We start from the raw sequence: 122,570 nt of genomic DNA on the forward strand, positions 1-122,570 counted from the left end.
AATGTGGAATCCAATGGGTGAATTCAAAATAAAATGAAATGAGACATATCTGAAAAGTAGCTGCTGTACTTATGTGCTAATCACACCTCAAAGCATAACATTGCTTGTTGTTGTTTTTTTTTTTAAATAGGAGCAATAAAATCCTATTATGGATTAATCTTGTGCCAAATTTTGTTTTTTAATCAAATCTATTTTGAGCTAAAGAAAATACAAAATGCAAATGAGGGGCCTGATCCTCCAGATCTTGTGAACATGTAAGGGCTGATACACTTCAAAGATTTGTTTAAAAACTCATCAATTAAAATCCACACACGACACAGCAAAACATGCTTATTTGTAAACCTTTTAATTTTATATTCCATGTAAAGTTCCAACCTAATAAAAGTCTTTGGGGGAGAAGGTTTTAAAATTCCTAAAACTAGACGTTCATAAATAAATACTGGCCCAATTTAATTTCTTACATATGTACCAGACTCTCAGGCTGCAAGTTAGAATTTCATGCTGTAAACAAAACCAAACAACAACAAGAAAACCATGTTGAAAAGAGTCGGTGCTCTCAAATATGCAGCCCCATTCTCTCCAGTATACACACCACGTGAACACAAAGGGTGGGTGAGTTCATGGAAGGGTTGTTTGTGCGGCATTTCCCCTGTGTGCTTTCTCCATCTGGGATGAAATATTCATTAGCAGACCTAAACAAACTCTTCAGAACATTTTTATCTCAAAGTGAGAAAATGCTATTCAAACAGGCTGCTAATGAAGCCATCCACCATCTTGTTTGATGTTCTTGTAGTTAAAGAGTGCTCTGAAAGGCTTCAGGCAGTCCCTACTCTCAGTTGGCAACTGTTTCAACCGCTGTGGGGCCATTGTGTAGCTGCAACACAGACTCCTGTAAAATGCCAACCCACATGCTGTAAATGTAAAATACAACAATATTCATGGACATCAACTATATAACATTAGGTATCACATAAACTACATTTTACTACATGAGATCACACTCATAATAACATATCATTATAAGGATGCTGCTTCTGAGAATTCAAAGCATAAGAAGGAATGTGTTTCAGTTTCTGTCCTGAAGCCAGAGAACACAGAAAATATTGGGACATAAATGTACACTGTTGATGAAATATGTAAAACAAGTAGTTTGTGCATATATATACTTCATAGGCATATCTCACACTACGTAAGAGGCAAATATGGGAAATGTATATTATTCCAAGGTGTGTGTGGATATGTGTATATACGCAAAACTATAAGTAAAATTAAAGTGTGTAAAATGAAAATTTTATACTAATATTGTGATGATTCAAAGAAATTAAAAAAATTTTTTAAACATTTATTTACTTTTCAAGGAAGAGAGACTGAGCAGGGGAGGGACAGAGAGAGAGGGGGACACAGAATCCAAAGTGGGCTCCAGGCTCTGAGCTGTCAGCACAGAGCCTGATGCGGAGCTTGAACTCGTGAGCCATGAGATCATGACCTGAGCCAAAGTTGGATGTTTAACCAACTAAGCCACCTAGGTGCCCCAAAGAAATTTTACGATGCTTTTATCATACAGGCTATTACTACTTTGGTTCAATTGGATTGGTACAGTTATTCAGAAGATGATTTTGCAGCATTTGTGCTGAAGTGGAATGTGTGCCAAAGCCCATAAGTACTATGTAGAAAGTCACTAAATATAACAGTCTACACCCAGATGACACACAGGTATTTCAAATTCAATATGTTAAAAGCTAAACACAACATGTAATCTCAATAAAATTGTCCCTCTTCACGTATTTTCTATTTCAATTCATGGCAACCTCTAGGCAAAATTCTAAGAGGTCTAATGGCAACACCCATCCATTGGTGTTGGGTGCTGGATAAGGCCTGTGAATCCAGTGGGATCATATTCATGGGATCACTCCCGTGGTTATGGTACACTATGTGGCAAAGGTGAAGGGATTTTGCAGATGTAATTAAAGTCCCTAAATGGTTGACTTTGAGTTGATCAAAAAGGAGATGAACCTCGGCAGGCCTGATATATTCAGGTGAGCCCTTTAAAAGAGGGTATAGAAGGTTGAGAGATTCTCCTTCTGGCTCTGAGGCAATAAACTACCATGTCGGGAAAGGACTGTCAGAGGGCCACATAGCAAGGAACTACAGATGGCCTGTAGGAGTTAAGAGCAGTCCCCAGCTGACAGGTAGCAAGAGAACGGGACCTCAGTCTTACAAGTGCAAGGGACTGAAATCTGCCCACAACCCATGAGCTTGGAAGAAAACCTTGGGCTCCAGAAAGGAACATGGCTCAGCTGCCACCTTGATACAGCCTTGTAAGACCTGGACAGAAGACCAGCTAAGCCATGCCTGGACACTCGACCCATGGAAACCGACATAATAAGTGTGTGTGGTTTAAAGCTACTAAGTTTGTAGTAATTTGCTAAACAGCAATAGAAAACTAACACATCAATCTCCCCAGTTTCCCGAGGCAAGGCAGAAATCTTGGGCGTCACCCTTACCACTCATTGATCATGACTGTTCACAATCGATCTTATTTCTAAAATACATTTTTTATTCCTCTTCGGTCAGGTCTGCAGTATTTCTCACCCTTGTATTCTTAGTCTGATATTCAAAATGCTTCCTGATCGGGCTACTACCCCCATCACTAGCCTCATCTTCTGGCACTCTCCAACTTAGACTTTGCTCTCTGGTCTTACCAAATGACTGTATTTCTCCATGCATGCTCATTCAAGCCTCTGCGCTTTGCACAGACCCATTCACTTTGCCTGAAACATCCTTCCTTTCATGGGCTACCTGGAAAACCTCCCCCAGTCTTCAAGATCCTGAAATCTTCCCCTTATCCTTCATTTCCTCAATGAAACCCTCTCTACCCCCTATCCCTAGATCTGGAGTTGCTTTCCTCTACAGTCTTTCTATCAGATTTTGTGCATAATTACTTCACTTATACCTTGGCATAACATCATTATTGGATTCCATGCCTACCCTTTTCTGTTGTTGTTTTTTATTTTATTTATTTTGGTTTTTGTTTTTTCATTGTTTTTTTTTTTATTTTTTAAGTAATCTCTACTTTCAAACTCAAAACTCTGAGATCAAGATTTGCATGTTTTTCCGACCGAGCCAGCCAGACACCCCTCCATGCCTATCCTTTATCTGTAAAATTTCTTGAGGACAGAGCCTCTGTCTCCTTTGCCATTCCTTCCTATCTCTACCTCTAACACACTGCTTGGTACACAACAGGCGGTAAGTAAAAATTCACAAATGCAAAAAAGAGTAGAACCCACTATCATAATAAAATATTATTTGTGAAACTTCCGCCTGCATTTGGCATTGTGCAATGTGCCATGTAAAGTTTAAAAGGTGCAATGAGTTAAGACCACTAATGAATATTGCTGTAAGACAAATCATAGAAACACTGCAGGCAGGAAGATAATAAAAGCAAACTAAAGACTGAAAAGCAGGAATGTTGTTAAATTTGTGCTATGCATTGGAAAGGAAGACAATTAATTTGGGCATTAAAATACGCAGATCCGGATAAGAAGCATAGAACTTCACCCACAAATGGGAAAGACCATTATCATAGAAACTCATTCTCTCCCTCTTGTATGTCATCATGTAAACTGAGTGCCTGCCCTGTGCCAGACAGGGTGCCAATAAAACAGGTGTGACCCAGTATAGCAGAACATTTGGTGAAGATGCATTTTCTTTATTCCACAGTCTCCGGAAAGGGCTGCTTGCCTTTACAAATCCTGAAGGAATAATTTAGCATTTTCGTAACAGTGGAAAACTGAAGAAAATCCAATTGTTTCAACCAAATGTCCAGAAATTGGCCAAGTAAGTGGTGGCATGTTTATACAACGGAATAATGTTCAAGTATTGTAACTGATGCTAAAAATTAGTATATCCTAAACATGATGAAATAATATTATGGTAGTATCCCACTTTGTATGTGTGTGGTGTGATATTTAGATTATGTTTGACAATAGAGGGGAAAATCTTTTGAGAATACATACAAATGTATAAACGGTGGTATGGACATAGAGTTTTATTTTGTGTTTGGAATATTCTTTTCTTGATTATACTTAACATTTTTCTTCCCTTAAACTCATCTAATTTTCCTATGTATTTAGTTTTGAAATGGAATATATTAAAAAAGAAATTTCTGATTAAAAAAATAACATGGATCCTTTTCTCCATACGTGCACATGGCCAGTAGGAAGGAGGTCATTGTTCTTGCTGACAAACTTTAGATAAATGGTCATTACTCAACAGATACTTACTGAAAACCCACTCCCCTCGTTGGTCATATTCAACGGCAATCCAACATGATTTTGCTTGTATACCTTGTGTCTACTGACTTATGCCCCCATCTTATGTGAAACAACTTTGTTCGCTACCTTCATAGCTATGAATACAATGCAATCTTTTAAAAATACTCTTTAGGTGAAATTTACATACAGTAAAATGTGTGTACATTTAAGTGTGCAACTTGGTGAATTATAATAAATGTGTATATCTATGTCACAACATCCCAGTCAAGATAAGATGATTTCTAGCAACCAGAAAGTTCTCTTATGTCCGCTTCTAATCAATTCTCGCTGACCATGTTTCCATGGCCATAGATCAGTTTTACCCATTCTAAAACTTGATATGAATGTGAGGATACTCCATGTATGGCTTCTTTTGCTTAACATAATATTTTTCTGATTCATCTATGTTGCTATGTCTATCAATAGTTTGTTGCTTTTCATTGCTGAGTAATATTCCATTATATGAATATCCCACAATTTATTTATTCATTCCCCTATTCATGTTTTTTCCCCCCAGCTTTTGGCTATTATGAATGAAGCTGCTATGAACATTCTTATTCAAGTCAAATGTCTTAATGACATATGGGCTTTTTCTCTAAGATAAAGGCCTATGAGTGGAATTGCTGGATCTCAGGATCAATGGTTTAACTGTATAAGACACTGCCAATGAACTTTCCAAAGTGGTTGGGTCAGTCTGCACTCCCCACAACAATGTATGTGAGTCGGAGCTGCGGCACGTTCTCTCCACCTGGGAGCTGTCAGCCTTACTAATTTCCGTCATTCTGCTGGATGTGAAGCGGTGTTTGGTGGGATTTGTATCTCCCTGAGAGCTAATGCTGTGGAGCATCTTCCCATGTGTTTATTCATCATTCATATAGCTTTTTGCTGTCACATCAGTTCAAGATTTGTGCCCACTTTCAGAAATTAGGTTGTGTTTTCTCTTATTTATTTGTAGGGCTCCTTGATTTACTCTGGAGAAAGTCCTTTTAGGGACAGATGTACTGTGAATATTTTCAGTCTGCGGCTTGCCATTTGTTTTCTTCATGGTGTCTTTTGGAAAGCATAAGTTTTGATTTTGAGCCCATTTTATCAACTGTTTTTGACGCTTGGTGCTTTTTGTGTCTTAAGAAATGTTTTTGCCTACCCAAAGGTCACAAAGTTTTCTTGCAGAAGTTTTGTAGTTTTAGCTTTTCTATTTTGGGCCTATTATTCCTCTCAAATTAACTTTTTGGGTGTGGTATGAGATAGGAGTCAAGGTTCATTAGTTCATTGTTTTTTCACATATTTGTGCAGTTGTTTTAGTAGAATTTGTTGCAAAGATTTTTCTTTCCTCATTTAACTGCCTTGGTATTTTGTTATAAAGCAATTGACTACATAAGTGTGGGCCAATTTCTGGACTCTATCTGGCATCCAGTGATCTATCTTTATATCAAAACCATATCATCTCGATTAAGGTGGCTTTATAGAATGTCTTAAAATCAAGTCCTCTGAGTCCAACTTTGTTCCTCTTTTTCAAGATTATTTTTTCTATATCTTTAAAGTTATATGCTGTTTAACACTAATAAATACAATTTTTTTAAAAAAGTCAATTTTATTAAGTGAACAATTCCAAAATAGTTCTTTTGGCCAACAATAACCAATGCAATCCTTCTTTATCCTGAGGGTCTTGCCAAATCTGTTTAAATAGATTATCAGCCTTATATCCCACATTGACATTTGTACACAGAATCATTCAAGGATGTGTGTGAACAGAACAAACATTGACTCAAAGTTTAGAGTTTTTAATTTTTTTTTATTTTTAAGTTTATTTATTTTTGAGAGAGAGAGAGAGAGAGAGAGAGAAAGGGAGATATCAGGGGAGAGGCCTAGAGAGAAAAGAAAGAGAGAACCCCAAGCAGAACACACACCATGTGTACAGAGCCTGACGCAGAGCTCGAACCCATGAACTGTGAGACCATGACCTGAGCTGAAATCAAGAGTTGGGCGCTTACCAACTGAGCCACCCAGGTGCCCCAATTTTAGAATTTTTAAAATTAAAAAGATACCAAAAAAAAAAGAAAGAAAGAAAGAAAGAAAGAAACTGTGATGAGAGAGCCACATGGCATTGCTAACATACTATTGCTTAAGGGAGCACTTTATAGCTCTGACACAGGACATCTTTATGGACTACAAGGTTATATATTTGTAAAGAGATTTTTAAAATGCTGAAAAGCTACACTTGTTAATAATGGGATGAATAAATATGAAACCTAAAAACACAATAACAAAAGGTAAGAAAAGAATCTAATTTTTTAAACGTATCTCAAGGAAATGATAATATTTAATAAAAATGACTGATAATCTGGTTGATGAGAATAGGCAATGCTATGAATAAAAATCAGACATATAGTGACCTAGGAAAATTGAATGCCTTTTCCTCCCCTTCCCCACAAGCACAACACAACATCATCAGTGAAAGATCCCTCTCACCAAGTGTGTCCCCTCCTACTTCTCTCCCAAAGGGGCTTTGAAATTTTTGGCAAGTCTGTCGAACTATCTCTTGCAAACATGAGAGGCCCGGGATGTTTGTCTTCTTCTTCTTTTTAACGTTTATTCATTTTTGAGAGACAGAGAGAGACAGAGCACAAGCAGGGGAGGAGCAGAGAGAGGGAGACACTGATTCCAAAGCAGGCTCCAGGTTCTGAGCTGTCAGAACAGAGCCTGACGCGGGGCTTGAACTCATGAACTGCGAGATCATGACCTGAGCTGAAGTAGGACACGTAACCGACTAAGTGCCCCAGGTGCCCCAGGATGTTCGTCTTCTATGTAGTACAGAATACCTCACTTGAAGTTAGTTCTATTTTATTTTATTTTTTAAAAGATTTTACTTTTAAGTAATCTCTACACCCAACGTGGGGCTCAAATTCACAACCTTGAGATCAAGAGTTGCGTGCCCCATTGACTGTACCAGCCAGGCGCCCCGAAGTTTTTTTAATCATAAGAAGGGAGTAGAGTGTAGCAGCTAATAAGCTTTAGGGCCTGACACACTCTCAATTCTGTCACTTACCTGTGTAACACTGGGAAATTACTTAATCTATTTGAACTCATTTCCTCTCAAGGTTGTTGAGAGGATTACATTAAATAACATGGACTTGGTCACTCCTTGGACTCTAAGTGGTGAATAAGTCGTCAATGCTAGTTTCTTTTCAGATTTTTTCCAAAGAAGGTGAGGCAAAAATCCAAAAACACATAAGCCAAAATAACCACACAGTTTATAAATTCAGTCCTCTTAAAATTACTTAATAACTCTAATCTTCCTCATGTCCCTGAATGTCAGGAATATGAAATAGCAGAAAGGACATGAGACTAGGACCCAGGGGTCTGGCTTCCATCTGGGCTCTGCTGCTCTGTGACCACGTGATCTGCAGCAAATTATCTACCCCCAGAGGCTCTCGGTTCCTTTTCCATAAACTGAAGGGATTGTTTTAAGAGAATCTCTATGACTCCTTTTCAAATATATGATTTTCAGATGTGACTAAGCAATATAATTGCCACTGTACTCAGTTCTAAGAAATCAAGTATTCAGGATAAAATATCTCATATATCCTCCCTCCACTCAAGCATTTGGGGAAGGTGCCAGACCTATGGCAAAGTAGTTGCTGACATCATTTAACCAATCTCAGTGCTTTGGCAGAAGAACTCTTGCTGGCTACGTTACATTTAATATGACAAAAACAAATGTCTCCAAACAGGTAATTCGAATGTTACTCAGATTGGTAGGAAGACATGGCCTCTGATAAGTCACGTATAAAGTTCATCCCCCACCATAGTACCTTTATCAATTGGACTAAATTATCGTATAAAGCCTTTCTTCACTAATCTCAATTATAATATCTACAACTTTACTATAGTGTGTAGAACAATCTGGATATTAAATTCAAATCCTGCATGTATTGGTCAAGAAAATTTCCTCCTCTTTCTGTATTCTCATTTAAAAGAATAACATCTGGGCGTCTGGGTGGCTCAGTGGGTTAAGGGTCTGACTCATGATTTTGGCTCAGGTCATGATCTCCCAGTTTGTGGGATCGAGCCCCGTGTCAGGCTCCACATTGCAGCATGAGCCTGCTTGGGATGCTCTCTCTCCCTCTCTTTCTTCCCCTTCCCTGTTTTGCTCTTTCTTCCTCTCTCAAAATAAATAAACTTTACAAAAAAAACAACACCTATATTTCATTGATACTAAGATGAATATATTTTTCAAGTTTTACGATCTTGAAATTGGATGCGTTAATAGTGTGTTTGAAAAACATTGTACCATAATGTGACTAGCCACACTTTTTCTTTCTTAGTTAAATTAATGGTGAGTCTTCAAAGCAATGGAATCTTAGATTCAGTTAAATACAGTAAAATCCTGCCAACCAAATACAGGAATTATTGTAAGGCTCTGATGAAATAAATGATCTTCAAAAAGTCTTGTCAATTATAAACAGGAACATGGACTGACCATTGTCTACAGTTCTTAGTCTTTAATGTCTTTAGAAATCCAATATGAATTTACAATCTTATTACTAAAATGAATTCCCTATGCAAAGTAAGGACATGGGCGAACACAAGCTAAGATAAAACCATACTGGCTGTTATGATTCTCTCATTGACCAAAGCAATAAAAAACTGAAGTATATAGATTCTTTTTATCAATTTTCCCCAAACAGTATTTTATTCTCAGAGAGAAGGCAAATAAAATACTTAATAAAGTCAGTTAAAATTCAAATCAGTATATGTATATAAAATAGACAAATATCTATTTATTTATAAAAACATAAGCGGCAAACTTAGCAAACCAGTGCGTATGTCTTCATCTAATAAGACACCTTTGCAAACGATAGACTTGCTCTAATGATTCTATCACATTTATAAGGATACTTTTCTATGCACTATTTAAAAAATAATGACTAAAAATTAAACTTTTTAAAAAAATTAAGGTTCCTTTGCAACTAATTGTTTTCTCATATTAAAGGATAATACATGCTGCTTATAGAGAATTTGGGAATTGCAGAAAAAGATAAATAAGAAAATTTAAGTCTCACACCTCTTAGATAATTACCATTGAGATGTGAATGTATTACTTAGTCTTTTACATAGTACTATATACATTAGTGTAAAATTGGAATCAGGGTATTGGCATGTGTGTGCTTCCAAAACATCTTTGAGCGGTGGATTGGAACAATTTGAGCAAACGGAACATTGGATGCATACATGACTCTTTACACAGCGATTCCTGACTCTGGTTGCACCTCACAAATCACATGCAGAAATTCTAAAACAATGCAATGGCCAGACTCTCTCCTCAGAGATTCTAAATGAGTTTTTCTGTAACGGGATCTAAGCATGAGGTTTTTTTTTTTTCTTTTTCTCATGTAATTCTACGGCATAGCCATGGATGAGAACTATGGTTTTCCATCAAGATAAATTTCAAATAGATTAAACAGTTGACTGTAAAAAACCTGTGGAATTAGTGAATAAAAATATAACTGTATATGTAATCTTAGGGTACGAAAGAACACTAAAGGGAGAAATATCAAAGGAAAATATTCACATATTTAGCTACATAAGAATCTTTAAATTTCTGAATGCCAAAAAAAAAAAAAAAACAAACCACAAAACCACAAAACCACAAACAAAACCAAGGCAAGCAAATCGCAAAGTAGGAAAAATACAGGTAGAGCTATTAGAAAGTATAAAGGAAAAGATAAAGAATAGAAAAGGTTAGGTATAGGTAAATCACTCACGAAAAAAAGTCACGACATATATGTATATGGAGATAATACATATATATTATATACAAATATATACGTATATACGTATATATATATATATACATATATATAGGTATACGTATATATATACGTATATACATATACGTATATATGTGTATACGTATATATATACGTATATACATATACGTATATATGTATACGTATATATATATATACGTATATATATGGAGATAAAAAGTATTTCCTTTTTAAATGGCAAGCTGATCACTTCAGAATATATTCCTCTCTTCCTGACTCTTCCCCTGCTGCTCATAACTCAGGGGCTATATAGTAGCATTTACATTTATACCCTGAAGCTTTACCTCATTAAAAAAAAAATCAAACTCTAAGCAAATATATTAAAACTAAAATATGAATACATAAAGAGGAAAGTCACACTGACACATAAAGGTCTCATAAAATCAGATGCAAAGGAACATAGCACCACTTTATTACTGCCTGAGTCCAACTCTGCACAGGCTCAACTTGCAATAAAAGGAAGTCTTTTCAATCTTCTGTAGTGACTTTACCCTTATTAGAATGCATACTCATTATTTTCTCATTACTCCTCTACATAAAACATACCATTTTGCACCTTGGTTCCCACACCCCTTGTACTGTATTCATATTTTATCTCTAAAGATTGTAACATATCACTTCAAACACAATAACCCATTTAAGAATGGATTTTACAGGCAAAAGGCACACCTTTCGTGATGTGATTGCAATCATCAGCCGCTCCAATCCTCAAGCACATATTACACGGCGCGCACACAAACGATGCAGGAGCACAGAAGAAGCTACTGCAGGCTGCACGAGCCAACGCAACCCAACGTACTTCCTGGTTTCGGGAGGTAACCATAGGAACCCTCTGAAATGTTTTGTTTTATTAATTTGGCTCCTCTCTATTTTTCGCGAGTGCCAACACTTTCAAGATCATGCGGTTTAGACATGTCACAGCTGTTGAAACTCACAGCAGAAGCTTGAGCTGACAGTGGTGTATCCTCAAGAACCAGAAACACCAAAACAACATTATGATAAAGAGCAGAAGTATGAAAACGAAGAAGACGACAAAGGGCAGGAAATATTGCCTTACCGATTTAAAGCAGAGCCCTGGGGGGAAACATCTGGTTCAGAGCAAACAGTGGTTCTTTCAGCACAGCAAGGGGGTCCTACTGGAGAGAGTGAGGAGTGGCCACAGGTGAGACCCGGAGACCCGGAGGCTGAAGAGCAGGCGGCGAAATGTTGTTCTCTGTAAGGGAATTTCACTATTTAAAGAGGTGAGAGATCTAGGACTTTGAAATCCAGATAGGAGCCATAATTTACGAGTTTTTGCTACTGGGTTTAAAACCTGACCTATGACAGAAGCACTTCCTCTCTTGAGTTCTCAGGTTAAGTGTACGAACCATTTTACACACTCTGAGGAACAAAGGTAGACTTTACAGGGGTTTAAAAGTATTGTTAGTTTGGAAATACTAAACTTGAACAAGTATCGAGTATCACTTATTTCTACAAAACCTGTTGTCCTTACAAGGGGAAAGAAAGAATCTTACAGGTTACTAATTTGATGAGGAACTCCAGTGATAGCAATTGGTGTATCTGAGGAAAAAAGCCACTTTTCACTTCAAAAATTCACCCCTGCCCCCCCCCCGCCCCCCCCCCCCCCCCCAGTAAACCTTTTACAAACACTCTTAACTTCTAGGTGAGTCTTTAACATTTATCTTCTGAAAGATCTGTAAGGCTCACAGGCTAGGCAAAAGATTTAAAAGTTTATTTTGTGTGGGTGTAAGTTGGAATGTAGTCGTGTGTAAATTAGATAGAATCTTGAACGTATTCCAATCACGCCTACTTTCTGTTCTAATCACATATGTACGATTATTTAAAGCAAACACTTTCATCTCATGGACATTTAAATATTATCTCCATGAATGAACAGATTAGGAAGAATCTCAGGTTCACTGAAAGTTTTGCACACAACTTTCAGGACTGTAAATAAAGAGCACTGTACTGAGTAAGCATGAGCACCACACATAATCTTTACAACAATCCCGAGTTAGTAATATTAAAACCCATCTCTCACATCTGGCCACTTCTCATTCTAGTCAGAGGACCCCTTCTCCGTGCTAAAGGAATCACTGTTTGTTCCAAAACCAGGTAACGAATGAGAAAATCATTGAAAAATGGCAGAGTCTGGATGTGAAATCAGTCCGTCGCGCCAAAAAGTCCCTGCTCTTTCCAGTAGATCATAATACCTCCTAAATATAAAAGAATTCAGCACCTTATTTATACCTAACCAGCTATACTCCAAAGCATCTAGTGGCAATAAATCTGAAATATAAGTGACACTTAAGGCAAACATTCACAATAATAATACAACTGACTTTAAATGCACTTTTCAGAACAAACACGAGTCTTGTCTTTCCAAGACAACCTCAAGAAATGAATCTGAATATTTTCATTTCCAAACTGCCTGAAGTTTCTATCCTATGAGATACCTCAGATTTTAAAAAATCTTATCAGACTGGGGTGGTAAAACTTCCAAAAATATATTGAATGATGATTCTACATAAGGAAATTTGTTAATACTATTCACTACATTAATAGAAAAAAAGAAAAATGATATTATCATTTTTTTTTTTTTCAGAAGTAAGCTCCACACCCAGCATGGAGCCCAACTCAGGGCCTGAACTCACAACCCTGAAATCAAGACCCAAGCTGAGATCAAGAGTTGGATGCCCAACCGACCCAGGCACCCATGTATTATCATATTCCTAGATGAGGAAAGGATTAGATAACATGCAACATCCGTTTTTAAAAATTTTTTATTCTTTAAATTATGACACAGAAAATTGTCTTTTTTTGGTGTACAGTTCTTTGAATTTTAATATGTGTATAGATTCAATGAAGCCACAACCACACTCAGTATACAGAAAAGTTCCATTACCCTCAAAACCTCCTTGGTGTTACCCTTTTGTAGTCAAACCTTCCTCCCACTGGTAACTCCGGACAATGACTGATTATTTTTTCTATCACTACAGTTTTCTCAATTTGAACATTTCACTTAAATGGAATCATACAATAAATGACCTTTTAAGATTGGCTTTTTTTTTTTTTTTTTTTTTTTTTTTTTAGTTTATTTATTTTGAGACAGAGAGAGAGAGAGAGAGAGAAAACAAACTGGGGAGAGGCAAAGAGAGAGGGAGAGAGAGAATCCCAAGCAGGCTCTGCACTGTCAGTGGGGAGCCCTGTGCCGGGCTGAAACTTACAAACAATGAGATCATGGACCTGAGCTGAAACTGAGAGTCAGACTCAACCAACTGAGCCACCCAGGTGCCCCAAGACTGGTTTTTTAAATTCATCATGTCTTTGAGACTCATTGAAGTTGTGTGAACCAATAGTTTGTTTCTATTACTGATAGTATTTTTTGTATGGATATATTATATTCTGTCAATTTAGGACATTTGGATTTCCAGTTTTTCATGATTGTGTATAGAGGTGCTATAAACATTAGCATACAGACATTTGTGTGAATATACTTTTTTACTTCTCTAGGGTTAATACACAGAAGTGGGGTTTCTGGGTCATATGGTAATTTATTTAACTTATAGGCAACTACAGGACTGTTTTCCAGAATGGCTATACCATTTTGCATTCCCACCAGCAATGTAGGAGAGTTCTAGTTGCTACACATTCTTGGCAAGACTTGGCATTTTCAGTATTTTTATTTTAGCCATTCTAATAGGTGCATTGTGGGTATCTCGCTATGATTCTAATTTACAGTTCCCTAATGGATTTTACTTCTGTTGAACACCTTTTCATGTGCCAATCTGTTATCTGTATATTCTCTTTGGTAAAGTGCCTGGTGAAGACTTTGGTCCATCTTTTTTTTTTAAACTGGGTTATCTGCTCACTAAAGGGTTTTAAGAGTTCTCTATATATTCTTTATGTGGACTTCTTTATTGGGCATGTATTTCCCAAATATTTTCTCCCAGACTGTAGCTTGTCTACTCATCTTCTTAACATTATCTTTTGTGAGCAAAAGTTTTAAATTCTAATGAAGTCAAATTTATCAATATTTTCTCCTTGGGTTTATGTATTTTTTTTAAATGTTTATTTATTTTTGTGAGACACAGACAGCATGAGCAGGGTAGAGGCAGAGACAGGAAGAGAGGATGCAAAGCAGGCTCCATGCTGACAGCAGAAAGGGAGATGCAAGGTTTGAACTCACGAACCATGAGATCATGACCTGACCCAAAGTCGGACACTTAACTGACTGAGCCACCCAGGCATGCCGTGGGGTTTGTGCTTTTGGTGTCTAAGAACTCTGACTCAGCTTTCATCCTAAGTGTTCTGAAAGTTTTATGGTTTTATGCTTTACATTTAAATCTGATTTATTTTGAGTTAATTTTTGTGTAAGATGTGAGGTTTCAGTTGAGGTTCATTTATTTTGCAAATGGATGTCCAACAGTTCCAACGCTGTTTGTGGAAAAGACATTCACTTTTCCACTGAATTGGCTTTACATTTTCTCTCCCTTCTATTTTTCTGGAAGAGATTATGTAGAATTGGTGCTATTTCTTCTTTAAATGTTTCACAGAATTCACCAGTGAAACCATCTGGGCCTGGAGATTTTCATTTCTGAAGGCTTTGAAACAAGAATTCCTTAGTTGTTACAGGACTATTTGGGATATTTAGTTCATCTTGAGTGGGTTTTAGTAGTTTGGTGTTTGTGGTAGTATGCTATGGGTCCTATGCATCCCTGCATACCTTGCTGGTTATGCCAAGAATGCAAAGCTCTAACGACTCTTCATTTCGGCCCTTTCTCAGGACTGTGAGCAGAATGAAGTAACGTTTTCCTCTCAACCCAGCACCAGTTATAAAAGAGATAAATTTCTCAACTTTGGTGTTTCTTGGGGGCTACGTGAATCCCACTGCCATGGACTACATCTATTGCCACGATGGACTATATCTATTGCCTCCATGGATGTAGGAATTATGTGTAACCCATGCAAACCAACAAGAAGCTCGTGATATTTGCCAAGCTATGAGTAACAAAGTCCTTCATCTCTGACCTAAGAGTCTCACGTGTCTGCAGCCTTTATGAAAGAGCAACAGGTTAATAGTTAGCTTCTTAGTAAAATTTCACACTCTTCGTAGTTCTTGACATACACTTTCCAGAGAGTTGATTATTTAACCTAAATTGTCCTATTTATGTAGATTTTTGCAGTATTTCCTATTGTCCTATTAATATTTGCCAAGTCTAATACCTCTTCTTTCATGACTGTTAACAGTAATTCATGTTACCCTTTTCTTCCTTTGTCACTTTTACTAGAGGCTTATTAATTTTACTGATCTTTTCTAAGAACCAGTTTTGGTTTCATTAATTTTCCCCATGGTTTTCTGTGATCAAGTTAATTGAAAGCTACTCTTTATTATTTTCTTTTTCCTGCTGCTTTGAAGTTATTTTTTATTTATTTTTTGTTTTCTTAAGTTAAAAGTTTTGGATTATTGATTCAAGACTTCCCTTCTTTATAAGCATTGTTTTTTGTTTCTTAAAGATTTTATTTTCAAGTAATCTCTGTACTCAACGTGGGGCTCAAACTTACAAGCCTGAGATCAAGAGTTGCATGCTCTACCAACTAAGTCAACCAGGCACCCCTCTGTATAATAGGTATTGAATGCTATGAATTTATTCCTAAGAAATATTTTAGCTTCCTCTCATGCATTTTGATATGCTGTACTTTCATTTTGTCAGTTCAAATTATTTTTAGTAAGCCATGGTTAATTTGTTTGTTTTTCAAGTATTTGTAGATTTTCCAGTTATCTTTGTGTTACTGATTAGGCTCAGAGAGACTATTTGATAACTTCAATTTTTTTTTTTTTAGATTTGTTATAATTTATGACCCAGGTTATATAGTCTATCTTGATGAATGGTGCATGCATACCTGAAAAGACTATATTCTGCTGCCCTTGGGTTGAGTGTTCTACAAATGTCATGTAGATCCCATTGACAGTGTTGTTCAGTTCTATATTCTAGCTGATTTTCTACTAGTTCGAATGATGACTGAAAGAGGAGTGTTGAAGTCTCCAACTACAATTAAAGGTTTGTCTATTTCTCTTTTCAGTTCTGTTAGTTTTTGCTGTATGTAGTTTGAAGATCTGCTGTTTGGTGTATATATTTAAGACTGAGGTGTTCTTGATGAATCAACTCTTATCTTTTTATCCTTTATCCCTGGTAATTTTCATTACTCTGAAGTGTATTTTGATATTAATATAGTCATACTGTTTGCATGGGTATATCTTTCCTGTCATTTTAACTTACCTATATCACTATATTTAAGTGAGTTTTTGTATAGAGCATAGTTGGGATACAAAAAAAAAATATTCTGACAATCTCTCAATTGGTATATGTAGAACATTTACATTTAGTGTGATTATTGATAAGTCTGGATTTGGGTCTATCAGTTTGTTATTTGTTTTCTGCTTATTTTTCTGTTTTTAATTCCCACTTCCCTTTTCCTCTCTTCTTTTGGGTTATTTGAACACTATTTTAGCATTCCATTTAAACTTTCATATTTTAATTTTGCCAAAAGATTTGGGTGTAGGGGTGGTGGTGGTGGTGGTGGTGGTGGTGGTGGTGGTGGTGGTGTGTGTATTTTAGTTATTGCTCTAGGGATCACAATATATGTACCTAACTTTCCAAAGTCTGCTTGGAATTATGTCATGGGGATGTAGAAATCTTACTGCCATGTTACCAAAACCAATTAACCCTGTTTTGAAGATACTAGCAATAAGGGGGTAAAAATGAGAGGTAAAAAAGGGAAAGGAGAGAAAAAATATGATCATTATATGCAAATGACACAACTGTTTGCCTAGAAAATACAAGAGAACCAACTAGAAAATTATTACAATTATTATAATTCAGTTAGAATTGGGAGCAAAATTAAAATACAGAAATCAACACACTTCATGTATAAAACAACAGCCATTTGCAAGACAGAATGAAAGAAAACACTCAAATATCCAAGGGGTATAATGAAATGTACAAGATCTATATAAAGAAGTCCTTTAAAAGTGATTGGCAAACACATGTTCACATTAAACAAATAGAAAAGTATTTCATACCACCTTCTTGGATCACTATGAGAGCAATCACAGGTTCACACAGTTAATGAAATGCTTGGCTAAGGAGCCAAAAAGATGAGCAACCATCTGTGGGATTAATATCCAACATGTTAATAAAGTCGTTTCTCCCTAATTTGATATAGGAATTTAGTTCATCCCACTAGAAATAGTAAACAAGATTTTTCTTTTAAAAATCAGAAAAATTGATTCTAAAGTTCATTATGAAAGAAGTGGTAGGTATAATCATAAAAATTATAACAAAGAAGAGCACTAACAGGTAAATCTCCCCACCAGACAATATGGCATATTTTAAAACTACAATAATTAAAATAGTGCGGTTTTAGATCACGGATCAAACAGTTCACTGAAATAGCCTTAAGCCCAGAAATAGACTAGCAACAAATCAGTAAAGAGAAGGTAGATTACACAATATATGATGATGTAAAAGAGGGCAACCATCTGAAAAAAATTAAGTTGGATCCCTAGCTTATATTTTATAGCAAAATAAATTCTAGGTGAATCAAAACTTTAAATAGAAAAAATGTAAATCTACTAGAAAATATGGACAACTGAAACATAATTTCAAAGAGGTAATGCTTTTCTATCTGTGACATAAGAAGAACACAGAAGCCATAAAAAAATTGAGAATTCCACCGTATTAAACAAAACAAAAACCAAAAAAGCTCACCTGAGCTCGGTGTCGGGTTTTTGTTGGGCTTTATTACATAGGCATAGCCAACTGAATCACTGGCCACAAGGCTGGATTTAATCTCCAGTCCTTCCCACCCCAGAGGTCAGGCTGTTATCACTGTGCCCCAAAGCCCCAACTCTCTAATCACATGGTTGGTATTTTGGGTGTGGCTAGCCTTCATCCTGAGTCATCTCATTAGCATGAACTATCAGGTTCCACCATGAATAACAAAGACACTTCATTCACTCTGGAACTTCCAAGGATTTAGATCCTGGAAAGGGGAGGGGGGCTGTAGTGCTGGGAAGAGGGGAAGAGGCAAATTTTTTATCCATTTTATTTTATTCCAAGTGTTTAGAAGCTACTTGTAATAGCAAAAGAGTGGAAACTAACACTGTCCAGTGGCAGAGGACTGATTTAAAAAAATTAAAATATACCCATATAATGGGGTTCTACGCAATGAATGAAGAAAATGGGGGCAATTCTGTAGGTAAGGACACAGAATAAACTGCTGAATATGCAAAACATTGTGTACGGTATACTATAGTACCATTTGTGTTTCATATATATGTGCGTGTTTATATACACATGAGGCCATCCAGAAAAATAAACAAGAAACTGATAGCAGAGCGTGGATCAATGGAAGGGAAATGGCAGACTTAATTTTTTACCCTTTCAACCTTCTGATTTTTGCACAATTATGCACATAATACCTACTTAACAAGAATAAAACATCACAATGTATTTGCACATTTCTCTGAGGATACTGAACATAACATGTAATTTAATCTTTGATTACTAAGAGCCACGTCGGAAGTTATACTGAACAACGAAGCCCTAAGGGTCTATTCAGGCCACAGGGCTGTTTTCACCCACACTGCCTGACCCCAGGCTCCTGTGATTTGAGTTAGTGCCATTTTTAGTTTTTCTGATTTCTCCCAGCTACTTCTCACTGCCATCAACCTTCTTCCTCTAGTTGACTCAAACTTCTTTTAAATTGGTGCTTTTTAGTTGTAGTGGTCTGAGAAACAAGGCACATAGTTCCAATACTATATAAAATAGAGAGAAACTGCCTCTTAGACAACTTGAGGAAGCCTCTCATAACTGGCGAGTTTTAGAGATTAAACTTCAGAACAACTACTTGGCTATGCAAGATTTGTACACATTCTTGGTTCCATGTAATTAAATGAAGAACACGCAAGGAAGGAATTAAGTCATTATGGGAGGTTCTATGATTTAATTCATGCCATATTGCTAAGTGCATGTCTGAAACTTTTTCAAAATTGCTTTCATTAATTCAAGAAACATTTTTGAGCATCTCGTGTGCACCAGGGAATGCTCCAGGTGCTAGGGATACAGCAGTGAACAATCCAGACGATGGCCAAACTCCCTTAGAATTTACATTCTAATTGGGGTGAGAGGCAACAGGCAAAGATAAAGTGGGAAGTTTAACAAGAAAAGGGGAAATGTGACAGAGCAATCTGGATGGGGTAGCATCTGTTCGGATGACCTCTCAGTTAGCATCTGATCAGAGAAGAACCACTAGGGTATCACTCACACACCATTTTTAATATATAAAAGAAAGGATTTGTAATAGAGATTATAGGAGGCTGTTCTTTTGTGACAGGGAGGCCACAAAAAGGGAAGGGGGAACGCATGTGAAGCAGGGGAAGCGAGAACATACTGGGACCGCCAGGAGAGGAGAGCAGAACCCACGGGGACTCAGTGGAACCCATGCCAGTCTCCCACTGCTTCCAAGCCTCCAACCTCAATGACAGGGTTGTGCTGCAGAACCTGGCACCCTCTGTCACAGAATGAAACACACACCTGGCCGAGGAGTCAGAGAAAGTAAAGGAGGTGATCCAGCAGGAGCTGGCGTTCCAGCATGCCTGGTTGTTGGCCCACAGACCAAAAAGATAAGCCAGCAGATACGCAATAATGTGGGTAAGCCACAACAATGCGTGCCCTGCTTGGACCTTTCAATTATAGAAATCTGGATCTGGCTACTTAACTTCTGCCTTCTGAATCTCACACCACACATCTCTTGTGACCCACATGATCCTAAAATTATGCAGGGAGAATTAAGAAGAACATATCTCCAGCTTAGCTATACTGGCACCACATGAAGCCACTACCGATGGTCAGAGGTCTCTGAAAGATATTTGAGCTGAGAACCTGGAGGGCAAGGAGGATTCAGCCACACAGCCAATGCCAAGATTTGGAAGAGAGTATTCCAGGCAGAAATAGTTACTGCAAAGGCCCTGAGGCAGCGATACAAACACGGTATTTTTTGATGATGGGGTTGGAGTATGGTGAGAGGGAGAGTGGTATGAAATGAGGTCAGAGAGGCAGGGATCAGGTCACATGGGTCCTTGTAGAATACGGTAATGAGCATGGATCACTTTTTTCTAAGTGCAAAGGAAAGCAAATGGAGAGTTTTTGACAAGCCAGTAGTAGTTTGGTCTGATTTATCATTTTAAACTCTGTTTTAAAATAATTTCGAACTTAAAAAAAGGCCTAAGATTAGCACAAAGAATTGTATCATCCAACTGATTTCCCTCTACTGTGCAGAGAATGGGCTTTGGCGGGCAGGGCCACTTCTCTCTAGGACTCCTCCAGATCTCCTGGTTTTCTATGTAAGCCACACTCCTAGAGGATGCTGTGCACGATGCCCTGGGAGACGTGCAGAAAAGGCTGCCGGAGTGTGGAAGCAGCAATATTCCTTCAAGAACTATTCAAGAGTTCAGGCCAGTGTGCTTCCACACTGCTTTTCAGATTTCACAGGAAAACCAATTTTGTCATTTTAGTCTCAAGAATTCATGTTGGTACCAAAAATGGTATTACCTTTTTAGATCTGGTCTCAAATTGATTGGTTATATTACTTCTCAAAACAAACAAAAATCTTGAAGATCTGACACCACTGAAGCTATTTAAATAGAATGTTACACAAATAATTCTGGATTTCCTAAGAATTTCCCGAGAATCAGCACTGCCTCCTCAGGGAAACGTGCTGAAGGGGCCAGGGCTCATGTTGTGTTGTTCATGATGCATGTGTTCTTGTCTCACTACATCACAGCTGACCTTGGACTTGCCAATCTTCTAGTTTCAGTAGACTTAGCCTACAAGTTGAGACCACAGACAGCCTTCCTAAAACAAGCTCTTTTGCCTGTAGCTGAAAGCCAAGGTTCAAATACTGAAGTGTGCTCAGTGCACACTTACACGTGAAACCTCATTTCTGACCTCAGTACAATTTCAGGTTTAATGTTAAAATCAACAGCTAAAATTAACTATGGATAGCCACGCATTCTCACTGAAAACATACACACCTAATAGGTGCTCATTAAATCATGAGGGTGAAGTAGAAAAATGAAAGAGAAGTCAGGTGCCTTTAGAGAACTCATTTATTCTCTCTCACATGCAGTTGAAGGGGAGCTCTGCCAGCACGGTAGGGCTCAGTGACGAAGATAAGGGGTCTGACGCACAGCAGACATTCAGTTAAGTAGGAGCTAGTATTGTTACACGTGTCAACAGAAGTAAATATTTTCTTTACCCTCCTAAAGGAAGAAATAAAATGGAAAAAAACGGAAAAAAAAAAGGAAAAAAAAAAGCTCTGGACATACTCATCTTCTTTAAGAAAAAAATGTAAACACAGATTTAGGAAAGCATGATCTGTCAGAAAGAAAAGTAGAACAGTTTTGATCTTAAGGAGAGTTTGCAGTCTATCCTTCCATGCTCGGCGCTGACAGGTCTCCTGCAAACATCCAGCAAGAGAAGAGCGATGCTGTGCCATGACTTACGGACTATAAATTCTGAGCTCTGATTACTAGATTTATTAACAGTGTCTTAGGTGTTATATGTTAATTATTAACAACTGTTTTCCTTCATTTAACAATGGCTCCTGAATAACAAAATAAATTATCAACAATTCAACCATAAATTAAAAGATAATTAAAGTAAAAAAAGACCTGTTAAAGTTTCATATATGCAAGCACAACAACGTATTTCATATATTCGGATTACAGTTTCTGTGATCTTTGCGTAAGCAACAGAAAAGTTACTCCCTTTCCACTGTTGCAAGTTCACAACACTTAGGAAAAGACTTCACCTTTTTTTCCTGCTCAATTAACTGCACCTCAGTTGAACACGACACACAGAAACCGGGGTTATGAGCGAGATGGGCTAAAAGAAAAGGTCGTGACCCCACAGCAGATCACGTAAACCTAAAATGCACTTCGGACTTTATAGTGGTAACCTGCAGCCCTCATTTATTAGATAATTTACAGAGAACTGTTAGGAAAATGATTTAATGTGCAGGCTGACCTCTGCCATTCTGCTGCTCAAGAACCTACGCATCTTGCCTTTAAAATGAAACAGAATACTGTTCATTTCCAATGAGACTAGGTGTCAGGTAAAAACAAAGACGAAGCCATAGATATATTAAAGTTACGCTACGTTAACTACTTAATTAAAAACTTTAATTACCAGATCAGTGCACCATTTCTTGCTTAAAAATGTAATACCTTTGACAGTTGATAAAGAATACTTTTTTTAAAGCCAGATGTGAAAATGAAAAGGTCTGAATGACATGACACACAGAAACAGAATCCTTTCCAATCAGTGACTACTAATGGGAATACTCATTTTATACAGCAGGTATTGACAACCATTTAGCAATTCTTTAAACAGGCACTTGATAGAGTGTTTTGCAGCTAGCATACTCAATACTGGGGCATCACATACACAAAAAAATATGGCTTTATTACAAAGGATTCAAGATGGCAACTACTTAGAATCCAGTGCCAACACGGATTATAACAAATCCAGTGAGTATTTTGTTTTTCAATTATTCATAGAAAATTTAATCCTGATTAAGTATCCTTGGGCAGGAATTCATGGGTAGTTGATGACTGAAACCAACATTTATGTGAAATGCTTCTGTTAATTTAATCTGTGTATACGGCTTAATTATGATTGGGGATTCAATGTAAGAGAAATGAATTATATCAGGATTAAAATTTTAGTACCTATCACATAGTACTTTTTCCTTCTTTCTTTTTAAACATAGAACCCTGTTTGTCTCTTCACCTAAGTGCTTACATTTGAGAACTCTTTGTAACGAATAACCTATGTAATATATCTAAGTGTTATTTTTCATAAACTATGTCAGAAACCCTTTGCTAATCAAGCTAGAACCTGAACTAGAGCCAGAAGTGATAGAAGAAAATGGAGAACCCCACACACAAATAAACAAAAGCTTATTCATTTAGCTATAAATATACTTTATATTCACATTCTGAAGTAATTTCATTTTCAATTCCTTTAAACTCCAATACGAAATGCATTTTTCTCAAAGCATAAAAAGAAGCAGTTTTAAATCAGTGTATTACACTGACTTTGTAACTGGAGTTAGATATGTATAAGCAAGTAATCATTTAACTGATTACTTTTCACAAGACTATCAAACCTGAGTTAACTATTGATATGAGACGAGGCATTGTAAGTGGTGAATCTCTTACCAAAATATCATATAATTCTTTTTCATCTTAATTTCCACAGAGAAATTGCATAAATCACCTTATAACAACACTCTTTCTTCAAAGTTTATTAAGCACATTTCAAAACATTTATTACCTTTTTTCAGTTTGATACTGCTTCAATGCAGTTGTATAAATAACATGCTCGGCCTTCTTTGTTCAATTTTCCATACCACAAGTATGAAAGAAAAGTCACTGCATTTGGATCCTTATTGCACTCTCAAATCAATTCACTTTTCCTTGAAAGAAAATCAAGTATCAGAAGTGAGGCCGACTTTTGTGTCCAGATGATATGGTCAGTGGTAGTGTTACTGAAGAAAGTGAAGAGACTTCCCAGTATAGACTGTGGGACAGAAAGAGTCTGTAGAGAATAACCATGGAAACGGACTGGCAAAGGATAACACCTATTGTAATAACCTGAAAAGAAAGGGAATGCATTTACTGCATGCAGCAACAGACAAATTATATTCAAGTTATCATGAACCCATGTACTTTATATTTACATACATCCACATATATATACACACATAAACTACTCCTCCATCTTTAACATGGGTACGTTTTATCAAAGAAATTTTCAGTAGGAAAATATGACCAATGTTCAGAACTGTAACTGTTCAAGGCAAAACTTATTTAACAGTTTATAAACACACTCAATTTGCTAACCCATTCTCTCCTCAGGGTGCACACACCACAGGAAGAGATCCGAAAAATCAGCTTCCTGGATAATCTAGTAATGAGAATAAAGCATGATTCAGGTAGGGACCTGAATGAATCTTGAAGAGTACTCTAAAAGCCCTTTCAGAAATTCTCAAGTTGCTTCTTTATTTTTGTAGACTACCTTCCTATCTATTTACCCCTTGTAAACACCTCAGGTTTAAGAAACATCCATGTGTTCAAGCACAGACTGCATTGCTTGTAAAAGGTACCCGGCAGAACACTTTGAAATGATGGAGTCGTTTACCTAAGAAGGTGGGTTTCAGCACAATGAAAATGGTGGCACACTTGAGTGTGGCGTTGCAGTCTGCAGTCTGTTAAAGCAACTAGACTGATTTTATAAATCTATTTTGATTTTTCCACTATGTTGTAAAACATCTTGATCAATTTTTCCTAACAACGACGGATTATGAATCGCCTCATTTATAAAATAGTATTATGAAATAGATTAAAATTAACAAAAGCTATTTTCATCATTTTTTATTAACTAAATTAAACATTTTTCTTTTACACTTAAAGTTCTAATTTATATACTTGCCAGTTCAATATTTTGTTTCAAAGCTTTATTTTAAAGAGCTCAATGTGGCGCCTGGGTGGCTCAGTGGGTTAAGCGTCCAACTTCGGCTCCGGTCATGAGCTTGTGGTTCATGGGTTTGAGCCCCACACGGGACTCTGTGCTGAGAGTCCCATCCAGCTCAGAGCCTGGAGCCTGCTTTGGATTCTGTGTCTCCCTCTCTGCCTCTCCCCTGCTTGCACTCTGTCTCTCTCAAAAATAAAATAGAGCTTAAAAATATTAAAAATAAAATAAAATACATAAAAAGCTCAGAAAAACCTCTAAATGGAAAAAAATAGGCCTTTTCACCTTTCATAATTTCCCAATAAACACTATAAAAAACCATTATGATCATGTGTTTTACTTACCTTATCTCTTTGGTAGTCACTAAAAACGACAGAAATACATGCGAGACCTGGATGGCATAAAAACCACAAGATACAGCCCTGAAACAAATGAGAAGTCAGTCAAATGCATGCAGCTGTATCTTTATTTTCAGAGTAACATTACTAGCATATTTAGGAGGTCTTGATTGACCTCAATTGATCTTCAGAGTAGAGCTTGCTACTCTAAATATAAAAAATAAATTTGATGCTGCTAGGATAACATTTTGTTTCTAATCACGTGGGTATTTAAAATTTTGTATTTGTACATCTCTTATATGTACACATTTTAATATGCTTAATACTGTACACTATGTTATATATTTAACCATGAAAATACATGAATATAAGCAACATCAAACATTGAGAAAAGCAAAGTACAAACGTGTACTATTTCTGTAAAAGGAAAAAGTAAGACTGTATTCTCATTCACATGTAGATACAGGAAGAGATTCTGTAAGAATGCCAAAGCACTGACAGTGCTTGCCCATTTGTGAGCTGGTACGCAGGACAGTGGAACTGGGCAAGGAAGGATGGGAAACTTTTTAACATTATACTTTTCAAGCATCTTTTTCTATTTTTCCTAGAACCACGGCAATGTATTCTATCTTCCAAAATTAAATGTTAAGTGAAACAGTAAGTTAATAATAGGAGCTGTTGAGATGCCTGGTATACTGAAGAGAAGGGAAAAAACAAGGTGTAAAAAAGGTGTTTAGTATACTACTGTTTGTGTAAATACGGAGGGAAATACACAGGAATACATACATGTTTAAAGTTCTCTAGGAGGGTAAGTCAGGAATTGATAGCAGTGATTATAGGAGGAGATAATAACTGGATAGACGAGAGGTAAAAAACAAAACAAAACTGCTCTTTAAACACTTTCAGATGTTTGAACCCATTCAAAAAGTTAAATTAAAACATATAAAAATTTTTTAAGAAACAGTTTGTTACTATCTTAAATATAGAATGAAAGAGGAAATTTAGTTTTAAACCCCCTTAAACATATATTAACTTCTCAAACAATACGCAAACCCATCCATCCCTGTGACAAATTCAAAAGCAAAGTGACGTGTTTTTTTGCCCGTTTGGCACTCAGAAAGCTGACGTGGGTTCCTGCGGCTGCAACAGCAGCTTTAAGATGCTGAACACTGGGAATGAGGAATTTGGCCCTACTTCCACAGCCACCTCGGAATGGACGCTGAGCCCTGTGGACTTGGGTGGGCAGACTAAACCCAAACGGCTTATCCGAATACCGTTCTGGGTTGCCAAGAGGAAGGTGTACGGATTCTCTCAATCTGACCGAAAAACAGAACTCTCTAGGAGGTAGACTCCTGCAGCGTTGCTGCCCCAACTTCTCTCATCTTTTCCTTTGTTAAACGGGTAGAGAAAAAAAATTCAAATTTGCTTTTATTTTATTTATTTATTTTTTTTTAATTTTTTTTTTCAACGTTTTTAATTTATTTTTGGGACAGAGAGAGACAGAGGATGAACGGGGGAGGGGCAGAGAGAGAGGGAGACACAGAATCGGAAACAGGCTCCAGGCTCCGAGCCATCAGCCCAGAACCTGACGCGGGGCTCGAACTCACGGACCGCGAGATCGTGACCTGGCTGAAGTCGGAGGCTTAACCGACTGCGCCACCCAGGCGCCCCTCAAATTTGCTTTTAGATCCCACGAGGGTAAGGGACACAGAAGAAGTAATAAAGTAAACATGACCTCCTTGGCAGGCAGTGAAATGGCTGAAACATACTATGTCCCCAGGCTCCTGCTTCATCTGCTTATGCTGAGAGCTCCTTAGGGCTTGTTAGAAAAGACTGCATAACTCTGCATGTGAACAGTTCATAATTAATAACTGTGTTTTCAGAAATGTAAGCTGTATTCTAATGTAGTTTTTAAAAAACTCTGATACGGAAAAAGAGTGTAGAATTCCTATTGACAAAGAAATTATGACATAGGCAAACTGACCTAAGATTACATGGAAACTACTATCGCAAGGGTTCTGTAAAATGGGATAATACCTACATCTCACAGGTTGTGAAGATTAGATGAGCTGGGGCACATAAAGGGCGTATCTCAGTGCTTTGGCACAGAATACAAGCTTAACCAATATTAGCATGGGGTTGCTTAACTTCCCCCAAAAAGTAGAACAAAGCTGATAATCACAAGAAGCCATTTTCTACCCAAACCCATACCTTGGCAAATGTGATGTAAAACTCCCTTTTCAGCGTGCTTCTCTCCACTGTGATGATCTGGTAGAGTCCACAGCCTAATGACAATGCTAGGCAAATTCTTAAAATGATTAGCAAGATCCCTGCTAAGTTGTGATGTGAATGGTAGCTGTGAGGACTGGTATCTTCAAACTGTTCCCAAAGTAGCAAAATACTCTGCAAAATACAATATTACATTTAGAGAGAGAAAAAAAATCATGTCTACTTATAAGTAGAGTACTTGCTTTTTAAACACCTCCTTAAAGGGGCGCCTGGGTGGCGCAGTCGGTTAAGCGTCCGACTTCAGCCAGGTCACGATCTCGCAGTCCGTGAGTTCGAGCCCCGCGTCAGGCTGTGGGCTGATGGCTCGGAGCCTGGAGCCTGTTTCCGATTCTGTGTCTCCCTCTCTCTCTGCCCCTCCCCCGTTCATGCTATGTCTCTCTCTGTCCCAAAAATAAATAAAAAAACGTTGAAAAAAAAAAAACAATTAAAAAAAAAAAAAAAAAAGCATATATAAATATTCCTAAGAGGTTCTAAGACTTATCACACCATAAAGGTTGTTAATAAAACACAGACACCCAGCACAGACTTTACCCCCCTGATACCCTACCCTACAGCAGAGGAAAGGGATTTTTATTGAATGAGACCAACATACAGAAAATAAAAAATGTGAATGTTACCCCGATACAAGATATCTTTAAGGAGGAAAATAAGTTGAAAAGGTTAAGAGTAGAAATCTGAACTTTCTTCTAAATCTTTCTTCCTTCCACACCATATGAAGAATCAAACTGCCCTGTATTCAAGCCCATTGTATCAGGGTGACTTTGAAATATGTCAGTATCTTCTGTAATCCAGAAGTGAAGGAGTCGGAGCTGTTGATTTCAGATGTAACCTCTCAGGGTAAAGGAGGGTACATTTTTTTTATTCACTAGAAGCAGCCAGGCTATTCTCAGATGACCAGCATCGTTACTTATCCATTTGTTTGTTGACTTTTTTCCTCCCATATGGTTACTGTTACAGTAAAAAAAAACTCACCAAGTTCCTCATTAGCTGTTCTGTGTTTTGCTCTTTTGTAGAAATCACTTTCCCTCCATCTTTTCTAAACACTGATCACAAGCTATTAGAATATTTTTGCCATCACACATGTCAGGGGTCCCCCGTGTTTCTTTCATTTGCCAGCTCGGCCCTTAGAGTGGTCTTCAGTGGCTTCCAAAGAATTTAGATCAAAACTCAGTTATTAAATCCAATTCTTAGACTTTATGGGGTTTGTCAGAAACCCCTTCCTCTTCTCATTCTGAAATCTTCCTGCTTCCACGCTTGACAGCTGAATTTCTGTCATCCCCCATACCTACATTTCCTTCTTAGGGTGAAGATGTGCTCTCCATGACTGAAGTGTTATTTCTTCACTCCATCAAATTACTATACCCATATGATTCCCTAACCTGCATTTCTAAACTTAACTTGTACAAAAAGAAGTCCTATTGTAAACTACTATCTCCTGGTATCTATGTGAGGTGATGGATATGTTAACTAGCCTGATTTTGGTGATCATTTCAAAATGCATACATATATCAAAACATCAAGTTGTGTGTCTTAAAAATGTACAATTTCTATTTGTTAATTAACCCCAAAGAAAACCAACAAAAAAGAACTATTATTTCCCATGATTTGCATTTTTACATCTTCAAACCCCACAGTTTCAGATATGTATACTAGCGTGTGACTTGTGGAATATACATGTGTATTTGTACTTATGTAGTCTCATTCACCTTTCTTGTCTGGCTGGTTGAGGACCAGGGCCATGTGTCATGTATTCATCATAAACGCTGACATAAACTCTAGAGAAGTGTCATAATCTCAGTTCTCAATTCCTATTTGTCTATGATAATGGATTAACATTATAAGGAAATCATGAAAATTCAGTTTTTAAAAAAGCTATTTATTGAGAAATGAGAATTTAGCCTGATATGAACACTAGTCTCCATAAGCCCTAGATCAAAAACATTAACTTGGTAGAATCTTGCCCTTATACTGATCATTTCTAATTCAGTTGTCATTAGCCTTTCCATCTAATGCCTGAGAAAGGCATTATTTTCTTTATAAATATTACCACCTGTCATATGGTCTCTTTCTAAATCAATCATGAAATTCAATACACGTATTTCACTCAACACCTATACTAAATAAATACTATGAGTATAAAGATGAATAAAGCACAGGTCTTATCCTTCATTAATGAAATTTTCAATTTATTTAATGCATTAAAACTTAGACTATAATGTCCTCTGCAGAGCCCAGATGTAAATTTCATTTTCATCTATAGCTAATGGTGGTCACGAACTCAGTATAAATTTTTGTTTATACCTTTCTTTGTAATTTTTATAAAATCCATTGCATATAAGCATATTGAGATCTGAGAATAAGAGAAAACAAACAAAAAAAGGGCTAAGAGGACTATATTTGTTTTTGCATTTGTTCTCAAAAACTAGATCCCATTCTTTCTCATTCTGTAAATTGCTTTTTCATTAATCTCAGATATTCACTTGAATTGTTTCATGTATAAAGTAGCAGAACTGGACCTAAAGATCCATGCCTATGGATGAATCTCAGATTCACTGATTCACTCATTTAAAATGTTGAATACTTACTATGTGTGTTAGAAAATATAAAAGAAAGCTATTAAGTAGGAAATGAGAATCTAACCTAATAGTAAGCATTCTGCACTTGAATAAGCTGAGAGAAATCTCAAATTCAGATAAATTACAATTACATTCTGCAATCTATACTAGCACTCAGAAGATGAAAAGACTTTAAAGTGACAAATTGCTCATGGGTCCCAAGTTTTACCTTTGAAATGAGACATATTCACATTTGCATTTCTGCATATTGCAAAGGACAAACACTGAGGATCAATCCTCACCTGCGTAATGACAATGAATACAGCAATGCCAGTGGATGCAGGAGTAGAATCCCACTGGAGAGGTCTGCTTTGAGACTTCTTCATCCTCACTATTGTCCAACCCATACACAGACTCAGAAGCAGGTATAACATTTGAATTTGGGAAGCAATGTCAAAAACTAAATGGGAAATGAAAACCAAAGTCAACCAAGTCTTCATAACACAAGGATCTGGTCTTTTTTGTATTGAGAATATAAAGCAATTATTTTTTAAACACAAAAAGATAGGCATTTTCAAAGATAAGTTGATAAAATTCAATAATTAGAGATATCCATGTCGAACTCTAACAATTAAAATTTTGCCTTTAAGTTCTTATTAACGGCAATATTCTTTCTCTCTCTCTCTCTATACATCTCTATTAAGACTAACTTTGGGATGAGCACTGGGTGTTGTATGGAAACCAATCTGACAATAAAAAAAATTTTTTTATTCTTAAAAAAAGAATTTTTTTTTAATAAATTTCATATTAAAAAAAAGACTAACTTTAAATCTTTGTGTTTCCCATTTTTCTTAATTTTTCTAACTACATAATACTGTTCTCTGTAACTTACTGCTTATTAAAATAAACACATTTTAAATGTAATTTCTGCAACGTGGGGCGTACTAGTGTCTTCAGTTCCAGGTTGTTAATTTTTTTTTTTTTTTGATGGCTGAACTACATAGTGTGAACTTATTTTCTCAAACTGTTAGCAAGAAATAACCATGACAACAAAATGCACGGCTGCTGTAGCATTCGGTGATGTTGAGTCCGGAAGACAAACGAAACGAAATGATCCGTGCCCTGGTGTGATATGCCACCAGGCGGCCACCACGTACACTGCAGGGAAAGGCTGCTACTTTAAACAAGTAGCAAGGAGACCACCCACACCTGGTTCCAGCTTCAAGAAAACAACAATCTCCAAATACTCCAAGTTCCATGCATTTTTATTTTGGAAGCTGGTATTTATTGATTTAAAAAAAAAGATGATCACTTTCTCATCATAGTATATTTTGATACGGACTTTGGCACAAACGTGATCAGAATTTAACAAAGTGAAACTTTCTTCAAATTGCCATCCATACCTTGGATGTTTACAGCTTTTATTTCTTTCATACAAAGATATTCTTGTAGAAATGGATAAAACTAGCTGTGGTATAACATATTAGCAACTTATAAGCTGAAAACCTATTCATGATACACCTCTTCAGATATATAATGACCACTGTTCTGCCCTCTAAATTAAAACTGAAGACTCTACATTTATGCTCATATACTTGTAATAGTGAGTTCTGACAATGAACTATCATGACGTTTGAATGGTACAAAGTGCCATGACCTTTCAGATCAAGCAGTTTTCTTTCACCACGGATTTCAAGTGACAGTGATGCCAAATACTTTTATTAAACATCTCACAAATACATATTCAGTTACTTAAGGAAGCCAGCCAAAGAAATATTCCTGCATAAATTGCTAATTAGCAAAAACAAATACCCGGGGGGGGGGGATCCCTGATGTTCTGGCTCATTTCTCTGTATACTAAGTAATACACATATTGATAGAATACCATAACTGTAAGCATAGTTGTAGAACACTGCTTATCTGTTTCTGAAAAATAACTATAGATAAAAAAAGCAGATCACACAAAAATCCCATTCTGTGTGATTTTATTAAAAATCTTGACATTTAATCATTAAACCAAACTTGTTGTCAGAACACCAAAATTTAGCAACGCTGATTTATTGTAATTAAAAACACACACACAAAAAAACCTTTTGCTTTTAAACCTACAGTGAAGATGCCAGACAGCAAAAAAAAAAAAAAAAAAAAAAGTGTTTTGTATATAGCAGACACTCACAAAAATCCAAAAGTCCTTGATTTTGGTAATAGCTTGCCCGTGATGGGCTTTTGTGTGTTTTACCTCTCTAAAATGCATAAGCTAAATTATTTCTAAGGTTCTGTTCAGATTGAAAATTCTACGGTTCTGTTAAACATCCTAAGTCGCCTAAGGGACAAGAGCAAGAGAAACCAGAGTTCTCAATAACGTTCAAAAAGAAGCAACTCTTTTTCGTGGCCAGGAGGTGACCAGCACACATTCTCTTCACTAGGAAAACAGGTTCTAGAAGGTTTAGAATCTTAAGACTGGCAGCAAGATGAGGATAAATGGGTCTTCAGATGATTACAGAGATTACCATAAGCTACCCTATTAAAGAGAGAGGAGACCAGAACTATGGAAATATTTAAAAAAGTAAATCCTAGAATGGTTTCATATTCAGAAGCTGCTTTTTTAGAGCAAATCTTGACTATTTTTCCCATCATGCTTAATTGAAAAATTACTTCATGAAAGTTCCTCATACAAATAAAAGAACGAGATGTGAGGTCAGTTCACTTATAGGTGTACTCTATGGCTCTGGGTCAGAAATAGAAAAAGAGTCAAAAAAGGGTTGAAAATAGGACTACAAATGTCAGCTCTGGGATCAGAAAACTTGGGTCTGAGTTTTGTCTTTACCGCTCAAAAGCTGCTGACATTTGGAAATGTACTTCCTGTCAACGAGCCCAGATTCTTTATGTGCAAAATAGGGATAATTGTATCTACTTCAGTGAGTTTTTACTTAAAGTGAGAGAATGTATATAAATATGCTCCAAAAACAATGAAGAACGATGCACATGACTGATAATTGAAAAGAAGTTAAACAGGACACATGGGAACTGAATCTGTAACCCTGTTTTCAGTTGAGCTGAATTCTAACCAACCTTGGATAGAAAAATTGTATTATGACAAAAAACAATGTACAAAAAAGGAAAACAAACAATAAACAGATAGCAAGTTTATGTTTTAAAAAATGAATCTCAGAAAGATACTCACATTCTGCCAAACTTCCCATAAAAGGTATCCCTAGTCCATCTTTGGAGTAACTGAGGAATTGAAGAGAAAAGTATTAGTGTAAATTACAAATGTGAAAAGATTATTCGTAATCAAAGCAGGCATAATTTTGGTGAACTAATTAGGATTAATTAGACATAATGATGAACACAGTTTTAGTGGTTTGGAGTTACCTGGAAAAATGAATGTAATTAGCTAAAGCCGAAGCAGCTTGTAACAGCAATGCAGTTGTCAGGACCTTTAAAATCATGTGCATGGGTCCTCCTTTCTTAATAGCCTGCCACAATGACTGAGCATAAATGCAGGCAATCACAAAGTACACAAGGACTAGGAGGAAGAAGAACTCATGTAGCCCTGTGGAGAGAAGAAAGGAGCTTGCTTCAGTCAAACAAAGCCACTTACAGTGCAGGGCTGCTTTCAAATCTTCCTGCCAATATATTTCTAAAACTTTTTTCACTGGAGTCCTAGCATTCACTTTTGTAAGCAAAAAAAAAAGGGAAATTATTGAAACTTAAAACAATTTTTTTACTGTGGGATAAAGATTTAAACATAAGAAGGCAGATTAAACTAAAAGCAGGTAAAGTCAATATATAAAAAAGCATAGCGGCCGGGGGATAAGCCCGAAGACTAACTGTAAGATCACAGTTTTGTTAGGAAACAGTAAAAACAAGGATTTCAGCATTGTGAGACATACTTTCTACCCCCAAAGTGGATTACTTCCATATGAAAGTTAGGACCAGATTCAGTCAACAACACTTTAATATACCCTGACAATGGCTCTCAAAGTGTGATCCCTGGGCCAGCAGCAGCAGTAGGGAACTTGTTAGAAATGCACATGCTTGGGCCTCATCCCAGATCTGCTGTATCAGAAATTGTGGGAGAGGGGACCAGCAAGCTGTGTTTTAATAAGCCCATCAGGTGATTCTGATGCAGAAACACAACTGTGAAATGTACCATTACCTTACATTTTCAGTTGGAGAGAGTTTCAAAATACCTGTTATGACCAGAGCCCCCTTCTGAAGTCAACTGTCTTCAGCTCTTGTCAAAAAGGAAATCCTATGGAGACCAGAAGCCTCCAGTCTACAGTTGACTTAAAACTGTTTAACACCTGACCAGATGGCCAGCAATCCAAAGACGAGCCACTGGTGAGACAAGCCACTGGCCACCAGTCTAATTTGGTTCTCCAAGGTAAGTTAGGCTAATCATATTCTCTCAGGAAATCAAATCACAAAACATGGAAAGAATCAGGCAATAGACACTGGAGTTGAAAGGAGCTAATGTTGGGACAGACCAAAGAAGTCGAATGAGGTCACAGTGAAAGAAATATTTTGAGTAAGCAGAAATTTCCAAAGAGCAAAGGGAGCTGCTTGGTAACGACAAGAACCAAGTAAGTGAACAGACTTTATATTAAAAACGGTGCCAGTCATTAAGCAGGCTCTAGTTCCTACTAGCAGCTTGCCAGTACAGTCTTTATGCAGCCACAAGAGAAATACCCCTTTTTCTGCAGTACCTGGAATCTTTGAGCTGTATTATTTTTCAGAAAATTTGGAAAAAATTTATCATAAACCAGAGGGCTAGCTAGTCTATAATACTATGATTTTATATCATATTGTGTCTAAACAACACTGGCGCTTAGTGACGGTGGCTGTGAGCAGAGCTGCCTCTCCTGAGCCTGGGGACAGTCTAAACCGCAATCACCTCTATCGATCACGAACACCGACTCTGCTTTAGCTTCCCCTTTGAGGTAAACTCCAATCAACAGGCAGAGAAAGGAGTATTCTTTTTGAAAAAGCAATCCAGAAGATGCAAATAGTAGGAAAAACAGTCAATAAACGTTCGATCTCAATCATGTTTTTGGCATGGTCAGGAGGAAAAAAAAAAAAGGTAAGTATTTCAGCCACTGGGTGTCTCTCCTGCTCTACGTATATAAACGTCGCTAGTTCATTTCTCTCCTCCAGGTGAAAAAGCATGTTTAGACTTCAGGAAGAGAAGATCAAATAACTGAAGAGGCATAATTTCTTTTTAAACTCCTTACATAGAAAAGTATTCCAGCTTTAGAAATAATGGAACAATAAGCCCAGAATTGTTATAGTGATGGAACAAGACAGAAAATACGCTAAACATATTATCACTGGGTCAGTAAAATTCTTTATGCTAGTCTACCTTTTGAATCTTCGTTATTTTTCCTCCTTAGTATGAAGACTTAATTATGGCATTCTTTCGTTCTATTTATTTATAATGCTTTACAGAATACCCATTACAAGATAAAGTTTCAGACTCCATTAGGTTACAAATCTACCATGAAAAGAAAATCCTCAGACTATGTACTGAGTAAACAGAATAATAATATCAGAGGAGGATACTTTTGAAAGCATGTCAGTAGCAAAAAAATGTTTTAGGATTATTCAAGATTAAATGTACCTTCCAGAAAAGCTAACATTGTAACTAGTAAATTATTTCATTCAGGTAATATATTAAATAACTTGAACTAGCTCAGGACACCTGTGCCCTGTACTTTGTTCATTCAGTTTTGCATAAATTATTCTTACCTTGACCCTGTCCACAAGACAGTCTAAAGATAAAATGCTGACTCTGCACTCACTGTTCTTTTAAATAAAGTTGCTCTCGAAAAAAAAAAGTGGTTTTTTTTCTCCTCAGTGATCAATTTTTATTTTGCCACCATCCATCACAAGAAAGCAGTCTGTATCTGTTCACCGTGAGATTAGATTCTAATCCTAAAACAGGCACTAACTCTCACCTAGATACGGAAAAAGAAAAGTGCCATCAAATGAATATGCAGCAGGCGGCAAACACATGCGTTATGAGAAAATGTGTGGGTTTTAAGGCAAGCTGCACGGCAAGAAGCGCTGGCCAAATTCAGCAGGAAGAAAACTTACAGCACAGCTTCGAAAAACTCAGCTCCGGCTGAAGGACGGGAGATGAGAGGAAAGAGGGTAAGACAGAGGGCTCTGCTTGCAGCCTCAGAGCCCCGGTGTCCACACCACCCTGAAGTGTTTCAAGATGGATCTGGATCAGTCTCAACTGATCACAGAAATTCCAACACTCCTGCCAGTAAGAGGGAAGCCTAACCCTTTACTCTGACACGTCGGTCTACCCTCTTTGACACCTTCACTTACATTTCTCTTAGGATGCTGTAGAGCAAAGGCATGTGACCCCGTTCTGCCCAGGGAAGTGCGACGAGGGAGCCTCTGAGGAAGGTGTCCTTGCTCTCAAAAGACATACTGAATTTTGCCGTTATCTAGATGCGATGCCCACACAGTGAACAGCAGTTAACTCTGAACACGAGGGAGCTAGCCTACGGACAACGCGGACAGTCAGAAGACAGGAGGATACAGACACGCTGACTAAACCACCATGAGGAAGCCTCAATTCTTGTTATGTAAGATAATTAATTTCTGCCTGATAATTCATTCATTGTCTGTACCACCTGCATTCGAGTTTTCTGTTACTTTAAACCCAAAGCATGCCAACATGTTACCAGAGCTCGTATCTGGAATCTTGAAAAAACAGTGAGATGGCAGACGTAACAGAGAATAATATTATAATATTATTGCGATGAAAACCAGTCTACTTCAGATGATAATGCTTTAACTCTCAGGAGTCTAAGTACATCTGTTCGTCTCTAACAAGAACACAAATACAGTGCTGATTTTTTAACAAAAATTCTAATTTTTTTAAGAAGCAGTTTTACTTTATTCTACCTTAAAGCATAATATTCCTATGTAGTGTTTTGTCAAGTGGCATCATACTTGCCTTAATGGTTTTTTTTTTTTTTTAACCTAGACCAACCTGTGAAATAGGAGCTTAACCGAAGTTTGATAGACACAAAACACATAATTGGTTTGAAAGAAAACAAATGATAAAATCTAACCAGAATAATGCGTAGCATTGATTGCAGCTATCCGCACCAGGTTATGTAATTCAAATCCCTCAGACATATAGCTTAGTAGTCAATTCTCAGTAAAAACCATAGCAAATCAATTTTCCCTACTCAGGAAAGAAAGACAAATGAGAAGAAGTTTCTAAGATGAACTAACTGGGGATTACTCCCTGGAAATAAATTCCATACCTTGAGGCTTCCTATACTGTAGGAAGAATCCCTCTCAAGACTGTACTGTAAAACCAATACAATACCAAAACAATGTGGAATATGGACTTTTAGATTACTGGTTCTGTACATTAGAGTCAACGTGAAGCTCTGACAAACTATAGTTGCCTGGCTTCCACTCCAAAAGCCAATCTATTGGAGTCTCAGAGGGTGGACATTTATATATTTTCTAAAGCTCTCCAGATGCACAGTGATGGGTTGAGAACCACTGATTTAGACTTCGATGTAAACCATCACATCTCATGGCAATGTGGAATTAATCATATTTTAAGGCTCCTAGGCATTTTAATCAATAAAATGATGTGATCCCTAGGAATGAAGCCAGCCATATAACAAATCTGAATACTTCTGAGTATTTCTGGCATTTGTTAATAATCAATCCCCACAGATTAGCCTTGCACAGAATCCCATGCTTAATGAAAATACATACTATAGTGACATTTTGCCTGTTGTTTAAATGTAACTTTCTCCATTCCAGTATAAGACAGATTTTAGACATAAGTATAAGCATCAAATCAAAATCAGTCATAGGAGAAGGTAGGTCAGAAGGAGTCAGGACTAAGAGCTGAATCGGAATAGTTTGTATGAACACTAAAGACAAAGCTAGCCATAATTCAGGATGCTGGGAAAAACAATGGAAGATGTAGGCAGGGTTCAGGGTGAGCCAGGGCAAGTATGACTGATGTTCAGTGGCACAGGCCACAAACGTGATCATTCTATGGCCTATAGTCAATGTTCAGAAGTCTAATTAGGAATGAGGAAAGACACCAAAAATGGGAGTCTGGGTAAGGAAGCCAAAAAAAAAAAGCATATCAGGATGTAGCAGAGTCTCATGGATCCACACAATAAATAAAACCACCTCTTGAACTGAAGCCATATTGCTGGAAGGGCAGGAGGGGAAAGGGCTATTAGATTTGAATACCGCTTCAGTCTGTAGGGTTTGCACATTCAGGGACCACAGCAGAGCATTACTTCTCTCTGAGCCTTTACCAGTCCTAAAAATTAGTGTCATAGGAAACAGTGAAGACTTATGGTTAAAAGGGACTATACAAGCAATTTAATCCAACTGTCCATCCAATGCTATCAGTAGACCTGGATTTCATCAATGCGTTTCCCAATACAGAAAATGTTATAAAGATAAAAGAAACAGTAGGACTAAATTAACTTCCAATAATGATCCATACTGCTCCAAAGCACTATTAAGTAAAATTTAACTTTTAAGTTCATCTTCATTCAAAAACAACTTGAGTGGCTTACCCTTATGTCATTTCCTTCACAGAAAGAACTTTTTAACTATTTAAAAATGTTTGGCACTCTGTCACTATGTAAACATTGTTTTTAGACTAAAAGATAGTTTAAAAAATTCATCTTTCCACATGTTAAGTTACTGGTGACGTACTGCCCATAACACATGCTCCTCGAGTTACATTTCTAGCTGTGACAATTTACACTTTGAACTAAACAACCAGTTTAATCTAATGTAGCCTCAATTCCTGTTCTTCCTACACCCACTCACCATGATGGTCAATGAGATTTAATGGGATTGAAATTTTTCTCTAAGCAGACTGATTCTTCCAAATAGGTAATGAACTCAGTAAGAAGTAAACTCCTAATCCTTCTTTGATAGACAGTCTACAGATCTTAGTCTTCATTCTGACACGCTGATTTACAAGTCTGCTGGAATACTTCATAGCATGTCTATCATTAATCGCAAGAAGTCATTCATTTCTGTTTGGGCTAGGAATCTTACTTCCATAGAGCAATACACAACCAAAAATTAAAAAAAAAATTTGTTTTAACCTTTTAAGTTTCTTTTTGAGAGACAGAGAGAGACAGAGAATGGGGAAGAACCAGAGAGAGGGAGACACAGAATCCGAAGCAGGCTCCAGGCTCTGAGCTGTCAGCACAGAGCCCGACACGGGGCTCGAACCCACAAACCGTGAGATCATGACTTAAGCCCAAGTCGGACATTTAACTGACTGAGCCACCCAGGCGCCCCATGACCTAAAATTTTGATGGCATATTTTATGGGAGTAATTCTGATTTTGGAAAACATTATAAACTTTGATCACTCTTAAAATGGTTGCAAGCTCCTATGAAGATAATCCCTACTCTGTTTAAACAAGTTGGGAAAAGTAGGTCAGTTTCTATCTCACTTAAAAATTGGTTTTCCAATTTAGATTGCTCAATTTATTAACATTTTTCTGTTTATAAAAATAATACTATGTTATCATAAGAACAAAAAAGGTTTAGAATGTATAGAGAAGACTAAAAATCATCCATAATACTACCACCCAAAATATAGAAACATTCTGTTAATATTTCTGTACTTCTCTCTGCTTCATTCTGTGCATTTTGTAACATACTTGAAATCGTAAAATATAAAATTTAGTGTTCTGCTTTAAGTTAATAGTATAGCTATTAAAGGATTCATTTACCATCTGCCTACTACTACACACTTAAGTTGCTTTTAAGTTTTAATATTCTAAAAACACAACATGAAGATATTTGTGCATCAATCTTTTTCTATACTTAGAACATACATTTGAGTATATATTCTTACCAGATTCTCCAGCACTAAAATGATCAAATGGATTCCCTTCGGCATCTGGGTTTAGTAACATCATTTCAAATGGGATATCTTCTGCCAGAGAATTCTCATTGTCATCTTTGCACGTATACTTGTCTGCATAAAAAACGTGCCACGTTTGTGGATATGGAATCTGGGACACAGTCAGATTATGTTCAGTCTGATTCATGGCCACTTTAAAGAGAAAGAAAATAGTACTTTCAAAGCAAAGTTCGCAAATGTATTCGTTGTTTTAGTCATATAATCAATTCGCAGTTTTGTTTAGTTCTTATTACCTTGAAAATCAAACCCCTGGTGTAGTTTTGGAATAAAGTCTGTAAATCATAAGGTAGATAGAAATAATGTATCTTAACCAAAGGAGTCATTATAAAAGTCCTGTGAAGCATCACAAATGAGTAGAATGGTTTCAATGAAATTCTGAATTTGAATTTTAAGTATGTCAAGATTTTCATGTGGATTAGCAACACTAAAAATATTTTCTTTTTTATTGTGGTAAAACATGCCTAACACATGACCGTTTTAACCATTTTGAAGTGTACAGTTCTGTGGCATTAAGTACATTCACAAAGCTGTGTAACTGCTGCAGAGACATTTTTGAAAATTATATTTGCGTTAAATTTAAAATGGAGCATTCAACTCAGGGAATCACTGTATCTAAAAACTATGACCAACATATACCTTCAAACGATTTTCCAAAATCGTTTTCTCGTTGATTATTCATTAAAAAGATACTCAAAGTGGAAAAATAGAAATGATGGGAACGTAAGAGTTGTTATACTGGGCCCGGTCTCTATCATGGGGGAACGGGGAGGTTCATGAAAGTTGGCATCACACAGATCTGTGTTTGAATCCTGGCTTCCAATACTTACCTGCCATGTAAACTTGGGCAAGATGTACAAGCAATGATATTTACTCTCTTCATCTGTAAAATGGAGATAATACTTGGAGCAAGGAGTGGAAGAAAGCACTGAGGTGTAGGAGTCACGTAGGATGGTACCTGTCATACAGTAGGTGCTGAATAAAGGATAATTCTCCTTTTCCTTTCTTTAAAACAGGTAGTTATACCAATAAATGGTTCTCAATGCAGGGTAATCCTGCTCCCCTCCAGGGCATTTGAAAATGTGCAGGGACAGTTTTGTTGTCACAATAGTGGACAAGGTCCTTGGAGGGAGGCTGTGCCAAACCGCATGTAATCCAAGGTAAAATGTCATACAATAAAGACCTGTTCCACCGAAAACGTCAATAGCACCCCTTCTGAGAAACACTTAATGGTGTCTAATATGCATTCCAAATCTGAAACTATGATTCTGACTTACGAGGTACTCTCACATAGGAGGGTTATGTCTCAAACACACTGTAGAATAAAAAAAGTAGCCGAGTTGGTGCTATTACTTAATAACCCTCATGACTCAGCAAATACATTGCTTAACCTCTCGAAATGTGCTTCTTCAGTAGTAAAATTAAGGTACCTGACCTGTCTGGCTCACAGTTCTTGTCAGGAGCAAATGAGACAGTATATAAAAATCCTACCTAAAGAGTCTGATTCTATACAAAGTATTCTTAAAATATAAGATAGTGATGGGCCCAATCTCCAACTCTAGATTGCCCCCACAGCAGGCCAGCTAGTCCTGATCTTTTTCTCAATTGAAGAAAAAATACTTTTTAATAAATAAAAGACACTTGTTGAGATAAACTTGATGATCTGCATGTGGAAGAGATTTTAGAGGATATTACGAACTTATTCCTTTTCTTAGGCATCATAATGGTAATGCTAACGGAAGAATTTCCTCACTCTTATAAGATACATGCTGGGGCAAACTGCTCATGACATCCACAGCTTATTTTCTTATGCTGTGATTTAAAACAAAAATCACACACGTACGAATAAGAAGCAAATGTAACAAAATATTAACAATTATTGAATCTAAGCCAGGATATACAGATGCTAGTTGTACTACACTTTCAACATATCTATATGAATGGAAATGTTCCTAACAAAATGTTTAAAAAATACTACTTATGGATGGTCTTTAAAATGAGATACAGATTTATCTAGTCAGGATTCAAATTTTGAGGACTTAAAACTTTACAATTGGGAATTTCATTAACAGCAGTTGAAGCGGACAAGCTGATTTTATTAATAATGCCACAGCATTGTTTTTTGGGGGCTATCTTAAATTGGCTGGCATTTATACTGCATTTTTTTTTTTTTGCTTATTTATTTATTTTTACTGTATAGCTTCTTGAAATGCGTAGCAAAGACTCTAGTTTCTGATAAATATTTGAAGACCTTTAACAAGAATTCAATATATGATCACCAGTGGCTCAGAAATTAGGCATGTGAAATGTGCAGCTCACAATGACATAATTTGGACCTCATAATATAACGGTTCTGCTACCTTGCTATTTCATCGCTTGTGATTTTTTTCTTAGATGACATAAAAAATAAAAATTAACTATTATATTTTTCACCAATATACTCTTTAATGTTTCATTTTCAACTGTGCAGATTTACATCAAATAAAAACAAAAGTGTGCTTCAAAAAGTGATACTGGCCTTCAGTTTTTGTCTTGTGGCCTTTTTTAGCAGGCCTGGGAAACAAACCTCTTCACAAAACTGTATGTTCATTGTTTTTGAGACAAAAGACTACCACACAGCATGCATGTGCTATGCTGATGTAATTAGTATCTCAAATATTAACAAAACTTGAATTGCAGACAATAACGTTAAATGGCTAGTTGCCGAATCATGTTATTAATGAAAATGAATACTGTTAACAAAAATACACAAAATAATAAAATGCTAATATCTTTAAATGATTTATAAAACACATCAATTGTACAAAGGGAAATCTTATGCATCTGATGTAAAAAGATAATACTGAAAATGTTTTATATGCAAAATATTTAGCTCTTGTAATATGACAGCAAATTACCCCAAACCTCCTTGTTAAATGTTTTTTACATACAGTTGTAATTTTCAGTGCTTTTAAATGTCTCCTTCGCTTGCTTTAAAAACCTACAAAATAGTTTTTACCATTGTTTTAAAATTTGATGTTTTATAGCATTACTGAAAGAGGAAAAAGGAAGACAGAAAAATAATTTCTCAAACATTAATTTGGGGGAATATATATACTCACAAGCAACATCTGACACTACAGGATTTTTCAAATCTGCTAGTCTTTTCATAGTTCACAGTCACAAGGTTTTTCATAGGAGTTAGAAACAGTTAAGGAACACATTACCAAGTAGGTAAAAGGCTATTCTATCCTCAAAGTCTCATTAATGGCCAGGAAATGAGAATATTTCTACAAGAAATTACTTAAAAATATGTGGTACTACTACACTGTCATGCATTTAAGGATATGTTTTGTGTTTCAATGCACCAAAGCCTCTAAATAATAACATACTATAAATATGACCACTAATATGTAAAAGGTAGAGAATATAGATTTTCTTAAGATTTGGCTTTTGGTATTGGGAAAAGAATTGATAAGATTTGTAAAAAGCGATGTATATAGATATATATAAATATATCTATATATATCAAGATAGATCTATATATATCGATATATATATATATAGATAGATAGATAAATCTATCTCGATATATATAGATATATCTATATATATTACCAGTACTTAATTTATTTCAGGTCCCCAAATTTAACAAAACAATCATCATTCCCCCACAAATTCTTATTACCTGAGATCTTCCATTCCAATAATACCCTTGCACTCAACAGAAGAACAGAGAAGAAGGAAAAATAGTCTAAGAAACATCTGCTAGAGATTTTACATAAGTTATAGCCCTATATAGATTCAACTACATCCTGAAGAGTTATATTTAGAATTACATCAGGTTAGGACTTTTGGGAACCTTAGCAAAAACTAACCCAACTTTCCTGATGTACAGATAGGTAAAGTGAGGCTCAAAGAAAACAAGCCATGGTTCTCAGTTTAGCAGCCTTTCCATCACACCGTACTGTCTCCTTGTACCCATAAGTTCTGGGACTGAAGGTATATGACTGATATAAAAATTATGTTTTTGCAAGTGTATACAGGGTATGGTATAATATTAACAAGGTAATATAAAGAAACAAATCAATTCCTAGAAGTCAAAGCTTTAAATGGCCTCATAAGTTTTTACTGGAGAGAGAAAAAGACTTTGAGGTACAAATACAAAGCAATCAGCCTACCAACCAGAAAAAACCCCTCAATATCTTCAACAAATGGTGTTGGGAAACCTGGACAGCTACATACAAAGGAATGAAACTGGACCACTTTCTTACACCAGACACAAAAATAAAAGTCAAAATGGATTAAAGACCTAAATGTGGGTCCTGAAGACCTGAAACCATAAAAATTTTTGAGAACACAGGTAGTAATTTTTCTGACACTGGCCGAAGCAACATTTTTTTAGATATGTCTTCTGAGGCAAGGGAAATAAAAGAAAAAATAAACTATTGGGACTACATCAAAATAAGAAGCTTCTGCACAGCAAAAGAAACAATCCACAAACAAAACAAAAAGACAACCTACTAAATAGAAGATATTTGCAAATGACGTATCTGATGGAGGATTAGTATCCAAAATACATAAACAACTTAAAATACATAATGCAACTCAATACCAAAAAACCACAGTCCAATTTAGAAATAGGCAGAAGACACAAATAAATATTTCTCCAAGGAAGACATCCAGATGGCCAACAGACACATGAAAAGATGCTCAACATCACTCATCATCAGGGGAATACAAATCAAAACCACAATGAGATATCATCTCACACCTCCCTGAATGGTTTAAAAAAATGTAAGAAATAGCAAGTGTTGGCGAGGATGTGGAGAAAAAGGAACCCTCATGCACTGTTGTTGGAAATGGAAACTGGTGTAGTCACTATATGCAGAATGGAGGTTCCTCAAAAAATTAAAAACAGAACTGCCATATGATACAGTAATTGCACTACTGGGTATTTACTCAAAGAATATGAAAACATTACTTTGAAAAGATATACACACCCCTACGTTTACTGCAGCATTATTTACAATAGCCAAATTATGGAAGCAGCCCAACTGTCCATTGATAGATGAATGGATGAGGAAGATGCGGTATAGACATACAGTGAAATAATACTCAACCATGAAAAAAATAAAATCTTGCCATTTGCAACAATATGGATGGATCTAGAGAGTTACTGCTAAGTGAAATAAGTCAGTCAGGAGAAAGATAAATACCATCTGATTTTTCTCATATGTGGAATTTAAGAAACAAAACAAACAAAGAAAAAGAGACAAAAAAAGAAAAAAAGACTCTTATCTACAGAGAACAAACAGGGGAGGGAAGTGGGGGGACGGGTGAAATAGGTAAAAGGGATTAAGAGAACATTTATTATGATCAGCACTGAGTAGTGTATAGAATTGTTGATTCACTATATTATACACCTGAAACTAATATAACACTATGTTAACTACACTGAATTAAAATAAAAACAAAAAAGGGGGGGCCTGGGGGCCTCAGTCGGTTAAGCATCTGACCCTTAATACTGGCTCAGGTCATGATCTCACAGTGGTGAGATCAAGCCCCATGTCAGCGTGGAGCCTGTTTGGGATTCTCTCTCTCCCTCTTTGTCCCTTTCTCACGCACCCTCTCTCTCAAAAATAAATAAATGTTAAAAAAAATTTTTTTTAAGTCTATTTATTTTGAGAGACAGAGCATGACTGGGGAGGAGCAAAGAGAGGGAAACACAGAATCTGAAGTAGGCTCCAGGCTCTGAGCTGTCAGGACAGAACCCAATGCGGGGCCAGAACCTACGAACTGTAAGATCATGATCTGAGCTGAAATCGGATACCCAAAAGACTGAGCCACCCAGATGCCCCTAAATAAATAAACTTTAAAACGAACCAAAAAACCAAAAACCAAAAGCCCTTCAAGCCCTAAGCTCTCTGACGATTCATCTAACAAATACTTAGTAAAAGCTACAAAGACATATTATAAGTTTTCATTCTCCTAACACCATGTGACTAGCATCCATAGTACTTACCACAATTGCAATTTCGTATTTATTCACATTGATCAGATTCATTCCTGTGACCCCCCCACTAGCCATAAAGACAAAGAGAGTGTATTTTAGTTCCTGATTTATCCTAAGTGCCTTGCCTAGTACATGAAGCATGAAAGTGCCCAGTGTATGCATGAGTGAATGGGTAGACCAGAAGAGCTTTGCTTCTCTCGCTGATTTTATAACAAATAAATAAAATGAAAAGCAGTAACTATAATATGTGCTGTGGAGGAAAACAAGCTATAAAAACTCACATGTTAACTTAGTGTGGGAAGGAGCCAAAAAGGGAAGGAAGAACAAGAGAGGAAAAGCCTATGCAAAGGCCCAGGGTAGCACTGAAATAGAACAAGCCCACAGATAAAATGAGGCAGGAGGGGACAATGCTGTGAGACAGAACTGGGGGGCAAACACTGGCCAGACTATGATGGCTTTGCTAATCAGGTTAAGGAGGCATGTCTTTGTCCTAAGAGCAGTAGAAAAAGACAGAAGTATTTATGAGTGTGGTAAGAAGTGAATGTGACGTGATCCGTGTTCAGAAAGATCACTCTGGTTCCGGGGGGCACCAGCACGGCAGCAGTGGCCACATGGGAGACTACTGCAATAGGCAAGAAATTATGGCAGACTGGAATAACGTGGTGGAGGCAGAGATGAAGAAAAGTAGATGATTCAAGAGAGATTTAATTTTTTTTTTTTTTTCAACTTTTTTTTTTTTTTTTTTTTTTTTTATTTTTGGATAGAGAGAGACAGAGCATGAACGGGGGAGGGGCAGAGAGAGAGAGGGAGACACAGAATCGGAAACAGGCTCCAGGCTCCGAGCCATCAGCCCAGAGCCTGACGCGGGGCTCGAACTCACGGACCGCGAGATCGTGACCTGGCTGAAGTTGGACGCTTAACCGACTGCGCCACCCAGGCGCCCCGATTCAAGAGAGATTTAGAGGTCACTCACTGATAGACTGGAAGGAGATGGAGAGGTCAAAGACGGAGTGTTGGCAGACTCCTTGATTTCTAGCTTGCTTACTGGATAGATGGTGGTGTTGGTTCCTGAAACAGGGAACACTGGAAGAGGGTGAGGTCTAGATGGGCAAGAGGATGAATTGGTTTGGGACATTATAAGAAGAAGGAATGGAAGGCCAGAACTTTTTATACGTATGTGGAACATTCAGATGACCAAATTGGTATAGAAAGGAAAAGATAACTGATAATGAGCATTTGCACAAATTTCCCAGGTTAGTTCTAAAATTCAAGGGAGAGGTAAATAAGTTTATACAACTGTCTCTTTGATATCTGAATCCAGTCATTTGAGACTTCTTCAACATACTGTTAATGTCATCTCATTAATCTAAATAAGAGATCCCTACACGAGGTGGCAAGGACTGGGGTCTTCTACTCTTAATCCTACTGCAGCTAGCTACCTTATGAGGGACCTAAGAGAGCTGCTAAGACTAGGAAGGCTGAAAGTTTAGAAATGGCAATGTTTTACTTGACTAATCAAAAGAAGATTCAGAGACTCACTGATATGCAGAAGACAGTAGGGGAAACAGAGGGATAATTCTGTTTCCCTACAGAAGGGAGAGGGGAGAGAGATAATTCCTATTTCTTCTAATGGAAGTTTCACATTTCTCATGTCTTCTACAACCAGTTAACTTCCAGCGGGTAACATGGGTAGCATGGTATATGCCCTTCGTTTATACAGAAATTAAAAAGAGTTGCACTAATTCTGGATAGTGCACCCTAATACGTGGGATAGTCTTGATGAGAATGGAAGGGCTCCAGGATACAGGCAACTAGGATAATAAAAGCAGAGCTTCTCTAGAGGCAAATCTAGAAGTTTACAAATGATGTGGTGCTTGTACATCCCAAGATGACATACTGTGTCACCACATGATTAGGTCCCATGTTCTAGTAACATGTTGCAAAACAGTACCACTTGGGCTAAATTATACAATTAACTGAGATAATACATGTTTAGTGCTTTGCTCAGTGCTAGCAGATAATAAGCATTCAACAAATGCTATCGTTCATTCCATGCTGCCACTGGGTCAAAATATATTTGCCATACTGGTGTGAATTATGTGACTTGTAAGAAGTCCAAATGAATGAAAGTATGCCTTTATAAATTAGCTAGATATTTTTCAAAAATTTTTAATGATAAAGGGAGGGAAAAGGCATTCTGCCCCTTGATCAAGGAAAAAGTCGGTTTTCTTAAACTTCAGCTTAAAATGTACTAGACAAAATGTCATCAAAGCATGATGTGTCATGAAACATCTTGGTATATAAACAACAGACTTCAACATTCAGGAGTCAAAAAACAGATCCAATGATCAAAAGAAAAAGGAGATACTCACTTGTCAACTGAGCTTTGGACAATTTTTCATTGCAACTATAACCATGACTGCTTTCCTGGAGCTTTAGCCATTCCTGGGCTTGGAACAGGTAGAGTTTAGCTTCTTTCCCAACAGCTCCTGCTATGTTGTTGATTCTGACACACAGAAGAGCATGGTCACCTTGACATTAAAACAAAAATTATCAACGAGTTTGGTCTTGTATGGAACTGAAATGACAAGACAATTCAACATCTGTATTTATCAAAACAGGAATTTAAAGAGCAGTTTTTCTTAGATCTCACTTAACTAGGTAGATCACATGAGAATGAACAGCCCATTCAGAGGCAAGTCAAGAGACTATTCATATTAATTATCCAAACTTAACCTGTGGTGTCTCCATCTACTTCTGAGGAAAACTGACGACATTTCACTATATCTGGACATTCACTGTCACAGAATTTTTGCCTCATTTTTAGAACCACTCCACATGGCTTTAATCTTTGTTTATAAACCATCTACAGCAATTTCTCACCAAAGCTGCTCTTGTTTTCTAAAGTAACATGTATGCTAATATTTAGCTATACTTTTAATGTAAAAAATAAGCATAGCTAATAGCAAGAAAGTTTAAATAAATTAGTTTGGGGGTAAACATTTTAGACCATGTAAAAAATGTGACATCTGTAACTTTTACAAAAGAACTTTCAGAACAATAGATACTGTAAAGACACTACAGAATAAGCCTGGGTGCACACACTAACTACATTTAAGGCCCTAACAGAAATGGTAAAAAGTAGTTGCCTCTAGGTGAGAAGAAAAGCTGGAGACTTATTTCATTCTAAGATATATTCTTCTGTTGCTGTCATCACTTTATTATAATTTTACTCTAATTAAACATTTTAAATAAATTTAAATGTATAGTATGTATCAAAGAATGTCCAAGTCTCCTACATAAATTGATCACATTACAAATTATCAAAAATTTCATTTTATTTTTATTTTTTTTTGTTTATTTATTTTTAAAAAAAAAATTTTTTTTTCAACGTTTTTTTATTTATTTTTTTTGGGACAGAGAGAGACAGAGCATGAACGGGGGAGGGGCAGAGAGAGAGAGGGAGACACAGAATCGGAAACAGGCTCCAGGCTCCCAGCCATCAGCCCAGAGCCTGACGCGGGGCTCGAACTCACGGACCGCGAGATTGTGACCTGGCTGAAGTCGGACGCTCAACCGACTGCGCCACCCAGGCGCCCCTGTTTATTTATTTTGAGGGAGGGAGACAGAGAGTGAGATCAAGGGAGGGCAGAGAGAGAGGGCAAGAGAGAATCCCAAGAAGGCTCTGCACTGTCAGCGCAGAGCCCAAAGCAAGGCTCGAACCCTCAAACTGTGAGATCATGACCTGAGCCAAAACCAAGAGTCAGACGCTTAACCGACTGAGCCACCCAGGTTCCCCCAAATTATCAATAATTTTAAGAGTGACTCAAAGGCTTACCATCTTAAATTGCACTGAGTTAGAGTTTATTATTTCAGTGTAATTTAGTAATATTATTCTACTGAATTCAAATTCACTGAAAATTGGTAATAAATACACAGAATGAGAGTGTGTGTGTGAATATACTTGAACACTCAATTCCTCAATCTTCCTTAAAACACCTGGATTTCAAACGTATGTTTCTCCTCCATGTTTATGGAATATCATGATGATATTCATGAAATATCATCATGAAATATCCTGGTTGTCTAAGTCCTCTGCTAGTCTTGAGTGATAATCCAGGTTGTAGCTTCCATATAGCCGAGATTTTCCAGCACTGTCCAGGTTGTGCAATTTATTGTAATGTCTTTACTATCATTGTCAATATTCAAAGTACAGTTACAGCCAGTTGATTAAAAAAACTAAAAATGTGACCTAAAATATAATAACAAAACCGTTTCTAGAGTTTCTTCTTCACTCAAGATCTGTGCCACACTGGATTTTGGAAAACTGGGTTGCTTTTCTTTTCTCAGTTGTTTTAAACACTTTGAGTATAAAAAAAAAAAAAAAAAAAAAAAAAAAATTCAGGTTCCTCTTCCTTTACATCACCAATTCTGTACCTTCCCAATACTTTAAATTCCCTACACCAAAATAGCTTCTTGCTCCTATCATCTTCTCCTAAGAATCCTCTCTAGGACCACAGTCTGACATTGCGTCTTTTCATGCTAAAAGCTACATTAATCAAGGATCCCAACCTCATCAAGGCAAATAATTATTTGCAATATAGTACTAGTCAAATAGAGTAGCAAGAGTACATACCAAGAAAATCAGTTAAATTTCGAGAGTGCAAATAAAGCAAAAATTAGAATGAACTGCAAATTCATTCATTCAAGAATTATTGATTTTTGAGGGAGACCAGAAAGTAGGAATCAAATGCACTTCTCATTTCAGAAGGTCCAGACAGGATACAAATTATGCAGCTCCCAGGACCCACTTACAAGCATTTCTGTCAAGTTAATTCCGGGCCTCCTGGTCCAGAGTCAATCTCCTACTTTAGGCGATTTGACCTAGCAATTGTGACCACCAGATTAGCAGGTGTTTTATTTGGTTTCCCACACCTCTCTGGTTCAAGGAGGTTAGAGCAAACTGATCTTAAAAACAAAAACTAAACCCAGTAAATCTAAGTTCTGGGGCTTCGATGAACGCCTAAGTACAGTGCCTCGGTGTCTACAACCAGTTTGAGTCAGGGGTGAGCAAACCCTGCTTCCTTGAGGGAAGGATCTCGAAAGATGCATTAGAGTCTCCGTACTTTCGTGCGTGTGGGGAGGGTTGGCGAAGCGGCGTTCCAAGCGCAGAACACAATCACTCCTGGGGGAGGGTGCAGACTAGGGAGTGGGGAGCAGCAACACCAGAGCTGGCATTCGAGCAGCCCAAAATTCCGGCAGCTGCGGTCGGGGGAGGGCTGCCAGCGACGCTGGGAGTCCGGGTGGGCTGGGAGAGGGGGGAGGTCCCCGCGTCGCCGCCGCCGGCTCCAGGCCTCCCGAAGCGAGGTGGGGAGGCGCGGCCCGCGAGATGGGCCCACGCGCCTGCATCCCGCTCCCCGCCCCCGCACCTACCGTGGAACTCGAAGTGGCCGATGCTCTGGCCCTGAGCGTCTCGGGCCGCGGCGCTGCTGAAGCTGCCCCGCAGGGTCTTACCCTGGCCGCCCGGCGGCCACCAGCAGCAGGTGAGGGCCATCGCCAGCAGCCGCAGGCCTCCCATCCCCCCCTCCCGCTCAGGACCCACGCCCCGGCCCCTAACAGCCTGCGGCCGCCTTCCCCACGTCGGCAGCCGGGGGTGGGGGAGGAGGGAGCAGGACCGGCGTCGTGGACCCGCCCCCCGGGAGACTGACAGCCTATGTGGCAGGTCCCTCCACCACGAGCCAAGTACACCCACCAATCAGAGGCTGAAATGGGCGGGACGTGCGGAGGCGCGCGACCCATCACTCCTCAGCCTGTTGGCTAGTTCCCGCCTTTTTTATGGAGACTCAGAAGGATGTTGCTTCAGGTTACGGAAAAAGTATCCCCCTCCGTCTCTGTGCGTGGTGCCACGGCGCATGCGTGGGATCGCCTCCGTGGCTCCCGAGGGCTCTCGGGGGAGTGGAGGGTGTGGAAATTGGAAAGAACTGAGAAGCGCGCGATGGCACCGTTTCTGGCGAAGAAAGGAAAGCCCCGGCAGAGCTCTAGGTGCCTATGCAACCTGCTGGACGTTTCCGCTTTAATGTCTCAAAGACACGTAACTGTACTCGTCCAAGTTTAACGCATGAATTCTCTTGGCACCTCTAACTGATTTTAACCTCCTAGGTTCCCTATCTTCTTGAATTATGTCATCAGACACCTGGGAAGTATAGCTTACACCCCTACATCCAATCATCTCAATGAAACACATGCCTATTTAGCGCCTCTTCTGGGCGGCGATGGTAGGCAGCGCTGATCCAGGCCATCACGGATACATCATCTTACTTGGCCTGTGGCAAGTGATCTGGCACCAGCCTTAATTTTCTCCAGTTGGTTACACACAGCCTGGAGTCTCTACCCTGGAGTCATAGAAAGCTGTGGGAAACGCAATCTGACTGCATCACTTTCCTTCAAACGCCTTTGATCGCCTGTAGTACACAAGTCAGACTCTAGAATATAGCTTTCAAGGCTCTCAAATTTCCATATCTCAATTTTTTGTGTCCATCCTTACGGAGCCACTGTCAGTTTCCAGAACACTCCAAGTTGTCCTCTCTAAACCTGGAGCACTTGCGGATCCCTATGGCTGGAAGGCTTCGCTTAGTCTACCACTCAACCTCTCCATCACCTTCCATTTTCTACTTTAACTCTTCTTTCCCAATTGGCTTAAACAAACAAACAAACAAACAAAACTTTTCTTGGGGCGCCTGGGTGGCTCAGTCGGTTAAGTGCCCAACTTCGGCTCAGGTCATGATCTCCCGGTCTGTGAGTTGGAGCCCCATGTGAGGCTCTGTGCTGACAGCTCCCAGCCTGGAGCCTGTTTTGGATTGTGTCTCCCTTTCTCTCTGCTCCTCCCCAACTCATGCTCTGTCTCTCTCACTCTCAAAAATGAATAAATGTTAAAAAAATTTTTTTTTAAATTTCCTAAACCTCTAAGTCTGTGTTAGATACCCTGGGAACCAGAATCCCTTACTTTCCTACACTGTGTTGTAAGTGTCTCTAGATGTCTCTAAATCCTCCATTATATAAGAAGCTTCATCTGGTCAGAGACTGTATCTGTCTTGATGAGAGCAGAAGCTCAAAAATTTCATGAATAAATGTATATAAATTATTTTCATTTCACAACATGCTTTCATTACATATAAGCAACTTCTCACAACAGACCTCACTATTTAGAAAAAAAAAAAAACTTGATGAAATGCTTTCTATAGTATACCCAACATTTTCTATATTGCTGGTCAACCAGGAATAAACTAAAGGTATTAATATGAGATTTTAAAAAATTGCACTTTTTTTATTATAAAAGTAATTCATGTAACTTAGGAAAAAAATTTCACAGCCAAAAGTGTATGAAGTAAAAACGGAAGTCCTCATTTTTTCCTTGCCCTGCCTGATATGGTAACAAGGTAACCCCTGTTAGTAGTTTAGGGTAGATCTTTTTAGACATGTAGTTACAAACGTACATGGTATTTGCACACCAAGGACAGGAATAAAATTGGTCCTGGAAAAAAAATCAGAACATAGGCCATGAATGCTGTGAGGCCCTTTCTGTCTCTTTCTTCTCTTTGTGATCAACTCTGTTTTTCTTTCACTGAAGACAGATTTTTTTTTTTTGATTCCTCACTTCATTTGAATGAAAATGGCCACCAACTAGTCCCAGATTTGTAGGTCCTCAAGAGTTCAAGAAGAGCAACCAGATTATACTAGAACCTTAGTCCAATTCCAAATCCCAGGAAGATGCTTCAGTTGGCCTAGTGTGAGTTCGATGCTCCTGTGACCTTCCTGAGGTGGGGGAGTGGTCAATTTAGGGTGATTATAAAGGGTAGGAGAGTCTGGTCAGATAAAACCATAAGTATCCACTACAATATATTTTGGTCCTCATTCCATGTGCGTACATTCTTTTGAAAGTCTTTATTTCAGCCCATGGTATTTAAAAGGTGAGACTGGATCTAATATGTCATTAGATTGTATCCAGTTTTTCACTACTACATATAAGCAATATAGCAATGAACATTTGTGTTTATTTGCAATTATCTATATTATACATCATGGAATTTGGGGATCATAGGGTATGTACATTTGAACTTTTCATATATGTTACCACTTTGCCCCTGAAAAAAGTTGTAACAAATGGCATTTCCACACATACTGGGTATTCTCATTCTTTTTAGACTTTGCCAACACATTACATGAAAAAAGAAAAAAAACAACAACCAACATATCTATTCATCTATTCAACAACATTAACTGATCATTTATTCTGTCCCAGGCCTTGTCCCATGGCCTGGGCATTACAGCAAAAAACAAAACGGATCCCTTGACCTCATGGAGCAATATCAATGAGCAGTTAATTGACATCAATGACCACTATGCAGAAAATGAAATAAGGATAAAGTGGTTCTGCAGGGCTGGGGTAGAGCTTGCTATCTTACTCGGGGTGGTCAAAGAAGGACTCTCTAGAAGGGTGACATTCAGGCGGAGAACTGACGAAGTATCGGTAAAAACTAGGCAGACATCTGCGGAGAGGCCCAGGAGAAGTAGCAGACCTGACAAATTCAAGGAAGAGCGAGAAGGGCAGGCAGGCTGGAGCATAGGGAGAAAGAGGGAGTGTAAGGGCAGAATCTAGGAAATATCTTTACCACGACGGTCAGCAGCCTGCGTTGTCGGTAAAAGTATTAACAAAGTAAAAGGCATTTTGCAATTCTAACCTCCTATTTCCACACTTTGCAAGAAGAGAACTCCCGTTCTCAGCTCAACTGGTGGTAAACAGTCGGTGGAGATCGTTGCAGTACAAGAATGAAAAGAAGGTAATCATTCATAACTCCGACATCTGCGTATCTAAGTAAAAACCCGATCCATACTGGTGTCACTTGTCACGAACCGTACCAGACCTCATCTTCCCAGCCACCCCAATTGCGTTTAACCCGGTGGGTTTGAACGGAGAAGAGCTGCGCCTGCGCAGTAGCGCTGCGCCGCCCGCTCCCCCGCGGGCCCCGCCCAGCCCGCAGTGGGCGGGGATAAGTCGGCCCAGCTCCGGAAGCTGCTGCTGCCCACCCCACTGACGTGTCGGGGCAGCGAGACGTGTCGCGAAAAGTCGCGGTGGAACTTACCTGCGGTGTACAGATCTGGCGCTTTACGCTGCTAGGCACTGCTGAGCTGGGAGATGTCGGCTGCGGGCAGGGCGGAGCCCTTGGGTCCTCCCGGCAGCTTTGCGAAGCGGCTCCTGGTGACCGGGGGTGCTGGTTTCATGTAGGTAACGGCGTCGCTGGCCGAGTAGTGGCTCCCCAGAAACCCCAACCTTTTCCTGCACCTCTACTTGCTCTTGGCAACTTGGGACCAGCTTAGGGGGTCTGAAATGGGAAAGGTCTTAACGCATGACTAGGATCAGCCTACCTTCTGCCATCACCCCCCCTTCCCGCCCCCCGTCCCCGCCTCCGCCTGAAAAGTCTTGGTTCCTTTGAAACTCCGACTTCTTTAAGATGCTTCCCAACCAAAACCAAAGTGCTGTGGTACCGTCTGTCCTCTTACCTGGCCTGGGATGCACCTGTCACTCTTCTGAGTGCACCCACGTTGCAGTAAGCTTCCTCGACTGCCCCAGTCTCCAGCCCACCCCTTCCGTACACAGGCCTTCTACATATAGGCGCCAAGCAACCATTTTTGGGTTACAGTAGCACATTCATTTATTTAGCGGGCTTTAACAAACACCCCTCTGTTAGTGCTTTGACCTGGACTAGATGTGTGATGGCTCTTTACATCTCACACCCATATTCAATCAGGGAGTCCTCTTTCACTACTTTCAAAGCAAACACTTCTCACACCGCCACCCCACCCCCGCCCCGCCCTCCTACCCTAGTCCACATTACTGTCTTCTTCTGCCTAGATTACCACTGTTACTTCCCAATTGGTCATACTGCTTCCACTCTTGTTCCCCTAAAGTCTGTTCTTCCCACAGAAGTCAGTGTTTATTAAGTAAATAAGTGCATAGGGTTTTACCCTAGTGGTTCCTGTCAAACTTAGAATAAAATCCAAACTCTTTAACATATCTACAAGACTCAAGTGTCCACGCCCTACTTTTCCAAACTGATCTGCCATTCTACCTCTTTGCTTTTCTGTGCCTGCCACACTTACTCTTTTGGAGTTCCTGTAAACACCTGAGGCCCGTTCCTCTTGTCTTGAGGCCTTTGCACTTACTTCCTCTTTGCTTAGGCCGCTTGCATCACTCAATTCGGATGGCTACTTAGACATCACCTCCTGGGAGAGGTGTTACCTGGCCATCTTATCTAAAACAGCCCCTTTCTCAACTAACACACTAATCACTACCTGAAATTATATTGCGTATTAGTGTTTACTTGCTTATTGTCTGCATCCCCACTCTAGAATGTAAACCGATGAGGGCAGAGATTATTGTTTTCAACCAGTGTTTATAAGAATTCTTGGCTTATTTTACAAAGGTCTTCAAAAGTTGTTGAACGGATGAATGCACAGGTACCAACAGGAAACTCCCAGTGTCTAGTGGAAGAAGAGAAACATGGGAATAACCTCCCCCATTAGCACCTTAAATAAGCTCTTCTAATCTGACTGTGATTTGGAGGAGGGTACCAGACAGGCAGGGGTTACTTAATGAGAAGAGGAGCATAAAAGGGTGGAACTTGTGTGAGAGTGCTGGTCCTGGAAGGGCAAGTCCTAGAAAATGCTGTGAAAGGGCCGTCAGGTACAAAAGTCTGAGTTCATAATTTGGTCAAGGGCTGCCCTTGTTCCTGGGGGCCCAGTGTTTTAGTGTGTATGAGAAAACCTGGTGAATTATCTCACTGAGATGCCTCCGGTTCCACTTCAAGGTCCTCTGAAGCCAGGAGCCACTATGGCTATCCAATTCAGGATGGCCTCAGCCATTATTAGCCTTGGAAACCCATGTTATTCTGAGGATGCTGGTTTACACCACTAAATTCTTATACCAAGAGATAGAAATTGTAATAGGGGTGCTGTGAACATAGACAATTCCTATGCTCATACTAACTTAATTTTTGCATAGTTATACCTAAAGTCCCTTAAAAGATATGTGATAGTTTCAGTCTATCTGTACTGACCACCACCCATTGTATTTATCACCCTGCTTTACTCCCACACGCAAAGCACAAATGGACAAAATCATTTGGTTAAACTAATATTTTCTTATACCCAGGACCAGTAAATTCTCTTTTCCCCACAGTGCAAAGGCATATCCATATATCGATGCTGATTATTGATGATACTGTTGAGAAAGTTAGTGAAAAGTGGAGGGGAGTATGTATTCAGTATAGCTATGTTATTTCTGTTATTTTGCAGAAACTGAAAAGGTATCTTTGAATAGTTTCCTAATACTCGACAGCTTAGGGTAATGTTTAGGAAATGTTTAGTTTAGGGAAGAGGTTAAGTTTTCTAACAAAATATACTTTTTTCTTACAGCGCATCACATGTGATTGTCTCTTTAGTACAAGATTATCCGAACTATATGATCATAAATCTAGACAAGGTGAGTTTTATAAAATGAGTTTCATGCACTGACATTGATGTACTTTTTTAAATATTAAAATTTTATGCTGATATTTTAGGTTTTTTTTAAATTTTTTTTTCAACGTTTTTTATTTATTTTTGGGACAGAGAGAGACAGAGCATGAACGGGGGAGGGGCAGAGAGAGAGGGAGACACAGCATCGGAAACAGGCTCCAGGCTCCGAGCCATCAGCCCAGAGCCTGACGCGGGGCTCGAACTCACAGACCGCGAGATCGTGACCTGGCTGAAGTCGGACGCCTAACCGACTGTGCCACCCAGGCACCCCTTTTAGTTTTTTATTTAGTCATTTTAGCAACTTAGGGGGCCTACATAGTCATGTGATCATGCTGTATTTAATCTTAGTCCATTTAAACTATAAACTAAAGGTTTTAAGTGCAGTATTTTTACCAAAAGAAAATCTTAAACCCTAAATTTATTTATTTATTTATTTATTTTAATTTTTTTTAACATTTATTTATTTTTGAGACAGAGAGAAACAGAGCATGAACGGGGGAGGGGCAGAGAGAGAGGGAGACACAGAATCGGAAGTAGGCTCCAGGCTCTGAGCCATCAGCCCAGAGCCCGACGCGGGGCTCGAACTCGCGGACCGCGAGATCGTGACCTGGCTGAAGTCGGACGCTTAACCGACTGCGCCACCCAGGCGCCCCTAAAAAAAGTTTTTAGAAAGCATGTGAGCAAGGAGAGGGACAGAGACAATCTTAAACAGGCTCCATTCTCAGCACAGACAGAGAGAGACAGAGTGCAAGTGGGGGAGGGTCAGAGAGAGAGGGAGACACAGAATCTGAAGCAGGCTCCAGGCTCCGAGCTGTCAGCACAAAGCCCGACATGGGGCTCGAACTCACGGACCATGAGATCATGACCTGAGCTGAAGTCGGACGCTTAACCGACCGAGCCACCCAGGCACCCCTTCAACCCTAAATTTAATATGTAGTGTAATCTTGTGATTATTAACTTTTTTTGGAGTTGGGATACTCTGTTTATTTGATTTTATCATTGTTTTATTTGATTTTGTAGCTGCCACCTCCTGGAAAATTACATATTTATTTCTTAAAGTTAATTCAGTTTTGAGAATTTTTCAGTAATAATTGAAGTCTCCTTGGAGAGTCCAAAAGCCATGATTCGTAATCACTGGAATTTTTATTTTAAACACAAGATGCAGATAGTTACCTTAATGTCATAAAACATAATACTAAAAATCCATAGACAAAGAATAATATGTGGGGCTTATCAATTTTTGCCTACCTTACTATCATGGACAGTAATTTTTTCCCCATCTGTACACTGATTTACTAACAGTTAACTCAGAAAACAGTGTGATCAGTCATAATATGCATAACACAGGTGTCATTGTTTTCAATTACTAATTTCTTTGCAGTAAGAAATGGTAAGCTTTTCTGATGGTTGGAGGCACCTGTCGGCAGGAAAATTTTTTAAAGGAGGGGTTTCTACAATAATTTTTTTGAATTTTAAAAAGGTAACAGAATTACACTTTTTAAAATACTTTTTTAACATATCAGAGACTTCTAAAAACACAAAGAGCAAACACTTTAAGAAGACATGTTCTTGTATTACAAGTAGAACATCTATAGTCTTTAAAATAAATTGATATCTTATAGGAAAAGCTATTATCACTTTTTCTGTTGTTTCTCTCCCATTCCTCACTTACTTATTTTAAGCTGGATTACTGTGCAAGCTTGAAGAATCTTGAAACCATTTCTAACAAACAAAACTACAAATTTATACAGGTATGAGAGTTTTCTTATAATTATATAATTATTATACTGTGCCTCTTTAGCCATTCAGACATTCTGTCTTTCTACTTTGCAAACTTGTGTAATGTAGGCATGGAAAGTATGCTTCTTAAAGACCTTTTAATTTCTAGAAGTACAACATGCTACAGAGACTACTTTTAAATCGATACCACATATAAAGCAGCATGTGACATTGGGCACGTCGGCAGATCTATGGGTAGCTAGCTGATTGAACTTAAATGGTTTGTTATTTTTTAGGTCCTTACCAGCCTTCTTGATAAGGCCTTGCTGGGATTTAAAGAGGTTGGCGTAAAGGGGAATATTACTCAGGCCAGGCAATAGTCAAAAAGCCCACCATGTAGCCCATGGGATAGTCTTCTCTTAAGAAGGTGGATTAACTGGGTCTGGAAGGCTGATTCTTACTGGCCACCCTTAGACGAGTCCAAAGTATAAACCAGAGAGTCAGGTCATTGACTTGCAAAGGGAAATTTTAATGTCAGATGAAACTATTTAACTCATAATTTGTGTGTGGGGTTTTTTTTTTGTTTTTTTTTTTTAAAGAGATATTCTATAAATTCTTTTTAAAAATTTTTATTTAGGGGCGCCTGGGTGGCTCAGTCGGTTGAGCGTCCGACTTCGGCTCAGGTCACGATCTCGCGGTCCGTGAGTTCGAGCCCCGCATCAGGCTCTGGGCTGATGGCTCGGAGCCTGGAGCCTGCTTCCGATTCTGTGTCTCCCTCTCTCTCTGCCCCTCCCCCGTTCATGCTCTGTCTCTCTCTGTCTCAAAAATAAATAAATGTAAAAAAAAAAAAAAAAAAAAATTTTTATTTAAAAAATTTTGGGGGGACACCTGGGTGGCTCAGTTGGTTAATCATCTGACTTCGGTTCAGGTCATGATCTCAAGGTTTGTGAATTCAAGTCCCGTGTCAGGCTCTGCTGACAACTTGGAGTCCGGAGCCTGCTTCAGATTCTGTGTCTCCCTTTCTCTCTGCCCCTTCCCTGCTTACACTCTGTCTCTCTCTCTCATAAGTAAATTTAAAAAAAAGTTTAAAAATTAAAAAAATTTTTTCTTCATTTTTATTTATTTGAGAGAGAGAGAGAAAGAACATGTGTGAGCAGGGGAGAGGGGAAGGGGGGTAGAGAGAATCCTAAGCAGAATCCATGCTCAGTGTGGAGCCCAGGGCAGGGTTCGATCCTGTGACCCTAGGACTATGACCTGAGCCAAAATCAAAAGTTGGATGCTCAACCAACTGAGCCACCCAGGTGCCCCTACAAAGTCTCTTTTTAACCACAAATCGTAAAGAATATACTGAGCAAACATTTTATAATTCTGTTCTTCTATATGAAAGTATTTCAGTCATTAAAGAATTGTTGAGAATACTTATTTTTAGAAGAATTAAATATACACACAACATCAAAAGTACTCATAATGAGGCACCTGGGTGGCTCAGTTGGTGAAGCGTCCGACTCTTGGTTTCAGCTCAGGTCATGATCTCATTTTTGTGAGTTTGAACCCTGGGTCGGGCTCTTCACTGACAGCTCAGAGCCTGGAGACTGCTTGAGATTCTCTGTCTCCCTCTCTCTCTCTGCCCCTCCCCCACTCACTCTGTCTCTGTCTCTCTCAAAATAAATAAATAAACTTAAAAAAATATTCACAGTTCACTTAGTTGTGGTAAAATACATTTTTCAAAATGTCATCTGGTTGTCATACTTTATTTATTTATTTTTTTTAATTTTTTTTTATTTATTTTTGGGACAGAGAGAGACAGGGCATGAACGGGGGAGGGGCAGAGAGAGAGGGAGACACAGAATCGGAAACAGGCTCCAGGCTCCGAGCCATCAGCCCAGAGCCTGACGCGGGGCTCGAACTCACGGACCGCGAGATCGTGACCTGGCTGAAGTCAGACGCTTAACCGACTGCGCCACCCAGGCGCCCCTGGTTGTCATACTTTAAACATATTTCAATAATGGTTACCTCAAACTTAAAAAAAATATGTTTAAAAAGTTTCCTGTTAACATAGTGACCTTAGGTTGGCAGGAATGTTACGGAAAAAGCCAACACAGTTTTTAGTAGTAGTTGGTGCTCAATAAAATATTGTTTTAGAAACTTATTTACAAGAAAGCATCTTGAACTGAATATCTTATATCCTAGGATGCTGGAGAAATACATCATTACTATACTTACTTGAGCCTTTGGTTGAATTTTCAAGATATTCTCTATTCTCTCTATTCTCTATTTTCTTATCATTGTTTTGGTTCATGTAGTAAAATGGTTATTACGAATGACAGTGCTCAATGAAACTTAGTTTTTTCATGTTTGCTTTTTATATAGGGTGACATATGTAATTCTCACTTTGTGAAACTGCTTTTTGAAACAGAGAAAATAGATATAGTGCTACATTTTGCTGCGCAAACACATGTAGGTAAGCATTGTTTTATGTTACAATTATGATGGGAAGATTTTTTTCCCAGTGACTAGCCCAAATCAAAGTCCACCACTGAGGTTGAATAAGTAGGTACTTAATATATATGTCTTTGAAAGAGCACATACCATGCTCCCCCAGGAGAATAGGACAATTTTAATAATGTAGGTTGAAGTATAACCTTGAATGTTATCTTAAAACTTTGAGTTTAACCAAATTCAATATAGTGATTACTTCTGGGGAGATGGGCCTTCAACTGCATTTTTTATGTTGTTTCTTAAAAGCTGGGTGGTAGATACACGGTTGAACATATTATCATTATCTATACTGTTATGTGCATCTGAGATCTCTTCTAATTGTCTAACATCTCATAATTTGAAACATACCATACATTCAGAAGAATTTAGAAGTAAAGTGAAATGAATAATGATAACGTGAATACCCATGTAGCCATCACCTAAACAAAAGATAGAATGTTGCTAAATTCTCATTAGTAGTAGTACTCTGCCTTATTACCTGATTTTAAAATTATCATTTCCCTTGGTTTTCTCTACAGTATATCTAGGAGATTATTCTAAACAGGATATAGAGATATTCCTCATTCCTTTTTATTTTCATACACTCCATCGCACATATGTACCCCAGTTGGGTTTATTTCCTACACATTGCTATTTAAATGGCACTGCAACGGATGGCTTTGTGCCTGTGTCCTTGTGTAGTGTCCTTTTGTATGTTTGTCGATTGATGTTGGGTAGAGATTCCTAGAAGCAAGAATTGAGAGTGGATTAGTTTGCTAGGGCCCCCATGACACAATACCACAGGCTGGGGGGCTTGAACATCAGAATTCTATTCCTCACAGTTCTGGAGGCTGAAGTCCAAGGTTAAGGTGCCAGCAGGGTTGGTTTCTTCTCTGGCTTCTGTCCTTGGCTTGCGGATGGCCACATTCTCACTGTGTCCTCACCTGGTTTTCCCTAGTGTTTTTTTGTGTGTCAGAATTTCTTCTTTTAAGGACACCAGTCATGTTGGACTAGGGCTTACCTGAATGGTGTTGTGTTTAATTACCTCTTTAAAGGCCCTGTCTGCAAATATAGTCACACCATGAGGTACTTGGGGTTAGGGCTCCAACATGAATTTGGGGGGAACACAGTTGAGCCTAATAACCAGGATTGAGGGGGTAAAGTCATATGCAGTTTGCCTAGATATTGGGAAGTTTCCTTCCTTAGGGGTTGAAAACACTTTGCATTCTTATTCCTAATGCATGAAGTATCTTTCCCCTATAGCTTCACCAACAGAAGTTATTGTCAAATTTTTGCCAATCTGGTAGGTAAGAAGTGGTATCTATCAGTTTTCATTTTGGATTTTCATTATTATAATTGAGGGTGAGCATCTTAAGCTTAACGACCTCTGTATTTCTTATCTAAACTATTTGTTCATGTCTCCTATCCATTTACAATAGGGTTATTCCTTTTTATTTTCTTATAACTTCTTTATAAATTGAATATACTAGCCCTTTGTTTCTGAAAAGTTTAAGTATTTTCCCCAGTTTGTCATTTATTTGTATTTTTACTTTATAGATTTCTGGTTGTTTTTTTTCTGTGTAAGAGCTTTTATGTAGTCACAGTTAGCAGTTTTTTTTCCTTTTACGTCTGGATTGTGAGCCATATTTAGTAAAGTTCCCCTCATTCCCAGGTTATAGAGAATCTATTCTTCAAAGTAAATTTATTTTCAAAAATAATTTGTCTAGCATTTATTGTTCTTTCAGCAATAGCAGGTTGATCTGAAAAGCCTAGCCCTCTATTAGTAGAAACTAGATGTTTCAAGTTTCAAATTTAAGAACAATTTTAAATTTAGATGTCTTTTTTTTTTTTTTTTTTTTTTTTTTTAGAATAGAAGTGTTTCCTGGGGCACCTGGGTGGCTCAGTCGGTTAAGCTTTCTGCTTGCTTTCAGCTCAGGTCATGATCTCATGGTTTGTGAGATCGAGCCCCACATCAGACTCTGTGCTGACAGTGCTGACCTGCTTGGGATTCTCTCTCCCTCTCTCTTTGTTCCTCCCCCACACATTCTCTCATGCGAGTGCACATGCGCACCCTCTTGAGAAAGACAGAATAAACAAACATAAAAAGTAATAGAATAAAACTGTTTCCTGCAGATTTAGCACTGATAGTTTTCTAGGTTCTAAGAATTCACATGTACTTTATAATTTCGGCTTAAAGCAATAGTAAGTAGCAATGTGTTTTTGTTATTTTTTTAAACTATTAACAGTTGTAGTGAATGAAGAGAAGTGAGTAGAACTTTCCTTAAACCTGAGTCTACCGTTTGGTGTTTGTTTTGTCTCCTGGGTGGCATTGTTCTAGCTTTTTCTCTCTCTTTTTTTTAGACCTTTCATTTGTACGTGCCTTTGAGTTTACATATGTTAATGTCTATGGCACTCATGTTTTGGTAAGTGCTGCTCATGAAGCCAGAGTGGAGAAATTTATTTACGTTAGCACAGATGAAGTGTATGGAGGCAGTCTTGATAAGGTAAGCTTAGAAAAGTATATATTTCACCCACTTACCATGAACCATGAAACAAATGTGTCTTATTAAAACTTACTCTGGGGGCGCCTGGCTGGCCGAGTCTGTGGAGTGTGCGACTCCTGATTTTGAGGTGGTGAGTTTGAGCCCTGTGTTGGGTGAAACAATTACTTAAAATTAAAATAAAATTAAAATTAAAAATTAAAAGAAGTAAAACCTACCCTGGGCTTTTTCATCCTCTCATTATGCACACTTATAGGAGTCTCCAAACTATCATTTCTTTGTGTCCTCTTTTCTTTTTTTTTATTTAAAAAAAATTTTTTTTTCTAACATTTATTTATTTTTGAGACAGAGAGAGACAGAGCATGAACGGGGGAGGGTCAGAGAGAGAGGGAGACACAGAATCGGAAACAGGCTCCAGGCTCTGAGCAGTCAGCACAGAGCCCAATGCGGGGCTCGAACTCACAGACCGCGAGATTGTGACCTGAGCCGAAGTCGGACGCTTAACCGACTGAGCCACCCAGGCGCCCCTCCTCTCTTCAAATCAAATAATACCAGCCCAAATGGCAACAACCATCTAGTCTCGGTACATATTTATATGTAATTTGACTGACAGTATTTTTGCCAGAGAACGGCACGTCCCGCCTTTCTGTCCCAGTCCAGACATGATGAATGTCATTCCCACGGGCCAAGCAGAGCATATCGCCCACTCCCCTTCTCTTCCATTCAGGATAGCGCATCGGAATGTCAAGGGGTGCATGTGAAATTATTGTAGCAGCTGGAATCTGTTCTCCTTTTTAAATCACTTGTACATATTATGCTTCCTATGCAAAAGATGGCTCCATTCTCATCTATATTTTTCACAGTCAGTGTTTGCAGTGACCTCATTCTGTGTTACGTTTTTATGAAAACACATAAGTGAAAAAAAAATCAAGCAGTTTGAAAAAAACTTGTAATAAAAAAGCAGACCCTGACCACTTCTCCTCAATATCCAGTCCCACCCGTGAGAAGCATTTTCAATTCTCTTTGCAATCTTTATGAAGGAACCCTTTTTTCTTCTTGTGCCCTGTTATCCTACATCAGGTCTGACACAGGAACCAGAACAATTTTTAGAATATAAGTCAGATGATGGGATTACTCTGCTCAAAACCTGTTCACGTTGTTTCAGTGACCTTCAGGGTTCCACAGGTTCTGGCCTCCCTCTAGCTCTCTGGCCTCAACTCCCATTTCTCTTCCCTCACACTAACCTCCTTGTGGTACCTTTGGACGCACTCTGTCTCAGGGCCTTTGCACTTGTTCTCTCTGCCTGCCTTATAGGGTTACTGTGAATGCTACCATATAAAAAATGCTTAGGAAAAATGCCAGGCAAGTAGTTGGGGTCCAGTAAATGTTTTTTAAAATGTAGTAATTAATATTTAAGGTTTGTGATATGTTTTCTGATTTTTCTACTTAGAAACTATGCATAATACATATTTATTAAATGCATCTTTTTAAAATTAGGAATTTGACGAATCTTCACCCAAACAACCTACAAATCCGTATGCATCATCTAAAGCAGCTGCTGAGTGTTTTGTACAGTCTTACTGGGAACGATATAAAGTAAGAACTGATTTCAGAAACTCTTGAATAATTTTTCTTTGGACTTAGGTGTTAAAACTCCAAGTTAGATTAGCAACATTCCATTTTTAGAGTTAAAGACCTAGATTGAGCAGTTTATATACTAAGGAGTTTAAAATACTTATTTCCTATATTGTGTGGACAAAGTAGGACCTACTTCTTGTTCAGTTCATCATTTAAAGGAATAATTTGTGGGTGGCTCAGTCAGTTAAACATCTAACTCTTGGTTTCAGCTCAGGTCATGATCTCACGGTCATGGGATCGAGCCCTGTGTTCGGCTACCTGCTGAGTGTGGAGCCTGCTTGGGATTCTCTCTTCTCTCTCTCTCCCTCTGCCCCTCTCCTGCACTCTCTCTCTAAAATAAACAAAAATTAAAAAAAATAATAAAGCAATAATTTGTATACATTTTTTCCTACTTCAGTGATATATAGAGAATTAGAGCTGTAGGGAAAACCTGGTTGGAATATCCTGATTCCCAGAATCCTCTGGGTGAAAGAAGACAGAGGGAGGGCAGGTTCCATGACCTACCGCATGCTCCTTTCTGCATGATTCACCTCTCTTGGCTCCTCGCGAATGGGAGTTGACATTCCCTTGCCTTTTGTGTTCCATAACTTTGGCCCTTTTCCCATTTGTGGTAGCTCCTTTTATTTGTAAGGGTTGGTGCCTCAGAGAAAGACAACTTGCAGTTTCACATCTAACCAAACCTGAGGTCCAAGATAGAGTCTCTGAAATCATCAGGTAGAAATTTCTGTAATTTTTCTGCTGTCAAACCTAACAAACCTGGCCCTATCTCTCTTCATCCTGCACTTGTCCAAGTAGATATTCCTCTTCTTCCTTTTGGGAACCTCTGCCTTTCTCTGACTCCCATCCTCTCCTGTCTTTTCAAGAACCTTACATTAGAAAACTGTCCCTTCACTTCTGTCCTTAAGATGTGTGGGGTTACTTAGCTGCAAGTGCCCAAATTTTAGCACTGTTTGTCTTTAGATAATTATTACAGTTGGACCTCTTACTGCATTAATGTCGATAACTCTTTAAGTTTCCAGCTGTCATCACACGAAGCAGTAATGTTTACGGACCACATCAATATCCAGAAAAGGTACATTTTATTCCTGAATCCATAGTGTGCTTTAGTGATCATAGCTTCTCATCATTTAAAATAATCTCTCTCCAGTATTTGTCCAGAATAATTTCTGCTGTAATTGTACATAATTATAAATGCTGTATAGGCCAAAGGCAAATCTCATCCGGTTTAGAGTCTGGAGACCTGAGTTCAAGTCTCAACCTGACAGCAGCTGGTGTGACCTTAGGCCCTTGGAGCGTGGTTTTTAAATTGAGGGATAATGAAAATGCTCAGAAGGGACTTTGAAGGATCCAGAGAGATGATCTTCTGAAAATGCCTTGTACTTGGCAGGATTCGGAAGCACCATAGAGTACTGCCATTGCTCCTGTCCTGGCTGCTAAAGACTCCTTCCTGGTTTGCAGTCTAGAAATTTCAGAGCTAGTCAGAGCATAATGCAGGAAGCTGGTACAGAAATTTGTCTCTCCATCAGCTGGCTAATCGTTCCCCAGATCCTCTTTATTGTTGGCTGGCCTGAACGTCTTCCAGAAAGTAGTACAAGTACTGAATAAAGAAATGTAGTTAAGAGGCTGAAGACACCAGTGCAGTTGGTTCTGTATCATTAAGCCCAATTTTAAGTAACCATTGCTTTCTTCTGCTTAAATTTGGAGATAGGGTTTTCCACTTTCCAGCTGGTTGCATTGATCTCTTAGCCCAAAGAAAGGGGCCGGCCGTGTCATGATCTGCTGGTCTTAATATCTACTTTGCTTAATTTGGGGAGTATCTTTCAGAGGTGCATTGTTAATTTAATAATATAGCTCGCCCCGTTTAACATAAATTTTCTTTGAATTCAGTGTCACTGGGATTTACTTTTTATTAATTTCACAAGCGCTGAGTGTAGGTGCTGTATGCAAAGCAATGAGTAAGATCGGATTCCTGCCCTTAATGAAATCCGAGGTGAACTTTTGTGATGACAGCGAACTGTTCATGAAGACTTCTGAATTTTTACACTATGTGTCATTTTGTCTTTATATTCGTCTAGCAGATAACTTATCTTTGTGCAATAGGAAGCTATCTTAGAGTTCTTTCACTTGTCAATATTATCATAGGTTTCTTCCTGAACTGGTAAGAAAAATTAGAATTTATCCCTATGTATAATTCTTAATAATCATCTTTTAATCATATGATGAGTTAGATTCATATGGATCAGTGAATTTCCAATGTCTGAAACAATATTTAAATATTCTTTTAGGTTATTCCAAAATTTATATCTTTACTACAACACAACAGGAAATGGTATGTTATCATTTACCTTTGTACCCATATGTTTTTCTGGTACATGGATAGTATTCAGTGACAGCAGTCTTGAAAATCACAAAGTCTTAAGAGTTGAAGGCCGTAGGATTGAATGTTTCAACAAATTTACAAATTCCTTCTACAATCGATGTGACAGATTTATAAATAATTACCATCTGTTATCCATCTTTGTAATTTACTTACTAACATCATTGCAACCTTTTTTTTATAACTTCAGTTCTTAAATGTATCCTAGAACTTTGAATTTTAGCATTAAAATTTGACATCTATCTTTATATAATTTTACTTTTTCAGAGGAATTACTTAATTCACAGAGCTATATGGATTTCTTCAAAATTAATTTAAGGCAGAAAATTGATGCATAACTTATTTCTCAGGGGTCATTTAGATGCTTGCCACTTTCCTGCTGAGTGCTGAAGGAGGTTTGGAGATCATTTACAAATTATGATAAAATTTAGAAAAGTCTTGAGACTTTGTGTTTTCAGTAAAAGATTTCTAGGATCTCATGGCAATTGGCTGCTCTAGAATGTACACAGTCATTGTGGTACCTTGGTTTGGGAGAGCTTACATTTTTATACATTGTGATTCCCTTTCATTTCATCTTTTTAGCTGCATTCATGGATCAGGGCTTCAAACGAGAAATTTCCTTTATGCTACTGATGTAGTAGAAGCATTTCTCACTGTCCTCAAGAAGGGGAAACCAGGTGAAATTTATAACATCGGAACCAATTTTGAAATGTCAGTTCTCCAGCTTGCCAAAGAACTAATACAACTGGTATGTATATATTGCAGAAAGGTCGTGTTTTCAAAATTGTCACTAAATTAGTGGTAGTAATCACTAAGGTAGTCAAAATCAACAGTTTAAAGTTTACTCAGTTGGAAAGTAAACGTGTAAAAAAATGAAATGTATGTGAAGATATGTCATTATTTGAAGTTATATCACTCGTTTATAACAGCTTTTCAGGAAAATAAAAATCCTAACACATTAAATGTAGATACTCATTATAACAAATATCTCAATATCAGCAATATAAACTTGTATGTGCTAGTCTTAAGAATCAGTGATATATAAATAATTGTAGTTATGAGTGTAGGTACATATTAATGCACATCAATATAGATCTCAAGGATTCAGTGTATAGAAACTCTTCCTTTATACCACTCTCAGAATACTCTGGACTCCAACCATGTGGGCCTTCCACACCAAGCAGTGCTCAGACACAAGCTGGGTAGCCTATAATTTAACTCAGTTCTGACATTATCTGCCTGGAAATAGCTTCAGATGCCATAGGTTAAGTAAGGGCTCAGTCCTACAAGACTATCCCCTGCTTCAGATGCCAGTCACAAAACCTGGTTGTCGCCTGTGCTTCTGACCAACTGGCTATAAATTAGAGGTACTTTGCTAGAGTGACTCACAGAGTTCAGGAAAACAGTTTACTTTCTAGATGGCTGGCTTCTCACACTGGGTGTGACTCCGGAATAGTCAGATGGAGGAGCAGCCTGGGGCCAAGGAGGAGGAAAGATTGTGGATTGACCATGTTCTCTGGGCATACCACCCTCCCAGCACCTCCATGTTTTCAGCAGCCCACATGTTCTCCAAACCCCATCCTTTAGGTTTTTTATGGAGGCTTCATTAAGTGGGCATGATTGGTGAAATCATTGACCACTGGAGAGTAACTCAATCTCCAGCGCTCTGAACATGTGGTTGGTTCCGTTGGCAACCAGCCCCCTCCTTCAGGGCTTTCCAAAATTGACTCATTAACATAAACTCTGGTGTGCTTAAAAGGGGCTTGGGGCGCCTGGGTGGCTCATTCGGTTGAGCGTCGGACTTCGGCTCAGGTCATGATCTCACGGTCAGTGAGTTTGAGCCCCGCATCGGGCTCTGTGCTGACAGCTCAGAGCCTGGAGCCTGCTTCCGATTCTGTGTCTCCCTCTCTCTCTGACCCAGGCCCGTTCATGCTCTGTCTCTCTCTGTTTCAAAAATAAATAAATAAACATTAAAAAAAAATTAAAAAAAAAAAGGAGGGCTTGTTATGAACAGCAAAAGATACCTTTATCTCTCATCACTTAGGAAATTCCAAGGGTTTTAGGAACAGGGATAAAAACAAAATATGTATTTCTTTTTTTTTTTTTTTTTTTTTTTTTTTAATTTTTTTTTCAACGTTTTTTATTTATTTTTGGGACAGAGAGAGACAGAGCATGAACGGGGGAGGGGCAGAGAGAGAGGGAGGCACAGAAGCGGAAACAGGCTCCAGGCTCTGAGCCATCAGCCCAGAGCCTGACGCGGGGCTCGAACTCATGGACCGCGAGATCGTGACCTGGCTGAAGTCGGACGCTTAACCGACTGTGCCACCCAGGCGCCCCTGTATTTCTTATTATAAATCACAGTATCACACTGAGTAATAACCAAAAGTCAAAAAAGTTAATTTTTTTCCCATAGTTTATGCAATGTGTATTTTTGCTGAGCTTCAGATGGAATTTGGGTTATAAAATATAGGAAGTGTACTAAAATGCTGTTCATTTTAGCTGTCTCCCCCACTTTGAAGCGGTTGTTCTTCTAGTCTTTTAAATCAGCTATGTAATACTTTTGTTATTCTCTGGTCTTATTTTGTAATTCGACACAATCCATTTTCACAGATCAAAGAGACCAATTCAGAGTCTGAAATGGAAAACTGGGTGGATTATGTTAATGATAGGTGAGTAATAAGCTAAAACATTGGGGAAAAGTTGTGAAATCTTAGATACTTATAAAATTCTAAGATATGTTCACGTAATCAGAAACTACCATTATCTCTCTTTAATTTTCTGCTATAAGAACATAGGAGCCCTAATAAGTTTATGTGTATTTATTTATTCATTCATCAAACATATAGGTATGGGCTGCATTCAAACCCAGATCGTGGCTGAAATCAGAAAAGGATAAGCCACGGAGAGGGTTCGGCATCTGGGATTATAGATGGTTTTTTTTTTAACATGTATTTTATTTTACAAATTTCCTATAATAAATTCAGGGAGAATTTTTTTAAGGAAAAATGTGAATTATGGTAAAGACTCATAGACACACATTATTTACATTTGTAAATATATATCCACAATGTCATTTTAAATCTGTTTTGTTTTCTAAGACCTACCAATGACATGAGATATCCAATGAAGTCAGAAAAAATACATGGTTTAGGATGGAGACCCAAAGTGCCTTGGAAAGAAGGAATAAAAAAGACAAGTATGTTATGAATTGATCCTTTTGGGGGAGATTCAGAAAAATTTAAAGGAAAAGTAATTTATTTTTAGAACACTCTAAATTCAGTAGAATGTTGTGATGAATCCTTTCCACTTCTCAAAGTGTTACATTTAGTATGTTTCCAGCCATAGTAATCTATTTCCTAAGTATCTTGAATTTCACAGACTGACTTCTGATGAGTCTTCCTGTGTCTCATCAGTGTTTGTTAGAAACCTATTTCATTGATTCTCAGGTGCAAATTTGTCACTTTTTTCACATCCTTTAAAGGTATGTGGTTTAAAGTCACGAATGTCTTATTATTATTGCATCTTTCTTTTCTTTCTTTCTTTCTTTCTTTCTTTCTTTCTTTCTTTCTTTCTTTCTTTCTTTCTTTCTTTCTTTTCTTGGTAACATGTAAAATAACGTTTACAGGTCCATTTTAACCTCAGTGGCATCTTAGATTTGATGACATCTGGACAGTTGCAGTCTTTGAGTGTCTGAAGCCTTTTTACATTGAAACAAACAAAATTTAGTTGTGTGAAGAAATGTCCATTAAAATAAGTGTATTGAATCTGTATATATATATATGTTAAAGTTCGGTTTAAAAATGTATTCATGAGAAAAGATAAACTTACATGTAGAAAAAAAGTCTTCATTCAGAGCTTGACATACAGAATACTTGTGTTGAATTTTTGAAAGCAAATTCAAAGATAATTTATCATTTTTTAACTAAGAAAAACTTTCCTGATAATATAACAATATAAAATGACTTTACATATTAACAGAAGAAAAATCACACCTTCTCATTGTGCCTGGAATGCTGTATTGCTACATTTACTTGAACAAAAAATTACTTGTCCTATAGCTTTAAAACCAGTGCAAATGACGTATCTCTCCTTCTCCCTCAATTTCTTAAAGTCAGAATTTCTTCAACACTTACACCAGCACATTCAGTATTGAATGACTTTTGAAATTAAAAACAAACAAACAAACGATAACTGTCTTTTAAATCTAAGTTTTCGGGTACTGAAACATCTTGTGATTAATGACCTTGGTTGGTTCAAAATCAAGCTGTTTTCATTAGGCATCCCTTTGGCAAGACTGATTCTTACTTAAATTAAGAATCTAAGTACAGTCAGCTGAGTGGCTGATGGGTAAGATTTTTCAGACTTAGCAGGAACTCAGTAAATGCTGGTTAACTGGTGTTTAGTGTTTTGTTTTGTTTTTTATTTTTGTCCTTTGGTTTTTTTCCTCTCAGTTGACTGGTACAGAGAGAATTTTCACAACTGGAAGAATGCAGAAAAGGCATTGGAACCCTTTCCAGTACAACCACCATTTGTATAGTCAAGACAGTTTTCAGAGAAAGAAGAAAATTATCCTACCTCCACAAGCCATGGGAAACCAAGTGACCAAATGGTGTCCTCTTTTCTTTTGGAATTAGATTCATGACTTTTTGCATAAAATTCAAATGCGAAACACCTCAATCTTTAGAATAGGTTTGGTGCTGGCATAGGATTTAAATTTCAAGATTCTTTCCAAAAACCTTTCTCCTGAAAGTTAGGCACCAGAAGGCCTAGAAAGACCTTTCGTAGGAAGGGGCCAGGAAAATGGAATCTCATGGTTCTGAGAACAAGGACCGTGCCCAGTTCTGCGCTGGGCCTTCGCGGGCCCTGAACTCAGTTGCCCAACCTTCCCCACTGCCTACAAAGTCTCTCAAGTTTCCATTTTTAGGCAACATAGGATGAGCTGTCTGTCCTCATTCATCTTTTTTATTAAAGGTCTGATATGCTATAATTGCTTTAAAAGTGGAACAATGGAATCATATCTAGCACTTTTTAACTTTAGATAATTTTGTAAAATTAAGTTAAATGTTTTTTAAAAGAAGGATGTAGTTTTTACATTTTCAGAATCAGTTGTTGGACTATATATGAGTAATCTCATATGAGAGATTTTTATCATGTATTCGCCATTTAAAATGATTTTATTTATAAAAGTATCAATATTGTAACATATTTAATGTAGAATGTGGCTTTATTTTTACTAAGGTATGTTTTTATTTTGCTGTAGAAAAAATTTTTAAACATCTTGATTAAATACTTTTAATTCCTCTCTCTCCTAAAGACTTTAAGATGGCTTGAAAAAGCAGCTGACTGGATATTGCATTGAGAAAGGGTAAAGAGTTCAAGGTTGTGCCCAGCTTTCTGGCTTCCATGCATGTGTGATGACTTCTTTCCTCTGTGAAGTGGAAAGCTAGGTCATTCACTCACAGGTGGTTAAAAGTAAGAGGGGTAAGGGTGGAGTAAGGGCCTCGAAGAGGTGGAGATTGCGAAAAGAATAAGCAGCTCCAAAGTTGGAAGAGGATTTGCGAAGCAGGAGTGAAACACAAACTGACGTTGAACACGGTCGTTTCAGGATTCTGAGATGTGGGGGCACCTGGGTGGCTCAGTTAGTTAAGCATCAGACTCTTGATTTCGGTCAGATCGTGATCTCACGGTTTGTGAGTTGAAGCTCCGAGTTGGGCTCTGTGCTGAGTATGGAACCTGCTTGGGATTCTCTCTCTCCCTCTCTCTTTGTCCCTCCCCTGCTTGTGGTCTCTCTCTTTCTCAAAATAAATAAACATTAAAAAAAAATAATTCTGAGATGTGCAAAGTGGATTGATCCAGAGGTGGGCATAGTAGGAGTCGGGAGGGGCAGAGGGCTAAGAATGAGCAAAGAGTGAGGCCCCCTGGTCCTGACTGTTTAGGGAAGAAAATTCCTCCTGGGGGTTGGCTGTAGCTAGAGGAAATGGAGAGGGGACCAGGCACGGAGGTGTGGCAGTGAGAGGTTGGGGAGGCTGGGAAGTTACAGGCAGAAAATGGGACCAACTGAGAGCAGATGGTCTCTTGGTAGAGTCTGGTCATTGAGGGTAGATAACAAAAACACTGTTTTCTGTGACATTTAGTTTTGTACATATTTTTGTGTGCCTTTATTCCCAACTTTAATATACTCAATATGGCTTAACTTTATCATTTATTTAGTCTCAGGAGATGACTGGACAGGCATTAAGAACATATAATGAAAAACCAGTGGAAACAAATTTATGCAAAAGTGTTAAAAAAAAAATGAACGTTCTACATCATATGTCATCAGAGAAGCGCAGATTAAAACAAAAACTGGATACCTATTAGCATGACCAAATCTGGAACACTGACAGCAACAAATGCCGGCAGGGGTGCGGAGCAACAGGAACTCTCCTACACCTGCTGTTGGGAATGCAAAATGGTACAGCCACATTGGAAGACAGTTTGGCAGTTTTCTGACAAAAGTAAACATACCTTTACCACATGATCCAGCACTCACACTCCTTGGTATTTACGCCAAGGAATTGAAACTATGTCCACACAAAAACCTGCACACAGATGTTTCTAGTAACGTTATTCATAGTTGTCGAGACTTGGAAGCAACCAAGATGTCCAGTAGGTGAACGGATAAATAAACTGGTGCATCCAAACTGCATGAGCCATCCAGCCACAGAAAGGACATGGAGAAAGCTTACATGCACATTACCAAGTGTAGGAAGCCAATCTGAAAGGAGCGTGCAGGAAACATGCTGAGACAAAGTAACGCCTGTAATGATAAAAGAGGAAGCAAGATTGGGCAGGATAATGGTGCTGGCTTGGGCTCTGCAGGCAGAAAGGGCAAGTCCATATGGAAAACATTATCTCTTGTGAGAATAAACCACTGGCCCTTTCAGGATGCAAAGGGCTCCAATGGAGTCAACTTGCCACCAAGTACCTGATGGGTTTCTTCAAGGGATCGTGCCATATTGGGGCTCAGCCTTTGTCTGTTGCCAGCAGGATGGATGTGCAGAAGTGGCAGTGGCTAGATTGGCCTTGGTAAGTGAGAATCCGTGCTGGGGGCCCCACGAGTAGGTTCCGTCTCTACAACTGTGGTGACTGCATTCAGACGCCCACTGTGGCAGTTCTGGGGTAGTTGATGGTGAAGCCTAGCCAAAGTTAACTGACCACCTCATCTTGTCTACCAAATGGTTCGGTGACTCTTCCACGGTGGTTGCTTTCTGGTGGGCATTAACATGGGATAAACAGATCTTCATACTCCCCAACCACCCCCATGTGGCCATTCACACGCCTCCAAAACCTGTCTTCTTATCTCTGCATCTCTAGTCTTTTTCCTTCCAAGTCCCTGAAGTGGCTTAACCAGGCCATTCACCACTGTCTATGAGTTCATACATTTCTCACTTCAGGTCACTTCTCTACAGAGTGAATAACCAGGTATGCTGCTCAAAGCTCTGCCCTTTCATGGATCTCTCCTTTGCACATTCTTTTAAAGCCACCCCTATGTGGCTTTAATGCAGCCACCATCCATCCATTTTTGGTTTGTATGCACATGACAAGCCAACCCATCTATAAACTAAGCTTAGGGTTTTCTTTTTTCTTCCCCTTTTCAGTTGGTTGTACAGAACCCTCCACAAGGCCACAGGTGTAAGCTGAGAGAGGTATAACCAAGCTGGTGACATGGGACTCTAGCCTAACTGCTCTTGCGGCTCACTGGCGCCCTCTGATTCCTCTCAGGCTCGGTCCTGATGGGCCATTTTCATCTTACCATGGACTGCTGCAGGGGCCACCTGACTTTATGGCTAGTTGGGTGTGTCAGTTTCCTAGAGCCTCCATAGAAAAATACCACAGACTGGGTGGCTGAAACAAGAGAAATTTATTTTCTCCTAGTTCTGGAGGCTGGATGTCTGACATCAAGTTGTTGGCAGGCTTGGTTTCTTCTGGAGCCTCTCTCCTTGGCTTATCGATGGCGACCTTCTCCCTGTCTTCACGTGGTCATCTCTCTGTGCATGCTCATGTCTGTGTCTAAATTCACTCTTCTTACAGGGACATTGCTCACATTGGATTACCGCCCCCACCCCCAAGACCTCATTTTAATTTAATTCTCTCTTCGAAACCCTTATTTCCAAATGCAGTCACATTCTGAGGTATTAGAGGTTGGGACTTCAACATATGAATTTGGGGAGGGAGGCTCAATTCAGCTCACAATAGTGAGTCCAATAGAACCTGGCACATTATGGACAGTCCTGAAATGTGGTCGCTTGATGTCCTCTAGTCAAGCATTCTGTCTCTTCCAGGGCCCAGTAAACTGCCAGGAGCTGTTTTCTAAAACCCTAAAATTCTCAGGGCACCTGGGTGGCTCCATTGGTTAAGTGTCTGACTCTTGATATTGGCTCAGGTCATGATCTCATGGTTCACGGGATCAAGCCCCACATCAGGCTCTGTGCTGATAGCAAAGCAAGGCTCAAAGCCTGCTTGGGATTCTCTTTCTCTCTCTCTCTGTCCCTCCCCAGCTCATGCTTTCACACACACACTCTCTCTCTCTGTCCCTCCCCAGCTCATGCTGTCACTCTCTCTCTCTCTCTCTGCCCCTCCCCAGCTCATGCTCTCTCTCTCTCTCTCTCTGCCCCTCTCCAGCTCATGCTCTCTCTCTGCCCCTCCCCAGCTCATGCTCTCACTCTCTCTCTGCCTCTCCCCAGCTCATGCTCTCACTCTCTCTCTCTGCCCCTCCCCAGCTCATGCTCTCACTCTCTCTCTGCCTCTCCCCAGCTCATGCTCTCACTCTCTCTCTCTCTCTCTGCCCCTCCCCAGCTCATGCTCTCACTCTCTCTCTCTCTCTCTCTGCCCCTCCCCAGCTCATGCTCTCTCTCTCTCTCTCTCTCTCTCTCTCTCTGCCCCTCCCCAGCTCATGCTCTCACTCTCTCTCTCTCTCTCTGCCCCTCCCCAGCTCATGCTCTCACTCTCTCTCTCTCTCTCTCTGCCCCTCCCCAGCTCATGCTCTCACTCTCTCTCTCTCTCTCTCTGCCCCTCCCCAGCTCATGCTCTCACTCTCTCTCTCTCTCTCTCTGCCCCTCCCCAGCTCATGCTCTCACTCTCTCTCTCTCTGCCCCTCCCCAGCTCATACTCTCATTCTCTCTCTCTCTCTCTGCCCTTCCCAAGCTCATGCTCTCATTCTCTCTAAATAAATTAATAAATAAATAAAATCAAAATTCTCCACTGTAATTGGGAAGTTTCTCCCCCAGAACCCCAGGTACTTGCACTGCGATTCCCCCACTGGGGCTCACCATAACATCTCTGCTGTGACTCTTTCTACGACCGACATCTCCAATACCGCAGGGCCCACCAGAGCACATGGCCCGAGTGGCAGGGGGAGTTGTTCCCCAGCTTGGACCTGCTGCACACAGCCCTTTCCCTGCTCCAGAGAGCCTTCGTGTCAGTCTGTTTATGGGCGGAAGCATCATCCCTAAGTGTGGAATGTGTGGCCTCCAGAATCCAAAGAGGCTACCAGGCACTGTGCTTCCCTTGTGGAAGGGGGTGCAAGAGGCAGCAGTTTGATTTCGTCACTGCTCTTCTAAGAATTTCCTGATATGGCAAGTCCTGAATCTTCACAGGGTTTATCTTCCACCCTCTAGGCTGCACGTGAATTAGCAACGCCACCAGTGTGCTACCTGCTCCTGCTAATTCTGCCTGATCAGCAGGACGCCATCAGTTTAATAGATGCATGTGATATTCCACAGGACGGTCAGAAGGTCCAAGTCTCTTCAGAGAGCGGAACCAGTAACAGAGCCCCGAGGCAAAACTCTAAATGCACCTGGTTCCTGATATTCTTTTTTGATTGAGATAGAAAAAACATATTCACCGGATCAATGGCTGGATACCATGTTCCAGGGACCGTAGAATCTGTTCTAGCAAAAGAGACGCCACATGGGCCCAGCAGCTGCTGTGGGAGCCACTACCTGACTGAGCTGTCAGTTGTCCGCAGCCATTTTTTCCAGAATCCACCCAGACTGGTGAATTCAATGGAGAATTGATGGGGACCCAGCCCGGTTTCCTGAAATCCTTCAGGGTGACACTCACCTTCACGATCTCCTCCAAGTTGCGATTTTGTTTTTGATCTACTGTCTCTGCGAGAGAAGGAGTTCGAGCTGTTTGGAAAAACCTGGGACCCTGACACTTGGGAAGGGAATATCTGGGTGGATACCCATAAAGATTTCGACTCTTCTTTTAACTATTAAGTTTTGAGTTTGGTTTCAGGCCTTTTCTGTTCTCCTGGTTTAAGAACTAAGGCCCTCACGCTAAGTTGTCAGTGTCGGTTAACTGCCCTCAGCTTTTCATCACGCTCTGTGGGGCATCCATGTGACTCACTAACAACCAATCAATTCCATTGTCCTCGTATGACTTGTTCCCTGAGCTTCGCAAATGCCTGAATTATTGCGAGTTTTAGCATTTGGGTTGCCACCTTGTGCGAGGGACGCTCTGTGACCCATGCCCCACTCAGGTGGTATTCTCTTGACCAGCCAGGCAGACAGTGCGGTGGTCTGTTCCCAAACCTAACCTGCCACCTGCTTGGTTGGACCATCGGCCTCCGTTGGATCCCCGGTGAAGGGGTGATGGAGACAGAGGTAGGGGTGCAGGCACTTTATAGTGAGGGGGGATGCTTGATGAAAGGTGTGCAAGGGAGGATGTGCAGGAGGAACCCACGGGCTGCAGTGCAGGTCGGACAGCTGTGAAAAGAAAGGGGAGACGAAGGCGTGGGGAGACAGCCTCAGCCCGTGATGCAGATCTGCCCAAACACCAGGCGACTGGACAGGGAGCTCCAGAGCAAGCACAGCGTGTGGGAGGAGGTCTCGAACCGGGCAGAAATGCGGGGTGCCCCATTGTGGTCGGTCATGGGCTGCAGGCTGCTCAGAGACAACTGAGATGGATCCCGAAGGCTCTGCAGGCGTAGGCTGTCAGCTAACTGCAGTCTTGGCAGCTTGCGTGTCAAGCTCCATCTTGAAGGGAAATCCACGTGGTGAGACCTCCAGAGCTGCTACTGGGCTGTTTGCCCTGAGGAGGGTCCTGGGGCTTATCTGCTCCCGACACAGACTTTCACTCAAACTGCTTGCTTTTAGTCCAGGGCCTTGCCCTCCCCCACCTCCCCTGGGCCCACCTTCCCTAGCTCCTCGCGCTGTGGGGGCCTTTTGTGAGGTCAACCAGCCCAACCCAGATGTTCTGAGAGAACTTTTTGCAGATGACATTTGAGTTGTGATTTGTTTTAAAGGATGACCCACAGTCAGCAGAGGAAACTGAGGCAGAAGGGCCAGACCAGCGAAAGCACCAAGCTGTAAATGATATTGTGTGTTCGTGGAATACGGGTCAGGTCCTCTGTGTTACTCTAGCACAGACATTCTCGTGTGTCTCCAGTCCGTTAGGGAAACGCAAATAAAAGCTATACTGCAATGCCACTTCCTACCTATTAGGATGGCTGTTAGTTTCAAAGGCAAAAAATAATAAATGTTGGCAAGGAAGTTGGAACCCTGGTGCATCACTGGTGGGAATGTGAAGTGATGTAACCATTGCAGAAAACAGCATGGCGAGTCCTCAAGAAGTCAGACATAGAATTACCATGTGACCCAGCAATTCCACTTCTGGGTATATGGCCCTGAAAGAATTGAACGCCGGATCTCACACAGATACTTGTACGCCAACATTCGTAGCATTATCCACCGTAGCCAGAAGGTGCAAACAACCCCAATGTATGCCTGCAGATATGAGTGGCTAAGTAAGATGAGGTAAACGTAAGACATGGAATGGTATATAATTCCGCTTATATGAGGTAACTAAAAGGGGTAAATTCAAAGACACCGAAAGGAGGCCAGAGGTTTGCAAGGAGCTAAGGGAAGGGAAGAGGGTGTACTTGTTTAATGGCTCAGAGTTTCTGTTTGGAAGGTGAAAACGTTCTGAGAGTGCGTGATAGTCACGGCTGCACAACACTGTGAAGGCACTTAGTGCCATTGAATTGCACGCTTAAAAGTAGTTAAGAGGGTAAATGTTATCTTTGTATATTTTGCCACAATAACAATTTTTTTAAATGTGTCCCCCCAGACCGATAGCATCTTTAGAGATGCCAGTTCCTGGGCCCCACCTCAGACTTACAGAATCAGAAACTCTGGCGGGGCGCCCCCATGTTTAAGAACCACTGCTCTATATATAACATGAGAGAGTAAGTAAAGCTAGAGAGGGGTGTAGGGGCCTGGGCCAGGTCACCGAAGGCTTTGTGTGCTCTGAAAAAAAGTGCTTGGACCACATTCTGCCAGCAGAGAGCTAGCTCAGGATTTTAAGGAAGAAATTGACATTGTTAGATTTGTGGGATTAAACTATTTCCTGATTTCAAAAATAATATGTTCTCATTGCAGAAAGCATGGAAAACTAAATCAATAAAAAAAGACAATCACCCATGACCTACCACTGGGAGATAACCCCTGTTGATATTTAGATTTCTTGGAGCATATATACACATTTTTAAAAATCCAATATGGGATCATAATGGAGACATACTGTTTTGGAGTCTGCTTTTTCCCCCCACTAAGCAATATATCGTGAATGTTTTTACATGTTATGAGATCTTTTGCCATTTTTATTGACTGCAGAATTACGTTTTTGATAGCTTATTCTGGCAACAGTATGGAAGATGAATTTGAGATTCTGGCAAGATTGAGCTCCTGCAGGGATCTGAGTCATGAAGCTGTTGCAATAAATCAGGCTGGTGATGATAAGGCCTAAAGCACAGCACTGGAACAGGTGGCGTCGAAGCAGACGTGATAACTCTTTAGATCAAAAAATTTGATTGATTATGCATGGGAGGTGCGCTTTCTTGATGGGGGTGGTATTTTAAGGTTTTGAATGTTGAATTGTTAAGAGAATGGTAAATTATGTTTGGGAGATGTTGAACTGTAGAGATCTGTGGGATGTGCAAGCAGAGAGATCTAAGGCAAACTTACGAATCTAAAGCTTGAATCGGTGGGTGGGGTTCCAGATCGACAGGTTCATATTTAGGAGTTAAGTGGCTATTAAAACCCTGAGAGTGGATTAAATCTTCCCAAGGGAGAGCACACAAAATGGCAAGGTTGATGGTTGGCAGCATAATTTACAGACAAGCCACGAAGAACACCAACGTATAAGCTGTAGGCAGAGGAACCAAGGAGATGAAAGAACGATTACAAAAAAAAAAAAAAAAAAAAAAAAGAAAAGGTCAGCAGAGTGGAAGAGAACAGGAAAAGCTAACAACACAGACACCAAACGGGTCGATGTTCAATAACAAGCAGGTGGCCAGCTGAAGTTCAATAAGGCAAAGACTGTTAAAAGTGTCTGATCTGGCAATGTGCAGGCAAATTTGCTAGTCGTTTTTAGTGGAGTGTGGGGGAGAAGAGCATCTGGATAAGAAAAATTGAATAGTGATTAGGGATCCAAGATTGGAGAATTGAAATGTAGCCCAGTTTTTCAAGAAGTTGAGAGTCAAGAAATGGCCAACCCTTTGGAGGATGCAGGGTCATGGAAGGTGTGCTTCAGAAATCTATTTGGTCTTTGTCCAGGGCTCCTGGCACAGCTCCTAGAACCCTAGGAATTTTCTGAGTGGTAGGAGTGTCTTTGTTTTTCATAATAAGCCCCTTCAGATCACAAGGGAGTTTATACTAATGAGGTGACTTAAGATGGGGCCCCATGATAGCCTCAGGATAGGGCTGGTCACCAGAAAGATCAAGGAATTAGGGAATGGGGTCACTTAGCGCCGCCCACTGACCTGGCAAGGGGAGAAGGTCCTGAGGATCGAGTGCAATAAAAACTCCTGGACCAGGAGATTTGTCAAACTTCCACATTGGTGATCGCCTCTCCCTGGGGTGCACCAGTGGAGGGGGTGGGAGTTCTGTCCTCCTTATCCCATATCTTGCCCTGTATATCTCTTCCATCTGGCCGTTCCTGAGTTGTATGCTTAATGATAAGCTGGTAAATGCCAGTGAAGTGCTTCCCTGAGTTCTGAGAGCTATTCTGGCAAATTACCACGCCCCATAAGGGCGTCATGAGAACGTACAATTTATAGGCAATTGGTCAGAAGCAGAGGAAACAACCTGGACTTGCCAAGGGTATTTGAAGTCAGGCCAGTCTGGTGGGACTAAGCCCTCATCAAGATGGAGTCCTGTGGGATCTGATGGCGACTCTGCTTGGATAGCGTCAGAATGGAATTGCATTGTTGGATGCCCAGCTGGTGTCCACAGAGAATTGGAGAAATGCTCGGGGTGGGGAAAAACCCATACATTTGGTGGCCGGAAGTGCAAGTGTGGTAATAACAGAGAGGAGAGGAGGCAATCTAGTTTTTCCTTCAGAAGGGTTTCCAGAAGCCGCCCTATTTTGTTTTTAGCCTGGAAGGGACTTCTGTACTAATGTAAAGTGGTGCCTGGGCAGCAGAGGAGGAAAGATTGATGATTGTCAGGGGCGGGATGTTCCTGGGGTGCAGCGTCTGACATGGGCACCATGGGCAAGACTAGCTTTAGGGTGGAATGGGACCAGGCCAGTTCACCTCATCCTCCTGGACCAATAAAGGCAGGAGGTGAGAAGATTTTGGATGTAGAGCCTTTGGGGACGGAAGGTGAGGGAATTCAGCATGGCTACAATTTCTTCTTGAGAGTAAGGGGGAAAGCAACTGAGGAGAGAAGTGAGAGTTTTGATGAGTCTCAGAGCAACATGAAGGCACAGCCAAGTCAAGGCAGCGGATGTCTAGCGGCACCCGGTACAACGACTGGAATCACCGCCACCTCGAGCATCCCTGTACACACCTATCTACTCAGGTGCACATGCTTCTGAAGGTCCAAAGCTCAGAAATGCCACTTCTGGGTCCAAAGGCACAGGCATCTGAGGTTGGAAAGGCACAGCCGAACCCGCCTGTGCTGTGGCCGGTCGTGGGTATTAATAAACCCTTTGGTCTGGGCCGATTTGAAAGATGCAAACATTCTGTTGTTTCATTGCACTTCTGTAATCTTTAGCCAGCTTAAATCTCTCTGTGTGTTCCTTTTTGTCTGTGTTTGGCCACTTGTGTTCCTTTTTGTCTGATTTGACTGTTTATATCATTGCTGGTGTTCCAACTGGGGTGTTTGAGGCAAATCTTTTTCAGTGACATGATTGAACATTAATTGGAGCATCTCCTTGAAGTCATCTCCCCTGACATGGGCTCCGGGGACCATCCAATCCTGCTTCCACCTAGAACCTCAGTCGGATGAGCCACGATGGTCTGTCTCATCATGCCCAAGGTGGCTTCACTCCTCTTCCTACTCAGTCTGAACCCACCATGGTCCAAACTGGTGTAAAGTCATTCCTAGTGATGAAGTTTTGGGGTGGTGGTGGAGTGGTCTGGAGCCGATGGCCAAAAAAGAATTCTTGGACGTCTTTGGTGGAAAAAGGTGATTTTACTAAAGCACGGGGACAGGACCCGTGGGCAGGAAGAGTTGCACTGCAAGTGCGGGGGGTGATGTTTTATGGAATCCGGGGAGATACAGTCAAGGAGGAGTTTCCAAAGAGACTTTCACAAGCTAAAGATTTAACTGGAGGCCTAGCTACTGTCAGGCTAAGGTTGTTTTTCCCTCCAGTAAAGCATTAAGACAGTAGGGATTTCCTGGACTTTGGGCCATTGATGGGATTGCCTTTTTCTTGTAAACTGGTGGAGACTCTTATTTGTGTTTTTGTCCTTTCCTGTTTTGGGGTAGCCGGGGTGTCCAAGGAATATCATACATGTCCCACTCGGGGTGGGGTGGGGGTTGTTCGCCTGTACTTTGCCCTCAGCTTGCCCCACACTCCCTCATCACTAGCACTCTTAATTTCGCTGCTTGCTCTCTTGCTGTCTCATCCGTCCATTTATCTGTTCATCCACTGCGTGTTATTGAACATCTACTGTGTTTTCGGCACTATCTCTACTTAGCCCAACATTGAATGAACCTAACTTTTCTCCTTCTCTCATTCTACACCTATATTATAGGCTATCGCCGGAAAAAAAATTCAAAGTTTTACATATTGGTACCACAAACCTAAATAGGTAGGAAAAACTGTAAGCAATGCCTTCATCTGTTCCTGGCTAGCTCCCTTTTACATGCTACAGGGAAGGGGCTCTCAATTTTGATCACACTGTAACATTCCTGACCCTATTCTGCTCTCAGTCATTCTCAGCCCATTCTTCTGCTACTATTGTAGAAAGAGGCAAAATGATGCAATGGTCACAGGGGCCTGGAGTTGTGTTTCCGGGGCCAGAGCAAAGGTGAAAACTGGCGCTCACCTTTGAACATTCTTGACTCACCTTGGAGGAGATGTGCTCAAGCTCACAAAATCTTAGAGATCTAGGGTCGCCTGGGTGGCTCAGTCGGTTAAGCGTCCAACTTCGGCTCTGGTCACGATCTCGCGGTCTGTGGGTTCGAGCCCCCGCATCGGGCTCTGGGCTGATGGCTCAGAGCCTGGAGCCTGCTTCCGGTTCTGTGTCTCCCTCTCTCTCTGCCCCTCCCCCATTCACGCTCTGTCTTTCACTGTCTCAAAAATAAATAACAACGTTAAAAAAAATTAAAAAAAAATCCTAGAGATCTAGATACATCACTCCTATGAATTTCCTTCCACCATTCATTCCGCAATTGAGGACATTCTGGAAGAAGATCAGCCCAGGGGAGTGCCAGGACAACCATGTCCAGACAGACTTCCTTCTGGGCTGTCACCTGCTTGGAGGGACTGAGCAAGGAATCAGCCACATGGAATCATACTGCTGGTGAATTCTTAAGGAAGCATAAACCCACCTTTCTAAATCTGGGATGGAGGGCTACCGTGTCCCAGTATCATTTTGTTAGCCTCCCACTGGGCATGAATCAAGTGAGCACCATGGTTAGTTGTAACGCTGTCCTGACCTGTTTCTCGGCCTTGGACACTGCCTTTGATCCATCAAAACAGGCAACTAAAAATGAGCAGCTGCAGCATCTGCGCAGGATAAACATGAAACACCACCAAGCTTATGAGAGCCCCCAGCACTTCAAGTTCAAAGTTCCAGTTCACCACTTCCTGCTTCTGTGATCTTTCACACATTTCTTCAACTGGGGCTCAATATCCCCTTTTGTAAAATGGAAATAGTAGTTATTGTGAATTTTAAAGCTTTCTTTATTTATCTTGAGAGAGAGAGACAGAGACAGAGACAGAGCGAGTGGGGGAGAGGCAGAGAGAGAGGGAGAGAGGGAGAATCTCAGGGGGGCTCTGCACTGTCAACGCAGAACCCAGTGTGGGGCTCCAAGTCATGAACCATGAGATCATGACCTGAGCCAAGATCAAGAGTTGGATGCTTAACTGACTGAGCCATCCAGGTGCCCCTATTATGAATTTTAAAGATATTGCATGTAAAACACTCAGCTAGTGCCTAGTACATAAATTAAAAGTAATTTATTCTTATTTCACAGGGAAAAAAAATAGAGAAAACAAGAGTCTCTGTTCCCCAAACAAAAAAAATTTTTTCCTTGCCTCCTGTCTGGTCCACCTTCTCTGTTTACCAAGAAACCTGAGACAGTGTCCCCACTCAGTGTTCCATGTGTTCACCTCTGGATCCCCTGACTTGTGCCCCATTACTTTCTGAGTCTCTTTTCACCATCCTCACTCAGCCTCCTAAATAAGAAACGAAAGGCCAATTTTCTTCCTCGTTACCTGGCAGCTCGTGTCCCCATTTGTTTAAAATACCTTCTTCCTTTGCCTTTGGAGGCCCTATTCTCTCCCATCTTGCTTATCATTTCCCTCCTCTCCCCCCCTTGCTGCTTCGTATTCTTCTGCCCATTCCCTAACCCGACATTTTGGGCTGGATAAGTCTTAGTTGTGAGGAGATGTCATGTGCATTGTAGAAGGCTTAATAGCATCCCTGACCTCTCGTCCCCCATCCCCACGCCCCCCGCCCCGGTTGTGACAACCAAAAATGCCTCCAGACATTGCCAACTGTACCCCGGTGAGCAAAATTATCTCTAGTTGGGAACCACTGCCCCCAGTGATGGTGTTCCCAGAATTCCTTCCTCGGCCTCCTTACTCACATCCCTTCTGTGTGTGGTCTCATTCATTCCTGTTGCCTCAACTGCCATGCTTATGGCGACCATGATACCCACCTTTCATTTTCCCAGCACCTGCCTTTTTTTCCTGGGTTATAGGCTCAAAGTGCCTATTGCTTCCTTGGTCCACCCATCTGGATTCTAGAAGATACCTCAACTTTTACAGGTACAGGAGGGAACTCCCCTCCTCCACAGCCCTGGATTAGTTGGCCCCGTGTTTGCAGTCTTCACAAAAGCTATCACCATCCACCTTATCCAAAGCCACCAACTGTGACACCACCGTTGACTGTCTCTCACTGTCCCTTTCTATAGTCACTAAATCCTAAAGATTCCTCCTTGACCATCTCTGAAATCTGGTGTCTCTTCCAGAGCTCCCACTATCACTGCCTTATAACACTTATTGTTACATCCTCCCCTCTGGTTTCCCTGCTTCCAGACCCTCCCCACTCAGACCTTTCCTTCATACATCCCCGGACTTGCATTTTTATAAATCAAACCACTTCCTGGTATAGAAATATGCTCTAGTTCCCTGATGCTCAGTGCTTCAAATTCCAAAGGGTTATGCATACACGGGCGAGTTCTCCCTCCTTCCTGGCAGCTCCGTCCGGGCTGTCCTCACACTTGCCACCTAGTGCCCCAAGGCACCAACTTGGCCTTGCCAGCAGATGCTGAGGTTCTGTCCTTTATACCACATCGCTCTGTATTCAAACGATTCACGAGTTTATGGGTTTGTGCGCCCCACTGGACCTGTTGCTCCTGGGAGTGTAATCATCTCTGTATCCCACCACCTGGACCCTCAGCATCTCTATGGTCTGTGGGGTTTTAAGGGAGCAGGGTCTTTGTCATGTCTCTTGGTCTCTCAGTTTCTCTCTGCCTCTCTTTCCATCCATCCATCTCCCTCTTCTGCTCTCTGCCCCCACTCCAGGCAGAGCCCCTTGCTTTTTCTAACACCACTGACCACTTAATGCTCACTTTTTCCTTGAACCTCACACTTCCAGAGTTAAACCGTTTTGCAAGTTTTGCACTGGCTACTGATTTCACTTACATTCTGTTGCTGTTTAGGACTGATCTTTAACCCTCACTTTGGTTCTTCACGGTAGAAACATATCTTTTGCGAAAATTAATAAAAGGAAACCTCATTTAGAATGGAATCAGAGGGCCAGCAGGGGGACCTCTCATGCCCAGCGCTGGCCTTCTTCTTCTTCTTCTTTTAAATGTTTATTTATTTTGAGAGAGAGCGAGAGAGCACAAACATGGTGCACACACACATGCAAATGGGAGGGGGGCAGAGAGAGGGGGAGACGGAGAATCCCAAGCAGTCCCTGCACTGTCAGCACAGAGCCCGATCTCAGGAACTGTGAGATCCTGACCAGAGCTGAAATCAAGAGTCATAGGCTTAACCAACTAAGCCACCCAGGCGCCCTACTCAGCACTAGTTTTCAATGACAGACCCAATAAGAAGAGAGGGACCTTGTTAGTCCATATATCTTACTATCCCAGCAGCAGGAAGGGAGTTTTCTCTATCCCTCCCCTCCTGCAAAAGCCCAATGAGAGACAGTCACAGCTCAGCCAACGAGAAGCTCCTATACTTCAAACTCCTGGTTTATTCCAATGGACTTACAGTTTATAACAGCCCCTTCTAGCCTCCCCTCTTTCCTCTATAAAAGTGGTCTCTCTGTTCTCCAGAATTGCCTATGGTTTTGCCTCAGCAGGTTTCTTTCCGTGCTTTTCCCAATGAACCCATTTTTGCTGGTAAAATAACTGGCAATTTTATTTTTAAGGTTACATTTTGAATAATTGCTCTTTGATCTTTTCTTAGCTTTAATAGTATTTCTAATACTCTTGTGTTTATAGCTAAACTCATTATGTTCTAATTGACACACTCTTAAAAAGATGAGTTTTACCCAATGGTGGAAAACTTTCTATTTTACCAATGTAATCTTTCTATCCTAACTGCAGAGAGTGGGAAGCCCCTTTTCATCATCTTGACTTAATTAGGTCAGTTTTAAGAAGCAAAAGAAATAATTCTAATTCATGGTCTCCCTCCCTTGGCTCTAAACTGATGGAAAACCCTTCAATCAAATATCTAATGGCAGTTCTACACTTTGCTTAGTCCCTCATCTATTGACTTGGAGTGCAAATCTCACTTAATGAAGATAGCTGTGAGCATTAACTATAGAGTTAGGAGAGGAGACAAAGCACATTTTCAGGTTAAAATGCTGAGTAAAATTTACAGAGTGGGGGGATAGTAAATAAAATAGGCCAAATAAGCCCTTGAGAAATGTCATTCTATTTCCAGAAAATTTTTAAAGTTTGGTTAATGGTTCTGGAGTTCTGACCTTCACATTCTTTCTTTCTTTATTTTTTTTTCTTTTTTTTTTAATAGAATAAGCTTAGGTGAAAATATAAAGCAATTTTCTTTGCCCAGAAAAAAGCCTCCAATATACAATGTTCCTTTTAGGTATTTGCATGTTACATATCAAGGGAAAACTTCATGTGTTAATGTTTAGAAAATACACATTTCCCTTAAGTTAATCTGCTACTTTGCAGGCATTCCTTTTGCCTTGGTAACGTTCTAAATAAGTATGCTACCTCCGACTTACTCAAATATTTCAGCTGTCATAAAAAAAGAATGGTGAACCATACAGCTAAAATTAAATCAGTTTAAAATTCTCAGGAGTTGAAATTATGGTTGCTTAAGTTAATGGACTAATCAAACCATAGTTTTAGATGATGTTTCCGCAATATTCTAATTACTGCAATCTGATTTTCTTTAGTCATTGTGAAGGTCAAAACTGAAAGCCTGATTCAAAAAGGAAATTAAAAGTTAAGAATAAAAGACAAGGAAGACATTTTTATCCCCAACATATGTCATGATAGATTATTAAGTTGACCTTGTAAAGCTAAAGAAAGATTTTGCTGTAAATCACATTGGAGTTGACTCTAAGATACGGAAACTGCAGTCCACATTTTCTTGAAACAATATAATTTTCTTTAATTGTGTTATGTTTCTTTAAGAAAGGTGATTTGTTCTATATTAAATAAACAAAAAATAACATCTATGCATGTCTTGGTTTTTATGCCTTTGTAAGGCTTTCATGTGAGTAAAAGCAGAAGTAGGGGGAAAAATCCTTTGTCAGACCATATATACTGATTTGGTGATTCCAAAAATATAGTCCTTGTATACACAGAACAAACCTTAGCAACAGATGGACAAAGGGGCTACTTAGACTGATTATGGATTTTGGCAAAAGCTTCTCTAGTCTTACAAAATATATCTCTAAGTCACATTCTGACACTGAAAATTCCATTAATAAGGAACACAATTCTTCAATCTTTGGTGAAAAATAGCATTGTATTTAGAAATTTCTAGGATCTGTAAGATAAGACTAATATTCATCTTTTTAAAACTGTTTATTATGAAAAATTTTGGACATATAGAAAACATAGAAAAAGTGAAAGAGATATTTCTCCTCCTGCCTTCAACAACTGTCAACACTTTGCTATATTGATTTTATTTGTGTGTGTGTGTGTGTGTGTGTGTGTGTTAACACATTAGAAAATAAGTGAGACATCATGATGCTTTAACCCCACATACTTCAGCATAAATCTCCAAAAAGAAACCATAGCATTTTCCTACATAATGGCAATATATAATTTCATACCTAAGAAAATTAATAGTTATTTCTTAATATACATATTTAAATTTCTCCATGTTTCTCTAAGAATTAACACAATATGCACCCTCCCCCCAAATGTGCCATTTAGGCATACATAAGGATTATTTTGAGCTGAAGGCAATTGAGAAGAAGCAGATACAAGAAAACTCTGCCTTCCCCCTGTTTGCCTAAAAGCCGGCATAAATTGGAAAAGATGCCCCCCTCCCTTCTTACCAGGAAGGACAGAAGGTAATCACCAAAGACGACAGTACATCCTGATCAGCCCACACATGGCGCCAGAGGAATCTATGTAACAAACTTTACTAACTGAACTTATCTGCCATCAGTTTCCCATACATTTACCTTCCCACAATTTGCTACCCTAGAAACTTGATCTTTTCTCTTTGTCTTGTCACTACTCTACAAATTTATTGTTCGTTTGCTAAGATGCTGTGTAAGCCCAAGTTCTCACCGTCCCCCTGAGTTACTCATCACTAGGTACTCCCACGTGTGCGCCCACACAATGTGCAGGTTAATAAGCCCCTGTTTGCCTTTCTCTTGTTAATCTGTCTTTTATTCTTCTAATCTCTAGGGCAAAATTCGGTGCTGAGTGAGGTCAAGAAGACCATATGCCTCAAAACCTAATGTCCCCAAAGTACGTGTGGGTCGTAGATTTAAACAAACCACAATGTTTTGATAAAGCTGGTTTGATATGGGACAAGCACAGTGCAGTGTGACAGCTCTGGCCTGGAATGAGTTGTAGTCTTAACTCTGCCACCAAATAACTATGAGATACTGGCAATCATTAACCGCTTTCATTGACTGACACATGGGGTAGAGGCCATTGTCCCAGCTGATCTGAGGTCGTTCTGTAAATATTACAGAAACACCGATGGGATTGAATGTCAGAAGTTACTTCTTGTGGAGACGAGGAACAACACTTTGATTTTATTTCTGGCATTCCTTATGGGGCAAGCAGGGAGGCATCAGTCATACCCCCTTATCCAATCATTCAATCCTTGCTCAGAGGACAACATGCACAGTCCGAAGAGGGCACTTCTGTCTGGTGAGACAGGTTCCTTCCTGCCCGTCCAGGAGGATTTGTACACTGGACTGTGAATGGGAAAACACCAAGCACGAGTGATGCAGAGAAGCCACAGCCCCTTCTAAATCACATGCAGCTCTATGTGTTGGGGAAACCTGGGTGTAGCCAACTTTTCCTATTGCTAATGATGAGAGAAGGCCGGCTATCTGAGAGGTGGGATCTGACGTCAGGCCCCCGCTTTCTGCCCTGTAATTTAGGACAGCCCTGGAAATGTGCCCAGAGAGCTCCAACTGCTGGACAGAGGAGAGCCGATCTGGTCATTTTATACCACGATCTTGTGTATCTTCACTGGCACAAAGGAACAGACTGATTTATTTCTTGTGTCTGTTTTGTTTTGTTTTATTTTTTGTTTAAATTATCAGAGGACTTAAGAAACTCCTGTGCTAAGTTTATTTTGTCTTATTTCTTTGGGTGCATAATCAGGCTTTACCCCTCAATTGCTGGATAGGTGTGGAGTGGGGAGATGGGGTAGGGATGCTGGCCCCTTTCATCAAGAAAGAGAGGCAAGCAATTAAGCTGACAGCACTTAAAAATCACCCATGCCTCTGAAACTCGAGCTCTAGAATCCAAGTTTTCTGGCCTTGAGGGCATTGTGCAAAATCCACATGGTTAGTTAGGCATTTGTTTGATGGATGTGGGAGGATTGGATTAGAACATACGAAAAGCTTGGTAGGTTGTTCTTGAGTATAATTTACTTGATTGTTTTTGGCCTGGTAAGTACACCCAGAGGCTTTATACTGATGTATGTGATTCAACAAAAACAAAAAACAATAAGGTCTTTATAGACTTGTGGTTTAATGGCTTTAAATAAATTAACTTCTTTTGGATCAATTCAGCACACTGATGATATTTACAATCTATTAACTTTTTTACACTTCTCCCCCAAGTTGCCACTTTAATATATAACTTTGGAGAAATGGCTTTATATCCCTCAAGCAAAAGTATTACTTTCTACACACAGGAACTTCAAAATGCATAGACATGCCCATAAAAAAGCATCTACAAGAAAAAGCTGAGCCCTAACCCCAGATTCCAGTTTCAGATTTCAATTCTCATACCAATTTTTAATTGAAACAGGGACTTTCTTAAAAAAATGTCCAGAGCACTTGGTGCAAACTAAAGAATATGCTCTACTGGTCCCCAGTCAGTTCAGCACCAGATTAATTATGCAACTAGTATGGACTGAATTGTGTTTCTTCAGCCCCAGTTCATATGTTGAATCCCTTTTCCCCACTGTGACTGTATTTGGAAATAGGACTTTTAGGAGATAATGAAAGTAAAAAAATCTCATAGGGTAGGGTCCTCATCTGATAGAATTGGTGGCTTTATAAGAAGACAGAGAGAGGTCTTTCTATGCACGTGCAGCAAAGAAAGAACACGTGAGCGCGCAGAGAGGGAAGGCTGACATCTGCAAACCAGAAAGAGAGCTCTCACCAGGACCCTATCCGGCTGCCACCTTGATCTTGGACTTCACAGCCTCCAAACTGTGAGAGAATACATTTCTGTACCCATCTGTGGTGCTTTCTTGCGGCAGTCCAAGCGAAGCAAGACAGTAACCTTAACCAAATTATGATGTCTCTGGGCCTCAGTTTTCTGATACGTAAAAATCTGTGGATCAGGTTAAATTAATCCTAAATTCTCTTCCATCCCTAGCATTCTGATCTGTGATTCTAACTGAAATTGTCTGGCTCCACAAGAGCACCACATTTGTATTAACAAAAAAAATTTTAATGGAGTTTTCCAATTTTCAGAATAGTTACAAAACGGTACAGAGAAGTGCCATATATCTCTAACTCAGATTCACCAACTTTTAATATTTTTCTCCATATACTTTTTTATATTCTCTCTCTGTATTTGTACACATATTATTTATTTATTTTGCTGAACCACTTGAGGGTAGATAGCAGATATACCTCTTTATCCCTTTAGAGTTCAGGATGTATTTTCTAAAAACATGCATATTTTCTTACCTATCGTTCCCAACTCAAGGAAATTTAACACTGATAATAACACTTCTATGTAATCTACAGCTCATGTTCCAATGGTTCTTCAATGGTTCTGTTAATATCCCTTAAAGCATTTTCCCCTCCCAGCTGGGAATCCATCTGGGATCACCTACTGCTCCTTATCACACTGTTCTCATGTCTCCTTCTCCCCCTTCATCTGGAACAGTTCCTTTGGCTTGTCTTTCTTTTCATGAGTGTAAGAGTTTTGTAAAGAATACAGGTCATTTACTAGAATGACCTTTATTTTGGATTCGTTCAATGTTGCCTCATGATTAAGGTCAGGTTCTGCATTCCTGGTCGGACCACTATATAACGGATGTTGTATCCTTTCCAGAGAATCACATTAGGCAGCACGTGATATCTGAATGTCATTCATTGGTGATATTAATCTTTATGACTAGATCAAGGCGTTGTCCCATTTCTTCACCATTTATTTATATGGTTTCTATTTTTCTCTTTGCAACTATTATGCAATCTGTAGAGAGACACTTTGAGGCCATACAATGGTCCGACAGGCTTAGTGGCATCCACTCACGGTTCCTGACTGAGCCAGTCATTACTATGATGCTTAGACAATGGTGACGTCCATTGCCACCACTCCATCCACTTTAATCAGTTCGCACAAGTCACTTACCTGTAAACCAGAACCCTCAGTCCCCTCCCCTCTACTATTGTACTCATGGATTTTTATTTTATCCAAAAGGTAAATAATCTATTACTCTCCTTATTTATTTTGATGTTCTGATTGTATCAGATTTGGCCAGCGGGAGCCCCTTCAAACTGGCTCCTATGTCCTTTGGATACACTTCCATCTTTTTAACACTTTTGAGAAATGTTGATCCAAATCAGAGGCAAATCAAAATAAGTGCTATTTTTGTGTGTGTGCTGTGGGGCCCTAGGAATGAAGCTAAGGACACATTATCAACTGACAGGAGCTCAAAAATGTATTAGATGTTGTAACTATGTACAACATATTCTCTTTAGTTGTATTATTCTTAGGTTTTCCAGTTAGTTGTCGTAATTAGTTTTCATAGTTATCATAGGTAATGAGACTGGATTGCCAAAATCCTAGGGCTAATTTGGAAGACAGGACTGCAGCCTACGCAAAGCTTCTTTTCAACATGGAGACTTCTTCAACATCTTATCTTCATTTGAATGCCAACATCTTTATCATTTGTCCCTTACTGTGATGTGTGTGCACAGGTTTACACTTCACATTAGCTCTTGGCACTTGGTCTCTGTGGAAGTTCTGACGGTTCTTCTCGCCTCTGCAATCTCGCTGAACAAAGCCAGATTTTCTCCCAAACTCGGTAATAATTATCATTCCTGCTGTCAACACTAAGGCACTAGGCTAGAGGTTTTCAAACTTTCATAATATTCTTAGTGTCGCAGTAATTTTTTCCAATGCTCCCATGACAAAAGAAATGCTGAACAGTTCCTTTTATTAAACATTCAGGCCCAAATAACTTAGTAAGTGTTTATGTCCACAAGCTTTGTAATTGTTTGGAAAAATTATATACAGAAGTTGAAAGAAAGTTGTATGTTTATTTCATCTGTAAAGAGCCATCACTACTTACCTGTGGGGTGTGTGCACCTGTTGGGTAGGGCACAATTTCTCAAGCCTTGAAGCAGCTTGGACATAACCATTTTATTTCCTTTAACGCATTTATTGTCACGGGCAACTGCTTTTTATCAGAACTGCTAAAAACCTAGCTTTGCAAAGTGATGATGTCACTGAAAGCGATGTAGACTGATCTATTGCTGAAACTATGAGCTATTGAGTAGCTCGCGCGGTGTCCCAAAGATGTCCAGTTATCACTGTTTCCCTCAGAAGTGTAAAATATCCCGCACTACAGTACTGCAGGGTGCTTTGCTGCACAGTTGGGAAACTGTGACACTAAGCCCTGGAAACTTCCAGTTCCCTTGGTAAAACAGCGACAACAAATACTGAGCCGATGTTAAAAATCGTGTCACTAATGGTGTAACCAGTAGAGTTCGTTATGTAGTACCAAGCTGTGGCCCTTTTGCACACTTGATAAATTGGGGGATCACATTGTTTCTTTTCCCAGGCCCTGGAGACTTTTGAAGAGTGAAAGAGGTACTAACTAACCATGACAGGGTTCTGGGACAACAGGTGCAAACAAGGACTGTGCTGGGCAAGCCTAGCTGTGCGGCCACCCAGTTCATCCTGACATGCATCACAACACTTAACATTCTGAGATGCGCCTTCACTCAACAAATGATCGTGTAATTTGCAGAAGGATCTTATCGCATGGCATGGTGAAAACGTGAAATTTGATGGTTGTGCTCTCCTATCCTTTTTCCTCCATCTCCCCTTAGACGCTGGACCTTCTTTCTCCCCCCTCCCCCCCCCCCCCCAAATCCCATCAACACTTACCTGCCACCCAGGTTCAAGTCTTCACCTGCAATGTGCTGAAGAGAATGTGAAAGGTACCTACATTCATGGCACAAGAAAGCCTGTAAAAAATATTCTCTTTTCTCGTCTCTTTCTGTACTATCTGCACCAGGCAGGTGCTCCGAATTTCTTCTTCTTCCACTCTAAGCCCCGCAAAGCCCTCACAGATCAACGTCCAACCCCAAGGTCTTTTGAGTCTCTTTTTCCTCCTTAGCTACAAGGTCTTTTAAATCTCAAGCTCTTGTCTTAGCTGCATTCGACACAACAAAGGAACTCAGAAAGCGACTCTGCACCTTAGAGATTACAAACGCTTCCAATATTCAATCTTTCATCCTTTTTTTCTTTCACATTCGAATGCACTCATCCATGCATCTCTCAAGATTGCCTGTGAAGGTTCCACCTAATTTCAGAGCTCTAAAGGGCGGGCCAAAAGGGCGGTACGGTAATCATTAGGGCTTTTAGAAAATCACGAATTAATCGGAAAGAAAAAGTATATAAAACAATAGGATGTTTGGGCTTTGCAGAATGTCTGCGCCTGGCACGTAGCGGACGCCTCGGAAACATTTGTCTACGGGTGTAGAAGTAGCATTGATACTGGAAAATCGTCCCTAATGAGCTCGCCGAGCTCTTACGGAGCGCCCTCGGTGTGCCAGGCAGACTCCGTGCAGAGTGGTGGTATGTTCCCGGGGCATTCGGAGGGTCGCAGGGAGGCTCAATCCTGCCTCCAGGCCCTTGTCCGCTCCTTCATCTCCGTGGTGACACACGTGTGCGATCACAGGCCGGCGCGGATCGGCGGGAAGGGTCTGCCTCGCCGGGCCAGGAGGCTCCCCGCGGACGGCGGGGACGAGCTGGGGGGACGAGCCCGCCCAGGGAGGCGCGGAGGAGCCGCGGGGCCCGGACCCCCGGACTGCGTCCCGGGCAGCTGGCGCTCCGGCGCGCTCGGCGGCCCCGCGGCTGATAATTGAGTCAGAAATGCCGGTTACGTTGAAGAAAGTAAGGTTTACGCGGCTCAGGCTGGTAAAGAACAGAGCGGAGTTCTGACGCAAGCGTTTAAGGAAGGAACACTCTTCAGCAGTGACTGAGAACAGACGGAAGGGGCGGACGCAAATAGTTCAGTGATAGTCTACTTTAAAGAGAACTGAAAGGGCGCCGAAATAGCTCAGTTGGGAGAGCGTTAGACTGAAGATCTAAAGGTCCCTGGTTCGATCCCGGGTTTCGGCAGCGCTCCCTTTTTGGTCCCTTAAAGGAATCAAATTTCCAACGAATCCCTTGCCCTGAGTAACCTGGCTCATTAATGCCAGCCCACTGGAGAACGAGGACTTGAAGGATAAGCGAGCGTGGAACCGAAACAGCCAATCTTAGCGCCCCCTACCCCGAGACGGCGGCCGCCCCGCACCGCCACTTCCGGGGCGCCTTCCTGGCCGGCAGCTGAGGCTCTGCTGCGCATGCGCGATGTGGGGCTTGGCGGCAGGGCGGCCCACGCCCCACCCGAGACCCGCAGCTCCCGGCGCCCGGCGCGCCCCCGGTGATCCGAGGGTGCTGCTCCGAGAAAGCGCTCCGTCTGCCTCCCGGGGAACGAAAGACAACTTCACCTCAAGCTAAATTCCCCGAGTATCCCAACTTGAAAAGCCAGACCCTGCTGTGTGCTCAAGTGGCCCCGGTCGGGCGTTGCCCGTAGGGGAACCGGGCGGCTCCGTATCTCCGGGTAGAGGCGCACTCAGGGCCGCTCCGAGGGCATAACCCTGAGTTACTTGCCAAACGTGGAAGAGCGCGGCAGCATCACGGCTCTGTAAAATCGATCTTGCACCTGAACAACTTTATTTCGAGTGTAGGCCAGTGGTTCTCAAAGTGTGGTCCCCGGAACAGCAGCAAGGGCTTCAAATGCCAATTCTGGGTCCCACCTCGGACCTACAGTATCAGAAACTGGTTTCCAGCGCTAGGTGTCTTAAGCAGCCCTGCGAGTGAGATTCGGAGGCAGCTAAAGTTTGAGGATCCACTTATCTAGAAATTCCTTTGTATTTCCAAAAGGGCCCTTTCCTAAGACTGTTTTTGTGAACAAACCTTTTCCTTTTGCTGCCTCTTACCTGCGAGTCTGAAATAAAACTTTGTCACGTGCTCGAAATACACCTTTTTCCGAGAGGTTTTGCTTTCACAGTGAGTGTGTGCGTTGGGGGTGTGACCAACTCTCCTAGCTATCCGGGGGAGCCCACTCCCCAGCGCTAATCTAGGTGGTGTGGCCAAAAAAAAAAAAAAAAAAAAGGAGGCCCAGCCCTCCCTCCGATTCTACCTTGTGTGGCTCCTGGGAGCTGAGCCAGGACCCAGGGGGAGCAGGCGAAGGATGTAGATTTGAATTAAAGAAGGAAGAAATTTCAATTTGTTCAAGCCTCTAGAAAAGGAATGGGTAGTTCAGCAGGGTGTCAGCACATGACAGACAGCTTGTGCGACTTGTGTAGAACAGATCTTCTTGTTCTCCTGGGTTGACAGGGTACTTCGCCTTTATGAACTACTGTGTGCTCTCAGGTTATTCATTCATTCATCAGTTGAGCATTAATTACTGACCTCCCACTCTGGGCCAGAAATTATTACATCTTCATGATTACCTAATAAAAAACGCATCATTATCTTCGCTTTACACATAACAGTCCTTGTAGGATGGTAAAGATTAAACCTAATATATGTCAGGCATGTAACATCTGCCACCTCTTAAATGATACTGTACTTGAATACTTGTTGGGATGTTTGGTTAAGATGGGTGCTTAAAAATGAGGGTTAGTTAGAGGAAGAAACCAAAGGCCTTTGCTGGTTAATCTAAAAGGCTCTATGGGGAAGATGGCATTGGTTGGGGCCGCAGAGGAAGATTTCTTGGATGTGGGAGAGCAAACTGGGGTACAAGCAGCTCTCCATGTGTTTAAATGCAAGGGGAATGGTGTGGGCACTAAAGGTGAGACAGGCGGTTTTCAGTCTACCCTGTAGGGCAGACACTAAGATCGGGTATTTGCTACTGGACATTTGTTATTGGGGAGGTGAGAGGCACACATCAGGTTAGAAGTCTGCAGAGGGAAAGGTAAAAGGGGACAGTTGGGCAGGCCCCCACTGGGACGTGGTTGTAAAGGGTTTTGCTGGCCTCGTGGGAGGGAGGAATGGACGTGAAAAGGTAAGCAGCATTTAAAAAATGTGATGCATGTATATGTTTTAAAATAATTATATAATATGTATATACCTTTTTTTTTTTTTTACCTTAAGAATTAAAGTCTAGAGTTGTAATCTGATCATTCTTACTGCCTTTCATTGATGTGTGAAGTGCTCTGATAGATACCAAACACTGTCACTTCCCGGAGTGAAGGCTGAGAAAGACTGAACATGACTTGTCTCTTAGGGAGCCCCCTGACACCGGGGACAGCTCTTTCTAACTGAGGAGGGGGTGAAGGGTCAGCCCTTACCTCAGGAAAGAAATACTTTCAATGGAAAGAATGTGATCAACATCGCACATTTATCAGTGAGTTCTCAGCCCAGTCCTCTCCTGGCAGCGAAAAGGTCATGAAGGTGTGCTCATGCTCCAGGTTGGTCATCCAGTGCGGAAGGGAAAAGGCAGCTTCTCAAATTCCCTTGACAAGTTTTTAGAAAGAAACTTGGGTTATCTGGCTCATGTGACAAATTTCTAAGGGACACACAAGCTCTGTGCTACGTGACTGTTTATTTCTTAATTACTCTCTGTGCTACATTCATTTTAGGCCAGCATTAAGATATAGTAAAGGTGTTATAATTGTTATATATAATAAAACTAGATGAGCACCTGCTAATTCATTGGGACCTTTTGTGTAATCAATATGGAAATACGTTAATGCCCGTTTTATTAGTCTTGGGTTATGTGTCTATTTTAAATGTGTAGTGGCTTGTAGCTGCTTAGTTTTGTGTTATATTTGTTGTTATAGCTTGGATTTGTATGACGTTGAGCCATGGTCAGAAATACAACCCCTTGTTTGGATTTCCCTCAGATTCTAGGAATGTATGGCTCCTACATGATTATCCTTAATATGTGGTGTCAGAATGGATTACCTTGTGTGAGTGTAGCTCATCTATCTAGCTGAAATCTTGGAGTGTTGCTTGCAGTTCTAGCTGTTGGAGCCTGGGAATGAAGGAGAACAGTTTGAGCAAAGGCAAGGGTCTTCTTCATAACAGGCACCCAAGTCACATATTACTTCTGTAAATTCCAATTTCCATATGATGGGTTGTCTTAAAGTCAGGTGCACAAATATATGTCTATTCATTGCCTTAAATATATCCTACAGTGCATTTTGAGCAACCTCTCTTCCTATATACTCATCGACTCTCTATCGAGAATATACAGAGTCACCATTTCTGGAGTGCTTTTCACGTGCCGGGAATTCTAATGAGCATGTTTCATACATAATCCCACTAAACTTGTCAACAACTCTATCAGGTAGGAGGCATAGTTGAATATAAAGGGGGGGGGGGAAGCTACGTAGGTGTGCTCTTGTGAAAAGCTGGCGTAATTCTGAGATATATTAAAATGAAATATGAGCCATAAAAATAAAGGAGTAGTTCATTTACACACTGCATTAGTGAGATTCCTGTGAGAGCATTTGGTTCAGTTTTGATTAACTCAGTTTAAGAAGAAAGGGTTAACAAAGAACAAAAACATGGTTAAGGAAGAGGAGATTTATTTTAAAGACAACAACACAAGGATATGAAATAGACTTGCTAAGATAAAAGAAAACTAAGGGTCACTTGATTCCAGTCTTCAAATTATTGTTTTGCAAGAGGGTATGAATTCTAGGGAGATGCTACAAGAAGAATGGGTTTAGATGAAGGCAGGAGAGATAAACAGAGGAGCTGTGATAAGATATTTAGCCTATTTTGTGATAGAAAATGGTCTGACCAAGATAGGAGAAACTGGAGAATTGCTTTTGAATAGATTTATCGGTGTTTAAGAGGACTGCTAGTCAACTTTTGGGGTGTAGGGGAGGAAAAACACTTTTGATCACTACCGTCTTAGCTTCTCAGCAGGGGCCTTAGAAATAAGACTGACAAATGACAGATTAACAAGAAAAAACAACAAAGCAAACAGAAGATTATTAACCTGTGCATTGTGCATACATGTGGGTGTACCCAGTGATGAGTAGCTCAAAGGGGTGGTGAGAACTTGGTCCTATATACCATCTTAACAAAAGAACAGTAAGTTTGTACAGAAGCGACAAGACCAAGGAAAAAGACTAAGTTTCCTCGCTGGCAAATGGTGGGAACGCAAAAAAAATGGGAAACTAATGGCAGATAGGCTAGTTAGTAAAATTTGTTACATAGATTCCTCTGGCGCCATTTGTAGGCTGATCAGGGTGTACTGTTGTCTTTGATGATTAACTTCTGTCCTTCCTGGTAGGAGTTGGGGGAGTTGGTGAAGGACACATCTTTGTGTCCTGCTTTTAGGCAAACGGGGAAGGGCAGACAGCTTCTTGTCAATTACCTTCAGAGTCAAAATAATTTTCATGCTAAAGTGGTATGTTTGGGGTGGCATCTTCATAACCCATCAGACACTTTAAAAAGATCGGAGTTGTGGTTTCTTTGTAAGTGCTGCTGCTGACAGTTCAGGAAGGAAGCAGATGGGGCAGCATGGTGTCAGCTGAAAGAAAACCAAGGTCAAAGTAGGTTTGTAAATGCTTTTATTCGTTGTCCTGCTGAGGACGACAGCCCAGGAGACAGTCTTTCAGATCGCTCTGAGGCACTGTTCTGAGGCTGGTTAGCTACAGGGGATTATATATACAAGAAAGGGAAAGGGTCTGCATGCTTGTAAGCAGTTCTCCAAATAGCTGTGCATCAGAAGGTGTAATCTGTTTGGTTGTAAAAACTCAGGTTTCTGATTTCCACAGGGACATGGGAAAGTCCCTTGGGTCAACTTAATACATTGTGTCTATTGTATCTGCTTGGTCAAAAATACTGCCTGCAGGCCTCTGCTTAACTGGTTTTCCAGTTCTTATTTTTGACTTCTCCTTGAGGTCGTGTGAGATGGTCACAGGGGGCTGACATTAGTCACTTGTACAGTTTTAGTGCACAATGGGGTGCGGACATTGCAGGCAGAGACCATAACAATGATGGTGGCCTCAGTGAGATGGATCCTATTATCTCTTAATGCTAAGTATGTCTAAAAACAATATGACATTTGGCCCTGCCTCTGTGATGAGTTCATGCGCATGAGAAATCATGCACTGTAGTCAGACAAAAATTTTTAAAAAGTACTTTGCATCCTGAGATAAACCAAGACAGTCTTCCAGGGGATCCGTCTGTCTGCTTGGAATCCCCATAATAAATGAAACCATAGCTGTCCCTGAAAGTTATGGACCGCATCAAAGATAATTTTATCTATGACAGTTTCAATGTTGACATCTAAAGACATGTGGTGACCTTTGTAGATAAAATACTGTGACAAAATCTGTTTTCCCGCCATGAACAGACTAAATGTAAACTTGGTAACACTGCTTATCTGGCAATTAAAAAAAAGTGTTTATTTATTTATTTTAAGAGAGAGAGTGAGAGCACAAGCAGGGGAAAGAGAAGAGAGAGAGGAGAGAGAGAATCCCAGGCAAGCTCTGTGCTGCAAGCGGGGTTTGAGCCTAAGAACCATGAGATTACGACTGAGCCAAAACCAAGAGTGGTCACTTAACTGAGTGGGCCATCCAGGGTCCTGATTTTTTTTTTTTTTAAATTTCAGTTTTTTGCTTGCTTTTGTTTTGTTTTGTTTTTGAATGTTTATTCATTTTTGAGAGAGAGAGAGAGAGAAAGAGGGAGGGAGTGAGCAGAGGAGGGGCAGAGAGAGCGAGGGAGACACAGAATCTGAAGCAGGCTCCAGGCTCCGAGCTGTGAGCACAAAGCGTGATGCGAGGGCTCAAACGCATGAACTGTGACGTCGTGACCTGAGCCGAGGTCAGACGCTTAGCTGACTGAGTCACCCAGGCACCCCAACTTCTGTTTTGTTTTTCAGCTACTCTTTTTAAAACTTGGGCTCCCTCATTAAACTTCTTTGCAAGTAAACTACTTTCTTTCTTTTGTTTCCTAAATGCCTTTCTCAGAGCAACTGTCTGCTTAAATATGAACTCAGTGTCAGGAAGGTAAAAATTGGGGGCGTTCGATAGAGTTTCAGGCAAATTGAAACATCTGGAGATGCATGTTTGAGGTGCTGGCTGCCTGTGGTGAGAATTCAGGAAGGAAGTTTGCCATCGCATTCTTGGTGGCCTCAAACGAAGGTGACAGGCATGCAAAGGGGAATGTGAGGCTCGTCTCCATTTTATCACGGAGCCTAGTTCATGTCTGAGACCAGCACTGTTAGTAACTTCTCGTGTATCCTGCAGTAACTAATTTTTGTATAGACGAGCACGTGCACATGTATTTCCTTTTACACAAGCAGTATCGATGCACACGCTGTTGTAAAGCTTTTAAAGGGACGCAATACCTCGTCTTTTTTCTTTCTTTCTTTTTCTCCTAGCCAGTTGTAAACCTGAGCTGAACTTTTAAACCATATTTACTGTCCCGTGAAGTATTCAGAGATCATCTCACCCAAGAGCAATGGTGTTTACATTCCCTAATTGAATGAAGTTCTAAAGATATGATTGTAAAAGGACTTTAATATTAAAGCCATAAACTGTGTCTAAATTCGAATGGTCTGATCTCTTATTTTAGGAACAATAATTAACGTAAAAATTTGGTTTTATTCTTTTTGTAAAATGAAGCCTTGACTTTGTTGAGTAGGTTAAGCTATTGATCAGGGAGGGATGGAGGACAGGTATGCAGCGGCATGGAAACGTTTTGCTTTTAAGCATTTCTTATGTCAAGTTGGTAAATTGCTCAGGAAAAAAATACAATCAGATGTTTGTTTATTCCACACCTTGTTCCTCTAGTGTCTCCTTAAATTCATATCCATCTTTCAAATTCTCTCTCAAGTATTGCTTCTGCACAGAACCTCTTCCACAGTTTAAGCTTTTCTGGATCTCTCCCATTTTGACCTCCCAGAAAGCTCACTGCCTACTGTACCCTGGGCATGTGATTCTGTCCCGGCCTGCACTTTTCTGTTTGGAAGGTGTGTTCGCTTCCTTATGACAAAATGCTACCTGCTCAAAACGGTGGCTTTGACTTCAGGAAGAGATACTTGAGCATTTCCATGTTCCAGCAAGAAAATGCTATTATCAAATAGCAGTGGGGACTGAAAGAGGTCATGTGACCTGGAATGGCTGTAGGGCATGCACTGGTCACCCTACAAGGCGGGGTGGCTCTGGGCTCACAGAACCGGAGGAAGAGGGCAAGAACAGCAGAGAAGAAGCCAGGAAGAAGCCAGGCAGGCTGCAGGGAGTAGGACAGTCACATCCCCTCTCCCGCGATGGTGGGGGTGAGGGTAGGAAGCAGACGCACAGCGCTGACAATTGATCTAGCAGGCTATAGCGGGAATCCTCAGAAAAGGGCTTTTTATTTTAGGTACAGAGAGAAACTTCCAGACAGCCTGAACACAACTTCATTCTTTTTTTTTTTTTTTTTTTTTTTTTTTTTTTTGGCGTTTATTTATTTTTGAGACAGAGAGAGACAGAGCATGAACAGGGGAGGGTCAGAGAGAGGGAGACGCAGAATCTGAAACAGGCTTCAGGCTCTGAGCTGTCAGCACAGAGCCCAATGTGGGGCTCGAACTCACGGACCGTGAGATCAAGACCTGAGCTGAAGTCTGATGCTTAACCGACTGAACCACCCAGGCGCCCCAACTTCATTCCTTTTAAATCTGAGTTAGCTGCATGCGTGGTGGGCAATGGTGGGTCCGTTACCCTCAGCCAAACTGGCGGAAGTATTCGAGTTGGGGCTCATTGCAGCAGTCTGTTGTTCATAGCCTTGAACTCTCACATTGTGAAAACAGACGGATGGTACACCAAAACTATGGTTTTTTTCCGACTGCAGTGGATGAAGAGGAGGAAGTGTGTGGCAGCAGGAGTTAGAGGAGAAGCCAAATGAAACCAACTGGCCGCTGTCGCCACCACCGCGTGTATACACCTGGCGTGGGGAACGGTCCAGAGCCCGGCCCCTGGCGGCAGGTGCCTGAGCTCGGGCTCCACCTGTTGACCGAGTACTGTTCCTACGTTCTCTAACCCTGCTCGGTTTCAGTTTCTCCATCTACAAAATCGGGAAAAAGTAAATGGCTTCTTTTCTTTTTCTTTCAAAATTAAAAAAAAATTTTTTTAAATAAAAAAGTACCTTATTTTCTAGCGCTATGGTGAAAAGTAAGCCAGTCGGGTAGGACAAGTGCTCAGTGCACAGCACTGGGCACACCGCGTGGGCAGGAAGGCCCCTGCACGCCCAGGTCACCGCAGGAAGCTCTGTCAGCATCAGCTTCGCCTGAGTCCCCAGGAAGGTTTAGACACTGCATCTTCCTGTACCTCCCACACCTTGTCCATGGAGCTGTGTAGGTAATATTTTATTGAATTCCCCTGGTCTTTTTCCCTGACTGGCTACTGTTATTTCCTGAGACCTTGATCTGTGTTCATGGCAGAGAGCTCTGAACAGGTGCTCAATGCCTATTTAGTCAACAAATAATAATCCATCTCCTCCCTTCACATCCCCCAAAGATGGCTCATTAACATGTCATGGCCCCAGGCTGTATTCGTCTATGTTATAGTCCCTAACAAGAGAATGAACTCTTTTGAGGGCCTAGACTGAGGTTTTTTACTCCTTTTCTATGCCTTTCCATCACTTAGCCCTGTGCCAGAAACCTTTTATGTTCTCAAGAAATACTTCTTGACATCTATTGATTTGACAATATGGCAACTCTTTCGGAAAGACCAAAAAGGTGGTGTGGTTAATCTAAGCTTGTGGATGATTTTCAGTGTTTTTGTTGGTTTGTTTGTTTGTTTATCTGTATTTTACAAAACTTCTCACTTGCATAATTTAAAAAACAAGGCGCCAAAAGGTTCTAACCTTCAAAAAAGCAGAACAGGAGAGCAGGGAGCTGGGCTGCTTTGTTAGTGTTCCAAAATGAGCATGGCTTGTCTCCATCTGACAGAGACAAGTCGAGGCATTTTGGAGAACAGGATCTGTGAGAGCACTAACCCACGTTAATTTAGGTCACAAACCCGTGAGCTAGGGCCGCAGTCACACATTACATGGTGTCATTACCTGTAATGACATTCAACAAATGTCTTAATAACAGCAACAGTAACATTCCGTCTATCTTTCAAGTTACTTAAGATGTTCTGACTGCTATGTTTAAACGTAAGATTCAACTAACTTTCTAGATAAACATGTTTTGAAAACCTTCCAGGTGTAACTGAGAGAGTAAGCACTAAAGAAAGGTTTTGTGTTCAGAGAGATATGAAGAAACCAAACAGGCCAACACAAACAGAAACATGTCTTAATACTAGAAATGTCTGACTTAATCCACCAATTACCAGTTCATTCGTTCGTGAGGGGTTGAGAGCCTGAGTAGGTTGGTCTTCAGTAGGTGAGCTTGGGAGGGTCCCCTTCAAAGAGCAGCTGCTGGACATCACGGGCCCCAGCAGCTCCCCAAACGTTGTCCATTGTCAACGTTCTGTCATCAGGTCCAGGCCTTGCGATTAAAAGATTCTTGGGAGTTGGGCCTGTTAAGTCTGTCTGGATCCTACACCGTATCTACCACTGGCCCTTCAACAGTTGCCACCTTTCTGTGTCATCCTTTGGCTCGCTGGGCCTTAACTGAAGGGCTCACTTTCTCTATTTGTAGAGGGATTTTGTGTCACTACCAGCTTCTGAGCTGGTTCTTGACATCATTTTGGAAGCATAGCCCTTTTCCCCTTGCATGGAGGGCTGTCCTATTTCCAGCTAACACCTCCTTGGGATGCCTGATGAGGAGCTGACTTGACTGCAGTTTTCCATAGAGCCTCTGGTGGGGTGGCAGGAGACATTTGCCCTTGAAGAGGGCGACCTAGGCAGGACTGTGCTATTGTGAAGTATTGATAAGCCATTAGCACGTTTTTGCGATTCACCACGCCTTACCAACTCAAAGGTATAGACAGGGTCACGATATTGGTAATAACCCAGAGTTTTCTGGCTTTTGCCCCAACTATTTATGGAAGACCTCAGCCATCGGAGAGAATCTTTCCTACCTGCTTGGGGGCGTTTCACGGATTCTCAGGTTGCTGGGCACCCCCACTGGAACTCCGGTCTATCGGTTTCTCTCACCTGTTTGGCCGCACGGCCCCTCCCATGGTTCTGCCGGGCACTGACATGGGTACATTAGCACCCTCAGGGTGCTGAATGTTGCTGTGCTCTCTGTGGGGGCGCTGCCAGTGGCTCCCAGTTCTGCTAGTCCTAAGGTATAATACAACCCACTGACAGTGGACTGAAAATGTATCATCATCCCAGATTCAGGGTCCCTGGGATGAGCAGAGATGACTCACACCTGGAAGGATGGGCCACATTCAAAACCCACATTAATGCTATTAAATCTGCTTGCAAGATGCATAGTGGTTCAGAGCACAGATTCTGGTGCCAGGCTGCAGCCTGGATTTGAATCTGATTTTTTGGAGGAAGTTATTCAATCTCTCCTTGCCTCGGTTTTTCTAACTTGTAAAATGATGATGATGATGATGATGATGATAACATCTCCCTCATAGGATTGTTGTGATCATCAAATTGCTAATAGATGTAACTAAAACAGAGGCTGGCATATACTAAGCTTGAAAAAGATATTTGCTACATTCCTGTGCCAGTTATTTGTCATGTGAAAATAACTCATCTCCTTGAAAACTTAGTACAGAGACATAAATGGAATGAATTTATTAAAAGGAGACAGCGTTTTAGTATTCTCAGCTGTGCAGAGGCCTCTAGAGCCGTGTTCAATGTTAACGCACTGCACCGCCGCACAAAGTCCTGCGGAGGCGAAAGGAGCACCCCCGCCTCGAAGATGAGACTGGGGGGCCCCTGGGGGGCTCATTCGGTTACCTGTACGGCTCCTGGTTTCAGCTCAGGTCATGATCTCATGGTTCGTGAGTTTGAGCCCCGCGTAGGGCTTGACGCCGACAGCTTGGAGCCTGCTTGGGATCCTCTCTCTCTCTTCTCTTTCTGCCTCTCCCCTGCTCCTGCTCATCTACTCTCTCTCTCTCTCTCTCTCTCTCAAAATAAGTAAGTAAACTTAAAGAAATAAACAATAAAATGAGACTGGAATGAGAGAGGCTGGCTTCCCTGACACGAGGGAAGGATACAAGATGAGGTGGGGAGTAATTCTGAAAACCAAGGCGAGGGGTCTGCATTAGTTGGCTGTGGCTGCCATGACAACGTACCACACACTTGGTGGCTACTGTCTCACAGGTGTGGAAGCTAAGAAGTCCAAGATCAAGGTGTGGGGTTGGTTCTTTCTGAGGCTGTGAGCCAGAGTCTGCTCTATGCCTGTCACCTAGCTTCCGGTGACGTGCTGGCAATCTTTGGCGTTCCTTGGGGTACAGAAGTGGCATCCTGATCTCCGCCTCCATCTTTACATGGTGTTCTCCCTCTGTGTGTGTCTGGTTCCAGATTTCTCCTTTGTATAAGGACACCAGTCGTACCGGGTTATTACATCTGTGACAACTCTAGTTCCAAACACAGTCACATTCTGCGATACTGGGGGTTAGGACTTCAAAATGTGAATTTGGGGAGGACAAAATTCAGCCCATAATGCAGCTCTGCTGGGGGTCTCTAGAAGCAACTACTGAGGATGAACCAAGAAAAGATTTCATTATTCCCTGGGGGGAAGAAAGCAACTGAGGAACAGGCGCTTAACATGGAACAAAGTCTTTCTCTTTTCATTGAAGGAAAGAGTCACCAAGGAGCCCAGTGAGTGATGTTGGCTCAGCTTGTACTCTCCTACCTCAGTGCACAGGGCTCTGAGTCCACATATCTGAAGGGTCCCAAGGCCATTTGCAAATGACACCGAGTGAGGGTCTGGGCTGAACATGGACCGAGGGCTGCTGAGAGCTGGCAGGCCGTGGCGAAGGTCAAAGCCTGGTCTGGTCCTGGGTCCTCTGTGGCCACACGTCCTTCTCGTCCGGAGCGGACAGGAGGCCACACACACACAGCAGCTCCCCAGCTCGCCTCACGCACTGGGCAGGGCTGCTCTTACTCCTAGAGTCGTCCTGATGGTGCTACAGCCCACTGCACTTCTCTGTGCTGGGTTGACCACAGCTTCCGAGAGAAGGGAGCAACTGATAGTTCTTGGTTACGTTCCCACGTTCTAGCCCCCGTCACAGCTGGTTTTGAGTTTTGCAGGTGAGGGGGGAGAGGGGCCAGTAATAAGCTCATTTTACTGAATTTAAATCCACAGACGGATTTCCAACCCCTTTTTTTTCTCCCCCTCTCCCTAAATCTCTTCGAGATTTTGTATACATGTCCGCATGCACTAGAGTCGGGTTCCTGAAAGATTATTGTTAACAAATCGCTTTGATTTAGGCTTGGGGGGAAATAAAAAAATGATTAAAAATTAAAGTGCTCAGGATGTCTTCTGAAAAGTAAAATAATTTGGGGTCATTTCTCCCCGGCTGAAGGAGCAGGGCAGTTTAAACAACAGGAGGGAGCCAGCTCTTATACCCATTTGCAGCAAAGCATACAGGGTTCACCTGGGGGTTTCAGTACAGAAGGAAGTGTTCTTTCTCCCATCAGTCCAGGGCCAGTGCGTCTCTGGTCACAGTGGTGATGCTTAGAAATGGCATTGGTGTAAAGCCACAGCCAGGCACTCAGCCAGGGGGGTGGGAAGATAGAATACTTAACAAGGCTACTGTTGTTTTGCTTCTCCGGGAACGGGTCAACTCCAGTAGTAGCTGTGATATGAGAAGTGATAAATTCACTTGGAAGTTGCACAGCCAAGATCCCCTCCCCCTGGCAATGTAGTTGCCGCTGACTACATCTGGGGAGCAAGCGGAGGTCATGGAAAAGAGCTCTTATTTATTACCTTCTCTCAGCTCCCTCCAAGGCACCGAAAGTGTACCCTGAAGCTGTGACCTTCCCCTACCCTCGTTGTTTGATAGGCTGACGTTCATTGTAGCTCAGCTGTATCAGGAAACGTGTGGGCTCTACCCAGAAGGTCTGAGTTTGAGCCCCAGCTCCCACAACCGTGTGGCTGTGTAATCTCTGCTAAGATGTATAATTTCTTTGGGCTCATCTATGAAATGTGTCACAACACCTGTTGTGAGCTGCAAATAACACTGTGCATGCTCAGGGGCCCCCGGGTGGCTCGGTCGGCTGAGCGTCTGACTTTGGCTCAGGTCATGATCTTACAGCTTGTGAGTTCAAGCCCCCCGTCGGGCTCTGTGCTGCCAGCACAGAGCCTGGAGCCTACTTCGGATTCTGTGTCTCCCTCTCTCTCTGCCCCTCCCCTGCTCACTCTCTCTCTCTCTCTCAAAAATAAATAAACATTAAAAAAAGTTAAAAACAAATTGTGCATGCTCAAATGAAATCACATCTGTCAACACACTTTGTGGGCTAGAAAGCAGCTCTATATGGATAAAGATTCATATTATATGTCATATAATATATACATATAATAGATTTATATATGTATATATTTATGCGTAAACATATATTTATGCATAACTATATGTTTATGCATAAATATACATATTTATGCATAGATGTATTTATTTATATAATTATAAATAAATGTATTTATACGTATAAATATATGTTACATATATTTATACGTATAAATATATGTTACATATATTTATACGTATAATATATACATATTTAGCATTGAATTTACAATTACTCTATCAAGGAAAAATAGCAATGGATAAGCAAAATGTACATATATTCTTGTAATAAAATAATGTTCAACTGTGAAAAGGAATGGAGTCCTGCTATGTGCTGTAGCCTGGACGAACCTTGAAAACATAATGCTGAGTGAAAGAAATCATTCACGGAGAGACTACATATCCTATGGTTCGATTCATATGAAATGTCCCAGATAGGCAAAACTACAGAGACAGAAAGTGGATTAGTCGTTGCTTAAGGTTGGGACAAAGTAGGGATTGGGGAGTGATAATTCCCCATGAGTATGGAGTTTGTTTTTGCAGTAACGCAAGGTTCTAAACTGTGGTGATAGGGGCAACTGGGTGGCTCCGTCGGTTGAGCGAGCGACTTCAGCTCAGGTCATGATCTCACGGTCAGTGAGTTCAAGCCCCGAGTTGGGCTCTGTGCTGACAGCTCAGAGCCTGGAGTCTGCTTCGGATTCTCTGTCTCCCTCTCTCGCTGCCCTTGCCCCACTCATGCTCTGTCTCTCTCTGTCTCAGAAATAAATAAACATTAAAAAAGAAATTTTTAACTGTGGTGATAGCGTGACAGCTCCGTGAATGTACTAAAAGCCACTGAAGTGGGCACTCTAAATAGGTTAATTGTACCGTATATGAGTTACAGCTCAGTAGAGCTGCTCCCTAAAAACAAACAGCAGCAATTAGAATTACCAAGGTTCTTTTTTTTCAAAGTTTTTTTTTTTTTTTTTTTTTTTTTTTATTTATTTTTGGGACAGAGAGAGACAGAGCATGAACAGGAAAGGGGCAGAGAGAGAGGGAGACACACAGAATCGGAAACAGGCTCCAGGCTCCGAGCCATCAGCCCAGAGCCTGACGCGGGGCTCGAACTCACGGACCGCGAGATCGTGACCTGGCTGAAGTCGGACGCTTAACCGACTGCGCCACCCAGGCGCCCCTAGAATTACCAAGGTTCTTAACATGGAACAGGATCTTTCTCTGTACTCATTAAAGATATCTGGGTTCCTCTACTGACAACAGTAGCAGCTCCTTAACGAGCACTAGTAAAGTGCCAGGTTCTGTGGCAAGCATTCTCTGTTTCATCCTCACAACGGTTTTTGTCCTCCCTTTAGAGATATGTAACAAAAGCTCAGAGAGGTTAAGCGACTTACCCTAGATCACACAGCTAAAGGAGCTGCCACGGTGGGTTTTGAAGGCAAGCGGATGGAGTCTATAACGTCCAGATTCCCCGTCGCCTCCAGTGTCTTCATTGAGGGCGTATGTTAAAATGTTTGGGACTCTCTTCTGTTTCCGTGAGCTTTCCACCAAGTTTAAATGGATATGGCTAATCTTATTTAAATATTTACCATCAGAAAACGAAAAAAAAGAAAAATCGACTTTCAGGGGGAGGGAAATAATTGTTCTAGGAAAGCATAAACTCCGTACCAGAAATTCCATTTGACCTTACTGCCAGCTGGATACTCTGAGCTTGAGATCATTCCAGGAAGGTGTTTGTTTCTTAGACTTTTCTTCCACCTCGATAGAAAGTCGGGCCTTCAGACATTATTTAATGCCTGTGTATCCCCATTTTCAGAGGGAAAAGGAAGGTGGGTTGGGTCGGTTAACTGGGGAATCATTCAACATTTTTCTCAGAGTTGGGGTGCCCAATATGGTTTTGCGATGTAACTCGTCATGCATACAAAAGGCTCTCGGCTGCGAGTCCGCTGTTTCTCCATGCACTCGGAATCGCTTTCCCTTTGACGCAGGGTCAGAGGCTGTTTTCTAGAACTGTGGAAGGCCTTGCCATCCGAATAGATTAATTTTGTCATTACCCTTTCTCAGTTTCTGTCTTTAACCAGAAAAAAGAGGTTAATTGTGTGCCATTTCTCAGGAGAATGAGGTATCAGCATTTTAATTCCTGATATTTTATGAATTGTGGGCAGCTAATTAAAACTTAAAGATTAGAGGAGCTATTTTGGCTAAGAGGCCATTTGCGGGATTGTGAAATGAAGAGAACAAAGGGCGGTCTTTTCTTTTTATTCCTACAGCTTAAATGAACCTTCAGGCTGAAATAGAGCCTTGAATTGTTTTACGTCCTGGGTACTCATTGTATTGATTCTAATTTTAATTTTGCAGCCAGTGGTGCAGTATCTGAAAGCAATGGAGGGGTTAACGCTGAGATTATTGGGAATGTTAAACAGCAAGATGTGTGTTTGGAGGCTCTATTTGACCCTTCTTGACTTCGAAGAGACATCTTAAAGTCAGAGAGGAACCACTTACAGACTCTGTTAGATGTCCTTAATTGCCATCTCAGAACCCAATGCGTATTTAGATCTTCTCTTCTGTTCTGCCTCACAGTTAACTGTTTGAGTTGCCTCGTGGTAGAGTAATGGACCCGTCACAAGCACTGGGCTTTGTCTTGGCTCCTTTATTATCTGGTTGACTTTCAGGCTCTTCCCTTTCTTTGGACACCTCTGAAATGACCAAAGGGCCAGCATCTTTGGGATGTGAATCAGGTAGTCCCAACCCCACTTTGTGCAGAAAAGAAGGCACATCTTCAGCTGGTGCAGTCCCCACAGACGTGTAGTTTGGCATGTCAAGTGTGGATGGATTTTAGCTCCTACCCACCTCCTGACGCTGTTCCCTTGAGCAGGACAGAACGCACACGACAGATTGCAGTGGCCATGATTCAGACAACTCTTTCCATCTCAAATTCCTCATCCGTGTGCCTCAGTATACTCCTGGATGTAAAATAATTTCTTCTTTCCGAGGTGGGATTAGGTTAGATGAGATTGAGCAAGTGTCCAGTGCAAACTCCTTATGTGCAAAACCAAGCTGTGCTTGCCCTTTATATCCCCAGCCTCCTAGTTTTTCCCCTTCAGTCCAAATTAAATAGGCAGTAACAAGGGCTAAGAAATAACCAGGCTGGAGAGTGACAATAAAGCAATGGAGAAAGGGCATTCCATCCAAACAGAAGAGTTTGGGCAAAGACTCTGAAGCTGGAAAGAATCTAGGACATTCTAAGAATTGAAATAAGACCCATAAGACTGAAGCTTGGGGATTAAGGAGAGGCATGGGGAAAGATGTAACTGCAGGGAGGGCAAGAGGCCAAATCTCGGGGGAGCTTGAGTCCATGCTAAGAATCTGGAACCTTCCCCTATGAGGAACTGGACTCTATTCAGATGCTCAGTTTTAAGCAACAGACATAAGATGATCAAACTAGTATTTTACAGTAGCTCCAGTGGGGAGAGAGAATGGGTGTGGGAGATATACACAGGCTATGGACCCTGCTTAGGCAATGGATGACATTGAGTCAACACAGTATAGGTGAAAAGTAGAGAAAAGTGAACAGTTTTGAGACAATGTTGGGAAGTAAAATCAACCGTATTTGGTCATGGATTGGGCAAGGGCATGAGAGGAAAGTCAAGCTAGAGGAAAGAAGGAATTTATTGGAGATGAGGTCAAGGAGACGAAAGCCTAGATACTGGATGGGTGTTCACACAGACCTTGAATTGGACAAAGGCAGGGGTCAACTGTCAAAGTCTTCAGAGAATGAGGAAAAGTGATTGGAAATTGGAAGGGACAGAAAAGGAAGGATGTTGTAGGCGGGTGGAATAAAACTTATAGAGAGGAAGAGAATTGTCTGGAAGCTGCTTCTAGCCTATGCCATTCTCCTCAGCTCCCCTCCTTCCCCACTTGCCCTCCTGTGATTTAGCAAATGATTACATCTGGGGGAAATTGTAGAAATTACATATTTAGTATGCCTTGAGATATCTTAGTTGCAATGGGGAATGTTTGTACAAACTTCGTTTTTTTGGAACACGCTTTTGATATTGGTTTATTTTGCCTTTCCTTGAATGATCTTATACGTTACTTGGTTGGTAAACATGGATTGCTTTCAAAAGTTTATTCTTTTAAAATGTTTTCTCCTCCTATTACAAATGAGGCAAACCATGAAATCTTTAGCACAAAGAAGCATTGCTTAGTTCATTTAATTAGAATCATGTGGTTTTCATCAGATGTATTTCTCTTGAGGGCTGCAGTTATAGAAAGGTTTAAGTGTAATGTAGGAAATAGCTTACCCAGCTTTGTACCTCAAGCCTTAATTCTGCCAATTTTCCTCCCCACCAAGCCACCCGCACTTGACCATCATTTCTTTCTACTTTAAGCTAATTGGGGCTTACAATACTTGCCAGCACACTGAATCAGCAGATCTGATTCCATAATCAGGTCTGGTCAATAGTGCACTAGACAACACGAGGCATGGGAGTTGCAGGGGTCACTTGAACCTGGGCCTTGAAGACTGGGTCACACGCCTCATCCTATGCTGTTAGAGTCCAGGGAATGCACAGAATCTTCCAGTGACTCAACCCAGCCAAGGGGTCCCAATGGGCCACCTCCTGGGAGCTGTGAACTTTGCTTACCTTAGATTCTACATTGGTCAGCCCAGCCTCTGCAGGCAGGAGGGGAAACAAGACAGCGAAGTTCGGAAATTCATATTTAAGACAGCTTAAATTCATATATGGTGAACCCTATCTACCCCTCCTGTTTTAATGGTCTGTCCTGAGCACCAAAAATTTGTCCCCAGATTCGTATTTTCCTGTCTCTTCTTCCTCAGGCAGCCTGGGAGGTGGCTGTGGCATCCTATCTGCTCTTCTAGTATTTCATCAGGAGGGAGATGGAAGCAGTAAATGCATAGCACAGTAGGCAGCTTATATCCACCCTTGGCCTTTCAATCTAGATCAAGGGAAGAAGTAATCAAGGCCATCTTGCTTTATCCTCCAGCCCGACTCCTGGGTGAAGCCTTCAGGGTCTGCCCAGTCCCATTTGGTGGGTCTAAGGTCAGGTCTTGGCTTCCCCTGATGGTTTTATCTCCCTCTAATATACCACACCCCTATAATCTCAGGTATAGCAAATTCTACCCACAGTTTCGCATGTGAGTTCTGAAAAATAGACGGTCAGAGGTTATACAAACTGCTTGGTGTGCTAAATTTGCTCAAAGCTCAGGATTGTTCCACAGATGTCAATAAAACAGTAACAGACCTCCGTTACCTCCCCACGTGATCAATTGTGGCCATCTCTGAAGCACTTGGAGTGCAGACGGTAATTTATATGTCCGGGTGGAATGGGTGCACAAGCCCGCTAACCAGCAGCAGAACAGCGTGTGAACCGTGAAGCAGCCTGCTCTCACCTCAGAGGACTGAAGGAGTGAGACGACGTTGTTTTCGTCTCTGACAGTGCTATATCCTGGGGAGTGACTGGTCCTCATCAGAAAGGCACAGTCCTTCACCCTGCACCACAAATGAGACAAAAGCACAGACATGAGTCAGAGGAGATGAAAAAAAATAGTCTGTTGCAATGTTTAAAGACACGGGTGAGATTTAACTTCACAGAGAAGCCAAACCAGTGTTCTTAGAACATGCTCAAGGCCTCTTCCATGCTTTTGCTCAAGCTGTTTTCCTCCGCCTTGCAAAACCCCTCTTCTTGCTTACCGTGCATTCAATCTGCGTCAGCTTCCACCTCAAATCTTACTACCTGCAGGAGGGGTCCCTGGTTACAGCAGTCCGCATTTGTCTCTCCGTATTCCGAAGTTCTAATGGGCTTGGAGACCTGTTTGGCCTTTGTTGCCTTAAATGATGTAATGTGTTTCTTTTCTGTCTCTTGATTATTTTCAAAGATATATATCTGTATCCCCATACATACAAAAGCATATGTTTAGAGAAATATAGTATTCATCACCACACCGTGCTATACCTATCACACAGATTGTTGAATGGATACACTAATAGGGATTATTTAAGATTGGGCAGAAGCATCCCATGCTTCATTAATGTTGGTGAACAAAACCGTATTCTGTGTAAGGTTTTGATTTCACTTTAATAAATTACAAGTTATTTGCATGATGTCTGTCTTTGGGTGGTGGTTTTGTCTGGAATAATCATGCACTACTGTTGTTACCCAATTATATTTTCAGGTCCTATAGAGAATATTCTCCTTAGTGGTTTTTTTGTGGTGTTTCATACAGTCCTGGGCACATGCTTAAATTTTATTTTATTTGTTTAATATTTATTCATTTTGAGAGAAAAAGAGAGAGACAGAATCCCAAGCAGGGTCTGAGAGTGCAGAGCCCGACGGGGGGCTCGATACCGTGAAGCGTGAGATCATAACCTAAGCTGAAATCGGTCACTGGACACTTAACCAACTAAGCCACCCAAGCGTCCCGTAAATTTTATTGTTTTAATAAACATGATAAACTTCTTACTGAAAGTGACAACTGTGCAGAGAAGAGAACACAGTTTCTGACAGGCAGCAACTGCTCAATGTCTGTGGCTATTATTATCATTGTCGTGATGATGATGATATTTTATTATCATGCACTTGGCACTAAGTGAGACGCTGGGGATACAGAGACGTACCAGGAATGGCTGTTGTCTTTCAGAAGCTCGTCGTCTGATGGGAGAGATAGACAAAAGTAAAAAGACAATACGGCACCAACCGAGGCATATGATGCAAGGGGACACAGGTGGCTATGAGAGCAGGCGGGGGCCTCCTTAGCCAGTCTGAGGGTTGGGTTGGTTGGGGAGGGCTTTGCAGGGAGGAGCTTGGGAGTCCTGAAGTATGAGAGCCACGCCAGCACAAGGGAACCAGAAGGACAGTCCAGGCACAGTTTGGGCAAAGATCCAGAGTCTTGGGAGAGTGGGGTACATGGCAGAATCGGTGGTTCAACACAGCTGGGGGAGCAGTGCCAGGTGGGAACTGGGAAAAGGCAGGGAAGGATAGTATCCTAAGGGCCTGGGTGACTCCTCAAGGCCACTGGAGGCAGGAAAGGACATTTGAACGGGAGGCGATTTGCATTTTATTTTATTTTATTTTATTATTTTATTTTTTTAATTTTTTTAAAATGTTTATTTTTGAGACAGAGAGACACAGCATGAGTAGGGAAGGGGCAGAGAGAGAGGGAGACACAGAATGTGAAGCAGGCTCCAGGCTCTGAGCTGTCAGCACAGAGCCCGACGCGGGGCTCAAACCCACGAACTGTGAGATCATGACCTGAGCCAAAGTCGGATGCTTAACCGACTGAGCCACCCAGGCGCCCCATTTTAAAACACCCACCTATTGTTAGGCGTCTAGCATAGGTTAGAGGGAAGGTAAGGAGCGTGGAGAACCTGCTAAAAGTCTGTGAGGGCAGGGATAGTGGAAATGGAATGTGGTGGGAATCCTGAGGGAAAGTTAAGAAGTAGGAGGGACTAGAGTTGGTCCACAGGGTTTGGGGAAGATGTGAGGAGAGCGGGAACCAGGGAAGCGCTGTAGGCTTCTGGTCTACTGACTCAGTAGGTACAGACGCGGCCCAGACAGCTGTAGGAGGAGCAGGAACAGATTTTATGAAGGAGATGTTGTGTTTGGGTTGGGTATGTGAATCTGAGGTTCAGAAAAGAAATAAGTGCTGGAGAAACATGTTTGAGGGTGATTGGTGTACAGGTGGTAGGAGCCATGAGAAAAGATGGCACCGGGGCTCCTGGGTGGCTCAGTTGTTTGAGCGTCTGACTTGACCTCAGGGTTCGCGAGTTCGAGTCCCACATCCGGCTTGCTGCTGTGAGCCTCTCAGTGCAGAGTCCGCTTCAGATCCTCTGTCCCCCTCTCTCTGTCCCTTCCCTGCTTGCGCTCTCTCAAAAATGAATACACATTAAGAAAAAATAAAAGATAGCGACATTCATCAAGTGTGTAAAGCAGCTCTTTCTAGTTGGAATGTAACATAAGCCAGGTACATAATTTAAAAATTTCTAGCAACCACATTAAAAAGTAAAAAGAAAGAGGTAAAATTAATTTGAACGATATATTTTATTTAACTCAATTATCCAAAATGTCATCCTTCCAGCACGTGCCCAATGGAAAAATTATTAATGAACTACTTCACGTGCTTTTTTCTTCATACCAGTCTTTGAAATCTGGTATGCATTTTCCGCTTAACAGCACATCCTACATAGACCTCTCGCCTTTGAAGCGCTTAATGGCTACATGTGGCAGCCGGCCACTGCGTTGGACAGGACAGGTGTCGAGCACTAGTTTACTTTGGCCACACATTATAATCACTTGGTGAGCTTCTAAGTATGTTGACGCCCAGATGCTCTGAATCCAGGTACATCAGGATACCCGGGGGTGGAACCCAGGCATTAATCAGTATTTTATTAAAAGCTACCCAGTGATTCCAATATGAGGGGGACCAAAGCCCTCACTCTGCAGAATGGCACTGATAGTAAGGGATAGAACGAGGATCTGGAGAAGGGGTTGCAGAGGGGCCAGAAAAATAGGGGGAAACCAGGTCAAGAGTGGTATCTTAGGAAGCAAAGGGAGAGTTTTAGGGGGGCGGCTGCCATTAGTGAGGTTTCAACTGAGTATTCTTCACCGGGTTAGCACTGGCTTGCGGAGCATCACTAATGTTCTTGTCGAGAACAACTTAATTTCCATTTATGACAAATTTTCGTCGAGTGCCTGCAATGTGTCCGGCCACGTGTTTCCTGACCCAATGGAGCTTATGGGGTAGCGGTAATAGTAGACAACATTTTTGAGCACGGGCTTATAAGCCGGGCACTGGGTGAAGCATTTTGTGCACATTAACTTTCTCACTTGATTCCCAAAGCACTTCTATGAAGTGGAGGCTACTATTCTTCCATTTTATGGATGGGAAGCCTGAGGTCTAGAGATGTTCAGTAAGTGGCCCAGAGCTTGGGCATCACTCAGGGGAGGCCGAGTTATACTCGGGTCACATCGCCAGACCTCAGTGGGCTAAAACAACAAGGATTTGTTTTCTCACGCACGCCGCATGACCGTCAGGAGTGGCTGGGAGCTCTGTTCTGCACCGTCCTCAGTTTGAGACCAGGCTACAAATCACACACTGACTTTACAGCTTTCGGGTCACGGGCCACAGTGGGTCACATGGTCACAGCAAGTGTATGGCGGGCGACGTCTAATCCTACCACATAGGAGAAAAGATCTGGAAATAGGTGGGTAAAGAATACCAGTGACTGCCCCAGTCAAGAGATGGGAACCACGATTTATACCCAGGCAGGCTAACTCCAGAGCTGATCTCTTAGCACACTGCACAGCCTTCCGCTTGTAGGTAAGGGTCGACCAGGACCATCAGGGACAGAAGTTCACAAAAGCAAGTCTTTCAAATGTTAGAACTCACTTAGATCTCTCTTGGCGATGAAAGATTCTGACATCAATGTACTGCTTGTGTAAGTCAGCCTCTTAACCCCCAACGCTATTCACTTTGCTTCTCCACAATCAGTGTGCAAATGGACTAGATTCGGGACACCATGAGCAAGGAGCTGGAAGTTGCCATCTCGCAGATGCATCCGATCCAGTGGCAAAGAGGACGCTCAGAGTTCCTCAGGGAGCTTCTTGGCTAGAAGAGACTTTTTTTTTTTTTTTTTTTTTTTATTTTTGGGACAGAGAGAGACAGAGCATGAACGGGGGAGGGGCAGAGAGAGAGGGAGACACAGAATCGGAAACAGGCTCCAGGCTCCGAGCCATCGGCCCAGAGCCCGACGCGGGGCTCGAACTCACAGACCGCGAGATCGTGACCTGGCTGAAGTCGGACGCTTAACCAACTGCGCCACCCAGGCGCCCCTAGAAGAGACTTTTAAGGTCATCTAATTTAAGCGCCAATCCCTGCTTTTATCCTTGTTCTTTGAGGGCTGGATGTCCAGAGTCCTCTGGAGCACCTCTTGGGGCCAGGAGCTCACCAAGTCCTCAGGCAGCCTCACCTGTAATTGGGCTTTGCAGCCACAAAGAGTTTCTTGATAATAAGTTGAAATATGTCTCCCTAAACTTCCTTCTCAGACCACAGTCGAATCCCACTTTCCCGAAACAGCCCTTCACATTTTTAAAGATGGCTTTCATGTTCCCTCTGAGTCCCTCTCCAGCTGGAAACTTCTCTAATTTAAAACACATCGAACTGAAAGTTTTCTTTGTTTGTGACAACATTGAGATTCTTCATACAATTTGAGATGTTTCTTTCCTACTTTGTTCCCTTTCTTCCTTCCTTTTGTCTCTCCTTCCCTCAACTCCTTCTCCCGTCTTCCTCCACCCCAGTGCTAATAGAGTAACCTGGTTTAAAAGAAAGAAATAAAAAGGGATCACTCAAATAAACGATGACGCCGGTGGCAACTCAGTTATTTCCCCTGCACAGAAGTTCCACGGGGCCCAATGACATCCAGCCTGGTCTTTCTCTGAAACCAGAGATTACCGACGAATGTCTGTGTGCTGTTGCATCTATGCCTACCTCAGGGCTACTGAAGGATTAAAGGAAGTAATCCGTAGAGTGATCTGCTCGGTGTCTGATACTCAGGAAGAATACAAGGTTAGTTATTATGAGAAATAATTAAGGCAATTTTAGACAGCTTCTACTACCAACGTATACATAATGATTAGTAGAATCACTTTTTCCTCGGATCATTATGAAATGTTGCTTGCGTCATATGTTCTGAACACGTTTGCAGGTAACTGAGGTTCGACTGAGTAAGCCATGTGAAAAGCACGTAAAAACATGACTGAAGAGTAGGATATAAGGGCCTTGATGTGCAAACTTTTTCTTTTGTTGATGATTTGTATCAACAATTCTACCATCAGTGATTTGAAGGACAGAGACAAACACCTGTGGGTTCTTGACTCTGTAAAGTTAAAAGGGATTAATTAAAACTGTCTTGTAGGGGTTGAAATAAAAACTGTCAATGTAGCAGAAATGCACCCCCTGCTGCCCAAAAGCAGGGTGTCTTTTGATATCGCTAGACAAATATCTCCTAAGGAGAGACTCCTTTGTAACTTAAATCAAAGGTCTTGTACCTGTTAAGTTGTGATGTGAGACCAAAGACTGTCAGGTCCCCAATTTTAGGATGGTAGGTGGAGTTTCTTATTTTTAAACTCTGAATTTTGAAATAACTTTAGATTTGCAGAAAGGTTGCAAAAGAGTCAGGAGACTTCCCGCATACCCTTCACCCTAGTTTACTCTCGTGTTACCGTCTTGTGTAAACATGGTATAGTGATCAAACCAGGACATATTGATACACTTAATTGACTTGATAATTAATAGATTATTACACTTAATTGTTACACTTAATGAATTATTTCACTTAATTATTAAACACTTAACTGACTTAATAATTAATAAACAATTGATACAAATATACTCTTGATACAATATTAGCCCATCTAAAGACCTTATTTGAATTTTACCAGTGTTCCCTGATGTCCCTTTTCTGATCCCATATGGCATTTTGTTGTCGTGTCTCTAGTCTTTTCTGAACTGTGAAAATCCTGTCTTTCTTTGTCTTGCGTGACTTTGACACTTTGGAAGAATACCGGCCAGTCAACCCCCTTATCGTCCAGAAAAAGAAACTAAGACCAAGAGAGTACAATACAGTAAGATAATAGTAAAGCTCTCAATGCACGTCTAATTTTTTTTCATAAATGAATTGAAGTTAAGCATTTTTTGGCAAGAATACTACCAAAGTAACCTTGAACTTTATTTGATGGTATGAGTTCAGGAGGAGGTATGTGATGTTTCCATGTAATGTCTTCTTGCTGGTGATGTTAGATTTGATCATTTGTTAAAATGGTATCTCACAGGTTTTTCCAATTTCTCTCCACCCCCCCTTTTATAACTAATAAATATCTTATTTTTAGACTATGTCAATACATCATTTATCATACAATGACTCCTGTGGAATTTGTCTCCGGTTATTTTCTATTCGCACCATTCTTTCTATGTTTATTAATTAAACTCTACTGTTCCTTTCCCCATGCTTATTTATGTTGTAGGGATTCATGAATATTCATTTTATTCTGTGGGCTACAAATACATTACCATCATTTGTTTACTTGCTCGACTTGTTCCAGGTTGAACACTGCAGTCTCCTTCGAGTTGATTCCTCTATCCTTTTACTTTCTGGCACCACAAAATGTTTCAGCTTCTGCGTTTGCTTTTTCCGCTTCAGTGCTAGAGTCAACTATTTACCTAAGAAAGAGCTCTACTTCATTTTAATGGAAAAACCAAGATGCTGGGGACCAGATGGAGTTTTAATCAACAAAGTGACCACCAGAGAGGAGAAAAAAAATAAGTCATTGGCATTTAGTGTCAGGTAACAAACTGTATGTGAATTCTTGACACCAAGTATAAGTCATCTGTTGCCGTGTAACATATCACCCCCAAATTTAGCAGCTTAAAACAACACACATTTACTATTATCTGACAGCTTTTGTGGGTCAGGGAATCTGGGCATGGCATAACTGGGTCGTCTCTTTCAGGGTTCCTATCACTCCACCATCAAGGCGTAGACCAGACTGTTGTCATCTTAAGGTTCGACTGGAGAAGG

General features: G+C 40.7%; 2 protein-coding genes and 1 non-coding gene across 7 annotated transcripts; 2 read left to right on the forward strand and 1 right to left on the reverse strand.

Moving 5' to 3' along the window:
* Window positions 1–10,517: 10,517 nt before the first annotated feature.
* GPR180 (G protein-coupled receptor 180) lies at window positions 10,518–51,549 on the reverse strand. 3 transcript variants are annotated; one of them, XR_009247791.1, is made up of 10 exons: window positions 51,315–51,549; window positions 48,254–48,412; window positions 39,821–40,021; window positions 33,302–33,482; window positions 33,111–33,160; window positions 30,229–30,386; window positions 27,294–27,485; window positions 25,089–25,166; window positions 23,548–23,867; window positions 10,518–11,357 (listed from the first exon to the last, which is right to left on the reverse strand). XR_009247791.1 is itself a non-coding variant. In XM_058681922.1 (9 exons), exons 1-9 carry the CDS (start codon window positions 51,457–51,459, stop codon window positions 23,709–23,711), a joined length of 1,323 nt encoding a protein of 440 aa, XP_058537905.1. In that variant the 5' UTR covers window positions 51,460–51,549; the 3' UTR covers window positions 17,006–23,708. The 3 variants fall into 3 exon arrangements, 1 of the variants encoding a protein (XP_058537905.1); XR_009247798.1 differs by having other exon boundaries at window positions 10,518–11,373; XM_058681922.1 differs by lacking the exon at window positions 10,518–11,357 and having other exon boundaries at window positions 17,006–23,867.
* A 3,383-nt stretch (window positions 51,550–54,932) lies between these two features.
* On the forward strand, window positions 54,933–73,373 carry TGDS (TDP-glucose 4,6-dehydratase). 3 transcript variants are annotated; one of them, XM_058681942.1, is made up of 12 exons: window positions 54,933–55,160; window positions 57,354–57,420; window positions 59,138–59,206; window positions 61,545–61,635; window positions 64,014–64,075; window positions 65,651–65,749; window positions 66,804–66,863; window positions 68,077–68,120; window positions 68,751–68,916; window positions 70,779–70,837; window positions 71,267–71,364; window positions 72,620–73,373. In XM_058681942.1, exons 1-12 carry the CDS (start codon window positions 55,075–55,077, stop codon window positions 72,703–72,705), a joined length of 987 nt encoding a protein of 328 aa, XP_058537925.1. In that variant the 5' UTR covers window positions 54,933–55,074; the 3' UTR covers window positions 72,706–73,373. The 3 variants fall into 3 exon arrangements, with proteins under 3 accessions (XP_058537925.1, XP_058537933.1, XP_058537918.1); XM_058681935.1 differs by having other exon boundaries at window positions 54,935–55,160; window positions 64,014–64,156; XM_058681950.1 differs by lacking the exon at window positions 71,267–71,364 and having other exon boundaries at window positions 64,014–64,156.
* A 23,236-nt stretch (window positions 73,374–96,609) lies between these two features.
* TRNAF-GAA (transfer RNA phenylalanine (anticodon GAA)) lies at window positions 96,610–96,682 on the forward strand. Its single transcript has one exon. It is a non-coding gene; the product is annotated as a tRNA-Phe (tRNA).
* The last annotated feature ends 25,888 nt before the right edge of the window (window positions 96,683–122,570 follow it).

The sequence above is a fragment of the Neofelis nebulosa genome, chromosome 1 (assembly GCF_028018385.1).
Source record: "Neofelis nebulosa isolate mNeoNeb1 chromosome 1, mNeoNeb1.pri, whole genome shotgun sequence".
In the NCBI taxonomy this organism is placed as follows: domain Eukaryota; kingdom Metazoa; phylum Chordata; class Mammalia; order Carnivora; family Felidae; genus Neofelis; species Neofelis nebulosa.

What these genes read in the sequence shown, in the direction of transcription:
- GPR180 (XM_058681922.1), bottom strand. Translation starts at nt 51,459, where the DNA reads ATGGGAGGCCTGCGGCTGCTGGCGATGGCCCTCACCTGCTGCTGGTGG. An exon ending in TTTTAGTGCTGGAGAATCTG is followed by an intron (nt 33,483 to 39,820) that starts GTAAGAATATAT and finishes TTCTCTCCACAG; the next exon opens with GGCTACATGAGTTCTTCTTC. An exon ending in GTGACTACCAAAGAGATAAG is followed by an intron (nt 23,868 to 25,088) that starts GTAAGTAAAACA and finishes CTTTCTTTTCAG; the next exon opens with GTTATTACAATAGGTGTTAT.
- TGDS (XM_058681935.1), top strand. Translation starts at nt 55,075, where the DNA reads ATGTCGGCTGCGGGCAGGGCGGAGCCCTTGGGTCCTCCCGGCAGCTTT. An exon ending in ATGGAGGCAGTCTTGATAAG is followed by an intron (nt 64,157 to 65,650) that starts GTAAGCTTAGAA and finishes TTTTAAAATTAG; the next exon opens with GAATTTGACGAATCTTCACC. An exon ending in CTTACTGGGAACGATATAAA is followed by an intron (nt 65,750 to 66,803) that starts GTAAGAACTGAT and finishes TAACTCTTTAAG; the next exon opens with TTTCCAGCTGTCATCACACG.